The sequence below is a fragment of the Dermacentor silvarum genome, chromosome 3, assembly GCF_013339745.2.
Source record: "Dermacentor silvarum isolate Dsil-2018 chromosome 3, BIME_Dsil_1.4, whole genome shotgun sequence".
NCBI lineage: Eukaryota > Metazoa > Arthropoda > Arachnida > Ixodida > Ixodidae > Dermacentor > Dermacentor silvarum.
In genome coordinates this window covers 103,682,219-103,826,397 of record NC_051156.1, presented here as the reverse complement: position 1 = coordinate 103,826,397, position 144,179 = coordinate 103,682,219, and the positions used below count along the sequence as shown (strand labels likewise).

The 144,179-nt window shown below is 47.2% G+C and overlaps 5 protein-coding genes, 1 long non-coding RNA gene and 1 pseudogene across 6 annotated transcripts in view; 6 read left to right on the top strand and 1 right to left on the bottom strand.

Moving 5' to 3' along the window:
- LOC119444630 (endothelin-converting enzyme-like 1) overlaps positions 1-33,469 on the top strand; it is a 145,956-nt gene extending 112,487 nt beyond the window's left edge. Inside the window, exons 6-8 of the mRNA XM_049664674.1 lie at positions 26,794-26,967; positions 31,661-31,776; positions 33,187-33,469. Coding sequence (XP_049520631.1) covers positions 26,794-26,967; positions 31,661-31,776; positions 33,187-33,469 — 573 coding nt within the window. The remainder of the gene's footprint in view (positions 1-26,793; positions 26,968-31,660; positions 31,777-33,186) is intronic.
- A 4,820-nt stretch (positions 33,470-38,289) lies between these two features.
- On the top strand, positions 38,290-44,638 carry LOC119444628 (neprilysin-like). The gene is made up of 3 exons (XM_037708999.2): positions 38,290-38,842; positions 41,103-41,294; positions 44,431-44,638. Exons 1-3 carry the CDS (start codon positions 38,540-38,542, stop codon positions 44,500-44,502), a joined length of 567 nt encoding a protein of 188 aa, XP_037564927.2. The 5' UTR covers positions 38,290-38,539; the 3' UTR covers positions 44,503-44,638.
- Positions 44,639-50,451: 5,813 nt separating this feature from the next.
- On the top strand, positions 50,452-73,505 carry LOC125943922 (neprilysin-1-like). Its single transcript, XM_049663488.1, has 12 exons — positions 50,452-50,690; positions 53,614-53,654; positions 55,562-55,591; positions 56,587-56,628; positions 58,013-58,134; positions 62,855-62,935; positions 64,555-64,716; positions 66,206-66,292; positions 68,638-68,840; positions 70,455-70,637; positions 72,611-72,697; positions 73,257-73,505. The coding sequence occupies exons 2-12, from the start codon at positions 53,638-53,640 to the stop codon at positions 73,410-73,412; spliced, it is 1,170 nt and encodes a 389-aa protein (XP_049519445.1). The 5' UTR covers positions 50,452-50,690; positions 53,614-53,637; the 3' UTR covers positions 73,413-73,505.
- Positions 73,506-74,144: 639 nt separating this feature from the next.
- Positions 74,145-94,888, top strand: LOC119445646 (neprilysin-1-like). Its single transcript, XM_037709923.2, has 12 exons — positions 74,145-74,529; positions 77,650-77,748; positions 77,885-77,962; positions 79,710-79,822; positions 80,697-80,755; positions 80,896-80,947; positions 81,661-81,728; positions 87,406-87,536; positions 88,812-88,877; positions 88,941-89,048; positions 92,506-92,582; positions 94,513-94,888. Exons 1-12 carry the CDS (start codon positions 74,341-74,343, stop codon positions 94,610-94,612), a joined length of 1,140 nt encoding a protein of 379 aa, XP_037565851.2. The 5' UTR covers positions 74,145-74,340; the 3' UTR covers positions 94,613-94,888.
- Positions 94,889-107,221: 12,333 nt separating this feature from the next.
- Positions 107,222-107,372, top strand: LOC119446955 (U4 spliceosomal RNA; annotated as a pseudogene).
- Positions 107,373-111,302: 3,930 nt separating this feature from the next.
- LOC125943921 (uncharacterized) lies at positions 111,303-136,804 on the top strand. Its single transcript, XR_007465991.1, has 3 exons — positions 111,303-111,383; positions 113,948-114,180; positions 136,221-136,804. It is a non-coding gene; the product is annotated as an uncharacterized LOC125943921 (long non-coding RNA).
- LOC125943918 (uncharacterized) lies at positions 125,576-141,616 on the bottom strand. The gene is made up of 3 exons (XM_049663485.1): positions 140,456-141,616; positions 128,515-128,753; positions 125,576-125,978 (listed from the first exon to the last, which is right to left on the bottom strand). Exons 1-3 carry the CDS (start codon positions 141,509-141,511, stop codon positions 125,606-125,608), a joined length of 1,668 nt encoding a protein of 555 aa, XP_049519442.1. The 5' UTR covers positions 141,512-141,616; the 3' UTR covers positions 125,576-125,605.
- Positions 141,617-144,179: the final 2,563 nt, after the last annotated feature.

Here is a 144,179-nt window from a genome sequence, read left to right as displayed (position 1 = left end):
ATGCGTGGGCCTCAGTTTTCCCCATGGCTCAGAGGCGAGGAGTTAGTGCTTAAAAGGAAGCGCAAAAAGAAGTGGCTTGACGAGTGCGCGTCACGCCACCGTCGTGAAGCCATGAATCTACGTCGTTCTCACGCTATGGTAGTCATGGCAATGTCGTCGCCATCATGCCTTCGTGGTCGTGCTGTGGTCTTGAAGCTTTCGTCACAGACAGAATCACGGTTTACGAGGACACGTGCAATCACGAAACACTTAGCGCAGTTCCTAACTAGGCTTGCTATCCACGTACCCTCACAATGATTCGCATTACATTGATTCTCGCACTGCGTGGCTTCTGCTTACGTTTTTTTTTTTGTTTTTTTTTTCATTGTACAAGTTAATGTGTTTCTTTATTAATTACTTAGCTGGCTGGGTGATTCTCTTATCACCTTCTGGGAGGCCAACCTCATTCCTGAGCATAGACACGGTTTGCTGAGGTAACAACGATGATGATGATGATGATGACAAAAATGTATTTATTTTAGGATGGCTCGAAGGCCTATTATGTGGAATAGGAAGGGGAGAGGGGAGGAGAAATTAGAGCCGTCCTAGAAGCTGCGTGTCCTTGGCGAAACCCAAGAGCGAGTCCAGAATGGCCCTGTCCGAATCCGCTAATCAAGTTGCTGGCCTAATCCACTCCTTGTAGGACGACACTTGCACCGCAGTGGTGGTCCCGCTGCTTAGCGTAGCGCTGGAACTCCCAAAACAAATGGGCTGTGGATGGTCGCGTGGCCACGCCGCAGTCAGGGCACCTGTGCGGCTGCTGGGGTGTTTCTTCGTCCTCAGAGGCTGCCGAGGGGCCAGGATCCTGCGACGGAAGGGGGTCAGGAGAAGGGAAAGGAGGACGTCTCTCCCTGCGTGGCCGGTACTACCGCCACCGCTCCAGCACGTCCGGTGTGAGGAGGAGGCCGAAACGGTGACAACGATAAAAACAACGACAATAATAACAACAAAAATATGCTTTGTTGTTGTGCGGCGACGGCGAGAAACAGCGTTTTGCCATTAGTCCTTTCTCTAGCCTTTTAACGGATCTGTCAGCAGTACTGTGGACACTGTAGAATTGTCCACAAGACATGAATACCTAGGCACTACTATCTCTGCCTTAAAATTTGGTTACCTAAGATTAGGTGGTCTGAAGTTCTGTAAGAGTGTGCATAATGATTGTTGTACTCATGCAATATGGTTCCTGCTTTTTTTCTGGCCCATTTGCAATATCTGGAGTTACGCAGAGAATAATTTGTGCACAGAGAGTTCTTCGCAGTTTGATCTCGCAGTGCGTGCTATTGTTTATTGAAGTTCTAGTTGAATAATTAAGTCAGTACTTTTAGGCAAATCGACGTACTAAATGTGTGAATTGTTGTGCTGTACTAGCTACTTGTAGCGTTGTCATCTAAATTAATTTAAACGAGCGCCACAAAAAAATTTATATCACTGCGAATTTTCGCGGTGAGAGGCAACACGTATTCTTTAAGATCTCGAGGTGGGACGCGGTACCATTGTATTGCTTATAGTGTCTAGAGGCAGGGCGAATGGAATGGGGTAAAAAGAAAACAACGGTAAGTTGCTCTTTGTATTTTTCGAGAACTTCGCCAAAAACGGAGTCGACAAAAGTGCGAAGAATGACTCTGCAATCGTCGAAACATTATGCGGGATAGATCTATTCCGCGCACGTTTTGGGACACAGTGGTGGTGGGAGCGTCGGTCGGCGGGCAGGAGATCCGCGAAATGCACAGCGCTGCTAGGGGGGGGCCTTCTAATCTGCGTCTCCGTTGCCACTGTTTAGGTATTTCAATATATGCAAGACAACAACAACAGCAGCAGCAACAGCAACAGCAGCAGCAGCAGCAGCGGGGTGGCGGCGGTAGTGAAAGCAGCAGCAACATATTTTAATAGAGCCACAAATAGTCGATAAGAGGTTGATGAGGCATTGGGGTGCAGCCATAAGACACTAATATGCACAATATGTTAAGCAGACTATATGGTCGCCGGGGAGAGGTGAGAAAATACATGTGCCAGAAAACGGTGGACACACCGCGTCATCACCCGACACAAAGGCGCAGCCTCTATAAATATCCATCTAGAGGAAGAAGGATCGAATGCAGATGCTACACAATGATATCATTCACCGAAAGCGGTGCCTGCCTGGTCATGAAAGGCAAACAAAGCGCGACACTGCGATAAAGTTCAAGTGGTTTCCAACGAACTGTTCGGCACGGCTCACGCATCCGCAGGTGTGAGCTGTCAGATAAAGAAGTAGCCATGGTGATGCCGTATTGTGCACTGCAGACAGCTGCGAGCTTTTCAGTCCTTCTCCAACGATCTAGCTGACTTAACAGTGGCCGCAGTAGTTTCGAAACCCAGTCAGCGTTGACGGTGCATAGAACGCTCAGAGTTATATATATTGGGAGCATTATACTAGCCAAGCATTATATTGTCTCGCAAGATATACTGAAACGCCGAGGTCGCTGGTGCGTGCCGCAAGCACAAAGAAAGGCATTTCGCAGACATTGGCGCCTTTGAGCCGATGGAAGCTGCTTAAAGCCGATGTACCTGTTTAAAGCAACGAAAATTAGGTCGTAATTTTACTGCACAGTTATCACAACCAGAGCTTGGCACACAATGGGAGAGAACTCCACCTCTTCTGCTGGACTCGGGGGTATGCTGCTCTGCAGTGAGTCCAGATGACGCTGGAATGAATGCCTCCGCCAACATCCGCGGCAGCTCGTCCTCACACTATCGCGTAGAAAGAGACCTTCGGGCAGCGAAAGCTGGGGCCTTTCGAGAACGCGAGATTATCGCTTGCGCGCTCCCATTCGTCCCTCAGCCGGCGGAGCGAACGCAGCACGCGCGGTCAGCCGGAACGGAAGGAGACAACGCTGCTCTCGGACCCCAGCGGATGGAAGCCGGCGTGAACAATCTGCAATACACAAGTCCCGACGGCCAGTCATCTACCGATACGACGGCGCAGCTGACCAGAGTCGAAAATCGTCTGGATGCGGTATTCCTGCTTTTGTTGTTGTTGTTAGAGCGACGCTTCGTTGCTCTGGTGGCTGTGACCGAAACAATTTTAGCCAGTGCCCGTCGAGCATCCTCAACGATAATGTCGGCCGGTACGTCGTCTCTCGTCAGCGCTGCACAGAGAAGTGACGCCGCCGAAGAGTCCGGACCTTCTGAATGTCGACAGCTCTCAAGCAGTGGTGGCGGGTGTCAGCAGTTCCAAACTTTTCTAGGCTCCGGCTCTGTACCAAGCGCAGCACCACGAAGTCGTCGCCGGCGTTTTTTTCACCCAGACTGGCAGCCTAGTACGCCGGACGTAGCAGACTGCAGGCAAGAAGCTCCGGCCATTACTGAGCCTCAAGCAGTTGAACAAGATCGGGCCGCGAGCGATGGTAGGCTGTGTCAACGGACCAAAGCCAATCCATTTGCCACATACAGAGCTACACGAGGTGAGCCACAAAGCAGGCGGCAGCCTCGTTCGCACGAAAGGCAGTTTCGCGACGTGCCTGCAACTGAATCTCCATCACTATCATGGACGCCCAATAGCCTAGCCCTTGTGGTCAGCCGCGCCTGCTACTACTCTAACGGATATGTTGAGGAAGTGTTCAGCCCCGTCTCGGAGTTGTCGGGTTACGTCGTGAAGTTGTCTGCGCAATGCAGCACTACGGGCGGTTGTGCCGTGCTCTCGTTCTGTGCTCAACTGTGCGCCAACGTCGATAATCCTGCCGTTCCGTGGCCGTTTCGTGGCAGACTTGAGTTCATCATACACCACCCAACGTGTTCAGCGAAGAGCAGGCTCTACATCGTCTCGGCCTTGCAGGGGGAGAGGACTGTTGTCATCGGCGGCGTCGGCAAAACGATTTTTCGCCTTACGGATCCAATACCAGCGATGACTCTGGACAACGAAGACCTTTGGGCTGCGGGAACTCTTCGGCTTTCCATTAGTGTCCGCACGTAGCGTTTGACTGCTTCCGTTTAGTGTGAAATGTTGGTTCTGCGGTTCTGCGGAGGTATGAATGTAGTTCACATAGAGTTCATTAAATGTTATAGAAAGTGCAACTCTTGCTAGCGCGGATGCGTGTTTCCTTGGTGTGGCAGAAAATATCACGCAGGCTACAGCATATATAACATTTATTGAAACACTGCAATAAACGTAAAATGCCAATCTATCATCGAATGACCGACTGCACGTACGGTATTTATGATGAAACTGACGACGAAGCTACTATGATTTTAAATCTACCATTGACTGCCTAAAACTTACGGCCGAGGTTTCTATTTACGTCTATTTCGGCTTCAGCATCAGCCCTCACTGTATCTCAAGTTCGCGCCATTCCTCCGGATTGTTGGTTCAACAGGCGCCAACTTAAGCACCTCAAGTAAGCAATAAGATGAATGACATATAAACGTTCAAGTTCTTGCAGTGATTAGTATGTCCTACCCAGAGTTATGGGGTTTTTTTTGCTGAATGCACTTGATTATTACCGCCAGTATCATTCTTACCCGAGTTTACAGAAATATAAACCAAAACTCATTTTGTAATGACACTCGGTTTGTATAGTTAAAGTGGCTCAGTAGCGGATGCACGGGCGCCCCGTCATTCTTGTAGCTTGCCAAAATGCGATGCAGATATAAATGTCGCTTTTCCGTTGCGTACATGTGCTAGAGCTTAATAAGTGACAATGCTGCGTTTGGTGTGTTGACCTTTGAACTTAAGAGGTGAAAACCGTCGTCTTATCTCCCTGACCATTATCTACCCAGGGCCATGCTTACTGTTTGCCAGGTCACCTACCTCGTTATCGCTTTGGATGTTTATAGTACTTGCGGCGCTTCAAACGGCGCTATAGGGTGCCGGCGTCAACACTTAGTTTATATAACGCTGGCACCCTCGCTTGACATTAACGGTTCTTTTACAGTGAAGCAGTTAGTGCGACTAAATTCGCTCGGAAACACTATCTATGTGTTTTCGCGATGTCTTGGGAGAACAAGATCATTCGTCAAGTTTATGTTTCGAGGAAACAGGGTTTATGTCAGGCGTGATTCGCGGGACAATCTTCAAGGGTGTGACTTGACTAGGGACCAAATAGAAATTTCTAAACACCTAGTTTCCTGCCTGGTTCAAGGTTTCATGAAACGGTTTATGAACTCATCTTCCAAGTCTGAATGATCTGTCTTTTGTAGCGGGACTCTTGGCAGTGGGCCAATGGCTTTGAGCTCTTTGACACGCACACGGGTAACGTTGTAATTTTAACTCCTCGTGTTCAGTCTCTGTAACTTGGGAGTAAGTTTATTGAGACCTTTGGAAGTGAACGTGGGTACTAGTGGCTTGTGGTTGGTCTCCAGATTGTACGTTTTCTCTACAAGAGGCACAAGCGCGATGGCTTGTTTTTTCATTTGTACGTTGCACTGTTTAGCCTCCTCAAGCAATCGTGAAGCGTAAGCGATATCTGAGAACTTGCAATCTGTTTCTGTCTTAGCACTGCTCCGAGTCAGAAAAATTAGGCATCAGCCGAGACAGTTGTCTCGCTTGCAAATTTGTAGACACCCAAGCAAGGGGAGAGGTCAGTATACTCTTCCAGCAGTACAATGCACGCTTTTGGGGGCAAATCCCACATGAATGTATGCTTATTTGGCAGCTGAAAAACCAGACGTTGCAGAACCATGGCAAGGTTAGACACTAAACGTGCCAGGTGTGTAATTATTCCGAGTATTCAATGCAATTATGTTTTGTTAGTGACACTTTTCATCTGCAAAGCAGCTTCCGCTTTCTTCTCATATTCCGGAATTTATTCACTGTGCGGCGTCCCTTATAACCAACTGTAGAGTTTAGGGACTTTAAAATCCCACAATTAATTTCGTTATGCTGGTGCAACTTATTGTTGTCCGTGTTCAAGACGTGTGCAAGAGTATGTCCGTGTGCAAGAGTATGCTTCGGACGCAAGTACCACAGAGTAATTTCTTGAAAACGAGAAAGCTTGCTTGTTAAGGTGAGGATATTGGGCGAACAGCTTCACCAAACGCAAGCTAAAGGTGAGGAGACGCACTATTATGCTAATGAGAAGCACCTGTCTCCATCGCCCCATTCGGTCGATGTGATTCATCTAGCTGCCTCTTGTCACGCGACGAACGTACGCCATTCGTTTAAAGGTGCACCACTGTACGTCGTTTTCTTTCAGCCGACGTAGGCCTACCCTTATCTCTCCGCATCCCAGATTTGCAAGTTTCGTAGTGCCGTGGGTGTGCCACAAAGCAGTTTACTCTATTGTCACACCCTTGACTGATTCCACACGGCCACAGATTAGATAATGAGTGCCAACAGGAGTCAACACAAGTCTGGCCACACGTCCTTCAGTCACTTTTCTCTGCGACACTAAAGAAGGCATTACGCAGTGGCACGTGGAGGGGCGAAGATATCGAGCACTTGAAGTGCGCTCAGATTACGCATATGAGCTTCTCCAGGCATTGGTGTTATCGGAGGACAGTCGCAGGTAGAGAAAGAAAGAAGACGGCGAGGCGGTTTTGTCAACAATGAGCATCTGGCAACTGTCTCAAGCCCTCTGTGCGACTGTTGTGCTGCTGAGAAACGACGCCTTCTAAGATTAGCTGTATATACAGACTTTGAACAGGTCACGAAGTGTTTTGCCGTACATACTGCCTCAATACGCGGTGTTACAATAACCGATGGTGTCGCGGAGATACGCTTGTGGTTCATGTTCTCTTCCATCCTGAAACGCAAAACACAAATATGTTAACGCGAAGAAACGAGACCACTCATAGCTCTGCAATATCGGGGAGCTGTGCCATGTTTGTGTGTGCGTACGTACGTACCTTAGTACATAGGCGAGTGACTGTGATTGTGTGTGAGGTGTGTATTTGGGGGAGGGGGGTGCATGGAGGGGGATTGGCATGCGCACATGTATGCACAGTGCTACCAGCATTCCCATACATCTTAACTTTATGACCGGCTTTGTTGCTGTTCCTGTTGTTATTGTTAAGCATCGTCGTTGAGTTTCGCACTTGGGGCGGCCGTTACCATTGAGGCAGTGTAAACACGGCTCTTTAAAATGTCAAGTTAAGTTACGTAGCTATCCGTAGCTATGCGTAGTTGCGCTTGGCCAACAAGTGTACGAAACAGCTTCTGTGTCCGTTCTCAGACTGTTTTTTTTTCTTAGTTTTTAGTACTTTCAATTGTTTACGAAACCGTCCATGTCCATGCTTGTTCTTCTACGCTCTGGTGTCCCTTGATTTTACTAGCGAGCACAACTTTAAGTGAGTGTCCGTGCTCTTAGATTGTTTTCAGCGTTTGTCATTATTTTTGGCGCTTTTCTAACTTTTTCTTAACTCGTTGCTCAGTGTTGCGCCGTTGGCGCCACCCGCGGTGGTGGGCCGATCCCGGAGATTGTGCAGTCTACAGTTCCGATGGGTATGTGCCGCTGGGTATGTCATGATGCCACCTGGGTATGCGCCACCGTCGTCACGCCATCGTCATCTCACCGTCATCTTCACACCCACCAATCGTCACGCTGTCGTTGTTATATTATCTTCATCATTTCACAGTCGCCATCACTTTATCATGTCGTTGTCTCCATACCGCCTCCGGCTGCGCCAGTGCATGCTTAGAATGCCGCCGAGCACTCGAGCATCTAAGAATAGATGCTCACACAGAGAGAAGCTGCAAGGGCTGTCCAGCGCCGTAGGCGTCGTTCACGACACCGACGCAGACGAAGCAGCACTGCTCATCACGTAGAAAAACCAACACCCAAAGTACAGTCTTCATCACTTCCTCGCCCAATGTTGCCGGCCAGAAATGAAGACACGCGTACTTCAATGCCCTTACAGAACACGAAAGTGCATTGGTCACCAGTCATTAGCCCCGAATGCATCGGAGGCAGAATGGCCATCGTTACCATCGAGACCCACGTGTACGCCCCCGTCGTACAGTGCTGCTGCTTGCAATGAAGAGAACTGAAAGACGGATGATGTTGACGTCAAGGATATGTTAAAAAATTTGATGGGTTCAATGCGCAAGATCCTTGGCAACCTAAACAGCCCGGCTGCTAAGGCTGGTGTACAGCTACTTGAGGTGTCAGAGCCACTTTTAGTGGTTCGTCAATAAGCGAATATGGCATTGGTGTTTGAGGAACGCATACGTCAGTCGCTTATTATGCAATGGAACGCCAGATGTCTACGTGGTCGTCTGCCGGATTTCAGACAGCGGGTGTTTAAGTACCAATTTCCAGTTATTGTTATATGCGAGCCAAACATGGATTCCACGTTCCGTATCTCTGGGTATATCCAGGCATGGTCTCGCAGCGACCAATGTGCAAGCAAAGTACTAGTTTGTATACGCTGCGATCTGACGCACTTTAGACATGACATCACACCGCATACTACCAATGATTACGTATACCTAACTATAACACACAAAAGGCGAACGTTATCTGTAATTGAAAGGGACGCTCTCCTGGACAATCTACAAAAAAAGGACCTTCCGCATGCATGCCTGCAACCCCTTGTATTTCCTGAAGGGTCTGTTATAGCCCGCACAGAAACTTCACGTCTGTTTACGGAATTCTTAAGAGAGACTGGTTTGATGGACATATGGTGAAACCCTTCAGCGATATTGTAAGAGACGCTCAGGCGGAGCAATTGCCGGCCTTGATCGCCAGGCTAAAACCGCCTGTTGCTACAATCCACCACCACCACCACATATCTGTAATTGGTGAATACATCCATCCAAGAGTGATGATTGACTGCTCCTTCCTGATGTCTGTGCTACAAACCGCACGAGGTCCGCACGTTGTGATTGGTGACTTTAACGCACATCATCCCCTATGGGGTAGCGCTGCAGTGAACTGTCGTGGCAGAGATTTGGCCGACTTCATGTGTACTCAGGGACTAAGTGTGCTCAACGACGGGTCACCTACATTCATTAGTGGAACTTCTTACAGCAGCTGCCTTGACCTTACTTTTGTATCCAGAAGCCTTCTGTCAACTGCATGTTGGTCCACGGATGTAGAAACTCATGGAAGTGACCACCTCCCAACATACGTTCAATTTAGCTGGTTCCGCCGCTCAGTCTCACGATGCACACACCAAACAGACTGGCCTTTATTTAAGACATCTATCAAAACCAGATGTCAGCGCACGCCTACACCATCCGAGGTTGAGGACATCATTACTACTTCTCTGTGTGACACAATGAGACTAGTTAACCTACCGATCCGCAGATCAGCGATCGATTCACAATACGAGGCCCTTCGTGCAATCCGCCGCCGCGCAGAATAAAGATGCCGAACAACGAAGTCTCCGTCAGACCTTTCAGCCAGTCGCCGAGCGCAACGACACGTTCTTAGGCATCTCGACAAGCTTGACAGGCAGCGATGGCGGACGTTCTGCGGCTCTCTGGACCCAAGACAGCCTTTATCTAAGATCTGGCGGGTAGTACGAAGTCTGCAGATGAGTCCACAACAAAGTCACCCATTCCGTGCCGTGGCTCTACATCAAGGCCGGAGTGAATTGGAGGTGGCCAATGACTACTGTAAACTTGAGGTGGCTACCTCTAATACTGAAATTGAAGCTCTTACCACCATTGCGCCCCCGTTACCTGATGAGCGTCTCGAGGTGCCTTTTACGATGCAAGAACTTGACGCTGCAATTTCTGTCTCCCGGCGCTCATCGGCTCCAAGTCCATACGGAACCACACAAGCACGAAATATCCTGTTGTCCTATTATAACGTCTTGTGGGAATCAGGAAATGTTCCTGCCAATTGGAAATGCAGCCGCATTATTGCACTGCTCAAAACAGGGAGGTGCCCTAATCAACTTTCATCCTACAGGCCGATTGCCTTAACCAGCTGCGTCGGCAAAATAATGGAAAGGATGGTACTGTCTAGATTAGAGTGGTTCTTAGAAAGCAATAACAAGCTTTCCCCAATTTATGCATGGGTTTAGAGGAGGCCGATCTGCCATTGACGGTGTGGTCAACTTGATCTCCGATGTTGAACAAGAAAGAAGTCGACGCAGATTAGTGGGGGCAGTATTCCTTGACATTGAGGGCGTCTATGACAATGTTCTGCATTACGCGATCCTTGATGCGCTAGACGATTTAGGCATTGGTGGCCGACTATACAATTCGATCGTTAGTTATCTCAATGGCCATACCGTATATATGTCGACAAGCGATGGAGGCACCGGTCACTATAATATTCACCGCGGTGTTCCCGAAGGAAGGGTTCTCAGTCCGACTCTCTTCAATGTGACATTGATTAGACTTGCGTCTGAGCTTCCCAACACAGTAAAGATTAGCGCATATGCCGACGAAATATGCATATGCGCATCTGGAGCTACGCGTCCGCAACTGCGTGCGCGTCTGCGCACAGTTCAAGTCGAGCAGCGTTTATGAATACGGGGGGTATACTCTCTCAGCCGTCATGTGATGGCGTCGGCAAACGCGGTGCACGTTCCGGAATGTGTAAATGGCTGCGTAAGACGCTGTGGCCTCTCCCCCTTACTAGAGAGTACTGCAGGTTTCTAACGCGTTTGTGCTAGCGTCCCCTTAAGCGGGAGATCCGATGATTCCCTCCGGAGCTTCGCCCACTCATCATCATTCACCCCGTGGATATGCTGTGATTTTTTTTCATAAAAGTAGACGTGGCTACCTACTACGACGACTACTACTACTACATACTACAGAGGAGGGACAGACCCACACCCTAAGGAGCTTCGCCCCTAAAACTCCCGATACAGCTTTCTTTTGCTCAATGCGTGCTACCTAGAAGTGTTTTTCCGAGCGTGAAAGAAGCCCACGAATACACGCAAAGTGCTTGGAGCGGCCAGTCACGCGGCAATTTTGCGTGTATTAGCGGGTTTCTAGCGCTAGGAAAACACTTTTATGTATCACGTATTGAGCAAAGGAAAGCAGTACCGGCAGTTTTCCATGTTGCTCTGCGCTCTTTCTCGTTCACATTTTTATCCTAATTATAGTATTTAAAAGCTGATAAATAATTATTAAAATAATTTTGTAATTTGGCGGAATGAAAAAAATCTGAGTATCACCAACCAACGGCAAACAACATTAACTTTTTTCTGTCCAGCTACGTGACATTTGCATATTTTTAAATTTTGGTGCATGATATTTGGGACACTATATATATCTTATACATGCAGGAAATCTGTACAAACTGCTGTGGCACACAGTAGTTTCTCACACAGCGGTTTTTGTGACACACGATCCCGCTATGGCTTTTGAGGTTTTTTTGACTGTGTGAGGTACTTTGACCAGTTCGTAAGTTAGGTGTGTGGCATCTTGGTGTCTCACAGGAGACCGACCACCGCGGGTTCGAGCTCAGTGAGCCACAGGGAACCGCTGCGCGCGAGCTCAGGCCGCAAGGGGCTACCGAGCGACGCACGCAAAAACACAGTAATGCCTTCAGTTAACGGAAACCGTTTATTGTCTCCAGCGGCGCCAGCACTGCACAAACGCCCGGACGGCGGGGAGCCAAAGGGGTCCCGCACTAAGGGCGAAAATACAGAAACGGGCACTTATAGCACGTCACTGCGAGAGCACAGGCTCAAGCTGGGACACGCCGCTAGGAAAAGTCCCGGCGGCTATGCTACTTGCTCTGGCGATAACCAATGGGTCAACTCGCGAGAGCTCGGGCAATCTCCTTCGGTTTTGGCTCTCGGCAAGTGCGGCTCGGCGTGCAAAGGCACCGTGCGCGAGCTCAAGTCCTAGTCACAAAGGTGTCGGCGGACGAGAGGAAAGCATGTACGTAGCCTGCGCTAGTCCGGGAGTTAAGAGACCACGCTCAGTCACTCGCAGCCGAAACGCGGCCGCGCAGTGACGTCAGCGCCTCGCCCTCACCGCAAACCACCGCGAGTGGAGCGCCACCACTAGACCGGTTGGGAGCGGGCGGGGAAAGGCGGGGGATGGCAGAACAGGTGAAGCCCGCGCAATGGCGCCGGCGCATCCCTCAATATGTGGACAGCAAAATATCTGTTGTCGCAAGGGATTGTGGAACCAACCGGAAGTTGGTTCAAGACCACGACGCCGTCTATGCCACCGTCACTTCATGCCCATGCTTCACGCGCTTTATTTGTTATATACTGCGGAACTTTGGTGAAAAACTACGATGCAAGCACCGCTGGGCAGTTCCAAAACGTAGGTGTGAGCTATCGCTCCTTCGTACTTATGTTGGCGCCCTTAGACTCGTCTATTTTTAGGTGGCAGGCATTTCATGACCTAACGTGTTTGTGCCGCGCCATATAGTCATACAACGTTTATCTAGCGCAAACGTTTGTCAAGCGCAAATAAACGTTCGTTAGCTTAAGAAGTAGTTTTTAATAAGTGGTAAGTCAACCTAATAAGTGGCTGTTTCTAACGCTTCCCATAAAAAACGGTGCAGTCGATCGCTTCGTCCGCTGTTTTGTCTGCAGCGGTGCCCAGCGCGCGCGCCATGTCGTCGGCTGCTGTGCTTCGCAGTCTCCCGTTTTTTTCTCAAGAGACGCATGTCGTGTATAACTGCAGAGAGAAAGCACTGGTTTAAGTATCTGAAAAATGCAGGAATTATTTTGAGGTTACCTCTCCTCCCTGTTTCTTGCAGCCTCGGTTGCCTTTTCGTTGTGCCGGAATGAAGACGGCGCATAATCAATGGGCTGAAGATGCTTGCTGGGTTCACCTGTCGTGAAAAGTCGTGAGTCAAAGCTCTTATGGCACACCTTGCCACTAGGGCGTCTTTAGGTACAAGCTTTCAAGATGCCAGGCACTAAAAGACCAAGACTATCTCGCTCTTTTACATGCCAGAACTATCAGATCATGAGGCATGCTGTAGTGGGGGCTCCGGGTTAACTTTGTCCACCTGAAGTTCTTTGTACCTTTAGGAGAATGTGCCATACATTACAAGAGAAATTCGTGTTTCCAAAATAAAATTAGAACAGCAAAAGAAAGAGAAGTGGGCTCAACGATAATATTGCCCCTCGCTCCACGGTTTTGCGAAGACTATATGAATCATCTATGGCCTGGCTGCGCTACGATAGTAAACCTATTCTTGAGCTTATTAGTTTGGTCGCAAATATATTACTGTAAAGAACATTACTGTACTGTAGAGTTTTGCGGCCATTGTGTCAAAAAAACTGGAAGATCTTCATCGAGGACGACGCCACCTGGGCCAATAGTAAGACCCTGGCACGAGACACCCATGCCTACCACCTGTTGCGGACTTGCCCAAGCCTGTGGCCCATCCGGGTGCCCTCGCTCTGGCCTCCGCACCGATCGGCTTGCTGACTTCAGCAAGAGGAGTCAAGGTGACTGTCATTACAGAGCTTTACTAGACTTCCTGCAATATGCTGAGTGTACACTCCTAATTAAAAATTGTTGCTTTTTGCTTCGTCGTAAGGCAGCCTTGCTCAAAAAAGAAGACAGCGTTTATCCGCCTACTGAGGGTTGTTGTTGTTGTTGTAGCCTATCACGCCTGTGGCTCCTACCCACGGAGGGGGATTGGCCAGAAATGGGTGGATTATTCCAAATTAATATGGAGGATACATTTCCGAATATCTATGAAATTAGTATTGAACAGCGTAGAGTTATATGTTAAAGTAAATCAAGAAAGTCATATCGAATGAGTAATCAGTAATTTGAAAGTACAAAAAAAGGATAGAATTTAGCAGGGTATTCGTTTGGAGTCTGTAAGGAACGTTTGGACGGCGAAGCAAGCATCCCTGTGGCTGAATCCCAAAGTGGACGCCCCGAGCGAAAGAATATTAGGTTCTGTTAAGTCCAGGCCAAGCCTTCGAAAAGGTATTTCCAACAATCGTTTTCTTGCCGCAGTAAAGCGGCGACAAGATAAAAGAAAGTGGTGTATCGTCTCTTCCTCATTACAAAACGGGCAGAGGGGGGAGGGAACCAAACCCGACCTGTCTAAGTAGAAATTTAGGGAGGGTATACGGCAACGTAATTTGGTGAGAGAGACCTCAAGCATCTTTGTGTTACAGGATTCGCTACGCCAGGGAAATATCAGGTGCTTATAATCTGGAGAAGCAGTCAGAACTGGGTTTGATAAGGCTTTTCTAATTGATCGCATCCGAAATCTAGCCGCCGTGATGTGTGCAGGCACTGGTAGAATGGGAAGAACAGGGCCGGAAAGTGAGGTCTTTGCCAGTGAATCGGCAGTTTCATTAAAAAACAACCCTTTATGACCAGGTACCCAAATCAAATGAACACATTGCACATGGGCAGGAACTAGCAAGTAAAATAGTTTTAGCATAGGTGAATCATTAGTGGCGGTAAGGGAAGAGCAAACAGAAAGAGAGTCAGTAAGGATAGCAGCTGTTGTAGTCGTTTGGTCTAATTTACGTAAAGCTAGGATTACTGCTAAAAACTCGGCCAGAAAAATAGGCACAAAATCGGGCAATCTTAAAGAAAAAGACCAGTCGAGTGCAGGACAAAATATCCCAATGCCAGTCTTTTCCTCGCTCTGTGATGCATCTGTTGCAATGTTAATATTTGTTCCTAGGGAGCTTAGGTGGTCTTGTAACATGGCGTTTAAGATGCTGTAAGGTAGTAGTTTTGCGTGTTTTGGGAAAATATCGTCGAACCTGATATCCAGGTAATTTGAATGAGTATTGTTAGGAAGCACATCGCGAATTTGCACATTTAGTGGTTCAAGTAATTTTTGCACAAATATAATCTGTGGTGTATCAAACCTGGGCCAATGAACCGGAAAAAATAATTGTGGATCGGAGATGAAAATTATTTGAGGACGGCTTAATGGTGATTCATATAGTCGTAAGAAAGTCTGAACGGTCAGAAGGTGAAATCGGCATATAATAGGTGGGATTCTCGCTTCCAGATATAATACGGCATTTGCAACGTATTTTGGAAGGCCTAAGCACAGACGTAGCGCCTCTCGCTCTAATAAAACTAGCGGTCGAAGCTTGTATGACGGAACACCTGAGAATAAAACACAGCCAAATTCTAATACTGGACGAACGTACATTTTATATACCATCAAAAGGGATTTTCTTCGCATACCTGTTCTTCGATTGCTTAACTTGCGCAAAATGACCATTGTACGAGCTCCTTTTGCTGCAAGATATTCAACATGCGGCCGCCAGTTAAGATTTCCGTTATAGATAACTCCAAGGTACTTCAGTGACTGTACTTGTGGGATATCTTCGAGATGATAGTTAAGCGATATGTATACTGGGTCTTTAACGGGAAAAACAAGGATAGCACACTTATTAGCATTCAGGTTTAAGTGTAAGCTATCCAGCCAGCCTTCCAGTTTCTTTAGATAGGACTGCAAAATTTCGTAAAGGGAGTATAGGTCACTAGCCATACCAAAAAAGGCAATGTCGTCAGCATAAACGTAGGTACTGACACCTGGGTGAACGGGGATTCCGCTCAGTAAAATATTAAATAATATTGGTGAAAGTACCGATCCCTGAGGCACACCTCTTGTTTGCTTGTGTTTACCAGATGAATAGCCGCTTCGAAAACAAAAGAATTCCCTGTCTTTCAAAAATTCATGCACCCGTGCTACAATATATCCTGGAAAGTCATGGCCCTGTAACCGATTTGTTAAAATTGCATGTTCAATGCTGTCATAGGCTTTACATATATCTAAAGTAACTAACGCCGCATATTGTTTTTTCTGTCTGGCGATGTTAATGCGACTTTCAAGGTCTACATGCGCGTGCCATATTGAATAGCCAGATCTAAATCCAATTTGACAAGGACTCAACAATTGATTTTCATCAATAAACTTCATTATATGCCCGTGAAGCACTTTTTCAATAAGTTTTGCTATGTTTGATGTCAACGCAATTGGTCTGATGTTGTCGATAGTATACCCTGCCCCTTGCTTTTTAAGTAACGGAATAATTTTGGCGATCTTCCATTCATGTGGAATCCATGCATTGCTAATAGAGTAATTTAGCAACTTCAGAAGCTCACGTGGGGCTTCTTGGAAGAAAATTTTTAACATTGAATTTGTTATTCCATCCGGGCCAGGCGCTGTAGTTGGTAACCGTAACATGACCCGCGCTAGTTCCGAATAGGATATCTCTTTGTAGTCCGAGAATGTAGGAGTAAGAACAGAAATTTGAAGACGCGTTGTGAACCGGCTCTCCAATCCTTTAGCCAATAGGTCTAAGGACTCCTGCATTTCCTGTGCGGTATAGACAATTGAGTCTACATTAACGCTCAGTGGGAGTCTGTTTCTAGATCGAAGGAAATAAAATAAAGCACGTTTGTTTTTGGATTCAGGTATTCAGGATTTTGGATTGAGGGTATGCGAGCCATGTTTTGAGGCAACAACAACAACAACATACCATCTGGGCACGCGATCGTGTGTGATCTCGTGCGACAAAGAAGAAGTGACCTCCAGCTGGCCGGTGCGTAGCCTTCCGAGCAGCGCAACCAACGAACGAGAATTCAAGAAGGTGAGAGCACACGCTCCTCTCTTGACCAGTAGTGTCTTTTAGGATGCATTAGCAATCCTTTTGCTAGCTCTTGCGAGTGCGTGCGTGAGGATGTCTCTTACTGGGGACTAGAGGTGCCCGCGCTACCAGTCGCAACAGAACGCTGCTCCAGCTTCGCCAATTCTGGCGCAGGCTACCAGGACCGCTTTAATGTAAGGATTGCTTCCACTCAGTTCAGTTACTTTCTTATCATCCACCGTTCATGGCAGGCTCAGAGCATAGGCGAAGCGCTGCTCGGACCACTGATAAATAAAAAGTATCATTGGCATAGAATAGTCGCAAAAAAGTTTCTTGCCCTAGAGAGACAGCACAAGTATGACGTTGGTAATTTTAAAACGAATTAACGCGTCTGCAGATACCGCACTGCTTAACTTCCATTTCCACTCCATCTTCTGTAGTCCTTTCCGTAGCTTCCTCAGCTGAACGAAGTTCTCTTCAAAGAATCACTTTGAAAACTTTGCCTCAATATGCAAGCGTATCTTGCAACCATTTTTTTAACAATAATTATTTTTCACGGGATACAATTCATGGGCTTCCCATACCTTTTCTGTAATAATAACTCGCTGCTTGCTTGGTTACTTCGTTAATTTGTCGTTGAATGGTTAGAATTGTTGAACTCTCTGAGAATATTGGTCTGATGAATTGTCATATATTTTTCTGATGATTGCGGCTGCAACACCACCAGTGTCTCGTTAAAGCACTGTCTATGGCTCTGTGAAGCTGTAAAGAGATGGATATTACCTTGGGTTTCTCCGCTATTATTGGAGGATATGATAAATAAATGACTACATTGAGTTTCTTTCTTTCCCTGCTGAAAAAACAAACATATACCCTAGCCAGGTGAAAGAACTGAAAGTCGACCAAGTCGGTCGTCATTCGTCTTCAAAAATTTTTCAGCGCAAGAAGAAACAAGCACAACATAAAAACACACACGGACAGCGCACGTTTTTCGAACATGTGGCGCGCTTTATCCACAATCGTATGTGATGATATTCAATCCTGTATGATAAAAACTTGCTCTTCTCGTATAAATCCTTATGAACGTAGAGGATCGGATCAGGTGGCATGCGAGCAACTTTTATTAATGTTTGCTAGTCGTCACCTGCCTCATCGTTTGTAAGAAAACCTTACTATCAGTGTCGCCGAAATAAAGGTGTTTGTATGTCTTGTCGAGTTTTGTGCCACGCGTTCGTTGTGGCACCATTTGTAGGCTCTTTCACTTTATTCCCATTCTCTAGGCGTTTCGTGTGGTTGTCGTCGAGCTTCCACGAGCGCCTCTCGTTTGAGCTTACATGTTTCGCAGGATGTCGCACGCGGTGGCCGAGGAAGAAGCAGCGCTTTGCCCGGCGCCAGCTGGGGAGCCGCGAAGCAAGCCGTCTACCTTCTCAGAACACGTGTCAGCCGCCATCGGTGCCCGCTCGTACATCTGGACTTTTACAGCCATCGCCGGCATCCTGGTCGTCTCTTCCATGATGGCGACGTCGGCGAGGCGCGACGTCGGTGGCGCCGCCCCGCAGTTGGCGGCGCACGCGCACCGGGCATCGGCGGGCGACGCCGACGTCCGCCTCGCGGCGCCGCTTTCGCCCACCAGTGGGCGCCAGAGCGGCGGCGTGGGGCAGCCGATGTGAGTGGCCCACATTTTCCCCATTAACTTCACAAGTGATCTCAGTGGGCGCCTTAGACGCCCAGCATGTCCCAGCCACAGTGACGCATATCGCGTTTGAGTAGATGTTAGTTCATTATTTATCACAGTGTGATCAATTTATTGATTGGAAATTACATCATTGTGCCACAGAACGTAAGACCACACGAGACACACAAGCCAACGTGAAAAAATTCAAACGACACCAATAAGCATGTAGGAAACGAATAATTAGGCAGCGTGTAGAAGAAGGGCATACGGCGACGCGAAGAATAGCACCCGGCGCCGCACTTCAACTATCTCTTGCAAATGACACGTCGAGAGCCGGGGGGGGGGGGGGGGGGGTGCTTTTCCGGACACTATGAAATTCCGTCATTTTGTCGAGTTCACCATCTTGTCATCTCTGATAGGCTCACAGAGTGGCCACGCCCTCTGATTGGCTCGGACTGCCAACGTGGTCGAACTTGACATTGTGACTGAGACGAGATCGTTCAGCATGGTACACCGGCACCCGTGCCGACATTACTCTGTTGATGAGGTGCGCGAACTGTCTTCCACTATGGACGGGAACTCTGGGTTGGGTACGTATTTTCAGTTCATTTGTTTCCCCGCCAACTTCGTCTGATGGCACCACAGACGTCGTGTTTTTGTTAGCCTGTGGAGGAATAACTTGCTATAAAGAAACACTGGCGTTGTGCGGCTGTTTCGGATATCACAACAGTTTCAACATACCAACAGTTGATTTTGTACCACATAATGTCACCCACGCTAGTTATTGACAATTGTCACAGCACTGCTAACGTTGCTGCAGACGCGACGGTAGATTTGTGCAGCGACTTGAACACCGCTATTTCGGGAGCTTTTTATCGATGGTTATTTTTGCTGCGCACGATAGCATCCACATCAGTGCGACATAACGACTGAATGGAGCCGTTAGTGAACTTATGAAAAAGCAAAGTGGCTGTCGCAACGTAGGTAATGCTGGGCACGCTCCTTGCTTAGACTCGCGCCATCGACGGTGTTCCTATTGGACATTTGGAGTCGTTGCTCTTCGCTAGAAGGAGGTTCTAACTCGCCAAGTTGGCGAGCTGCTCCTTCGAAACTACCCGTGCTGTTCGCGATTAGCTACACTCGCGCAGACATGCAAAAACAGAATGCACAAGAGCGCTGGCTGATGTAAGCCAGGCTCTATCTATGCCTTCGTCTCTAAACTCAATGACTGAGCTCCGCTGCAGGCTTTTTACAGCTAACATCGGCATCTTTTCGGGATAGACTTCTTTACGATGCACACAACAAAACTTTTTATCTGACATCACTGCCTGCTGTGTTCTCCGAAATCTGTACAGAGGCACCACCACTATCGGAGTCTGCGTGGCGTGCCAACCCATAGAGTTTCCTACGAAATTCCCAGAGTAATCTGTGGCCGTAGTACCTATACGGGAGCTATAAGTATGGTGGTTCCGCTAGCATATGGGAATGCTGAGCCGTATGTGGATTTGGCTAAACTTCATCCTTGTGGCTTCAAACGCCTTTGTTACTTTACAAATTGGTCACTTTAGACAACATGTATTGCGTTATGGGTGCAACAATTCACTGTAATTACCCACGCAATGCACAGAAAGAATAATTAGCTTTTTGTGTTTAGAAAAATTTGAGTGCTTGTCAATTTAGGAAGATAAAGCGCAACAGACAACTCCACAAAAACGTTGAAAGCAACAATCGCGATGACTGAACAAAATCATTAAATACCCATGATTTCCTTGGTAGCTCTCTTCACACCAGCGACTGAGAATATTTTCACAGCTGCGATCGCGACCTGCCTATCGCCACACCACAACGACGTGCAATCGCTGCCGTTCACGTCTGCTCGCACAACCACGGCCACGTGACATGACCATCGGAATATACTGACGTCATGTTCCTGCGCCGCTGATTGGTTCAGCAGCTTTGCGGTCAGTGAGCAACTCCATGAGAGTGGTCGCTTTTCGAAAAAAGTGACCATTTGCGAGAGCCATTTTGCGACCAGCTTCACCTAAATTTCTTTAGGAAACTCCATGCGTCTAACCACTGCAGAAATTACAAAGCACAAATGTCACTGGTTAGCTGAATGGTTGACGCGTAGGGCTTGCAGCTCGACATCGCCGCCAGGGCAACTCACGACGACGACACGAAACTGGATTCACGTGTACGTCTGATGGGATCTCTGAAATAACTTTAATCCGTAGAAATATATTCATTGAACAAACTGTGCAACGCAATAACACTAGAAAGTGCAATAACAACAAAAGTTGAGTACAGGAGCTGATTTTAATAAATGCGCACGCACGTTCCTGTTTCTCAGGACCACGACCCTAAAAATTGCTAAAAACATACAAAAAAAAAAAGAAATTGTAGAGGTGTGCTGTATAGAAAAGTCAGAGATAAGTACGTCGTCCCGGCGTCATAGCCTATCTAAACAGAAGATATAATTTCCGAATGAGCACTTGTAGCCGCAGTGCCTATACATTGCGCATGTCTATCAAAACGGATCGTTCTCTCGTCGTTTTCGACATAGCTATAAATGACTGGCGTATTTTTTTTTCGTGAAGTCATGTACACATTTCCTGTACTCATCCCTTCACACTTCCTTAACGTATCTTCAACATAAACCAACTAGCCCAAATCAAATTGACGAGACGATGTCGACGGCGTAGCAGCAAGTACAGGCCAACAGATTCAGCAAACCATGTTTCTAGCTTCTATTTGCTGCTGGACAGAGAAAATTTGGCAGCGGCTAAGCCATGCTTGATTTATGTGACTCACCAGCGACGACAGCTCATTCGATAACAATGTTTTACCGCGGTGTGTTGCCTTAGGTAACCCTTTCGCGTTTGTGTGCCCCGGATTGTTTTATCTGTCTTATCTATACGATTAAACCTTAGTGGCTTTTGTCATTTCATGACATCACTTCATTGGAATAACTAATGAAAGGCTGTTGTACAGCGCAGTTTCGTACAAAATTATCTAATATTAATCTGGCGCCATTGTGTAAGGAAGCATCGGACTAATGCGTAGTACACAGTGTTGCCTAAACTTGGTTCTTATGGCTTCAAACGATTACCTGGCTAGTAAATTCACCAATTTGAACAAATTATTGCCTTATAAATGCGAGAACTTGCAATGATTATTCATATATGCAGGTGCTTATTGCCTTCGAGTGCTAGAGAAATCGATTGTTCGGAAATTTAAAAAAACAAAGCGTAGTAAATAACGCGACAAGGACGTCACAAAACACGAGAACAAATAGATTAGACGAAGCCATTCGTTCGCCCTTTTCTTTCCCATGGTACCAAAACAGTCGAGCGTGGTAGTGCTTCCTGGTAATTATAAAGCAGGTAAGGCCCATGGCGGGCTCTACCAATTCCTCCTAGAAAGCTTTTCGAAAAGCTGTCTAGGAGTTGTTGGCTCTACACGGTCTCGTTAGGGCCGGCGCTCACCAATGCAAGGCACTCGAACCGCAGGAACTCGGGGCACGCCGGGTCTCTCGTGCGTCCCGGCGCTGGACGCGTTCGTAAGGGGACAGCGCGGCGATCGCCTCTGTCAGCCGAGGACCGCCAGCTGAACGCTGCCGGCGCGGAGACAGGCGAGCCCGAGTACATTCGCCAGGTGGACGGCTGCCGTTCGACCGTGTGCCGCTGGCAGGGCGAGTACTTGGGGGGCAAGCTGGACGAGACGGTCGACCCGTGCATGGACTTCTACAGCTACGCGTGTCCCAGCCGCTGGTTCCATCAGGACACCCTCACCGCCATGCCCTACAGACTCTACGCGGCGGGACAGCTCATGTGAGTGCAGTGGTAATTGGCGCCATTCGGCGCGTACTGCGTCCATCTCACAGAACGATGTCCATGCCGGCGTGATTTCATCGAGTTTTTAGATGCGTGCATCAAGTATGCCTTAGGGGTGTGCGAATTTGAGTCGAGCACGAATCGAATAGTTCCAGAAGCGAATCGAATCGAATATCGAATACTCTTAGAATATTTTTCTAATACTGAACAGCTGTTTGCACCATTATTCCGAACAATGTTCATATCATAGTATTAATAACATTACCAAGTTTCTGTCATAACTTTGGAAGTTAGGAAGATCTTATTTATTTATAGCACAAAATGGACCATTAGGAACAAATGCGATATCTAGTTGTCGCATACACGTGACTCTTCGGAGAGTGCAAATGAACGCGGTTTACCCGGTGAGGTCAGGCGTGCTGAACAACGAAGCCTGCTAACTACTAAACTTTCTCTCCATCTGTGGCCGCGCGGATAAAATATATTGTACTTTGCACCAATTTTATGCACCAATTTAAAATATTCGATACGCTATTCGAAATTTGGGAATATTCGTGCATACCTATTTAAAAACCCTACATGTGGACGATGCTTATGGTGGCGCTCTCGCACCACCCGATCGGTTTTGCCAGAAAGCTATCAGAACCTCCAAGCATTTAAAAAAAAGATGCAACGACTAATGGGCATTTGCCACGTCCTCGACTTCACGGGTGCAAAAGCGGAATAAAAATATTAGGTTTTAGGAAAACAAGGTGCAAGATCAGGCTTGCTAGTGCTTTTTTTCTTTTCTTTCTTTCGTTCTTTGTGTGTTCGATTGTTTTTGATTACTTTAGCGCACAACAGAAGAGGCAGGATGCAAAAGACTTAAGAGGTATGCAAGCGCTTGCTTGACACGAATCAAACAGACTATGAACGCAAGGAAAGCACAAGGGAAATGAAGTTTTCTGTTAAATGAAATGTAGCATGTATAAGGAAAAGGGAAACATAAGCTAAGGAGAAGACAACTTTCCGCTGGTAAGGCGCAGAACCCACACCTACCGCATTACACGTGTGGAACTCTAGCATTCACTTAAGTGGCAGCAATTCTGTCCGTCGCAATAGATGTATTATCCGGCCTACTGGGGCGGTCGCCTACCATTTGAGCTAAGACGCTAGCTGATCGCAGAGCGAGGCTGAATCGATCGACAATTCTAAGCACAGGGACGCTACCTATGGTAAACCAACGCCTCCTAAAGGTAAACCATTTCTGCTGAAGTCCGCAAGACGGACGCATCCGCAGCAGATTCTGGAACTGATTAGCCAGGGTGTACGTGGCGTTGTAGGGGCTGTGCCGTGTAGATAACTGAAAGTTCACTTCCATGCTGGTCGCGAACGTGACACTCAGGTACCGCCTGGAAAACATGTTCCACGAGTTCCACCAAGCAGATGCGAGCGCGGACGCGAGCAGCCGCAACGCCAGCTTCATGTCGCGCGCCTCGGACTTCTTCCTGCGCTGCGTCTCAAAGGAGCGGAGCCGAGGACCGTGGCCGGACCTCGAGGACCTCTTCCGTCACTATGGTCTCGAGGTGCGTTCGTAACTGGTACGCACTTCTCGGAATTAAATGCTTCCTCGGCAGGCTTGGATATTGTTAATAGATGTTCCTGGTGAACAGATCATCATCACTGCCGAGAACATAATCGTCATCCTATTTATGCCGACTGCAGGGCGGAGGCCTAAACCAGCGATCTCAAATTATACTCCTGTCTTGTGTTAGCTGACTGGCACCATCTTGTGCCTGCTGCAAATTTCATGATTTAATCACACCACCTACTTCTCGACCGTCCTCGACTGCGCTCCCTTTCTATTGGCCCACCTCTGTAGCTATTCTAGGCCACTAGTTATCTGCCCAATTCAATTCATTCGTCGGCTACCCCGCTTTGCTAATCTACACCACCATCGATCGTCCTGACCCTTAACGTCGCGCTTGTCATTTTTCGTTCGATTTACCGTCAGTGTTTCGCCTGTATTTCTTAGTTCGTGCGTAGATTACACACCGATCATGGCATCTGCAAGTTGGTCGAGTTGCGATGAATAGGACTTGCGACATAGAGCTGAGATGGTTGCGCCTCTCGGCTGCCTGCACTGGATTGTGAACATGTCGGTATATTCGATTTGTTGTCCGGTATTGCCCAGGACTTTCGAGGGGCTGCTTTCGGTCGGTGAGATTTGGCGTACGCGTCGTCTCGGGCAGTCCAGCACGACAAATCGTCAGGACTGGCCAAGACCCGGGTCGTTGCCGATCAGCAACGACTACTGATACCAGAGATGCCTAAAACGTGATTGACTCTGTATGAATGGAGTGTAATTTCAAACACAAGAAATAATGACCGATGAGAAAAGGAGTGATTAAAATCGACAAAATGTGAGTTTATGATGTCCCAAGTGCACCATGCAGCTAACGCGCGTAGCAAGATTAAAAAAAAAAGAAAAGGCAAAGTATTTTGAGAGGGCTAAATCAACGGCATTTTCTTACTAAGCTAGTAAAGAAGGTTCCACTACCTTTGTGCTCCCATAAATTGACTACATAGTACTGATTAACGTTTTATTGTATTAATCGTATATCTACTATGCCATTCCATGCTTTCTAGTACACATTTTAAATCACCGCTTTCCGTTTCTTGTGACGCATGGTCCTTTGCGGAGTTTTTCATTTCTCGTGCTCAAAGGAAAGCTCGTAAAATGCTTAAAAGCCATAGTGGTATGCCGATTAGTCGTCAGAGAAACTTTTATTTTAAATGCGGAAAACAATTTAAAGGGATGTTTTCAGGTGTGCTCTATAAATCCTGTGTTGAAATTGTGGCCTTAACACTAATGATTTATAATTTGGTTACAACAGCATCACTATTAACATTTTCCATAAAAAGGCAAAAATACTGCCGCCTTCTATTGGGGGTTGCTAAAAGCGTACTTTGTTTCATTCGCACGCAAGGCTTCCCTTAAAACAATAAAGGGTCTGCGTGATTTTTGTCCCTTTGAACCTGCGACTGATGTTAGTTAAGGTGAACGTCGACATGTATTTGGCTGTGGCTGTGAAATGACTTTTGTCTCGGCCCAGCGCTACCCGTACGAAGCATCGCACGAGGGTACGTCGTCGCTCCTTGTGCCCAACCTGACCCGCGTTGCGGGGATGCTGGACCGGGAGCTCGGCTTGGCGGCCATCTTCCGACCATCGCTGACCGCTGCGCGTCGCCGCAGACAAGCCAAGAGCGTGGTGCTCTTCCTGGATCCGCCTGAGTCGACGCCTTCCCTTCGCCTCCAAGGCGTCCTGGGCAAGCCCGACAAGGACTCACTGCTGCAGAAGATCCTCGCCGGCTTCGCTCTGGTCAAGGCGCCGCCTCGAAAACTGGAGGAAGAAGCTACGCAGGTGTGCTCTCGGAGATTTGCTTACATTCACTTGCTTGCATGTTGCGTTTTATTATTTCTCTTTCTTTTCTTACGCAACGTGGTAAAAAAGAGAAACGGCAGATATACGTACGCGTGATCAAATTCACAACAAGAAAATGACGATTAGGAGGAGATTTTTAGACTCACACCTATTTTCTAGCTACGCGCCCATGCATAAGTGATTGCAAATGCATGCATTCGGTAGTGTCACCAATTCGGTGCACAGTTCGGCGGCTGTGTGGTTTTCACGGTTATGAAATTTCCTGAACTGTGGTCAAACTAAATTTTCAATCGACAGAATTAACTGACGACAGAATGAACTAACTCTGGAGGGGAGGGTCTTACGCAGATATACACCACCTGTTGGGGCGTGATGTTCTTTCAGGTGCTGGCGATCGACCACGAACTCTCTGCCATCATTCAAGCGGGCAGCGTCGCGTCTTCTCCGGAACACTCGACGGTGGCCACTACCGGCACTGGTCCCGTTCGCCATGCCGCTCTTATCAACGTTAGCACACTAGCCAGCGATTACGGCAACAGGGCATGGTCGTGGAATGAGTACGCACGCATTCTGCTGGGCGACGTCGTCTTAGGGAAGAATGCCTCAAAGGAGCCACGCGTTCTTGTTCAGGTAACACAGCTCCACTGCATTTGCGATCAGCTTAAGGAAATTTCGTTTGCGTGAACTTTTCCTTGGTTTTTTACGCTTTGCCGCACGCAAGTGGGCGCAATACATGTGGTCGCTCCAGGCGCTGCAGATGTCGTAGCATCGCGCATCAAATATAAATTATTTTTCTCGCTTACGACACGTTAGCTTCGTTCCCTGTAACACAGATGTACCGCAATGTATTTGATTTTACGCGTTTGTATGGTGCCATATATGTTCAAAAATGCTTTAGCACAAAAATTTAAGCTAGGAAGAAATTGTTACTTTTTCTTTTTGAGAGCTTGGAAATTTCCATTCCTGATATTCGTAGGCCTTTTGTCCATTCGATTGAAAAAATACGCTAGTGTACGCATATACTCATCAATTTGGGACATAAGGTTGAAGTTAGACCACTCTTCCGCCATGCCGTGCGCCATGACTTTTAGCATCCGAAGTTCTAGCACTGACCCGTATAGTGACGTATAAATTGACCACTGTGCTTCAAAAAACCCGCCAACTGAGCCGTGGAAAAAGAGCACTCTGAACAATTAGCCGCAGTCAGAACAGCTAAGAACTTTATTGCCGCTGCTGATCTCCGGCTGTTCAAACCAATTCACCACGGCACTCCGTCGAGCACCTATAATATTTAGTTTTGTTTGGGAAATAGGGCTGTAAACATAAAGAGTTTTAGATGAATGTTTTAGGTTGGGAGCCGTGCTTGCCGCGGGGTCCCTTTACGCAGGTCGACAGCCCCGAACAACTGGGACAACTGTCGGCGCTGCTCGTCAACCACGAGGCGACCGCGATGCTCAACTACGTGGCCTTCTCACTGGCCGTCTTTTTGTCGCCTGCTTTGCCGCACGGTGGAACTGCGCAGGAGCTGCTCACTCTGAGCCACGGGGAGCACGTGCCTCAGGTAAGAGTTGCTCTCCACCGTGGCAAGCCTTTAGTCCGCTTGTCGGGTACGGAAGAACTAAGGTGCGCGAATCTGCGGGCGTTACAGCTTTGGCCACCTTCCAGAATTGCAAGTTCTAGGTTAGCCGGACCTGCACATACAGCGATGTAACTCAATAACGTTAAAATTCATCAGCGGCTTTGAGTAGCATCTTTATAATGCTATTTATTATGACATAAGCTGACGTGACGTGACGCGGGAAGCGTTGGGCACCGACACTCGCCTTCGATGTTAACTGCTATATGTGCGAAACAACAGTGGTGCATGCAGAGTGCTCTGGGCCGCTCTGAAGTTTTTCCTTACATTATTCTGCATGACGTCGATGAAGCGTTTATGGCACATTACGGAAGCATTTTTCGCTTTATATCTTAAATTGTCATGAAAGTGTTGGAAGCTTGCTTGTTTGTCGTAGTCCTTTAATGGAAAGGCGGGCGCATTACGCGATATTCGCGATCACAGTTGACACCTGAATTCCATGATTTTCGGGTACACAAATAAATATCGGTCGAAAAATCATCATCGCTCATTGGTAATGGCACAAACCTTGGATTAACTTTGATTTGTGTGTATAAGGGTATGTTAAGGGCAGTTTTTCGCATCGGCTACAGGCTCCCAGATTAATCTTTCTGCAAAGTGCTGCCTGTTTCTTTAACGTATTTGCAAAATTTTCCAGTGTTCCTATGTACATTTTTACAGCTATTATTACCCACACGTTACCTGCCATCTGCTATGATAATTAAATCATCTAGTAATGATCCAAAACAAGCTTTCCAGTTCTGACATAGGACAATCTTACCTGATGCGGGCTGGCCATGCTCTGTAGCTTCTAGTAACATCCTGTCCGGACGGCATGAACGTAACTACGCTTTTAGAGGTCATAATTTACTACGTTTAGGCATTTTCTTACCTTTCTTAGCCTTTCTCACCCACGACCAGCCTCATCACAAGAAACAAGAGGTCATACTTCGAAAACATCTCCAAAGAACATGCACGGTTTCGGAAATCTTTTAGATGTGTTATATTGCGCACTCGGTGAGCGCACAAAGGGATGTTTACAAAAATAGACTGCTGGCCTTAGATAAGTGCATTCACCATATCACAGTGAAATCTGACTCGACTGACCAATGGTTCACAAGCAGCTGAAAGCTTATCTGGAGAAAAAAAAATGGCTTTGCAGAAAAGCGTAACCAGCCAGCGGAAGAACAAGCTGAATCCAAAGTATTTTTGACGGACTTACTAGCGGCTCTTTAATCAAAACCCAGCAAATTTTGGGATACAGTTGTATGCGAATTCAAAGAACATTTATCGAAGTCTCCATCGGACCTGCAGTTAGTGACGTGTTCTGAAGGGGTTCAGATGCGTTAAATATCCGTTTACGTTTCATACTTATAAATCTACCTGTACCCCTTTTTATAACTATATCTGCACCGCCCGCGATGCTAACAACGTCTCGGTATGGGACGCTGTGATGGAGATGTGAAGACGAGCGTCATGAAAGCCGTCAAGAGAATGGATATGCTCCAGTGGGAGGCAGTGATGATCATCCACTTCTACAGAAGAATAAATAAGTCAGCTATGTTCATTCTCGTGGACTGCTTCGACACAATTATCAAGCAATGTCATCTCATGCACGACGCCAACTTGACATCTACATAACTTAAACATTGCATTTACGTTATGTGTTATCGACAATAATTTACCATCGCTTCACGTCAACACGTTTAGCATTTACCGAGCATTTACACCAAAGAAACTTGACCTCTACCGATTACCCACAGGGCTTGATATACCGATAACTTCTTACGATAACCATCTCCTTTTTTTTTGCTAAAACGGGTGCTTTGTGTTTAACAAATAATGCGCGATGTTTTCCACTGGTAAAAAAAGTTTACAAAAGAAATAAGACCGCACTTTTACAGCGAAGCCGTTAAGGGCTACTATCCAGGAGATCGCGTCCGCGTGTAGAAGGCCACGTGACCTAGCGGGAGAGAAGAGGAAAAGAAGAGCTCAACCCTGTAAGAATGTTGTGACAGGGTGCAAATGAAAAGGAGAACAGGGAGGGAGTTTGACGTAAGGCGCGCGGTCTAAAACTCGCGTTTGTATTGGACGGGGAGAGCGAGGCACGCCAAGCAATGGCGGTCTATGAAAAAAGTAGGTCAATGGTCGAGTAGGGTGTGAGAGGAGTTCGCGTTAGCGCTGGTTGTATATACGAAGCTTTGGTCAAGGATTCTTGTCCGGGAACGTTGTAGAAAAGCGTGAGAAAAGCGCGAGGAACGCCGTCACCCGTGGATGCCGAGTCAGTTCTTTCAGAGCCGGGCATAGTATAGCCATTTTCTAAGTGTTAAAAATACCCCATTGTGCTACTCGGAGCCGGCACCCAAGCCTCTTTCCGGCGTATGTAGCGAAGGGGTGGGTTTACCATTTAGTAGCCAAATTCAGCATAGCAAATCCCTAATATAGCTGAACCCCAACATAGCAAATGCCACAAGAGCGGGTGGAAGGGCTCTGACTTTTTTTTCTCCCTCTGAGATCTATTTCCGTTCAAACATTTATTACTGCTAGAAAAGAAGGTTCAACCAGGGTGTCGAATCAAAAAGTCTTCAGGTTTCGTTCGGGTTCAAATTAAGTTTTCTGCATATTTTCTGGCTTGGTACAGGTTCAGCACCTGCACAGATATAACGGTTCAAATGCAGGTTCATATTGCTTCCGAATTAGGGAGAACTGAAATTTGCTAGTGTGTCGCGAGACTTCAATTTTTCTGACTTAATTGGGAGCATTGCAAATAATTACTTAACACTATTTCCCCTATTTTCATGCATTGTACGATAGGATATATATTTCGTATTCACGTACGTATTTGGTCTATAGATTCAGCGGAGGGTTTTCCATTCTTGTTTCTCTCACCATCATTGTCACATGAAGCATTGACGTTGCACGCGACGCCAAGCACAACCGCAATGAACGTCAGAAATTTCAACGCTATGGATTTATCTCATGGCTACAGTTGGATTACAACTGCAGCTCATCATACCACATACAAGATTTGAACGGAATAAGAAGTAGAACAGAATATTTCTTGTACCTCTGTGCCAGATGTACAAAGCACCCGCATTTTCATCGCATAAAACGCAGCCTTGGTTACACGAAACATTAACAACTTAATGATTGTCAGGATTGAGTTGAGGTTATTTGATTATTAGCATGGAAATAGTTTCCCGACCACGGGAGGCTTTGAGCTTTTGACCAGCATTTTGCCTCTGGCATGCCCCCCCCCCCCCCCCCCCCCCCCAAGGGTTCACAGGGCTTTCTGCACTATTTGTCGAACCAGTTCGGAACGGTTCTTTTAATAAGTGCCGGTTCGCCTTCAGCTCCAAGATGGCGGAGAATAATGGTTCCGTTCGATTCCGGTTCAGCTCCGGTTCGGTTCGACACCCTGGGGACAATACCTCATTCTATATCCCGTCACTTGAAGTACCCACAAGACATTTTTATTTGTCAACTTTGCATCAACAAGATACGAGCGATTGAATTCTAAGGCTTGAACTGGTGTTGCGACAAAGGACCTTGGCTTCATCCGCACGAGGACAGGGTCCCTTGTCGAAATATTTGTTCCAGCCTGAGGCATACATAGTTGTGGTTGTTACTTACATCAGCGATAAATGCAAAATTTCACATAGACGATATTGTACTCTACAAGGATGGTACGAATATTTTCTTTTCAGTGATTCCAGCTTAGCTTAGAAACAATGGCAAATGCTTCGCTAGAGCTGCTCTCCCTGTGGCTACAAACAAATAAGCTTCAACTGAAAATTACAACAGCAGAATGCGTATTATTTAAAGCGAGACATTTTGCCATCAGGAATAATAATAAAACAAAATTTCTGGGCGATATCATACGTGCTGCTGGCAACATAAAATTGTAAGTGTGCATTTCATGCACACTTATCTTAGAACATACATACATGTTAATTATTTGAACCTTAGGCAACATAACATTTTAGGTGTGCACTTCCATTATCAAGTTGTTCTTGTTCAGCGAACATCTGGCTCATAGCCACTATGACGGATTGACGAAGGTCAATTATTCCACGTCATAATCACAAATAAATTTTAGGACTGCTATATAGTAAATGTTCTTGAAGGGCAAAGTTGCATGTTAAAATAGGAGGAATAATACAAGGAAGATTCAAGAATCATTATTAAACATTACAAAGAAAAGGAACAGAGATACCAGTTTAATGCGGCATTCGGTTCGACTAAATAATTCAGTAAGAGCTTCCTTGGCAGTGGAGGAAACAATGCAGTGTCTGAATCCCGGGCCACAGGCCCTAAACGAAAGAGTGGCAGGTTTTATAAAGTCCAGCTCACGTCCTCGAACAGGTGGTTTCAATGTCCTTTTTCTTGCAGGAGCATAGTGGCGATAAGATAAGAAGCGATGAATTGCTTCTTCCTCATTACCTTGTTCGTCCAACGTCGATCACTGCGTCTTCATGTTCCTGTGGACTTCCATCTTGTTTCATCTCGGCATATTTATGCGCGTAGAATTTTACCGATTATGGAACGTAGAGTACAGCTGCTGCGCTTCCAGATAGATGGTAAATGCCGAGAGCACAGATACGCAAGAGCTTGTGTCTCAAAAAAAAAAAAAACGCAGGTGCCCGAAGAGTTGCAGGCGTGCGTTCACCTGCTGGCCAGAACCTACCGCTTCGGCGCCCTCTCCCTCGCCCGCCAGGCGGTCAGCCGTGACACCAGCGATGGGAGCAACTACAAGTCAGTGTTGCACGTCGAGTTCAGACACGGGTGCACGTCTTCGTCACAGAAATGCATTGAGGCTGCACGTTCCGCACATTCTCGCTGTTAAAACCCTGAAAGTTTTGTTGCGGCAACGTTGGCGCACATATTAATCATTGTGTTTCGTAGTCACTTTCATTATTTCCTTAGAAAGAAAAAAAGTTGTCGCAGTTTCACCTGAAAGGTGAAGCATCAATTGCGATAGCAAATTTGTAGAGAGATATACGGAGTAATGATATTAGCTTTATCAGCTGTATAAACTTGGACATGCAGCAGCACCGGCAACGCGCCGAACTGTTGTCGACGCCGTCGGCATTTTGCCCGCGTTCGCTCAAAATGCGTGCGGCGTTGGTGACTGTTGCCGGAGCCTCTGATATAAATAGGCACTTGGTGCCGCAGCTAAACGTCGCCTCCCTTCCCTCCCCCTTCCCCCCCTCCCCCACGGCCTCTCGCGCATCGGAAGGCGCGTTTGCTCTACATATATGGTGATTGTAAAGGAGGAAAGAGACGCCTACTTCTGCAGCCCTTAAGGAAGCACGGCGCAGAACGCGCGTTTGTTCTCCGCCGTGCGTTCACTCCCCGTGAAAGAGCGCGTCCCTCGCGCCCTTTCACTCGCACATACAGCGTTCGGCGGCGCGCGGCCACGATTTCATCTCCATTGACGTCATACGGAACCTCACGGCGACGGCGACGGCGACGCCGACGGCGACGGCGACGCCGACGGCAGAAATCTGCTTTTGAGTGTCCATATAATTGCTATCGCAATAAAACTATGGGGCTTTTGAGGTTGCTCTTTGGAACAGGCTGCCAATTTTCATGGAAAAATAGGACGGTGAGAGCTAGTATTAATTCGCCATTGTAGGGTCCGTTTATTCTAATGGGCGCATATTTGTGTCCTGCGTAGAATTTACTTGTTCTGAATTAAAGAATTACAAGTTATAACATACAGAAACAGGTCCCGTGGTCAGTGACTGTATTGGGACCTCTTGGCAGAAATGTACATACGTGATATAAGTTAAATGGCGGAACCAGAACTTAAACACTGTTTAAAAAATCCACACAATATCAAAACAAGGAAAATGCGAATAGTACAGAAAAAGTTCTAACTACTGGCAGATGAGGCCAGCACCAGGACTTCTTAATAATACGAGATTCAGTACGACACCAAACAGAAATAACAGGTTTTAAATAAAAACGGAAATGCAAAACTCGAAATCCGAAAAAGCCTGAAACATAACAAGCAAATGCACACGCGCTGACTGATATTAAGGGGGTGAATAACCTAAGCTTCCCAAATAAAGCCTAATCTGCAGGTGTAACAGATCCACCAATGTGGATCCATCAATGTCGCACCAGCCCGATCGGCATCACGCTCGCTTGTCAACGCAGGTACGAGGGCGATATGCGCGCCCTGGTGGACGCAGCGCGGGAGCAGGTGTCCGCCCTGCTGCGCAACCGTACGGGCTGGATGACGGCCACCGAGCTGTGGGCGGCGCTGCAGAGACTCGACGCATTGCGGGTGGTCTTCCTCGGAGAGCCTGAGGACAGCACGGAGCACCTGTCGCGGTACTACGGAGCTGCGCTGTCCGGCATCGGCCCGGGGCGATCGCTGGCGCGGGCGCACGGCTCGGCGACGGCAAGTGCGCTTTTGCGCGCTTCACTCGGCCGCTGAGGCAGCTACAGCAGCAGATTGACACCGTGAATAATTTGTTGACAAAGTTCAGATACACCAAGAATGTTCACGGGTGGCATTACCATGAGGATACTGAGGCAGTCTTAACTTTACTCAGCTTTCACAGCACTAGAATTCGAAAGTCGGACCAGCACCACTTCCGCAGCGGCAGCCTGGGAATTTGGAATCCTCACGATCACGATAGTGGCTGGACCTGGATAACAATGTTTTCGTGCGTTTAGCTATGCTTTGTTTCCCTCTAGTACACAGGAGGCCCTATCGTTACAGTGAGACATTGAAGGATGCCTCGTGAAGTATGCTTTCTTTTTTCTTTTGCTTCGCGGCGTTGCTTTAAGTCGGCTACTGCTCTGTGCAGGGCAAGCGAAACTGAAAGCACGAAAAAAAGTGGTGAGCGCTGGAGACAGTCAAATAGCGGGGACATTAAGGAAGTTCCGTGCAAATAAGAGAGCAAAATGCACTATGCACGGCCTCCCGCATTTTTAACTATATATCGCGCGAGCGTCCCTCACGCATCATTTTGGCGCCTTTAAGTGGCGATAATCAGCGAGACCGGCAGTACTCTCAAGTGCAGTAAGCACTCTCCTGTGCTATATGGTCGTTTAATGCGATGTTCCCTTCAGGACGACGCAGGACCATATTATGGTGTTGTCGCGCGATAAGGTTAAAAATGCGGGAGGCTGTACATGTGTTACGAAGCATGCAGTGACGCAAACACGACGACAGGTGTCACTGTTCTTTCGGCGACCGAGCTTTCTGAATCTATCGGTTTCCATGGACTGTCTCCCTGCTGTCGTGACGCCACGCCTGCGCGATTTCCGGCACATATGGTATCTATAAGAGAATTCACAGATGGAAATCTTTATTTGCCATTTGCCAGCTTTGTATGCACTGCAATTAAATTAACTGCACGTGTATAGTCAAGAGTGACTTGTCATTCTGCACTTGTCAGGAGTGAAAGTTCCTAAAAGCTTGACTGTCTCCGGAGCCCTACAATCACCGTCCTTAGGCGTTAATGAAGACAGTCGGATAGTGGAAAACATGCCATTATTTGAGTATATTTCCGATGTATTAAAAGAGAAGAGATAAGAAAACAGGTTAAAGGACTGTTCTTAAAAGATTTAACTTAGTAAATGCGCAGATCACATGGCGATCTAAAACTTTTTTTATATGGGCGCATGGCTATAACTATACAACCGTCGGTTACGCTACGTATGCTCATTTGAACCGGTGATAAAAGTTGTGCCCACCGAGCTATACTCACACAACGGCAATGCAAATCTTGTACAGGAAAAAGAAGAGCTTTATATGGTCTAATAATGCTTTAGGCGTCGTGTTTTAACGTGTAGTTCCCGTTAACAGCAGGCTTGGATTCTTGAGCGATACGAATAAGGAGAGCCGAAGGGCTCCCATTTTTTTTAGCAGCAACTGTGTGAAGAAACAGACAATGAATCTAGGGAAAACACTGTGGATTTTTTTAATAGGAGAAATATAAGATACAGGCAGTCAAAGTGCACGAAAAAATAACTTGCTGCTGGTTGTGGTCGAAACAGCATTTTAAATTGTAATCCAATTCACTTTGAGTATGAACACGTCTACTGGACTTTTCATGATTGCGTTAAGAATTATTTTTTGCCCTGAACTCGTCACACCCTATCTACACTGGTTAAGTCGGGTGTTCGAGAATTCTCACGATGCCGCGCTCTACTGATGCAGTATACGCAATTTCCCTCAAACACTCAATTGATGGAAACTGGCTGCCCAAGGCATGCACGCGTCTCAGTCGGAGGAAATGTTTCATGAAAGTCATAGGCCACGCGCACAACCACGTCGTGGGATGAGATGAAGGTTATCGGTATTCCGTGCATACATTATTGGTGTCAAGAAACTGGGCTAGTTTCAGTAGCAGCAGAGAAGCTCACCATAGCTTTGCAGGCTCACACACCAATGGTTAGCAGCAAAAAAAAAAAGACTCATTGTTTTTCAAAGTGAAAAAGATTTGATGGTGATAGCCAAATAAGACACGTTTCCTCTCATGTTTGCACAAACACTTCACATTGCCTTTATGTCATCTACTATGCGTTCCCAACATAAGGTATGCAGAACCTGCTCTTATGTTTCAACTGAAAAGGGCTGCAAGTTAACTCTTCATCACACGACGAGTGTTGCTATGCGTGTAATCTTGCCGTTTCACTGTCACGCATAGCATTACAGTGCCACGAGTGCGTTTATATCAAGCGGCCGTGGCAGCACTTGCTGCGTCCAGGTGCTGTAGTCTTCCGTGAATCACACAAAAGTCGCAGTCATAACGGCTTCGGTGCACGTACGGCTGGCTGCGAGCTGCATGACGTGCTCGTGCTATTCCTTAACTCCAATGAAATGTCATGCTGCGTAGTTAGAGCACCTGGCTTCTCACCGAGAAGTCATTACTTGGAACCTCAGAGGGATACCAGACGTTGTAAAGCGAATAGCTTTCTTTGTTTCTTTCGTCCGTTTGCGTGGTCGGACGGGGGTAGATACGTCGGTGGTCGGTGGATGATGGTCGGACTCGGAAAGGAAAACGTTTGTTGGCTTTCTTTTGCTTTCTCTATGGCTCACCATACGGCTCTCTCACTCGATCTGTCTAACGCACTCTCGCTCTTTTGCTAGCTCGTGTGTTCGTTTGTTCGGGCTACTCGCTTGCATAGGCAATCATTGTCGATATTTTTTGCACAATTTCGTCAGACAGTGGCACTTTTTCCGGACAGAAAGACCATCCAATGCCGTAAGCTGGCCGGGCAGGTATACAGCCTTCCCTTGTCTGGCGGACGGATGTACACCCAGCGACAAAATAAGCCGGGACATGAAGTCTGAGAAAAAGCTGAATATCTTCGTAGCCTGTAGCAGTAGCAAGTGAAACTGTATACGACAATATTGTTAGCATATTCTAGTCGAAGCCCAAAATGCAAATACCAGGCTACATTGTGAGGCTGCGGATATATTCAGCTTTTTCTCAGACTTCATGTCCCGGCTTATTTTGTCGCCGGGTGTACATCGAGCAGAGAAGAGAATAATTTTGACTGCTTGAAAGAACGCTATTAGCAATACCTTGTCTTATCGAGGCGGGCACTTGGGCTGCTCACTAAGACAATTGCGTGCATCGCTTTTCGAAGAGTGTACTGTCAGCTGCTTTCGCAAAGACAACTGCGCAAGGGATGTAAAAGGCAAAATACACAACATCAGAAGATACTGAGCGTTGCAGCATTTGCTGTAGCTGTTTTGCTGTCGCAGAAATAAACAAAAAAAAATTAGTGCCGCGGAACAGACAGACGTGAGTGTTCTATATGTTCTCTATATACGGGATGTTTATTTTTTAGCTTTATCAAAGTTTTAAAATTCAGGTAATATAAATCATCGTGACCTTAGGATTACCATGAGTGTGTAGGGATTGGTAGTCTTAGGCGAATAGCATTTGCCACATTTACGAACGTAATGTTCATAATGTCAAAATTAATATTGCAGTTAATTATTTAAAATGTCTAACCTGTTTGTGCAGCGGGAAGTTCTTGCGAGAGATACGTGCCTAATTCATTTGCCTGTTCAGGCTTAATGACACCAAAATTGAGGGGGGAGAATAGCACTCATCATATCGATCTCGCAGGTCCCGCCTTTCACCACGCTGGCATCGCTGATGCCATTCAATTGCCGATGTTAGCTGATACGAGGTTAACCGATCTTAGTTGCACCATTACGGCTTCGCATGGAGTTTCATTGATCCTGATTGTTAATGGCAGGAGCGGTCTAATTGCTTCCCACTGAAGTCATTTGGCTAGCCAGTTCACTCCACTTAGTCTAAATTTTCGTAATTGGGGATAAGATTCCTTTTTATGAAATGCTTCTAACCTATAGTTGCTCCTGTTGAGGATATAGTTGGATGCGATCAATTTCTTTTAGGCTGAAAACCGCATGTATTTTATTGCGATAGCAATTATATGGACACTCAAAAGCAGATTTCTGCCGTCGGCGTCGCCGTCGCCGTCGCCGTCGCCGTGAGGTTCCGTATGACGTCATTTGGAGATGAAATCGTCGCCGCGCGCCGAACGCTGTATGTGCGAGTGAAAGGGCGCGAGGGGCGCGTCTTTCACGGGGAGTGAACGCGCGGCGGAGAACAAACGCGCGTTCTGCGCCGTGCTCGCTTAAGGGCTGCAGAAGTAGGCGTCTCTTTTCTCCTTTACAATCACCATATATGTAGAGCAAACGCGCCTTCTTCAGACGTGTGAGAGGCCGTGGGGGAGGGGGAGGGAAGGGAGGCGACGTTTAGCTGCGGCACCAAGTGCCTATTTATATCAGAGGCTCCAGCAACAGTCACCAACGCCGCACGCATTTTGAGCTAACGCGGGCAAAACGCCGATGGCGTCGACAACAGTTCTGCGTGTTGTTGCTACCAAAGCCGCTCACCTTACTTCGTATGACATTGCTGTGTTGCTATCGCATTCATTGCTTCGCCCTTAGGGCGAAACTGTGACATTTTTTAACTACATGTTAATTTTTGTTTTTGGCAGTGTAACGAGCGTCTGGCCACCTTCTCATAGATCTCATATTTCTTTGTGCCTCAAAGGTGGCAGAGACAGGGGAAACACTTTCCTAACGTTTCAAACACCTACTTGAAGGAACCTTGCCATGCACTATTCTGTGGCGCTGCTCCTCAGCAATCCTTACTTTGTCACATTTCATCCCTAGAGGAAGGAACGTTATTTCACTACTTTAGAGCATGGCCAAAGGTCATTTGTCTCGGACTTATTGGGAACGCTGTCGGGGGGCTTCACATAGCAGAGCGAAGTTTCGGACAGCGCGACCACCTTTTCGTCGAGGTCCGCTGCGAAGGCCACCCTTCTCGAGGAGTACGTCCTCCAGCAGAGGGCCACCAACGAGCTCTACTGGAACAACCCGGAGCGAGCTGAGGACAACCTCGAGACGAGATGGCCTTCGCTGCGCGTCAAGCCACGGGCCGACTACTTCGAGACGCGGAACACGCTGCTCATCTCGCCCAGCCTGGTCTCGTTCCTGTCGGCGATGATGGTCGGCCTCGATCCCCTCGTCGTGCCCGTGCTCGGCGCCGACGTGGTCCGAGCCCTGCTGAACGCCGTGGTCAGCAGTCAGCGGTTGGGGGATGCCGGAGCCACTGGCCCGAAGGCCACTGCAGAGCTCACTCACCACTTGACTCGAAGCAGAGAGGACGCGACGCGCTGCCTGGCTGAGCAGTATGCCAACCTGACGGGTGACCGCAAGGCGTGGCCCCGTTTGCGCGACGAGCTCTTCTTCGACTCGGCTGTCGTGGAGCCCCTGTTCGATCTCTACAGGGTGTACCTCGCGAAGGTGATCTGACTTGCTTCTAAAATATTTTAGCATTGTTCGCAAGATATCTAGCGTGTCACCAAAGCCTGTGTTGCAGGAGGTTACCATGGCACAATTGCGTTAACAACGCGGACACCGACTGCGTAGAAACAATAGCAGCTGAAAAGAAATCACAGTAGGCTGCAAGGCGATAGCTTCTTTCACAATCATCCCAGTTGTCAAGAAATCATCACCCATCATGACGCAATAAAGTTGATATGTGAATTAGAGACATTAACAGCACGACCACATACTGGAGTAAGGTTTAGGAGTTGTTAATCTAATTGCTAAAACCAAAGAGCCCGAAAATATCCCCTCTTGTGATCTTAATTCAAGTCCTGCATGCACGTTTTGATGATTTAATGTTCTTGTTCAGCCGGCAGCTAGACATTCGTAATATCTGCTTTTCAGTTGCGCAGCGTTCCATAGCTGGGCAAGAGTTAATGTCCCAAAGCAATGCACATGTTTCTATGCAGGTTTTGTATGAGCTCCAAGACAATTTCTACCACCCAGAGGTTATTTAATGTTAATTTAATTTAATAAAACTCATGAGCTCAGGCTTAACAGCAGAACAGCAGCCACTGATCCTGAATACAGTTATGGCACTCACGGAAAATGTGGTAAACAGTGGCGAACAAGCGAATCTGCAGCTTCGAGCAGGCGTTTCGAAAAAGGCACTTGTCATACAGCCAGACGTTAAAAAGACGTGTTCTTTAGCCGATCGAAGGACAGCGCTTTACTTTGTGAATTGAATAATTTGTGAATTTGTGAATTTAATTGTGAATTGAGAATTTACTTTGTGTTCCTGAAGGCAAATTGTTAGAAACAAAAGTTTGGCTTTTTAGATTCATGCTTATCGCTGATGTGTACAAGCGAGTAAACTATCTAGTCCATTTTATTAAAGATTGATGCCTTTGAGCTCCAAATACACAAAACGCACAGAGTTCCACGGAGCATTCTGATTTATGAGCAGCCAAGGTGAGGTTATTATACAGAAGGTAGGGATAAGAGAAAGATGAAGAAATGCCTAAGAAATGTGATATACACGTGACAGAGCGCAATACATTTAAGTCAAAAGAACTTCCAGTTTTGGCAAAGTTATAACTGTCGCCAACCTTCCACAAAGGGGCTGAACCAATCTACACGTTCGTCCGTGTACATTCAGCTCGTATATGGAAGTGGTCAGATTCTTAGCAGGTGGTTTCAAATTTATTTATTGAAGAGCACAGCCGTAGCATCTTGCAGGAAATTGATTTTGAGCACGTTCTTGAAAGGTACCACGGTCAATTTCGCAAAGATGATTATTCTTTGCAATAAATAGCGATAACTATTAAGTGGTCGGGAGCGCCTTAAAGCGAACAAGAAAGCGAGTGCGCACTAATCACTGCTCTATTTCCAAACTACAGCGCTGTTAGGAAGCTAAAATGACGGCAATTTATAATCGATGTACAAAACCGCACAATACTAAAGAAATCAACGGTCTAAACGTAGCTCGCTCTGCTATATTTTTGCGCTAAGCTTGGGTGACACGAGTTCGTTGGAACTACAGAGGCGTGCTTGTGCAGGCGGGTGTTTATAAAGTACAGTCAACCTCGAAAGTTTACTGACTGTGGTTCTCAGGAAACGTTAAAATTCCAAGGAGTTTGGGACCGTACCTTGCAAAATCTTACAGGCTGGAAATCAGGACACTATGCAGTGTTCCGAGGCTGCGGCGATATCTCTTACCAGATCCCACGGTTCGGAACCGCTTGGTGTTGACTGTGCATATTTTAGAGCAGCACTGTGTTCGTGCACTCTGGTTTTGGACAGTTCGGGCAACCTCGTCACGGCAGTGTATTCCTATATTCCCTATATATTCCTATATTCCCTGCGCTGGATTCCTATAAATGTCCACACTGTGATCAATGTGCAACGCTTTACCACATGGTATGGGCTTGAGCAAACACACCATGCACAGCTCACACCCATAACACACCCCACCACATGGCAATGGGAGGCAGCGCTGTCCATGCAGCTCCGACTCGACGGACCAGCTCAACCTGGTCAATCGAGCGAGAATGGCAGCTAAGGCCGCTGGATTCCTGGACTGAGGGGACCACCCACTGCAGAGCGGAGGAGCTGCTTACGCTCGCGTGCTCTTTGAATTAAAGTTTATTCTCTCTCTCTCTCTCTAACGGCAGTGTCGTGCAGGATATTTCCACATTGACACTAGAACACGGTTCAAATCTTTCTCTCACTCCAGTACCCTGAGCTGCGTGATGGCCCGAACATTCCGGAGCTGCCGGGCAAGAACTCGTTCGAACTGTTCTTCGTCAACTATGCTGTGGCCCACTGCGAGCACGCACCGCGATCGGTGGACGTGGCAGCTTCGACCGATGGAGAGAGGGCGCTGTCGTCGGCCGCGCGACTCAACGTGGCTCTCATGAACTCCAGGGTAAGTGAAAGACATTTCTGGACAGTCGCTGAAGCAGGATGCGTCCTGCTTCAGCCTTGCAGGAATTACGCATCCGAAAAGTAGTCTATCTAGCATCGCTGGGTCGCGTCGTATTACGATTATGCCTGGCCGTGGTATAGTAGTAACTAAGCAACCAAGTTACGCTTCTAAAACCCATAATGCGAAGCAGTGACGCAAAGGCTGGCGCAGTATTATGGGCAGTAAGTCTGGCATTGTTTCGTACGGTATTCCTTGGAGAAAACATTCGCAGATTCGCGAGCAATCGCGAGCAATCTGTTTGAGAAGAAAAAGTTAGTTATGCTTCTAGTCCGAGTTAACTTCATTTCTATATGTGGAGCTCTTCGGTGATGGAGAGGCGGAGAGGCACCAGTCATTCTGCCTCCTCTTGCCTATTCTGTCTCTCTTTCGCGTCGGCGGCGTTTTATATATATGCTCTGGAGTGTTTCGTCAGTCAGTCAATTTTAACCAGCGTTGAAGAGAACAGGCACAGAGGCGTAGTATTCTTTGCTGCAGCTGCGGCGGAGTGCTTGAGGTAGTATCTACGACGGACAAAATGTGGGTCAGGTGTGCAAATCGTCTCAGAGCACGGGCGACCTTATAACGTTCTGACAATGCACTCTGAGATTCGAGCGGCAGACACCAGCTTGATCGAAAGGCATCAAAGGGACTTAGGGAGCGAGGCAATAGCAGCTATTGCTGTAAATTTGAGCACTTCGGTTGCGATGATTCTGCTTGCTCTGAGGCGCACACAAACGCTCGTGCATCGTTTCGCTACCCACATTGTCCTGTCTGCCTTTTTGACGCACAACTTGCATTAGGCAGACCGTAACCGTAGTATATGTGTCGCTTATCGTAACACGACCACCACCGCCACGAATGCTGGTTATGACTGCCTCAAGGATCACGCCAGCGAAGCAGACGCCTGTTAGTGATAGACATCTGGCGACTCACCTCTAATATATACCAAAACGCTCCCAAATACAGACGCCAAGGTGAAGTCGATTGACTTGATCTATGGCCGCCCGCGCCCTGCGCTGTTTTCCGGGCCTTGAGCAGCATTCCCTGAATGGCAGAAAACATAGAAATTATACGCGGCAGATATGCGGAGAGAATATCTGCGTTACAATAATAGACATTTGCGAACAAATATGTGTTGCTGTAGCGTGCAGCCGTGTCTTTAGGTGTTCTCCATTGGTGCGGTCGAGTCCCATTGAGTCCGTTTCTTGACATATTGACACATGGTGCATTGTGAAGGCAGTGACGCCGGTGCCATTCTTCTATCTTCTGCAAGACACCATCTCCATTCTTCGAAGCAGGCGCTGGTTCGGAACTCCTCTTCCTCGTATTTAATTTCCGCCGCGACCTCTGCACAGTTCTGCTTCTTTTTTTTTTGGATGCGTCAGCATTCTAAAGAAATTGAAAGTGTAGGATATCGTGCGCTCTTTCAAGAGTTAATATTATCTTGTATATAAGCCACTTCTCTTATTCCTCTATGTTCGCGTGGTTCCCAAAGCCATGAATTTTGCTGATTTAGTCCTCATGAACTGTTAGTACAAAGCTCCGTTTGTGACCTTCGAGATCACCAGAATTGGTGCCAAAACGTTCGCTGTCTTATTGATATGACGCGTTGACTCTGTCAGACTGCGTGCTCAAAAATGTGCACCTCGGATGGTTTTATGTGCATGTGCGTGACTTCATGTGGAACTACCTCGAGTAACGACTTTCTAGGCGATATGGACACACCGAATTGGTTGAGCTGCGCCTCATTGCGTTGGCACTGGAATTGTGTGTTATGCATGGTTTCGGGGGTCATCTGTATGGATGGCAGACAGATATTTGAAGCGCATAACGGGACCTAAATTTTTCTTACCCCACGGGGACATACTGAGATATACAAATATACGCGGAACTACTTGCAGTATGCTGGGGATGCCTTGTGAAGGAAAAAAATGTGATACAGGTGTAACCTTCTCCACGTCACAACCACGCATTCATAAAACTTCTTAATGTAAATAAGCTGGTTTCCCCTTTGATTTTTACGCTTAATCCATCCTGATTTAACAGAGTACTCCTAGGCATGTAGAGAATAGCATTGGAAAGATTGTTTGCTTTCGTGTGACCCCCTTCTCAACGAGCATTTTTAGACTAGTACGATAGCTTGAGAGCCTGTGCAGATATTAGCCGAGATATTTACGTATGCTTCCTTTATACTTTATTTGTGCAATGCCTGCATGCCTGGTGGTATTTGTATTGCATCAGACTTATTTTTGAAATCTCAAGGGAATGTCGTGTGGTGTTCCACATGTTTCACAATTACCTGATTGATGACATAAATGTGATGAATTGAACACTGTTTACTAAAGCCAGCCAAATCTCTGGGTTGACTGAAGTTAACCTGTTGTTCAGATTGTGTTTGAAATCGTTTTAGTGATAATTCTGTACAATACCTAAGGCGCGCGTGAGTAAAATTCCAGCGTAACATACAGCGGCATCGAGAAAGCGTTGTTCAGAGGGCTCTGTATATCGATTTCGTGCATAATTTGTGCGAAGTTAACAAAAACAAAGGCGAGTGGAAAGCGGTTGACATCGGAGAACGAGAACGTGAGGTTTGTTGTTTACGCTGCACTAACCTTGGAATTGGCCCAAATATTTGCTTGAGTAAAGTCGCACTTCCGCTTCCGGTGCTCGGCGCACGCAGTTTGAACGAGCCCATCTGGGCGTAATTTCCGCCTTTGTGAGCTAATCGCCCAATAGTACTGCTTCGTATGTTACTCTACGCTAACTTGGTTCGTATTTTTCTTTCGAAGCTTCCCTTTGACGGCCACTAGAAGGCATCAATTTTACTTATTTTGACGAAAGTGGTCAGAAAGTGGCAGCCAGATGCACTGGTGCCACGAACTCTAAATTGATCTCAAGTCTCGACAGAGGACATCCTCTTCAAAATGACGGTGCCTCTGCACGTGTTTCTATGTTGTACCCACTTGCAGACCCTGGTTGCTCATGCCCAGGATTTCTGTCTCTGTAAACGCGACAAGTGAAATCGTTTCAATGTTAAACTTTTATTAACCATATTGGTGAGCATGCATTGTATTTCGGGATGTCCTCCTTCTTACAGGCTTTTGCGGCCGTCTTCCACTGCAAGGAAGACGATTTAATGAACCCACGCAGCAGATGCGAAGTCTGGTAAAAAAGGAGTGATGCAGGCGGCCTGGAAAACGAGGCTTGCACAGACGACCTCACGGCGACGTCACCCTGCAGCAGAGCTCTCTCGCGGCTACTCATGCGCAAGCGGCACTTTTTTTTATTTTCATTTTCTTTTCTTCTACCACACGATAAAAAAATGTGTGTTGTGTACATTCTCGCCTTCACGTCATTCTCTCGTAAAGGCTGATACGCTCCCCCATTGATATTATCCAGGACACGCTTGGCTTGCAGCCCATTGCTATAGAGCGAATTCATCGTCTCGGTAAACCAGCGCATAACAAAACGACACCAGTAATCTTTAGGCTTCTGGATTCTAGACAGAAATCTACAATATTCGGAAAGGGGTGCAAGCTAAAGAAACACAGGTTTGTCTATTGGGGAAGACTTCTGTAAAAGAACTCGAGAAATAAGGAAAATGCTGTGGAATAGCGCCAAGGAAAATCGAGAAAACCATGACAGGGTTTCTTTGTCATTAGACAAGCTTTACATTAATGACCAAGTTTTCGCTTGGGACGAGGACAAGGGGGAGAGAGTTTTACTTCGAAAAAACGCAGCAGCAAAGCGTCCAATCACGCGAAGCCAAGCGCAGTCAAAGAGCTAACGTTATTAAATGTAAACGCGAGAAGCATTTTAAATAAGACTGACGCGCTTGAAAATCTGCTCCTTGAACATAATCCTGACATAGTAGCGATAACTGAAACGTGGCTTTCCTCGGCTATCTTAAATCACGAATTTGTGCCTCCCGATTACTCCGCAATTCGAAAAGACAGACAGACTCGTGGTGGTGGCGTGGCACTGCTGATAAAGAAATCCCTCCCATACGAACCGTTGTCAAATGTGAGGGATGCTGAGGCTGTGTTCTGCAGAATTACCTGCAACAACACTGCCATAATTGCAGGCTGCGTTTACCGAAGTCCTGACTCGAACGAAAGATTCATAAAGGACGTACAGGAGTTTCTGCAGTGCCACGCTCACAGCCTAAGAATTATCATCATGGGGGACTTTAACCTTCCACAAATTGACTGGAAGACAATGCAATACTCATCACGTACATCAAAAGCGCTAATCGATTTAATGCTAAACTTCAACCTACAACAAGTAGTTGATCAGCCAACACGCTCACATGGTACTGCAAGTAATATACTCGATCTAATACTACTCTCTGATCACTTCTTTTCAAACAAAATACATACTAGTATTGTTGAAGGTATATCTGACCACGATATTCCAACATGTCACCTACCTCTGTCGTTTAGTATACCAAAAAGATCTTTAGAAAGCACCATTATCGACTTTGCGAAATCTGACGACGACAATGTTTTGACGTACATGGCACATGAATTCACAGATTTTGCAGAAATGGCTTGTAATCCTTCGGCAGACGCAAATTCCCTCTGGATTAAGTTTAAGACCGTAATACATGACTGCATTGAACAATTTATACCGCTAAAAACAAGAAAACCGCGGAAATACTACCCATGGGTAACGCGTGAGGTGATTCATGCCAAACGAAAAGTGAAAAGGTTACGTCGGTCTTTGAAGAAGACTAAAAATCAATCACTCCAGACATCAAAGTTGATTACCGCCAAGGCAGAACTCAAAATCAGATTAAGCCACTCCAGAAAAGAACAGTTTAATACTACCTGCCTAACTTCGTAAAAGGTAATCCACACAGATTTTGGAATCACTTTCGTGCACGCAAAGTAATCACGCCAGAACGACCCCACGAAGAAAAAGTTTCTCAAGCTAATGCATACAACAAGTACTTCCAATCGGTATTTACTGCAGATAACGGGTTTGTCCCCCAAATAATTTCTACAGGTTTCACCATCGACTCACTAAACATAACTGACTCAGGCATTTTTAACCTTCTACTCGGAATTAGACACGAAAAAATCTAGTGGCCCTGACGACGTCCCGAACGAATTTTTAAAGCGATACGCAGAATGGTGCAGTAGATATCTTGGCATTATCTATCGCATGTCACTTACAACCGATCGTGTGCCAGATTACTGGAAAAAAGCAAAGATAATACCAATCCATAAATCCGGTGACACAAACTCTCCTTCTAACTACAGACCGATATCACTTACTAGTACACCATGCAAGATACTGGAGCATATAATTTTAGAACACCTAACAACATATTTAGAAGATAATGGCATACTAACAGCCAATCAGCATGGGTTTCGGCACAGGATGTCAACGGTAACACAGTTGACAGAAGTTATACATGACCTAGCACAGACTATTGACAACCGCGGTCAAACAGACATATTTCTAGATTTCAGCAAAGCATTCGATTGTGTGTGTCACAACAAGCTAATTGCAAAATTGGAGTCAATTATTGGAAACGGAAGCATTACAGCCTGGATTAGAGGTTTTTTATCACAACGTTCACAGTTCGTTTTCCATGATCAAACATCATCTGATACAGTTCCTGTCACATCTGGCGTTCCCCAGGGCTCGGTCTTGGGGCCCTTACTATTTTTAATTTACATCAATGACATCGTCACCCGCCGTGGTTGCTCAGTGGCTATGGTGTTGGGCTGCTGAGCACGAGGTCGCGGGATCGAATCCCGGCCACGGCGGCCGCATTTCGATGGGGGCGAAATGCGAAAACACCCGTGTACTTAGATTTAGGTGCACGTTAAAGAACCCCAGGTGGTCTAAATTTCCGGAGTCCCCCACTACGGCGTGCCTCATAATCAGAACTGGTTTTGGCACGTAAAACCCCATAATTTAATTTTTTAACACGAAAGTGTTTTATTCCGGGGTCCACCAAGACTTCACTGACGTATTTCCGTCACGGAAATACGTCATAGAACATAATACAAAGAAAGAAACCAGAAGAAAAAGTTCCACAAACATGCAAAATTTGGGAATCGAACCCACGACCTCACGGTCCGCGACGATAGATCGCCGAGCGTTTAACCCATTGCGCCACAAACGCATTCGCAGAGAGCTACACAGACGCGCCTTATATATCTAACACTCCTCCGTGTACCCGCGCTCTTGCTCGGGGCGGTGCCGCCGCCTATGAGCAGAAAAGAGAAGTACTGCATTATGACACTAAAGCCCGGGATACATGGAGCGAACTTTCTCGACGAACTTCACGCGTCAAGTAACGACGCGGCGACACGACGCAGGATGTTTGCTGTGTTGCAATACATGCGGCGAACGCCGCCGCGCGTTGGCCGCCGTGTTGGCGGCGGTCCCGGCCGCCCGCTTCGAACTGAATTTGGCGTTGTCCTTGTAGAATTCACTTAGTTGGAAGCAAATGACTGCGTAAACGGCTTTCGCTTAGTCTCAGGCCGCTTCGACGACAGAGTATTATGGATAACCTTGAGTAGTTTTCGAGATCGCTTCTCGTTTCGAACGCGTCTAAGCCTAGCGAAAGAAATATCCGATGCCAACGCCATCTATCGGGGAAGTCGGGAGATAGGCATGACGACAGCATGTGGCCTCTGAGATCAGAAGATTTCTGTTGAAGGTTGTTGTAGAGAGCTTGCACTGCTTGTCTGTTTCCTCGCAGATCAGCGGATATGGGATGTACAAATACAACGCGATTCCTGAGAGATCATACTAGGAACTACTCAATCGGTGCAGAGACATGCAGACACGGCAACACCAACGCGATTGCAGACGACGCGAAAAGGCGCGCGCGCGCGAAACACCAGCATGCATTGCGACCGGAACTAGTGCCTCCTGATTGGCTGTCGTCCACCGCTGCGCGCTAGACGCTTCCGGCGGCGGCGTTCGCCCGACGAAAATGTTTGGACAGGCAGATCGGCTGCGGACGGCAAATTTCTTGACGCCGGCCGTCGGACGTTCGCCGCCCGACGAAGTTCTTCGCTCGGACGCCGGTTATTCGCTCCATGTATTCCGGCCTTAACGCGCACCGACAGTGAACGCTTCGGTGGTCTCAGTACTACGACGCCTCGATGCCAGCATTCGAAGGGACGCTGGCATCAAGAAGCACTACCAACGCCACCTAGGTGGCGTTCACCGTACTCAGCACAGCGGAGCGTGGCCTCCGCAATTAGCTCTGAAAATGTTTCTGAAGTTGATCGCGGAGGCTGCAATTACGACGCGCTGTACGCGCTGATTTGACTCGGTGACGATTCAGTTACGTGCTTTGTCTTGCGCGTTGTATTAGTGTGTCAGTTACGTGCTTCGTCTTTCGCGTTGTGCTAGCGTGTGCAGCGTAGTGCAGCTTCCATATGCACGACGGTTGCTCATGGTCATCGACGTTGGTAGTCGTGATGGAGGAGACGTGCCACCAGGCGTCAGCGTGGGTGCATCAACGCCTAAGGGCGCTTTAGCCACAAAACACCAATAGACATTATATATCAATGTGCAATAAACATTACACTACTTCTGTGAAGACACGTTTCACTTTCGTGTTCTATACCGATTCCTATATAAGAGGGATCAACCACATTTTTTTCAATGACATCGTCACTAACATAGAATGCAGCATAAAGCTTTTTGCAGTTGATTGCATTATATATAAAGAAATAAGAAGTTATGAAGATCACCTTACTTTGAACAGATGCCTTAACGTGATAAATGCCTGGTGTGAACAATGGCAAATGTTTATTAACACCAAGAAATTGGTGTCAATGGTAGTAACAACGGAGAAGATTAAGTCAGAATTCACCTACTTTCTCAATGGAGCACCCCTAACTAAAGTTCAGCAACACAAGTATCTAGGACTGACTCTAGCATCTGACTTGAAGTGTAAGAAGCACATTGCCAACATCACTTCAGCAGCCACTCGTATATACTAGTATATACTAGTAATATACTAGTATATTCTAGGCAATGTACCTGCGCTGAAGCCACACGCTTGCGACTCATCGTCACGGAAACATCAGTGACACCAGCCCGCCGCGCCATGATGCGCCTCCAGACCTGGCAATCAGCCACATGCCGCTCCTGTCCAGGGAACCAGCTGCTGGATCAGAATCATATACTCTGGGGCTGCTCGGCTATCGCCGAGCACCAAAGAAGAGCGATAACCACCCCACCCCCTACTCTGAGGCCTCGGGATTTGGACGCCTGGTGCCTTCCCACTGGTCCCCCGAGAGACAGCGCCTCATATTCCAGTCATTACTTCAATTTTGACAAGAGTCAAAAATGATTAATAATATTTCAACCTCCTCCTCCTTTACCCCTCCCTGCCCTTCCTGGGGGCGAAAACTTTTAATGGTTATTTTAATAAACGTTCTAACAAACAACAACAACTGCGAGGTGAAGAGGAGGTTTTGGCACACTATGCTCGGGAGAGAGATAAAAAAATGAGAGCGAGAGAGAGAGTTAGAGAGACGCAATCACGGAGCGGGTCTGCTGGAACGCGTTGTCGGCATTGCAACGTGGTGTCGGTGTTGCAAGCTGCGCTATGCAACGTGCACTGACGGCCGTAAGTCTGAGACTCGCGAAGAGAAATTATCACCATCATGAGTAATAAGATGAAAAGCTCGCGCGCACGTCCGGAAAATGCTCGGCTACGATCGTCCAGCTTCTCTGTTTCAAGCGTTGCATGGCAGAATGCAAGGTGAAGCTTTTTTTTTTTTTTTTGCTCAAAGTCGATTGAGTAAATGATGAAGGCTTTTGCCTTCATCATTTGTGCCTTTGATTTTCTTGGGCCGAATTAAAAAGCTTTTCGTTCGTAAGCGCGGCTTGTTATTGGCCAGCTGACTTCTCTAATAATATGTACAGCATCAGGATATGCAGGAATTCGCCCTTACGAGCAGTTCTAGCTTAAAAGCGTTCTGTGAATGCATGCCCTTGTTATTAAACAACTACCACTTTCACACTCTTTTCTTATTGTTCCACCGTCAGCTTCTTGGCCAATACAAAGTTGGGTCAATCTCTTAGAATCATCATAATTATCATCATTGTTGGCCAGAATTCAATACGGGTGCAAGGCCCATGGCGCATGGACTTTATAGACGTCAACGTCTTCTGAGAGATCGCGACTCTGCCGTCAAAGAAGACGACGCAGGTCGCACGATCACCGCCCGCACGCGAGCCGACACGAGCCAGCCTTCGCTTCCCTTGGACCTTGCAGCGGTCACACGTTCTGCGGCTCTGTTGGCGGCTACGGATACCGGCCTTCACCGTCGGACTTCCAGTCGGAGCGTGAACTCCTCTTTCGAAGCCTTGGTGAGTTCATGCGTCTCGCGCAGGTGCAGGGAACATTCAACGTCGCAGAGTATCCGTCAAGCATGGCGAGAGCGCGAGCACTTGCCCAGTATCATCTTCGGCTTGCCATCGGCATACAGTACACCAGGGACCAGTCAACGCAAATTATAACGCGTCTTTGTGTTTCCGAGATCCCCGGCGTGTACGACGTAGGCTATATTCAGTGGCGGACCCGTGCTTCTAAACTTCGCCACATCGCCGTCACGCGACTAGACTATGTAGGACTGCACTGCGGCAACTTTATAGTAAACGCGCATGATGATCCCATCCATATTTTTTTCGTATGATCGTTTTAGTTCATTCGAATTGAACCTCCCTAAGCGGAGTACTTGGTTTGTAGCCAGAAAAGGGGATGGAGAGCTAATAGTTAACAGCAGTTGCGAGCTGCTAATCCGCGTCCGGGACAACTAGACGGAGCTGATCACGGTGTTGATAACTGACAGAGTATCTCGGTAACATATTGGATGCGGAGCTTACTCACGCTAATACGCAAACGTGATGACACCTAAGATTTCGAAGCTTCCGCGCTGCTAGTTCGCGGAATTGCAAACGTGAACGACGTGACAGATGTAAGGTCAGATCATGGCGGAAACCGAAGCTGAGGGGAGGCTGGCCTACCAGTTGCGTCCTGTACTCGATCTATAGACCATCTACGCAAACGTTGGCTCAGCTCAAGTTGTTACAAACCACATGAGGGCTCAAGACGCCACTGAAGTTTGCATGTGCGGAGATGTCAAACCTAACCTTGAACAGCGCATATTCTTGAGCTACCGCACAGCGCATATTTGTTGGCCGAATGCGGTGAGAACTTGTCGCGTTGGCAACTTTGCTCGTCATGCTCTTTGCTCAGTCTATGTGTATATATACCTGCGTGCCACCAGCTACGCCTACGCTATTTATATGGCGCGTAGATGTCGTCCGCCTTCTTTAGACACCAACTGATATCCGTAATATGTGCCCCTATCGTTACACTAAAACTCTTCGTTAAAGCATGTCGCAGCCATTGGCAGTGTCGGCCATGTTGTTAAAGAAGGCAGCTGATCAATGACAAGCAGCACTTAGGAATGAAACGTTTTGTGAATTCAACTCCTCACCTTGATTTTATAGCATTTTGGAAAATTCAGATTGTTTAAGTACTGATTTGTACGCGCGCGTGCATAAAAGGAAGCAAACCAAACTACTGCCCAATGTCTAAGTAACCGACAAATCTAGGTATTTCTTGTACGACATAAGCAATGATTCGCTCGCAGACACACCCGCCTCTATGTCAAACGATAATGTTACGAAGAGAGACAGAAAAGGGAAAAAATGAAATTGCCAGGCCGTTTTTTGTAGGATAGGTTCAAGCTTCTTTTTCAAAAAAGAAATAGTGAGATATACAGCTACCAACGTCTGGTTCCTGTTGCCGCACATATTACCATTGAAGTCTGCTTGCCAAATGCAAAGACCACTTACGAGCTAGAAGCTTTGTGGATTAGGCTCATGGGATGTGGTGTATGGGTGTCCGTTAAACGTTGGCCTACAATCCCGATGTTGCTTTTGACAAGTCCATCGATGTATTTGCCTTGGTCAGTAAAGTTTTTTTTTCTACGCTCTCATCGAAGGCACTCCGCTGCGGTGCAGGTTCTATGGCAGCTTTTTCACGTGTATTCACCGTGCTTCCTGACGCCTTCTTCAGTAATACTGCGATGTAAAGAACCACCGATACTCGTGGAAAGGGCACAAGTAGTGCCATTAGCCGGTTTTGCACTGTCACACTTGTGATAAGGCTTGTCATCGCCGTCCACAATGTACATGTTTGTCGGCTATTGTAGCACGAAGCAAGCAGCCATCGCTAGTGGTGATGACGAATGCTTAGAGTGAGAATCTTTGTTGCATCGGCATAACACGGTTCCTATCAACGCGTCGTTTACAGCTGGTGTTAACAAACTTCATGCCCATGCAGAGTGAAGTGGCCCTTTGGTCAACAAGCAGCAAACTGACTTTTTTATGAGCAATTTCTTCTAAATGTCCCACTTTTTATAAACGTTTCTCATCTTAGTGCTGTTTTCTATAGCCGGAAAAACTACTGGTGCCTTTGAAATTAAATACTTTATACCTTTTAGCCTCTATGCTATTTGAATGGGGATGTTATGCAAAATTTTAAAGTGCTCCTGTCTGAAATAACTTTTCACCGACTGTTTAGGCGACGAATAAAACTTAAAATAGAGTTTTCAAGATGAAATGAAATTTAATGGCCGTGCTTTACCGTGGCTGTGGATATCGCATTTCGCACCAGTACGATTAATAACAATAATTTACTAATTTTATTAAGGACTTGTACTATATATTCCGATTGTGCAAAGAAAAAAACCACTGGATTTCACGCCACATTTGGATATGTGTTACCCGAAACTGGTCTACGCAAGAAGTTTTCTTAGCGAAAGATTGAGCTTGACTGAGTGGCTGATTTCAATTCTGTAATAACAGATGCTAACTAATCATTGCATTCGCAATTATAGCATGGATTCCTATGTCCACCACTGCTATGAAGGCAGCAAAACTTATCACTTTCTCATATCCCCAAACATTTTTAGTAATCTCACACTGTTGTTGAAGAAACATCTGGTATATAATGTGACCTCTCTGCTACAAAATGCAATAACCATAGACTGAATAAGGGGGCACCACAGCGTGAATGAAGACGGTCATATTTTCAGGCACGAAGCTTGCCTTTTTTTCTAAGACAACAGATAACTTGCGAAGTTTTCCACTATACTGACAGTGTATCTTAGCATTGCAAACGGACAGAGCGCAGCGTACTTGTGCGAAACTGCCGCACAATGCCGATCGAATTTTACGTGCAGGGTGTCTCATGCTTTCGATGCTCCCTGGTGCTTTTCAGATTGAAATCTAACGACAACCAGCGATGGTGCCTGTCCAGGCGTAAGTACCCACGTGATCACGCTCACGAATAAAATCCAAATCGTGCTCGGTGTTAACGAAATTCAAAATAGAATTCTCCTGAATTCCATGAAATATAAGCGCGGCTGGTGTACAAAGTGACTTCCGTTAAGCCGTTCTCGTCCGAATTCTAAAAGAAGTGAAAAGTTTACATTACGTCCATTTTAATGATAAAATTCAGGGAAGACCCACCCGCGGGAGCTTAGCGGCTATAGGCGCTGCACTGCTGACTTCGAGGTCGTAAGTTCGATCACGGCCACGGTCGCCTGCGAAAACGTTCGTGTATACGTCGGGTTTAGGAGGGCGTCAAAGAACCCCAACTTGTGAAAATTATTCCAGAGTCCGCCCACTACGGCATGACACAAAATCTGGTTGTTGTTCTGACGCGTAAAACCCGGGAACTTAAAGATCGGGAAGAAAATAAAGAAAAAGACCTCAGCGTGAAGCAACGCATTGACATTTGGAAAATTTCAGGAAAAGCCACAATTTCCTGCGGTAAAAGTCTACAACTTATGTAATGAACATATCGGACACTAAACATAGCATTGATGGATTTTTTTTTTTTTTTTTTTGACGTTGGATATTTCCCGCAAAACATTGATTCCTGCAGGAGTTATGAGCCAGAAATAATTGCTTAGGCACGCATGAAATATATAATCCTGACTTCATATGCAATATGATCTATGATGACTGATATACAAGTCTTTCTGTAAACAGTTTCTAGTTCAATAAGCTATCTTTGAGCTTACGATCCACCTCATTGCAGAAATTTATTGCGATCTTTTAAGTTTTCTGAGGAGTTATTTGTAGAAGAACTATACAGAAAACGTGCGCAGTTGTTGCGTGTGGAAAGATGCAGCAGGGCAGTCCGTGTACCGTGGCTGGAACGCAGTTTCATCAGAAACGAGATTGTGCATTTATTGTCCAGAGACTTCATATGCACAACGTGTGCATTACAATGTGTAAACGAAAATTGTCTGCGGACCATTCCTAATATTACGATTGTAATGCTTCCATGTAGAAATAATTTCTTAAGCAAAGAATTTGTGCAAGCCTAAAAACGTTTGTCTACCTCACGTATTCAGCTGTGATGAGCATTCTCAGGTGTGCTTGTTAAAAAAAATTTTTTTAAATATAAGGGGGGGGGGACAAACATTTCTCTTCCTTTGTCAAATAAGTGAGCACTAAATCACGTGACCTTCCCCACTAGATAAGGCGTTGCCGATTACGTTTAAATTCCTGGGCTGTTTGCTGGGTGCGCCGAAGCTCTGGGCGCTGAGACGCATTGGGAGCACCTTAGCGGTTTGCAATTCGTTTGATACGTCACTGCATGGAAGAGTCTGGTCTTCATTATGACCTCAATGATCTAAACACCATCAACGGAACGGACGGTGGTATCAAGTGAGCGACTTTGCAAGACCTCCTCGGCGTTTTCGTGCGAGAGGCTTTAGGCAAGAAATGTCACCTCGGTGATCTCGACTTCGTGTGCGAAATGGTATAACAGCAATGAAACCGTGGCCAATGCAAAAGCACGTTATGAGTATTGTCATCGTCTTTCGGGGGTTTTACGTGTTATCATAATCAGAACGAAAGGCACAAATTGGCACACATACACGGAGGACAGACCATAGGAGCGCCAACTGCCAACTGTTTTACAACATAACAGTTTGATCATGGCACCCGTCTTGTCGGTCCTTCTCTTGTGTTGCATGCCCAAAGTGCACCTCTCTTCCAACTGCTGTATTTCACAAACTACACGAACAGTTACAAACTACTCGCTACGGCTGTTATTATATTAGCGCGTCGTCGACCACGTGCGTAATACAATGTTCATTCATCATGCACGTGACACGGCCATACTGATTACTTTCCATTTCTTACCTGTGCAGCCCACCACCCCCAGCGGGATTCAAGGAAGAGTACGTATATGTTACCATAGCCGTCGTACAGTTTTCGCTGAAGGAGCAGAATCACTTCTAACAAATTACATCGCGTGATGAAAAATGACAGCAGCCCAAACCGTTCGCGCATCGTGTTTAGTGCAACATATCGATGGCGGCGCGAATTGGTTGGTGAAAGCCCCTTGAGCGGATTATGGTAAACTCAAGACGTTGCCCATAATTGTTCCCTCCCATCCATAGTGGAGCTGCCATCTTTACATGAACATAAACATGTGGCTTCTGCAGGTGAAACACACCAAAGCTATATTTTAAGGGGCACTAAGAAAGCAGCACTAAATCAGTTCGCACTGGTGAAATCTTTCGAAACAGTATCTTCATTCACTAGGTGAAATGGTTGATTAGTAATGATTAATAAAGAGAACAAATTCAAAACTTCGCTTTTTTAAATTCCGCGCCGGAGTCTCGTCGCCATACTTCATTTTGACGTCACGGATTCCAAAGTTTTTCTCGCACTGGAGCCATTTCTTCTAGCAACTTGTTACGTCTTTCTTTTTTGGAATGCAACATAATGCTTCGTTACTGATAGACAATCTACCAGACCCAAGTGGTGCAACTATAAATCTATTATTTCATTGCGGACAATTGAAGTGCGGGATTGTTCCTTGACTTCTTTTTGACATAAGCCTTAAGAAGCGTTATTTTCTAATGCGAATCTATGAGCTTAATGTTTCTCTTCAAGGTCCCTTTAAGCGCCGGCCATGTGTCAACAAACGTTTCTTTATCTCGAATCTTCCGAATACATATCCTGTAAAGTTAAGCACTGATGTAAAAGAAACAATGGTGCGTAAAGTGTTATTCTACGTGAGGGAGACTATAGCTTTGCGACTGTATAGAATACCGCCAGTGATTCAACAGTTTATCAGTGGCATGCAGTGCGTGAGCTTAGTTCATTTTCCAACATTAGGTAACTAACCCCCCCCCCCCCCTAATTGCGTATCTATCCTTCCTTCTAGCAAAGCGAGAGCCGGAGACGTGGGGCATACAACTGGACACCTGTAAGTCATAACACATTCACGTTCATGTTTTGTCTGTACGTCGTAGTGTGGAGCTCTTGTACGCTTATTCTTTCCCTGCAATTATTCTCTTTAACGTAACAATTTACCATGGCGTGACAGTACGGTTTTCAGGCAGACCTGAATGCTAATTTTATCGCATTCATACATTCATTCTACGTTTATTCATTCATTCACACACATATGCGTACCTCGCGCATTCTAACGTAAAAAGGGAGGTGACATTGAGTCACGCGTGCAAGTTTTAATACTGAAAGCACGTATTCACTGCACAGTGCAATGCTAAATAACATAAAAGCAGATTAACACAGCTGTGCGCTAGGGCAGTCAGAGTCGACGCCTAATACAAAGTTGATTTTCGTTAAGTTCACTTGGACACAATGATTAAAAACGGAAAAGATATCAAAAATGCATAAAACAGGACGGCGTCATCAACGCTGCCGTTGAAGTGACCCCACAGCAAGTCGAAGGGCAATGGGTAATCTGGTATTGTTCGTAACTGTAATGCGCATAAAGTGTGATGAGAACCAGGAAGAGGCAGTGAACTCGGTCGTCTGAAGCGCTTAAATTCTGATAGTTGCCTTATGAAAAAAGTCTGAAATTGTGTTTACTAGAAAGTAGTGTTTACACGTCAACAAGTACTTTGAGTGAGCCCGCCAAGCGTAAAGGTTGTCCGTTACATACTGCGTTAATTGCAACTCATTCAGTGCGCGTTAATTGCTTTTGCGGCTGTTATCAATAGTGGCGGAACCGTGTAACTGTTAAGAAACACCAGCCGTTCAGTATCCGCCACCACTGAAGTGAAAGCATTTAGCGGTCTCCACTGGCCACAAGATATGCACATGCCTACAATGTCGGCACGCTAACCCTGTTTTTTTTTTTTCGCGTTGAGGTAGCAATCAAAGTATGTAATAATTATTCGCGCTGCATTTCGATCTGCGCCTCCATTTTTCTCTAATCACGGAGGGCGGCATCGGCTAAGCATATAGTTAACATTTTTGTTCAATAAGAATTCATCAGAAAGTCATTACTCACCATAAAACGAGCCAGACATATTGTCATGAAGATTACACTGCGGCCAATGCACCCAAAAGTATTCGTACAGAAGCGGTCATTATGGCGACTGATCTACGCCTTATAAATTCACGCTAGCCTAATAACCAAGGCTGGTGCTTCCGCTTGCGCCTTTGTATCACGGAAATGGGCATTCATCAGGTTAACCAGCGGTTGACGGTATCTTAACTCCATTTCTGCGGTTCGAGTTGCGATATAGATTGCCTCTGAAATTTGTAAATACGCCCTCCGATCTTGGAGGCCACAGTGACTGCACGGCACCACGCTCTCATTTGGCGATATCTTCATGCAGCGACGGGCAGTCGCCGCCGGACAGCTTTCTGAACACGTGCGTGACCATCGTGGCCGTCTTGATCGTCATCACGCTTATCGTCATGGTCGTCATCCTGCTCAAGTGTTTCTCCGGCCGAGAGGGTGAGTGCGCGCTGTCGTTCTTCAAACTCTGATCACGTGGTCGTGCTTTGTCTCTTCTTTCTCACATCCGCATCCTGCCAACAGACGTCAGACGAGCGACTACTCCACTTTAATGGAGTGAAAGTCTGGAGCGAGATACCACGCCACATAAAAGAAACAACAGAATTTTGAAGTGCACTTAAAAAATACCTGCTCAAGAAAAACGGCTAAATCTAAATACCCGTGCAAGTTTTTGTCCTAGATTACTTTTTATTTCGAGTATTGAAATACTTTTTCTTCACTGTAAGTGTCATTGGTATGCATAAGTTCTTACTTTCATGTATTAGCATTCTAGTAATTATAGTTGCAGTGTACGTAACGCCATGTTTTAGGTTATATCGATTGTATTATACTTTTTAATGCTATGTGATTCACGTAATACTTCACAGTTCATGCCTTGCTTAGCACGTTTATTTTCTTTCTCAATATAAATGACTTTATCACTGACTGTTTCCTTTGTAAAATTTATTGCTTATATTTACATACTTTAGAACGACTACTAGCCTTTGGCTGTGGGTCTAACCAGTTTTGCCTATTTTTTCATATTGAATTCAAGAACATGTATTAAAGAAAAATGGCCTAGCACGTTTGCGGTTTGCACTCGTTCAGGCTAGCATAGTTTATTGACCCTTTTCGCGGAGCAGTTTGTTTTAGAGAAACGAGATGGCGCTCACGGCGGCGCGCCATACCTCTCCTGAGCGACCGCGCACGAATACGAAACCATTGTCGGAAATGCAACGGAGTTTTCGCTAACACACTCTGCTCCAATCATGCTAGATTGAATCATGTGGATTGAAGACGTGTGCAGTAGCTGGCTGCAAAAATATAGTGACTGGCATGTTAAGGAACAGAATGAATCTGTGTGGCCAAGTTCGCGGAACGCTGCTGCAACTGTCCGAACGTGTTACCGGCACTTCGTGATGTACGGCTTTCCTCGAGGATACAGAAATTTGCTCATCCGCCAGCCTTGTGTCGCTAACCTTAAAAGAAAGGGCTTCAGCTCCAGAACGTCGGCAAGAGCAGTAAGTAACACTCGTTAAACAATGACAAAGGGAGTAGCGCCGCTTCTTGTCATAGTAAGTTTCGCGCACGTTATCTATACACATCTGTCCCAAATGGCAGGAAAAATTACGCCCACTCTATCGCCGACGTATCAAGAATAATTGAATGGACGCACACATGAATATATGCGCACTATATACGCACAATAAATGACGGACTACACCGATGGCGCACGAATGGTCGAAGCTGAATGTTTCGTGACGGTCCACAAGAGCAAGCGAGTTACTAGCTGTAATATATATTTGCTACAAGGTATAACAGTGTACAAAACAGCTACGTTTCAATCCTTGTACGCAGCAAGAACAAATCTATCGGAACTGAGCACACCGGCGAGCGATTAGGCAGAAAATAGTCAGATAGTGGCCGCACCGAGGAACTTCACTGAGTCAGAAACTGACAAGCCACTGCTTCAAAATATTTGCCGAATAAAGAACAAAGAGCAAAACAAACTAATCCTGACTGAATTCTTGAGCGGAATGTTTGGATAGCTTGGAATACATATTTAGCCCCGCTTTTAGAACAAGCACCATATGCGCTGCTTGCACCGTTTTGATATAGCTTAATCAGCTCCGAAAGCGTTTTTGCATGTTCTCTGAAGCTGTGATCAAAGCTTCGTGTCGTCCACCTAGTCACCGTCTACGATATCTCCGAAAACGGAGGTTTTCTAAGCCGCGCCGGCGTCATACACTTCCATTGGAAACAAGGAGGCAACGGGGGCAGTTGAGGCAAGCAATGGACGCGTCACCACGTGATCAAACATGGCAGCGCCCACGGGATCGCCGCGAAAAGGGTCAATAATCAGAGTATGGTTTTGGTCAGAGTACATCTCGGTACAAAACCCAGTACGAGTAATTTTGCGAGTGCACAGCATGACACCGTTGTTCAATGGGGCACGAATAGTAAAATGTATATATGTAAAAGTGTAAAATTTATATTTTTATATCATATCATAAGAAGCTGGCACTAGCTAACACTCCCAGAGTTAGTTCTAGTAGATAAACCTCAATATCCCAGAACGTGAATGGGAAAACAGCGCCGCGGTAGCTCAATTGTTAAGAGCATCGCACGTGTAATGCGAAAACATGGATTCGTATGTCACCTAAAGCCAGTTGTTTTTTCATCCACTTTCATTTCCATCTATCTATCGCTTCTTTAACTCAATTAAAAACTGCGAATAATTTCCCCTATCCTTCCCTTGGTGTCATTGTTTGTTGGCTTCGTATATATATATCAAGAGTACAGGCGCACGTAGACAAGCAAAAACATAATTTCAGAGTTTCGGCCGGGGACAGGCCATTATCAATATATATATATATAACAGGCCAGAGAATAAACGAGTGAAATTATCATCTTCATCATCATCAGTCTATATTTATGTCCACTGCAGGACGAAGGTCTCTCCCTGTAATCTCCAATTACCCCTGTCTTGCGCTAGCTGATCCCAACTTGCGCCTGCATATTTCCCAACTTCATCACGCCACCTAGTTTTCTGCCGTCCTCGACCGCGCTTCCCTTCTCTTGCTAAGTGCTTAAGTGGCATTCTGTAACTCTAATGGTCCACCGGTTATCCATCCTACGTATTACATGGCCTGCCCAGCTCCATTTTTTTTTTCGCTTAATGTCAACTACAATATCTGTTAACCCACGTTTGCTCTCTGATCCACACCGCTGTCTTCCTGTCTCTTAATGTTAGGCCTACCATTTTTCGTTCAATCGCTCTTTGTGCGGTCCTTAGCTTGTTGTAGAGTAGCTGTCTGGGTCAGTTGGCACATACTGAATAGTAAAAACCACTCAAAAGACGGGTTTTTCTGGGAGACGGGGTTTTTCAATAAAGCACAGTTGTTAGTCCAGTCATCGTGTGTGCCACGTCTCTTCTCTGTCCTTCGTCGTTTGACTGCTCTTAACTTGTTCTCGGGCTTCTTTGTTAACCTCCAAGTTTCTGCCCCATATGTTAGCACCGGTAGAATGTAATTATTGTGCACTTTTCCTTTCAACGACAGTGGTAAACTCCCAGTCAGGATTTGGTAATGCCTGCCATTTTATTCTTCTGTAAATTTCGTTCTCATGATCACGGTCCCCGTGAGCAATTTAGTGAAATCATATATTAACGGGCCAGACAATAAATGAGTGACAATGATTTTCACAACTCCGCGGTAAAGCAGGAGGAGGCGCAGATGGAAATGCAGCACGAATAATTATAACGGCTATTGTGGTTTCCACCTAATCGCGGCAAAAAAAAAGGAATAGAGAGGGTTAGCTTGCTGACATTGCAAGCATATCCCAGCTCAAAACAAAGATCACCGCGAAGCTGTGGAGCTGTGTACCGCGAAACTGTGTCTGTGTGTTGTGCGTATTGTGTGTTGTGTGTGTTGTGTATGGTGTGTGTGTGTTGTGCGTGTGTTGTGTGTGTGGTCGCACCCGGATATACCGAATCTGAAGGAGATAACAAAAAGGTTCAATATGCACGTATTTCGATGTATACAATAAAACAGTTTGTACAGAAATTTTCAAGGGTATTTGCAGCTGTTCCATATACACAATAATTCGTTATATGGGGGTTCGATATATTCGGGTTCGACTGCATATGGAGCGTCAGCATATTTGTAATTATTATACTATACCGTTCTCCCGGGCATGCAATTGTGTGACATTGCGAAGTCAGTTTCAGTATGTGAGTATGCTTGGCATTTCGCCGATACAGCCACGTCAACGTTCAGACGCTTTTGTATCTATATTTATATAGAATCCAGTAAAAAATAATAATCAAGGGTGCGCTTTCTGTGCAGACTTGTTTAGCAGTGAAATACACAGGGTACTTCTCACGAGAGGAAACTAGATATAAATTATAAAGAAAATTAGCAAAATATACGAGGAGCTTGTATTGAACACAGCTACAACGCAAAATACCGAAGGGCTTATTTCAAATAAAGTCGGGTCATAAGAAGGTACTCATTGAGGGCCAAACTCCGCGAAAATTTTGTCGTCATGCACATGCGCTCATGCATTTTCTTAAGATTGTCGCAGTGCTTATAGGTTGGTTTCGAGCCTGAGCGACCGCACCCCCGGCATTTGTTAGCTAAGCAGTTGGTCAACGTCCTGAAAAAAATGTATATTGGGAATCCAAACCTTCCACAGTGCAAGGATGCCCAGTCCCTGTACCTGTAGGCGTGCTTCTACGACCTAAGAACCATGAAGAGGCTGTGTGCAAGCGTGGTCTCTAATAAACTGCCCTTTTCGTCCCCTCGGCCTGTGCTATGCTTGTCCAACTCATCCAGCCGACCCCGAACAAGGAACAGATCGGCAAGGTTGGGGAACAAAGTATGCCAGTCAGTTTGTGAAAGCTGCCGTGCGAGCATTGTAATAGATACCCCTAACGAACTGCAAGTGCTACAGTAGACAGACCTGGCTTAGTTTAATATCAACTCGTGAAAACAAGCTTTAACGCTGCAAATAGCTCCACCTTTCGTCCGTTTTCATATAGCGTTACATTGCGCTTGTGTATCGGTACGGAGCCAACCACTAGCGGCGTTTCTACAAGGCAGCGCTGCTCTGTGCGACAGATCGTCGAAGAGTGGAGCAGCACTGCCTTGCAACCTGCTTTCTTTCTTTCGATCCACAGATTGCCCGCGCGCCGAAGGCCCGTACAACCCGTACAGCAACGTGTCGCTGACCTGCGAGTCCGAAGACTGCCGAGACTACGGTGAGATCGAAGTCTTCTGGACGCTTCAGTTCTGCGGCGTGAAGATTCGCTAACACTGACAGCGACGCTCCACGCTTAGGTGTCATCGAAGTATGATCGATCTGAAGGTTCTCGAGACATGGAAACCTTAAGTGGCAATCTTTGAAAGAGCAAGGACGTAATCCTACATTTAAATGCTTTTATTTGATTTATAACAAGAAAACGATGCCTCAGATTATCAATGCCTCAGATCATCTACAACCAGCGCATTATCAGCCCTCCCGTTTGGGTCACGACTTTAAAGTTCGGCCATACACCCCTAGGACCGATCTCTGAAAATTCTTTTCCCGAAAACGATTTCCGAGTGGAATTTGTTACCACCAGATTTGGTTGACCGCAAGACGGGGGGATTCAATGTATTGTTGTGCTCCCGGCAATCATGCCAACAAAGGAGCTGCGGGTGATGTCTTAAATAAAAAAAAAAGACATAGGTGGAAGCAGCTGTAATGCACGAGTACTTAGTGTAATGAGGGAAATAACCTCGTCATTTTAGAGGCACGTGTAACCATGACGTCAGCCTAGAAACCTGAATGCACCACAAGCCTCGCATTCTCTGCCGTGTTGAAAACTAACGCAACCGTTAATCGTCACGTTTGCCCTTTAACATCGTGCATTCCATTTTGTGGCCAAATCCCTGAAGCTAAATGCACGCCGCTGGTGGGTCCTGTATGGCCGAATCTTTTTCGGGCCCTTCGTTTTCTTCGTGCTTCCTTTGTGTTGTCTTTCTGATGGACACAAGAAAGAATTGTGTCTAACCGCAAACACGCCTGTAGATTAGGCCCTGCATGCACCTTTATTTTTAACGGGAACACTGCCCGCGCACAGCGCATCGCCATCGCTCACTTTAACGTGTAGCCACCTACATTACATTTAAGCGCATAGCCTCCTACCTCCCGGCGTACATGGTGCGCCAGGCGTTCAGATGTACTTCGGTCGGTAATATTGTACTAAAGTTTGAGGGCCCTCGTCCAGCGATGAATTCTCCAGGACGAATCCAATGTAAATTGGTTCGTTGTTTGATGTCACATCAATATCACTTCTATTTCTTCGTAAAAGAAGCCATAAGTCTGATAAAAGAATTTTCGGATATATTTTGACACGTATTGCGCCGAGCGGTAACTTCGTAACAGTTGTCCGCCGGTGAAAAAAATGTGCACCCAAAATAAAAGCTAAAAAAATGAACGCGGATCAATACACGCGTTTTTACGCGTGAAGCTTCTTGTTTGCGACGGACATTCTCAACTGATCTTCCCAGATTACGCAAATGTAATTTCCCGTAAAGATGGCATCATGTTCCTCGTCGTTGGTGTGGCATTTTCGAATGTTTATCGTGCAATACCACATAATCTGAAGAGCAGCAACACAAGTGCTATCTACAACGGGTGGTTTATTGGGAAACGGGTGCACTACAATGTATGTACAGATACGACGCTCAAAAGAACGATGCCGTGCGCAAGCTAGACCACTTTCAGGGACGATTATTCTTCCGATTGAGATAGGTATTGGCGGCGCTCTCGCACACTATGATCGATCCCACGCTTGCTATTTGCACTGCTTCACCCCGTGCGACCGTCACGCAGGCTCCATGATGCGCTCGAGCCTGATCTCGTTCATGGAGCCCTGCGAGGACTTCTACGAGTTCATCTGCGGCGGTTGGATGAAGGCGGCTCGCGTGCCTCACGAGGACGTGGTCTACAGCAGCCTTTCCGACGTGCACCGCCGCGTCGAGAACGAGATCAGCGGTGAGCGCGGCTACGGCGACTGTGTAGCGTTCACACTGCGTCCTTCGGATTACAGAGCATGTGTTCAACGACAGTAAGATTCCAACTCGACTATAAGCCAGTTATTCGGTGACCAGACTCTGCTGGGATCATCCCTGAGAGTGTAAGCCAGCGCTGTTCCTGGCCGACGCAGCTGCGGACACGGAACTTCCTTTTTTGACCGTATAGGCGTCACGTGCTGTGTTAACTTAGGTGCTGGCAATTGGCCAATGAACCCACGTGTGCTGCCTCACGGCATCAAGAATGCCAAATTAGAGACTGGTAAGGCTGCTAGTAAATTTCTAGTAAAGTAAATTGCTAGTAGAGAACTGCTAGTAAGTAGGCTGGCGCAAGACCGGGATAGTTGGAGATCGCTGGGAGAGGCCTTCGTTCTGCAGTGGGCATAAAAAATAGGCTGATGATGATAATGATGAAGGCTACTAATAAATTTGGCACTAGTAATTTCAGGCCCTCGCTATGCAGTAAGCGCGAAGAAGATTGGACCCAAGGGGCTCAATGTTTTGTTACTCACAACCATACGAACAGGTCGGTTAGCCCTAAAGTGTTAGCCAGCGCCATTCCTAAGGCAATCTTGTAGACGTAACGCAAATACTGAAGAAAGTGGGCGTGAGGATATCCGCCGCGGTAGCTCAATTGGTAAAACACCACGCGCGCAATGCGGAAGGTGTGGGTTCCGCTCCCGTTACCTTTTCGCCCACTTTACTTAAGGTAAACTTAAGTAATCTCGAGATTTCAGTTAAACGTAACAGTTACTTGAACAAGGTTCTCGTTTCACAAAGGGTACTTCACTCGGCAATTTTGTATTAAAATTTGAGGACAATGCACGCTCAAACGATTAATTTTCCTGGACAAATTCAATGTACATCGGTTCATTGTTTACATCGCGTCTCTTTCCTCGTAAAATAAGTGGCAATGTCTTTTCACTTGCTTCATTGTCGGTAATTACTTCGTACGGTTGTGATTCACGTGGAACTACTCCATAAAGTCACGGGCACTGCTGATGTGTCAACAACGGTAGGACAGCTCTCGCAAAGAACAAACTGTCACCAGCTGATGTAATTTTCACCCTTACATTTTACGTATAAGTGTTATCCTTAAGCATCCTTAGTGAGGCATCCTTAGTCAATTACTGAAAGTTATTGAGCAGAAGTTATCTGTTCCATGTGTTCGTTCAATAACTGGTGACATTTCGTTGAGACCGCAACTCTCCTGCTTCCGGTCAGACGACGTGCAATCCCTGATGCCCACTGCCCATGCAGCTACTGGAATTGTTCACAACACTCCAAAACTCTTCCCGTCATTTCCCATGCAGGGCACCAAATAGGTTGTCGTCAATTCTGCTTAACTTTTTCAACGTTCGATATTCAATGCGAAAACGTCAGAATAATGCATGACGTATTGTGCACTCAGCTTTTATGTCCACATTGTGCGCTTCACTCGTCATACGCAGAAATCCTCAACAACACAGTGATATCGTACCGCGACCAGACAGCCACGCAGAAGGCGTCCGCTCTCTACCAAGGTTGCATCAACATCGGTGAGTGCCTGCTGGCCACTACATTCCTATCCCTTAGAGTACGTCCACGTCTTATCACCGACGCGCAACCCCTATATTGCTTATTTTTTGCCCATGCAATCAGCACACACATGGATGTGAATCCCACGTTGGTAAACTTAAGTTCACCTGTTTAGTTCAGAGCTCTATTTATTGTGACTACGAAAAAAAAATCCGCCTGCGCTCGACCCTGTGAAAGTGGGTGTAGAGCGAAGCTGGTGCAGCCCTTAGACAAGTAGCGCCACCCCTAATGACGTTAGACGACGTCACACAAACACCGCACAAGCACCACCACCACAAGCGATGTACGTTACGCACGCACGCACGCACGTGTGCGAAAGTGCAGCATACTTCCTCATTCTTCTAGGCCAAGCGCAAGTGTCTTATTGAACTAAATTATTGTTTAAAAGTAAATTGTGCCAGAAACAATGACAAACCCCTTTTCCAGGTCTCATACGAGGTTTTTCTGTGTGGTTGCGACTGCTGTGTGAGTGTACTGTTAGCACAGCATGCATCATCATTCTTGTAGGCCCTCCGCCTAGCGCGAATGCGTTATTGAAGTAAGTGAATTGCTCAAAGTAAAATGCCTCAGAAAACTCGTGAAGTACGACTTACACACAACCTACAGACATGATAGCTTCGGATTGTTATTCGAGTATACGAGAAAACAGAATTGTGTTACCCGAAAATTCAAACACGAACCCCTTTTCCAGCTGCCATTTTTTTTGGTGAGCACGCAACGGAAACTCCCGACCAACTAGAGACTAACAGCTTCGCTGTAAAAGGTGGGAGGGGTGCGAGCAGCGAATCAAGAATGTAGTAGTCACTACAGGCGATTGATCGTTCTCTAAATCTGACATCTCAGTAGTTTCCGAGTCTGCAGTCACGATCAGCGCCTATCGAGTACCCCGCACATACATGACACCGTGTACGAGGTCTGTTAGAAAAGTATCCGAACTTATTTTGTTTAGCGAACACCTGATGGATATGAAACAAGCGTGCTTGCATCAGCCGACCTTGAACCATCGTACGCATGCGCGAATTTTCCCCCGCCTGCCGATAGCGTCAGTCGCTGCCACACCGCGCTTGAGTGAGGTAGTGCTCAGTGCTCTCGTCGGTTGTTTTATTGCAAGGAAAATGACGGAGCGACTGGAGCAGCGCTACTGCATCAAATTTTGCCAGACACTGGGCGACAGCCAAGTGGAAACCATTCGGAAGATTCAGACTGCTTTCGGTGACGATTCTATGAGCAGCACACAGATTAAGGAGTGGTACAACCGGTTTAAAGACGGCCGCACATCGGTGGAGAGCGAGCCACGCTCCGGTCGGCCATCAACATGCCGAAATGACCAGGTCATTGCCGAAGTGAACGCTGTGGTGATGCGGGACCGTCGTGTGTATATCCGAGAAATTGCGGTAGAGGTAGGCATCAGCACTTTTTCTGCACATTCCATTATGACCGAAGATTTGGCCATGAAGAGAGTTGCGGCGAAATTCGTGCCAAAGCTGCTCACGGTGGAGCAAAAGCAACTTCGTGTTGAAGTCTCACAGGACATGCTGGATTCCACAAACAGTGACCCCGACTTCATGAACACCATAATCATCGGGAACGCGTCTTGGGTGTACGGGTACGACCGCGAAACCAAATCGCAGTCGTCACAGTGGAAGCATTCCACGTCACCAAGACCAAAGAAGGCCCGCCAAGTGCTCAGCAACGTCAAAGTGATGCTGACTGCTATCTTTGACTCCCGCGGTGTGGTACACCACGAGTATGCACCACAGGGTCAAACAATCACCAAAGAGTTCTACAGGGATGTCCTCCGTCGCCTACGTGATGCTGTGCGGCGCACTAGACCGAAGTTGTGGTCAACAGGAAATGGGCGCATCCATCACGACAATGCTCCTGCACATTCCTCGCACTTGATTCAGGCTTTTTTGGCGAAAAACCGGACTCCTGTAGTTCAACAGGCTCCTTACTCTCCTGATATGGCCCCCTGCGACCTTGGACTGTTTCCCAAAATCAAGACGCCATTGAAAGGAGCGCTATTTCAGACAAGAAAGGACATTATGGCTGCAACGACAGCTGAGCTAAACTCCATTCCGAAAGAGGCCTTCTCGGAATGCTTCCAACAATGGCAGCACCGCTGGGAGAAGTATGTGTATTCCCAAGCAGACTACTTTGAGGGTGATTAGGCTTCCGACGCTCCAGTTGCGCCAATTTTTTTTTCTTCGGCCAAAGGTCGGATACTTTTCTAACAAACCTCGTACTAATAACCATAGCGCTGTGATGGCAACGTGCTGGTACATGCAACCTCGATGCGATGCAGACCTCCGCAACAGCAGGGGTGTCAAGCCCCTGGAAGACCTCCTCAAGTACTTCGAACTCGGCCGTTGGCCCACTCTTAACCGGACGGCGGTGTTCCGAACCTTCTTCATCCTGGGCAACGTCATCCGAGAGCTGGGCCTGGACGCAATCCTTTCACTCCGTGTCGGGCTTGACTACCACAACAGCGACAGATACCTAGTCTACGTGAGTTCGAGTGACCTGTCTATCCTGGGTGTTGGTAAATGTGTTGGAGGAAGGGGAGTGGGAGGGGTAGAGTAGGGGGAACCGCTCAGGAGCTGTCCCTCTGACAGCCGTCTCCTTTAACAAGACTGAGCGAAAACGCAGTCGAGGCAAACGCGACAACTGCAGGAAAGTATTGTACAATCTGACAGCCTTTATCGAAAAGGAATTCAGTCGGGCTATTTAAATAGTGCACGATACCTTCTGATAAGGTTTGGTAAATTCAACTTTCATTTTTCACGCATTTCACTGCGGAACTCCTTGCCTTTAGTTATTAAACAGTGTAAGGCCACATACAAATTAGAAAATGAGCTTAAAATGTTCTTGATCAATTTGCCCTAACTGCTACAAGTCTTCTGTTTTGTTTGTTTACGGTGTATCTTGTTGTTTTTGAGACGTTTTCTAGGCTGGCACTCTAGCTTCTTTTTTTCACGTATATTGCTCATAGTCAACTTTTTGGCATTTGATGTGTATTTGTATTGGAATGTATCGTAGTACATTTTTCTTGTTATGCGTGTTATTTGTGAGTAGTTCACGGTGGATATATATCTGTAGCTACTCACATACTTGTATTTTTTTTACTTTTTGTGTGTGCGTGTATTTCATCTCAACTTGTTGTCTATTATGTTTATTCTACACTTATATGACCAGTGCACCAGCTTGCGTGTGTCTATCATGAAAATTAAATTCTATTCAGTGTAATTGAATGCGCACTTAAACATACCTTATTAAATAAGGTATATATTGTCAGTGCACAATTTACATCGTTAATTGCTGCAAAAGCGAAAGCTTGCTTCTGCACATTCACACACAGGTGCACATAAGGGGGCACATACATGGGCACGTAAGTGTGCACATGCACAGGTCGAATGTGGGCGCAGCAGCTTCGGCTGTTGAAAGGTCGTTCATCTTCGTTATGCGGGAGCCTAAATGCGATGTTCGCCATAAGTAGCCGATTAGACTACTATGAAGCATTGCAGCAAAACCATATACATTGCAGAAACCGAGGGAAAACGCTGGTGAGAACGCCCTGAGAAGTGTTCAAGCGCGTAAACCCCGAAATTAGCAAAGTTACAGCGAACATCGGTAGAGCGGGTGGGCACCATGCCTGCCACTGAGAGCCTCCTCTCATAGCTTCTAGCGGTCTTCATGCAAAATTCTGCAAATTTGAACAAAGTGCGAAAAGTCCAGCATGCGACGAAGACTGAATTTGGAAACCCTTGCGGGTTTTCAGGGTTTCGCCGTTAGCTGACACTCCGCCTTGTGTAAAGCGCAATAATTGAAGTGTCCACCAACAGGTGAGACAGGTGAGACACCTGTAGCCCTGCCATCTTCAATTATCTTCCTTCTTATCAGACAATAAAACCGCAGCTAATCAAGTTACGCGAAGAGTTGAGCAGATCTCATGATGTAAAGCCACTGCGAAACCGTGCCAAATCACGTAGAGAACTCAGACAGCCGTTATCTAAAGGTTTTGATTGTAGTTGACAATGCGCTCCCACGTCCGCTTACGTAAGCATGTAGACCTCGTCCTGACCGGCAACTTCGTGGCATTCTCTTTCACGTGGCTGCGCGCAGATCGGGCAGCCGTCGTTCGGTGTAGAGCCCATGGTGCTTCGGGGACGCTTCCGGTCGCCCTTCTTCCGCATCCTACACCGGTACAAGATCTACATTTACCGTTGCGCGCTACTCATGGGCGCCAGCGTCGCGGCAGCCGACGTCGTCAACGAGATCGTCGCCTTCGAGGCCAAGCTGGCAGCCGTGAGTGACGTACATACGCGGGACGAGCCTGTGTTCACCAGAAACCTCTTGCGTATAAGAACTCTTCGCGGTGGACAGCGTTCCGGCACCCACATTGCATGATAGCGAACCATACGGTAGCGGCGCGAAAACCGAAACAAGGAAGAACCGCAAACCTCACTTGCAGGCAAGGTTTTCGTCAAAGATTGGCCCTGATAATTTAGTGAATGAGGGTAATTTTTAAGTCTATCACCGATTAAACAAGAGTTATCTATTTCGCCCACTGTACACTGAATTGGGCTTAGTCATTTCTTTTTCTCCGAGTCGCTTGTAGGATTCTTCATCCACTGCTCGCTGTTCTTTTCTAAACAATCACTGCTGGGTGTGCTTCCTCATCCTGGTCAGGTTCTTTACTTTTTACAGTGAAGCTGTTTATGGCTAGGCATCTTTGCATTTTTCGTGTGCGTGTGCAAAGTGTGGGCCGATCCTGGTGATAGTGCAAAAATGTTCCAAGCGCAATGGCACATACCCCTGTGGACTCCGGTGGTGAGCTCCAAGACCTGTAAAACGTCCTTGAACTATCCTTGTTACACCTGAGGCCCAAAGAGATCCCAGGTAACAACAGATCGTATCTTAGCCCAAAAGGCCGACCCGCGAAGGTCATGTCTACGTTCGCACCGCCCTCTCTTTTTCGGCGTTCCAACCTGTTGTGTGCCTAGTTTCCTGCCGCTCTCCCGGGACGGCGGCACCGTCATGGGGGCATACAAGACAAGGTGCCGTTCTCCATTTTGAATTTCACTTTTATTCCCCCGCCGTAATGGGGAGGCCGCGTGTAGTGCGCACTCCCGGCGACGATGGCATTCTCGTGTCTGTTCCTGCCGTCGCTCGACGTAGGCGCGGCCTCCCCATTCTGTGTCGCCTCTGTGTCGTGTGCTAAACAGCTTCACTGGTCATGCATCTTCACAGATTGGAATGGCTCGTGATTTGTTTTTCTTTTTCTTCTTTACCCAGAAGGTCTCTAATGGCGTATTCCTAGTATATGGACATAGTAAACAGGATAACCAGTCTCGGGGGTGAAAAAAAATCACCTGTATATATTAGAATGGCGCGCACTCATAAAGATGTCGGCGTGTATTCACGAAGCCGTTCGTTCGCTTATGCCATTCGTAAGAGCAGGCGCTCAACGGTCGCCATAGTGGGCATATTAGCTTATGTGGGTGGCTGATGACACACTCACATTATAAAGAAAGTTATTGAGTAGAAGTCAAAAGTGGAAGTCTGCCTTATAACATACATAAAATAAGTTCGAACGTTCAACTGCAGAACTATTTTTCACTTTTATGGTTTGACATTTCTAAACGCAAGAAAATCGCGTAAGTTTCAGCAATAGGGAAACAGTTCTCTATCACACTTTTAGTATCTTTCAGACATATCGGTTAATAAAGAGCCTGCTCAATCCTATATATGAAAGGTGCGTTGCTGACGGCAGTCTGAAGAATAGCGCCGTGCGCACTTGAGAAACATTAGTCTCTTAATATGGTTCATGACAACGAAGCCCGGCGTCGAACACGCCAACTGTTCCGCTCGTCTACTTATGCTGTGCAGCGATGTTTAGCGAAAGCTTAAAAGATTGCCATCTCACTTGCGTGCGAATATTTACGGGATGATAGACGGATCTACCGTCGCTATTCATTCTGAGCCCCCTGACGTCAAGAAAAGAGTAAGCGCGTCTGCTCGATCAGCTTCTCATCGAAGAAGGTGGGCCCGTCGTGAAAATAGTGAAATAGTAAACTGGACTGATTCCGGGGATCGGGTGATAAAAAGTATGCTGATCAAGGAGACAAAGTATTTTTGGGAATTGAGCACGTGCCGCATGTTTAAAGTGATTCGTATTGCTCAGTTTAGTATAGTTTAGCAAAGCCAACTGTTCCAGTGAAGCAAAGTTAGCATGTCACATATCGATTCGCTTATGAAATAAACTGTTGTTAACGCAGATTATGGAGCCGCCGGAGGCTATCCACAATCCAAAACGAGTCTACAACCTCATGAGCCTGCGGACCCTAGAAGGAGCCATACCAGAGGTGAGATGTGGCTTCCTTAAAAACCACCCTCTCCCTGCCGGCACCATGATGTCAGCAATACTCTCCTCTCTTTCGGTGTACTTAAGTCAAAGGCATACCTTGAGCAGAATGCCTAAGTGTTTCAACATTAAATTTCTGGAGGGTTACGAGTACGTCTGCTTTGATCAGATTACATTGTAGCATCTTTATTCTCATCATCCTCTATAAACTCGAGGGTTCTTTAAGCCAGGTAATCAAAGTCGCCTCTGCCACCCACTCATTTAGAGGCGGGGCCATTGAAGCCGTCGCTGTTACGCAGGGCACCATCGGAAACATTACGCGAGGTAGCCAGGATCCATATAAATAAATATAAATGATAAAATAAATAAATAAATATAATATAATTAAATATAAAAGTTAAATAATAAATATAATATATAAAATTTATATATATAAATAGGTGCGCGCCAGTGTAATAGTCTGTCTGGCTTCACGCTATAGGGTAGCCACTACATTTCTGCGCAACAGCGAAGCGCACTCGTTTCCGGGCCTTCTCGATACTGCATATTGTTCACCGCAGATCCAGTGGACGTTCCTGATCAACACCATCCTTCGTGACGTGGGCGTATCCATGGATCTGACCGACCACGTGGTCGTGCTCAGTCCGCTCTATCTCAAGAGGCTGGCACGACTGCTCAAGGAGGTCCCCAGGCAAGAACGTTGGCCATATTTCTAATCGTGGTTAACTCACTATCTGCCACAACGTTTTCTGTTTAACTTTGCATCGTTCGAGTGTCCCCCAAAAAAGCTTTAATTAGGATGTGAGGATATTTATTACCGATGTGCAAATGGTCCGCTTAATAGCTAATTTTCTTGTGCTGTGAAAGCGCTTTTCGAGCCCTTAGAAGCGCTCCAGTATGCACAGTTGAACTATCTGTATAATCAAGTTGCTAAGTTGAGTCGTGGTGACAAACACCGCATGAAGACCCCCTTGGACACAAAAAGACAAGCATGAGTGAAAGACTGCACCACGTTAAGAGACTGCACCAGCGAAGTTTCCAACTTCTTTTAGACGCTGACAGATTCGACTAGTCGTTTCAAAACATTCCGGCTGCGTTAAAAGTGCCTGTATGAGAGTGAGTAAGCGTTAGTGCGAGCATGAGGAGACCCGCAGTAATGGTGATAGTGAAGCCAGGTGTCCGCCTATACTGCATACTCTCTTGTTCTCGTAGTGCCGCTTTCATAGCTGTCTTTCACGATATAAGTGGCACTAGGAAAGGGCTCTGAGCCGTCCAGTCGGATATTGCCATATCTATTAAGCGTTGACGAAGATGCGGCCGTACTGAGGGTAGGCAATATATATATATATATATATATATATATATATATATATATACTCAACTGTCTAACTTTCTTAGAGGGCAAGATTCCAATATCCCATATCCAAGTTACTGTGGTTAACCTAATGTTCACAGCAGCGAACAGGGAAGTGTCACATTAATCACCCGTGTGTTTTGCCTGCTTGCTTACACACTTGGAGCCTGTTCATAGGTGTACCTGTAGCGCGATGTTGGAACCGTTGCTGGCGCACCCTGACATCGTACCGCGCATGCGCCTGCAGCTCGGCTGTGGCCAACTACCTGGGCTGGCGCATCGTGCAAACGATGGGCCAGCACGCGACCGAGCGGTTCCGGCGGGCGCGGTTCCGCTTCGACCGCTACCGGTACCTGCTGCAGGATGTGGGCGAGATTCCACGAGAATGCGTGCGCCTCACGTCGCACCTGCTGCACTTCGCCGTGGGCCGGCTCTACTTCGACCGGCACATCTCGAGGCCCGCCGAGCGTTACAGGAAGGTGAGTCTGTGCGCACTCAAGCAACAGTTATAAAGGCGCATCGCTACAGGTAAGCTTTCAGAGGCAAATACCGGGAAGAGCGACGCTGGCTTGAACCTTCTGGTTATTTTTTAAAGCGAAGCTTTATATGTCTAGGTGAAATCGTATATGGCTAGGCGAAATCGCCTGTGTACAGAAAATAATCCTCATCAGCATTGGCACGAGCGTCGTCGTCTTCTTCCGCAGCTGGCTCGTTGGCTCGTGCTCGTGCTGGGCACACGCTCGTGCCACTGCTCCCGCGTTCGTCGTCGTCGCCTGCTTCTACAGCTGGCTGCGTTGCCGCTCATTATTCCAGCGTAGAATTTCTCTTCTCTTCTGTCGTCGTAATAGGGAGGCCGCGTTTACGGGGCTATGAGCAATTTCTTAAGGGTGTATGAGCCATTCAATGTGTTACGTAACGGACAGATTTAATTTTGAAGCAATTAATTTTGAAGAATCGCAAGCGGCAATGACGGGCGAATGCTGCTAACTACGCCACCGAGCAAACTAGTTACATCGAACGCGAGCGACAACGGCGGACTGCGGCCATACCATCAATAGATGTGGTTCTCTCCGTCGCAGCCGAACGTGTGTGTAACCTCATATTTGAAAAATGCTTTAACGAACCCTCGGTATTAGCCTAGTGATAAACACCGGGGCGGCAGGTTTCAGCGCTGGTTAACCATCTTCACGGAGTGAAAGGGCCGACGAATTTTTGTTAGTCGTTGTTGAAAACTATAGAGACAGAAGAGGTTGCGAACGCGTGGGGGAAGGCTCCTTTTAGCGCCATCTGAACACTTTTATCAATAAACCGCATCTTCAACAGTAACAACAGTGTCAGGGCAGTTAAAAAAACTCACCGACGATTACGATACTCCCTAATGCGAAATTTCAACGCAGCTCTATACGCGTTGTCATTTTCCGATATATTGGCTGTCGCGGACAATGTCTCGTGCGGCAGCGTTTCTAAACGGAGCGAAGTGTGGCGCGACTGCCTCGCTAATCGGGAGATTGCGAGAGGCAGCGCGTGGGTGACGCGTGGGCTCGATTCACAGCGGCCGCCGCAGAAGGACCTCCGCTCATGCAGCGCTTTGGTGAACGGACACTCCGCGCTACTCCGGCGCCACCTCGTAGCCACCGTCGCGGCAGAGTCCGTCTTGCACGGCACTACGCTTTTCTTCTAACGCTGTCGCCATACACTCCTCGTTTGCTTTTCGCCTCGTGGTTCCGCTGCACCCTCCTGCTCAGTTTTCCTCCTCTGCTTTCCTCCTCGCGTTCGCTTCGCTATAGCCATATTTCATCTCAAGCTGAGCTCCGCGTTCGCTCTTATCCTTCGCTGTGCTCGTTCGCTCGGTAACCACGTACGATGCCAACACTCGCCACAGGACCGGGCGCCTAAGAGCTGCGCTCTAAATTATTCGCAAGGGCAAATATACGCTAAAAGACTAGGCGTCATGCTATAAAAGCTGTAATGTCACATCCAGCGCCACAGTTACACATGCTCAGCTCTTGTAAGTTTTACTCCTACTAATGTACATATTCGTTTTCGCATTACCTTAAGCGTCATGTATTAGTGAGAGTTAGGCAAATTACGATTATTTAGGACCCAAAAAACATTATATAAGGCGAAATCCCATTTTGGATTTCGTATTAACATTATCTGGGATGAAGAGTCGGCTTATAAAAAAACACCGCATATCCACCAAGTGAATGATGATGAGTGGGCGAAGCACCGGGGGATCATTCGGGTAACCGTGAATGCCCCGACGCCGGCAAGCGGACCCAAAGGCGGCGAGCGAGCGGGAAGCGGCGGCAAAACGCCGGAAGCGTTCTCTACCTGAGGTTGGTGGCGCCGATGATCGGTTCAAGCACGACGCCGGCAAGCGGACCCAGAGGCGGCAAAACGCCGGAAGCGTTCTCTACCTGAGCTTGGTGGCGCCGATGCTCGGCTCAAGCGCGAGCTTCGCGAGCCCTCAGCTCCGGGTCCGCTTGCCGGCGTTTGCCGTACAGCTGCAGCTTTGCGAGCCCTCAGCTCCGGGTCCGCACTGCCGGCGTACGCCGCGCAGCAGCATCTTTGCGAGCCCTCGACTCCGCTTGCAGTTGAACCGCCACTTCTCGCCTTTTCATCCATATTGGGCGCGCCGTTATCAGAAGCGACCGTTATCATGCATGGCTGAAGAGAGCAAAGAGAGCGCGCATCGGGAACGAGAACGCCCTTGTGCACCGACCGTTATCATCCATGGCTCAAGGGCAGAAAAAGAGCGCGCGTCGGGAACGAACGCCCTTGTGCACCGCAGCACCCCTAGCGGACTCCATGCAAACCAGAGCTACGGACGACGACGACTACGAGGGGGGGACAAGGCTCGGCCCTAAGGTGCTTCGCCCCTAAAATCAACATGGTCACCTTTACAAAAGCTACGGTGTCTACACAGCACCCACCACATGGCTACGACCACATGGCTACGCGCAGGAAAAAAAACATGAGAGTAGGAATCGTACCTTGGCCGAATTAAGGCAGAAAGCTGCGTGTTACTTCGTTGCTTGAATTGGCTAAATATTTGCAGCGCGAAGCACGGAACAGATTTCCCGCCATCCTACCTATGTCTTGTTTTGTTCCGTCTTCCACGCTGTATATGTAAGTACTACTCGGCGCACGCCCGCCCGGGCGGCCTTATCTTGAAAGCCATCTGCGGCGGGGGCAGAGTCCGCCCTGCGCTGCGTTCTCGCGGCTGAGTCTACGTTGATGTGAGCGGCGGCACGAAGGTCACTTCGCTCGCTGCTGCTGCCGCGCATTACTCACTACAGCGTTTTGACAGCGAGTTTCCGCGGTCATCGAGTGAGATGCGTTCAGGATCGCTCTTGCGCGCGTGACACCATGGTTCTTAATTTAGTTAATATGCGCATGTTTACAAGTTTATATACGGCCTGTAAAACGACTATACTTACTTCATATAGCTGTCCACTAATTTGCAATCGCAATCGATGCTTCGCCTTTCGAGCGAAACTGCGACATTTTTCTTCTTATTTTTTTTTGCACGACATCCTGTCTCCAAGCTCTCATGCGCGCACGCAAGTGGTCTTGATTGCTGTCCTCGTTCGCAGCTCTACGACATGGCGGAGGAGCTGCGGGACGCCTTTGCAGTCCTCATCGACCTGAACACCTGGATGGACTCTGACACCAAGGAGAGGGCGAGGCAGAAGGTATCCGTGCGCGACTAAGTTAGGGCCACGACGACCGGTTGAGCACTACAGCATATTGCACTCGCAAAACTATTTCGTGAGATCTTAGGCCTTCATTCGTAAGCGGATGCGCTTTTTTAATTTTTTTTCTGGCCAGCTGCACCACCTGCAGATGAACATCGGCTTCCCTCCCTGGATCAAGAGCGACCGGGACCTGGACGAGTACTACAAGGACGTGAGTACACGCATACGGCACATAGGCAAGAAAGCGTCAGTGCTGATGAGAGCATGGGCGCTATAACGTAAATGATTCCAAACTGTTTTGATTCCAAACTCCTGACGTCAAATTTACGTAACCACCGACGCAAGCATCGGGCGGTGACCCGCAGCATTGTCTGAACAACCCAAAAAAAAAAACACTCTGCTTGTTTATAGGAGGTCACCTTTGTTCGCTTTCATAACCAATAACATCGTCTACACTCCGCGGTTTTTCTTATCTAATTGGCTGACAAGAGACGAGGAGCACGCTCTAGTGGAGAGGGTTTCGATGGGGCCGAGCCAGCCCAGTGAAAATAGATAACCGCATCAAGAGGGTGGCGCCGGCTTCTCCGATTGGTCCGCTTCGCCTTACTTAGCTTGCGGTCGCTGGTCGAAAATCGCGGCGGCGTGCAACGGAAGGATAAGAATGCCGCTAAACCGGATCCTCAGCAAGGAAGAGTTGGCAGAGCGATGTCGTATGCATGCCGAAAGGACTCGATAACGTTTTACTGCCACGCAAAAAGGTTTATCATGCGCAAATAAATACATGCTCACCGGCAGGTGCGAGTAGCGAGGGCCTGAGCGATCGGCGGGCAGCGATCTTCTATTCCTTTCGGAACGGGGCAGTCTGTGGCTATTCAGAAAAATCTTCAGTTTTGTTCGGCATATTATTGCATTTTTTTCGCGTACACGTCACTTTGACGTGGTGAGTTTTTGCGGTTTTGTGAGGTCGCGTGACAGACAGGCGAAGTGGGCGTAGCCAGAAAACAGTGGACCAATAGCAGAGGGCTAATGGTGAAAAGGCGTCGAATCAGGAATGATATGTTTCTTTTGTGTGGTTTAATCATGCATGATCATTGTGTACACGTTATATCAGATGGGGAGCTATCGCGGTTTTCGTGATTGCAGAAATTGGAATCAAAACGGTTTGGAATCATTTTACGTTATAGCGCCCCATTTTAAGTATAACTTCATTAGCGATTATTAAACGAATAACTTTTGCTTGCTGCAAAGCATGCCAAAGAAAGGCCAAGTGATTAAAATTAATGCAGAGCCCTCAACGAAGGCGTCCCTCAGAAATGACTGTGCGATTTCGGGACGTTGAAGCCCATGGCTTAGTAGTCATGCACTCGGGGCCTCTTGCATGCCGCGATTGCAAGGTGCATGCAACGTGAACTGCCGCGCACCATTACAAAATTTCCCTTTGCCGCCTTTATAAACTCACATCGGCGTGCCGCCGTTAGATGTCGCCCCCATCATGGCGCACCAACCGGCGGCTATCACACGCAAACATCAGTTTCGCCGCGCCAGGACTTAATTAAACAAACATGCGAAGCTCAAAACACAAACTATGCCTGTGAGCACAGTAATATGTTTCCTTTATTGTCACTGTCTTCGCATCAACAGAACGGGTACCAGCACACCACAAACAAATTTCGCTGCCGTTCGCAGGTTCGTGACCAAATTCAGCGCTTTACCGCGCTCTTGTGCGCCCCTGCCCAGCAAAAACAATGAATGAAATATACTGAAATACTAATACAAATTGTTGCAATGCCGATCACTCGAACGGTAAGCGCTGCGTCAGTGTAGCTTAGGAACTGTGCACCCCGTTCGGGCTAATTTTGTCCGCCTCGCGCAACTATCATTCGAAGCCCAGTGAGTGACACCCCGCTCCGTTACTCGTATTCCTTACACTAGTTCACTTTGCCTTCTGACAAACGCAGGTTCCGGATCTGCGCAAGGAGGAGTTTTTCATCAGCCTCCTGCGCACGCTCAAGATTTACAACCGCATCATGTTTGCCCGCCTGCGTCGCTTCAAGAAGGCCGAGGACTTCGGGTGAGTGATGTGTGGAGTTAGTCCATGTGTTTCTTCGATGCTTTCGTGATGATAGTTCTGAACGGTTTACGAAAACCGATTCTCATCTCAGCTTGCCGTATAGAATACTCGAGTGGGATTTTCATTTTCATTGTTAACGTGGCTGTTCGACAGGAATTCATTAAATTTCAATGCGGGGAGTGCATAAATGCAAATATACCTGCACAGAAATAAGCTAAACTATAGTCATCGTTCCGTGGCATGGCATAATGGCAGATGTATACAATTTCAATCTACAATTTTACACTGTAAGTTAAATGCGCGTACAAATGTTCGTAAGTAGAGTATGCGTTCTTTCGATCATATTTGCACCGCCAGTTGACGTTACAAATCCATAACATATGCCCCGATGCACTTCCTTGGAGTTTCTCTCGAAAAACTTGCGTCTTAAATAAATCGATGCAATCGCCGAGTATTAACCGCTTCAGGTACAACTAGTTGGCACGGTAATTATCAAAAACGACTAATAGCAGCATTAAAGAGGCGGTGCTTAGCTTGGCGCCAAATCCGAGCAAGCAATTAGAGCTCGGCGGGTAGTTTGTACAGAAAAACCGGTTGAGTGACTAGTGCAGGAGCCACAAGGAGATACAATGGATCGGTGCACTCCAACAAACGTCAGAGACGTCGATGGCACTGGAAGATTAGTAACAGTGGCGGACTATCTTGCCGCTAGTTACATGAGCACCAGCTAACGCCATTTTCGTTGCTAATTGAGCCAACGTAGGCGACACGGATTACAACTGATACCATCAAGCATATTGCTTAATGCCCTGTCCAAGGTGCCGTTGCCGTTTTTTGCTACAGACTCTGGATCTCGCCCTTGATCTCTTCGCAGGTGGATTCCGCCCTACCCCTCTACCGCGATGCACTACAGCCTACTGGGAAACTATATGCGTGCGTACTGTCCGCTGCTCGTATCGCCTTTCTTTCTTTTTTTTCAATTTTGCTATCTCGAGTCAAATGATCTAGTGAGCCCTGTGTCCAGTACAAAGCGTTCCCCTTTAAGTGGTTTATATTCCTCCTCTTTCTTCTAGTTCTCCCAGTCGACTACATTCAGTACCCGTTTTTTCTACTGGACATGGCCCCGTAAGTGTTTCAGGTGCAATTATCCTGTCGGTGTGCTCGAACCTAACATTCGCTGACTGCTGCCCGTTCTAAAAAAAACGGCCCTCTCTATCCCGCCGCCCCTCCACCCCTTCAAACCTTGGCCCTTCCTTTTTTTTTTCATCTTGTTGTACGCCTTCGAGTGTTCGAAAAAGTAGTGTGTCCGCTCAGGGTGCATCACGTAAACAATGAGCTCGGCCAGGAGGCATGAGCCTCTACCAAAGAGGCCCGAACTGTAGCCTTGATTTCTTTGGAACTAAGAATTAAAAATGGTTCCTCTTCCTCTTTCCCGCGCTCAATATAAACCTACAAGGAGCATGCGCCCCTAGGGCAACAACACGATCACTCAGCCAAGGAGCGGTAAGAAGAAATTATTCCTATATACATGAAACCAGAGGGGTCGGGGGAGGTCGAGTGCGGGCCGACTGAGCCCTTGCGTCTGATAAGATCATCATAACTAGTTCGCTTCACGCGTCTGCGCGAACCCGATTTTATAACGATGCAGCACAGCTTAACACAGTAATCGGCGTCGTTCAGGCAAATTGGAGCTACTACTATAGCTGTTCCAAGACGTAGATTACCGCACGCTGCACGAGTTAACCGCGAGAAAGAGTGATAGCGTTTCCTTTCGCTTATGCTGCTGTGAAAATGCGGCTCACAAATCTATTACGATTTTCATCGTTGCCTCTGGACAGACCGATCAATTTCGGCGCCCTCGGAACCATCATGGGGCAGCAGCTGACGTTCGGCTTCGGGGAGCAAGGTGAGGCCATGCTTTCGCGGTCAAATAAAGGGACACTTAAAATAGAAACGGTAAATGAGTTTTGACTAAGGAAGTACTCTTTACACAAGTATATTCTCGTTAACTTCGCAGAAGGAGGTTGATTACCAGAATATAAATAATTTCGAACGTCGAATGCTTCAAGTGGCAGAATCCCAGCGTCGATATGTCTTCGTGACGTCCCGGATTTCAAGGTATCTTCTCGTGTTTAGAGCGTGTTGGCAGAGAAATGGTTCTGCTAGCTTGCTTGTTAGAGTACTTAGTTCCTTCAGAATACGATGAAGTCATTTTGTTTTTGCCGGTAAATAGTTAGCTGGACCAGATTAGACAGTTTAAAAATCAGTGACGTCACAGTGCACTGGTGCGGGGACTTCTAAACTGACGTGACCATCTGTGTTTCGCTGTTGTCTCTTTTCTGGCTTACCAAGCGTATTCTCAATCGAAGATTGGCTGTTGTGGCGTTGTAGAACTCCGAGTTAATATTGCAGCGCACTTTAGTTATTTCTTAAGTGTTTGTTTAATGTAGAAGAATATCTTGATATATGTTGCTACACTTAACTATACTGCTGTCTCGTACGCTCCTTTGCAGAGAGAAGCGAAGAGGGCGCAAAAAAATGGTTTAACCACGTCAGACTAACTGCTGCAGAAACTAAAAAGTTGTCACAGTTTCACCTGAAAGGCGAAGCATCAATTGCCATAGCAAAATTGTAGAGAGCTATACGGAGTAATGATATTAGCTTTATCAGCTGTATAAACTGACATGCAGCAACACCGGCAACACGCAGAACCGTTGTCGACGCCGTCGGCGTTTTGCCCGCGTTCGCTCAAAATTCGTGCGGCGTTGGTGACTGTTTCCGGAGCCTCTGATATAAATAGGCACTTAGTGCCGCAGCTAAACGTCGCCTCCCTTCCCTCCCCCTCCCCCTCTCCCCCACGGCCTCTCGCGCGTCGGAAGAAGGCGCGTTTGCTCTACATATATGGTGATTGTAAAGGAGGAAAGAGACGCCTACTTCTGCAGCCCTTAAATGAGCACGCCGCAGAACGCGCGTTTGTTCTCCGTCGTGCGTTCACTCCCCGTGATAGCGCGCGCCCCTCGCGCCCTTTCACTCGCACATACAGCGTTCGGCGCGCGCGGCGACAATTTCATCTCCATTGACGTCATACGGAACCTCACGGCGACGGCGACGGCGACGCCGACGGCAGAAATCTGCTTTTGAGTGTCCATATAATTGCTATCGTAATAAAATAAAAAGGAAGATCGGTATAGTGAGCAGTGTCGAACCCGAATTACTAGCCTGCGCGCTCAAGAGACATTCATTAAATTACTTGACATTCTCATTGGAATGTATTGATACTTATTACTTGTTTTAAATGCGTGAGCATTTCTGTGGTTACCCAACGAGAAAACTGTCCGTGCGTCCCGCCGCCCGTCGCGTAAGACGGATCACTTTCATGATGGAGCCCACAGCAATGTTTTCGGCAGCTGTGGAAGACGACGAACACGCGAGCAGTAGCAAGTAGTAGCACAAGCGCGTCTCTCTGACTACGCGACGTGACCAATCAGGCACGCACTAGGCAAACCTTTAGTAAGCCAGAACTGTGGAGCAGCCGTGGCTTCGGATCGGAGCGTCACCAGCGCACCTGACGCCGCCACCTGCAGTAGTTTGCAAGGTCGATCCACATCGGTCGCGAAGCATCGGGCGAAAAGCGGCTCAGAACAAATTGTCACCGACATCAACAAGGGTGCATGATTACGAGAGCAGCGATTGAAGCGCGACTATGTTTGTAGGGAACAAAGATTAGGAAAGAAAAAGCGTTTTGTAATTAAAGAGCGACACCATTAGATTCATTCAACGAAAATAAAATTCCTAATCAATTTTATATACGCATGGCGAGAAAAGGAGAGAACTCTATTTTACTTGATAGCGTCCACCGTAAGAGCGCCCATCGATAGCGGCGGGCGTTGACGCCGCTATCACTTGCAATGCAATGCAGCTCTTGAAGTGTGCAGAAAGGCGCGCTCGTAAAGTTCACCTGTTACAATACCCCCCCCCCCCCCCTCACATGTTGTGTTGTTTTCCTTGTCGACGTTTGTCTAAATTTGGTGACGCGGGTAGTTTCATTGTTTCTAAACCTGTTCAGTCAAAAGCAGTGAGTTTCGACCGCCTAATAATTGTTTAGTGTGGTGATTTTCGTGCGACAGCGCTGGCCGACGGGCTTGCCCTCCGACGAAAGGACGAGCCCTCTACGCCAAAAACGTTCGTCGGCCTCCAAAGAAAGTATGCTCTGTGCAGGGATGCGATTTTGACACCCATACGGCTGACCTTTTCCTGCATCGCTTTCCGCGCTGAAAGCTCGGAACGCCCATCAAGTCGAATTGCGGGGCATTTCAATATACAGCTGTAATGACAGGCCTCCGATAACAATTTTTGTGCCTTTGAGATGACGTCACTTCTGTTTTTTAACGGATATGACGTCACATTATTTCTTCCGCCGGAAGTGTTCCCTCCTCACACAGATGGTGCTAAGCCCCATGAACCGCTGATTAACAGCCATGTTTGAACGTATGAGCTTCTATGGAAGCTTCGCTACCAGGTATATTTACCTTGTAGTTTGCTTGCCTCATCAGTTCACGTTGCGCCGCCTTCCGCAGCAGTTCGTGTCGCCGCCATTTGGTCGCCACAGCGCTGTCGCATTTAGCGTAATGGCGCCAAGACAACTGCAGCCGCTGAGCAGTGCTAGGATTACCAGCAGTGTTGAGTGTGAGCACTCAACACCACGTCCTTACTACGAAATGCTTACGCATCACTCAGATAACTCCCTGAAGAGGTTCTACATAATTCTTGTTTATTTATTATTTATTTATTTATTTATTTATTTATTTATTTATTTATTTATTTATTTATTTATTTATTTATTTATTTATTTATTTATTTATTTATTTATTATTTATTATTTATTTATTTATTTATTTATTTATTTATTTATTTATTTATTTATTTATTTATTTATTTATTTATTTATTTATTTATTTATTTATTTATTGTGCTCTCGGGGCCGAAGCATTACACAGGGTACTCATTGTCATAACGTTGACAAAAAAAAAGGATGTAAAACACGAACTCTGAAGGGATGCGATAAATTCGAATAGAACTTCGACAAATAAATAGAAACGTTAATAACAATAAAATGGAACAACACAGAAGAGATCGAGTGAATATTGTGACCATTAGATACAGTTAGTCAAAAGTGCTCTTGAAACGTTGGTGGTCCGCTCTTCAGATGTTCTTGGAAGTAATTTGTTGCGGAAGGTCTTGCAGAAGGGGTTCGCAACCTTCATTCTGGCGTCAGTGAGTGATTGGGTGTAATCGTTTGTAGTAGACGAAGTCGTTGCGCTGCAAACAATGCAGTTATATCATCAGACTGCTTGCACAAGGCAAGTACAAGGTGAATCCCGCTTGTCTAGAGTGGTCGAGTGGCAGGCTGCGGACTGTGCGAGCGGCTGCACCACATGCGTTCCAGATCACTTTGTTCTATAGAGCGTGGACCGAGCATGCGGCATGAACACGCGTGGTCCTGCGTTGTCCTGTACTTTTTTTTTATGCTAAAGCAATATATGTCCCATTACGCGAAAATCCGCCGGCGTTTGCGTGACCGACATATGGTACCGAAAATTTCCGAAGGCGCAAAGTGTAAAAACACGTCAAAACATGCTCGGACTGATGTCAAATTTTTCAGGGAAGTTTCTGTAAACAGGGGAAATTAATGGCCATGAAAAGAAAATTTGGCGCATTTTGGTCTGGCCGGGAATCGAGCCCGGGCCTCAAGAATGCGAGACGAGCACGCTTCCCGACGCCACGGCAGCTCCACAGTTCTGGCTGACTAAAGGTGGGCCTAGTGCGTGCGTTAATGAGCGCGTTCCTGATGCTCCGATGTCTACAAACGGTTTAATACTTGCGCATTCCCACACGTAAGCAGTCCCAAGTGCGTCTGCCAAAATGTCCTCGGGTACAGTGGCGAGCAAATCAGCCGACTGAGGCACCCTAGATAAGTGTAATTCACACGTTGCTGTATTAAAGGAACGAGATAGGAGAAGCTAAATGAAGGCGAAAGACTTAGTAACCCTGTCACTTAAAATGGGGAAGCAAGGTGAGCATAAGCGATGCAGGCAGAGAAGACGAACCGTATCGGGATGGTGAAGAACTCTTCCCAGACAGGTGAGGCGCAAGAAAAAGGCGGGTTTCACCGCACCAGACAAACTGCTGCAGGAAATAGAAGTGAGAAGACATGTATAGTGACCAGTGTCGAACCCGGATATCCTAGCTTAGCAATCTGATCATACCGCAACGGTAATCACTGGCAACTTACCGATATTTCTGTACTCGAAATATTAACCACAGACTACAAACTGTAAATGTTTGTGCCGCATGATTTTTGTTGATTTGGCTATTTCCGAAGGCCAGTTCCTGTGCGCTTAACGTACATTCTGCTTTCACATTTTATCTATAACCTATTGAACGCTTACAGCCACTTGTAATCGTCTGTGTTGTTAAAGAAGCTAGACCTTTGCCGCGCGGGCATTGCTTGCCCTCGAAGCAGGCTACTGCACGTAGATTCTCCCTCATGTCGACGCAGAACCCCACGTACATAGTTCACTTCTTTATGCAGGCAAAGCAGAATCAATGTATAATAAGTCTATGCGGACACGATTACGTGTGCCTTTTAACGTTTGCAGAAGCACGACGTCTCATACGACACCGTATGCATGCGCTACAAATTTCCAAGTTTTCCATGCTGGCCAGCATAGCGGTATAATTAAAAGTCATTCTCCCAAAGAAGCATCAAAAGGAATTTTTCTAGCGACAAAAAAAAGTATAACACGGTAATACAAAGATCACTGGTACCTGTTCGCGAACGAAAACTGAAGGCAAATTGAATAGCGGTTAGTGGAGCTAACTGTTCGGTAAATAGGGTTAGTTACCGTTTCTGTGGCTTTGTAGACTAGACCAGTTTCGATTTCGACAGGTTTCAAATTGCGAAATATACGAACAGTTGCAACACGGACGCAGTTGCACCAATCACTTAAACCGATCGACGGCGCATAGCGTAATTGCATCATTGATCAGTTTGCGAGAAACGCACGATGTCAACTATCGGTTCGAAAGGCGTCGAATAGAATGCGTTTTTTTTATTATTTCTGTGAATTCGCGCATGAACGCTATGGAAGCAGATGCGGCAGTTGTTTCAGCAGTGATGAGCACGCCTATATGCAATGGGTTTCACCGCAATACACACACCAGGACGTTTGACGCGAGAGAAGCGCGTATTTAGCTGTTCCGCGTGCTTAGCCCGACCTATCGTAACGTGAAACATGCCAAAACCAATGAATACGGCGGACGTACTATCATTTAAAAAATTGCTGGATCCATCTAACGTGCCTGTAAAAAGTTGAAGGGGTGCGTGGGACGTACCTTTCGCCACAGTAAATATACTGCCACAGGTGTTATCTGTGGCTGGGGAACTCCGGCCCTTCATGCAAGACAACTTCTATTCGACCCACTACCACGCACTAACTCCCCCCACCTTCTTTTTTTTTTTTTTTTTTGCTGTCGGCCGTCTCTGTCATCATTATCGATTATGTGACTGAACTCACCCGCAGGCGCGCTGTACGATGAGCACGGCAAGCTGGTGGAGTGGTGGTCTCGCGAGACGCACCGCAAGTTCGTCACCGGCGCCCGCTGCCTCTCCGAGCAGTACGACCAGTTTAACAACCCCATCACCGGCATGAAGGTAAATAGTACGGACTGACGCTGATCGGATCGGAGACCCTAGAGCGCCATTATCAACGGTGTTTCAGCTCTGCGGTGCCATTCTATACTGCGAAGCGGTAAATTTAACTTCTCGTCTCTCGAAACTTGAAACTTAGACGTATAGCTCTCGAGTGTTGCCTTTTATTCCATGCTATACGAGTCCCGGTCAGCACTTCTCGAAATAACGCTTTCGTCACAGCGCTTCTTCTAAAGACGAACCCACTAACGTTACGTATTAGTACAGAGCTCCAGGCCTGTTATTATCGGAAAGACGGGAACCTCGGCGGCTTCAACTAAATATCAGTTCTCTAAAAAAATCCACTATTCTTGCACAGCCGAATCGGGGAATTTCTTACGCGTAGCTTTTCGCTAATAGCTTATGCATTCCATTCCGCCAACAGTGCTAAATGTTATTCTATGACAACCATTCCAAATCAATTAAACATCTGCTAGGACCATTCATGTCGCTACAGGCTCTATTATCTGCTAAAAAGTCGTTCTATGTCTTATAAAGGAGCATTTCTGCCTCAAACCAGCGCAAAATCGGCCATAAAGAAGTTCGGTAATGTGGCAAAACGTCCTCATGCTACTTTACGTACACATTTTTCTTCAGATACTGATGAATTTCTCAGTATCAAGAAGAGGATCTCATACCCATAGCTTGAAACGGCTCAGTATAGCAAGTTTGATTTTTCCACAGCCATGTAATTCTGGATAAGAATGACAGAACGCACTAGGTTCCTTCGAAAGCACTCGAAAAACCAGGTCAGCGTTTATATTTTGCTTCGGTCACCAACTGAGCAATGTGTATTTTCCAACTTCCGAACAATCAAATGAAATTTACCCAAATAACCACAGTGGAAGGATATTTAATATCACTAATTCATGCGACGAAAATATGAATATCGGATATTTCAGGCACGGTATTCATCCCTGACATTCCACCAGAAAAAACACCTACGTCGTTCAGCCACAGCAGTTGAGAAAACGAGAAAAAGTGAGAAAGGCACGTTGATTCAAGGTAGCTACGAATAGATAACTAACCGAGGGAGTAGGCAGTTCTATGAAACCCGCGGTTTCTTCGCATTCTCAGTGCCGTACTCGATCCCCATCTAAAACAACAAAATACCTGCAACATTTTCCTCCCGTATGTGATGTCCATATTCTATACTTATTCTGCGTGTGCTTGTTTTTGTGCTTGTGTGTGTGCTTCAATTTCTAAGAAAAGCTCATTTAACCTCTATGATCCTCGCAGCTAAGCGTCAACAACACCCTGGAGACGAGCATCGCCGACAACGCCGGCCTGCGACTCGCGTTCAAGGTATGTGACGACGAGTAGGCACCGATGAGCCGACCGCGTACTGAATCCTCCTCCCCGACGCAGGCATTCCGGGTGTACATGACCAAGTACGAGGAGCGCTACGGCATGTACTCCATACCCGGCATGGAGCCTTGGACCATGGAGCAGGTCTTTTTCATCGCGTACGCTCTGGTGAGCAAATGTCACGCTTTCGGAGCCTAAACAGCTTTCCATTGAGGAACGAGAACGGGTTGCCTCTCGACTGTTGCACGTTCGTATAAAACGAGGTTTTCTGCTGTTCCTGGTGCTTTTGAGAGCAATATGGCTATCTATGAGAACAAGAGAGCAACATACAGGGTGCCCCCAACTATCGTGCACGAAGAATTAAAATATGCATATACCACGTAGCTGGACAGAACCAAGGTAATGTTGTCATAACACCTTGTGTTTGGCGCAGCATAGCCTTAGTCGCTTTTGCGCCACTAAACCCCAAATAACTAACTAACAAGGTAATGTTGTTTGCCGTCGCTTAAAGATACTCGGATTATTCTTTACATTCCGGCTAATTACTCAATTACCCTTAATTAATTAATCCACTTCTCAAATATTAAAATTAGATTAAAAGTGTCAAAGAGAATTTTTTTTAATGCGAAACTCCCTACACAGCTTTCTGTTGCTCAATGCGGGCTACGGGCTACGTAAGTGTTTTTCCGAGCGAGAAAGAAGCCCGCGAATGCTCGCAAAATTGCGACTCGACTGGCTTCTCGAGGCACTTTGCGTGTATTAGCGGGCTCGGAAAAACACTTTTATGTAGCTCGTACTGAGCAACAGAAAGCTGTTGCGATATTATATAGTTCCTAGAATTATGCTGCTTCCTCAACTCGGCTTCGTGCTAGTAAAGGGAAGTTTATTCATACAATAGACGTTCTGAAAACCTAAGAGTTACAGGTGCTTATGTACCACTTCCTTTACCTTGCGTCAATAACATGAGTGAGTGCATGATGCCTCTCACAACGTGTACAATACTGCGAACAGGCATATACGGTACCAACTGCGAGCAGTGTACCTTACGCATGCCTTATGCGTCGAAGCGATCGTCCTGTGTGTTATTACAAAAGCTTTTTAAGGATTGTGAACAGCATGCATCCTTTACTTAACTAACGTGATCGTGGCTAGCTGTGCCTATTGACTGCGCCCACGCAGGCTGCGTTCGAGTGAGGCCCTGGCTTGCGGTTCTTACTCCCGTATTCTAGAACGTCGCTCAACTCAACACTCCACCGCGACTCAAGAACGTTGAAGGCAGCGCCGCGCCTCGACAGAAATGTTCACTACGCTTCATTGACACTCCCCGTCAATTCTTGAGAAGCGTAGCCAGGTCGAAACGCTGCGACCAACATTCTTGAGTCCGGATGAAGTGCTCAGTGGATGATGGTTTGTGAGAGTACGGGGGTTAGTAGGACTATGTTTTTAAAAACAATGTCCTCATAGCTCACTTCACGCGGAGTTAGTGTATCTGGGATCTCATTATCTTGTAACCACTTCCAGAAAAAAAAGGTCGGTTGGGTGACTTGTAGGCGTCCTATGAACGTGAAAATTGTAGGCAATCATTCCTCTCCATGCCGACAACACGTAGCAATAGTCAACAGCCAAGGACATAATTAATAAGGAGTGTAATTAGCGGTAAATCAAGTGGAATGCGAGTGTCAGTGTCGCTGTCGTCCTGCGCCGTGCCACCGTTAAGTGTCACCGAACTTAGCTGCCGCACACTACCCCAGATCCCGCGAAGTGCCCGAGTTGTCCTAGGGAGCCTACATGCAACGGTGTTGCATGTTTGCTCCCTAGAGTTGTCCGATAGCACAAAGGGCAGTGCCTTGCTATTTGAGGCATTGTCTGGTTGCACAAGGACAAAAACATACCGGAGGCATCATTGGCCACAAGATGAGGCATGTGTATGCTGTAGCAAAAATCTGGACATCACTCAGCACATCTAATCGAATGCGAAGGGAAGAAATTGATACTACCGGATCCGTTACAGGCATAGGTAATGATATACAAGGCAGGAAGATAAGTTTTGAGGTAAAAGAAAAAGGTTAAGCAGATGTATAAAAAATGCTAGAATGAAAAGCATGTATAGGGTACCTGATTAATTCAAGCAGGCTAGGTGACTATTTGTCACCGCCCCGTTTCAAAGGGGTTCGTGGTTTTGGCACGTAAAACCCCAATTTTTTTTATGAAACGTGAATGGAAAGTGAATGGAAACATTAACCGGTCAGCAGTAGAGATAAGCAAGCGACGTTTAGAGAGAAGATAGGGGGAGAAGTGAGGGAGTGAGATAAGACAGGGAGACATAGACAAATTGCTAGAGTGATAAATATCTATAGAATACTGGGGCGCAGCTGTGCACTAGCTCCCAGGAAAGAGGTTTAAAAATACCCGATACGGAAAAGTTGTGGTAAGGTCGCTAAGAAAGACGTGCTGGTTTAATTAATAAACATAAATGAAATTGTCCGATGGCAGGATTTAAACAGAGGACCCCTAGCATAATAGCTCGTTCTTACTTAGTTCACGTTTACTTCAACTCATATACTGCCACTAAAGCTATGAGTGTTACACTTCATGCAATATTCAAACACGTTGCGATCGCACTTATTGCTTTTCATGTTTCAGCTCTGTTATTGTTTCGCACTTTTCATATTTAATCTGAGAAAATGTAAAATAAAACAAATGCGCTGTCGGTGTTTGGTTTGACGTTTGTGGGCTGCCATTCTGAAAACTATGAGGAATAATTTTGTCAAGAATATAAGACCCGGTAATCAGCAACTTTAGTGACAGACTGATGTGGCAATATAACCCGCATATAACGCATGCCATATATAAGCATGGCACGGCATATAGCATACATATACCTAAGTATATACGGAACCTCATGGCGACGCCGACGATGGCAAAAATTCACTTGGACTGTCCATATAGTTGCTATCACTATAATAACCTGCGCCGAAGGGCACGTTACAGAGTACCAAACGCTGAAAAAGAAATGCTAAGAGCAGCCAGCCTACGTGAAAGCCCTCACTAACAGTGTTCCTAATAGCGTCAACCTGTGGTGTTGGTTGGCGCTGTCAAATCATTGCCGTGCTTAGGGGCAGACGCACATATTGTACCGACAATCGCAGCCAGATAGTACTCTACTGCTTCTTGACTAACAAGTCGCTATCTGGTCGGATATTTCCAAGGAAAAGGCAAAGCATGGCATTTTAATAAATCGGTCATTTCGTTAATTTTCTAATTTGTTTCAATAATGCGGTCCATTTTACCCTCCGATACTTGCCTTAGCTGTCCCCATTTTTAAACCAGACTTGGAAGCTAGCCTAGCTGGTAAAGGTTATTAACTGAGACCAGCACGCCAAAAGACGAACATGGAGACAAATACAGAAGGTGTCATTCATTGTCCCTCTTTTCTATTTTCGTCAGCCTTTCATCCGACAGCGAGTTCAACCATTTCACGTCATGACCAGTCAACCAACCAGATACGCTTTCGCTATGGCATTACGTGTTCTCTTTTACAATGCGTAGAACAAATGACGCTAGCGCATCTCTATAGCGTTCTCTAACTATACTTCCTGTTTCTCTGTGTTCCTTTTAACACCAGTCGCGTTGCGAGGTCTCCCGGAAGCGCTCCATGTACTTCTACCTGCGCCCCCGAGACCAGATACCCAACCGCTTCAGGTGAGTTGTTATCGATGTAACATCCGCCAAGGATCTCATTTCACTCACATGGTTAGGTCCAGAGACGCGTTCTCTCGCGCCACGTCGCCCGTATCAGTAGGAAGTTGTGTTTTTCCTGTGAATATTCCGCAGTCATCATGCGAGGTTAACATTGCGCCATGTTGATCCACAGGGGTCGAACAAGCGATTTCTCGGGATTGGACCCGACGTTTCGCGTTTCCTCAGTCCTGATTTGTTCTATTTTTAGGAGCGAAGCTCATTATAGCGGCACCCGTTCCGTCCCCGTCGTAGTAGTAGTAGTGTGTAACCAGTCTGAGAAAAATGAGAAAAAAAAATTCCGAAGTTGTGTCCGTAGTGCGGAATCGAACCAGGGACCCCTCGCTTCCGAGCGCGCGGCGTTAGCCCACTACGCCACGAAGCGCACATAGACACACGCACCACGATGGCAATAAATACCCAACATTAACGAAAGGCCGCGTTTCTAGCGCGTTTCTAACGCGTTTGTGCTAGCGCGTTACGGCCCGTGTAAGAAGCTGGTGTAAGACGCTGTGGCATCTCCGCCTTACCTTCAACGCGTTTCGAACGCGCTGCCCAAGGCGGTGGCAAGTCAAGTTCAAGTCGAGGAGCGTTTATGAATACGGGGGGTATACTCTCTCAGCAGTCATGTGATGGCGTCGGCAAACGCGGTGCACGTTCCGGCATGTGTAAGTGACTGCGTAAGACGCTGTGGCCGCTCCCCCTTACTAGAGAGTACTGCACGTTTCTAACGCGTTTGTGCTAGCGTCCCCTTAAGCGGGAGATCCGATGATTCCCTCCGGAGCTTCGCCCACTCATCATCATTCACCCCATGGATATGCTGTGATTTTTTTTAGCTCTTCCCGGATTAGATTTTGAACAGATGTATAACTACCCAACAATTTGGACGGGGGAACGGCCGCCGCGCAGCACAATTGGTAGTGCACCGCATGCACGCGTAATGGGGAGGTTGTGGGTTAGGCTCCCGCTGGCTGCAAGTGTTTTTTTTTTTTTCATCCACTTTAATTTCCCTTTAACCTATCAATTCTAAACTTAAATTTCAAAATGACAAATTATTTCTGCTATCCTTTCCTTGGCTACATTATCTGTTGGCTTCATGTGATCGTTACTGGCAAAAATCGGGCCGCTCGATTCCCCTTCTTCTCGTTCTTACAAAACTAATGTGTTACAAGCATGCATCCGCGACAATCTGGCTGCATGTCCACAGAAGCCAGCATTTAAGGATAGTCATCAGCGTGATAGCAAAAAAAAAACAAAAAAAAAAAACAGAAGGCAGACGTAGCGTGAACACTCAATCGCGGACGACACTTGCGTGCGAGAAATTTTGTCAATGTGGGCTGCGTTCCGTGCACGTACGGTGCAAAAGCTGTTCAGCGAGTAAAAACAAACCATTTCAGCAATGCTTTTGAGCGCAAGCACCACCATTGCAGTGGTTTCGACCCCCCCCCCCCTTTTTTTTTTTCTTGTAAGTTTCTTCACGTGTGCTGTCGACTTCTTTACGTTGTTTTTCAGAAATGATGTCGCGTGGCCCCATTACGATGCAGTAATTGTTTGCAAACAGATGTTGAGTTATAGAAGGCATTCTATTAGACGACACCCTGCTGCCTCTATAATTGACATTCAGAAGTCTGGCACGCGTTTTAACTACATGGACGGCGAGATCTGAGGCAAGACTTCGGTTTGAATCTACGGGTCACCGTTACAGTATTTACTTCTCTACATTTAAGTCATAGGACACGTGACTATCCCTAGACAGAAATCCGGCGTAAAAATGTTGAAGTCAACGGGGCACGCAGCCGTAAACTGCAGCATATGCAATGAAACCCGACTGTTTCGTGTAGAGCAAGACCTTCTGCACTTTCTCATTTGCAAGCCACGCTCGCATGCTTTGCAGGACCATCATCCCGCTGATGAACTTCGAGAGGTTCTCGGCCATCTTCAACTGCAAGGCAGGCACCATCATGAACCCAGAACAGAAGTGCATCGTGTGGTAGCCAGCCTGCTGGCGAATATAAGTGCGCCATAAAGTTAACCGATGTCGCGGTTCTCTCTGCCTTTCTTTAACGATGCCCTACTTCTTGTTCAGGTGATGTCCTCCAATGAGCATAACATAATTCTTTGCTTATTGTGTGCGCCAGGCGTGGCAGCATATCGGACGATTTGTTTTACATTGGTGTTGCTATCGTGGTTCGTTATCTGCACCAAATCCGCGTACAATAATGCATTATTTCAAGCTATAATTTCTGTAAATATTAGCAAATAAAAAGTTCACCCCGATTGTCGTTTTCGCGTGCCTTCTTTTTCCTGCGCTTTGACTTATGCGTTCAGTTCACCAAACCCATGAGTTTGAAGACCATTTTAACGAGGTCATTTATTGCCGAGTTCTTTATTTAGTTCGGGTCAATACTTGTAACACGCCGACTCTACGAGGAGTCCATAAAATGCTATATCTAGACTAAGCTAAGCACGCTTCCTAGTCCTTCACTTTATTCGGAATTGCGAACTCGCGCAGAAAATCTCGTAAGCTGTCTCGACGATCACATTAATTTCAAACCGCAAACGTTTCCCGAGAAATGGTGCACAGTGGCGAGAGCGACGCGGGCACATGCCCGAAGTGCCACGGCCTGGCTATATTGCACATATACACATATTACACACACAGTACATATTAAACATCTGTCCTGTGCAAGCGTGCGATAACAGCGGTCGCTATCCTCTTTTTTGAACGCAGCAGCAGTCGACCAGTATCAATTAAGTTTGCAGTTTTGCCCACAACACGAAGCAGTGATGCAATAGCTGTGGCACTAGTATATGCCACAATATATGCCACAATTCTCGCATTGTTTTATGCTGCATCATTCGGAGTACACATTCGCAGATTCCCGCGAGTTTTTAGTTCAAGATGAGAATGTCGGGTAAGCTGTATCAGGGACGCAGCCGTAGTGGTGTACGTAGCTGCAGACTGCGTTAGGCCACCATGGTAGAAAAGGACGTAACAAAATGCACAACTTACATTTATTCACGTATCGCAAAGCTTAAATTCTTTACTAATTTTACATCTAGCTGGGATATTGCGTTCTAATCAGCATGCTCCTGGTGGATGCTGATAGGCTGGTCTCGTCATCTACTTCTATATAATACTCGTAATGACATACAATAACAGACAACCTGCTACTGGCCTACATTGTCTATGTGAAGAGTTTAGAACGTACCGCAAAGTGGCTTAATTTCCCAAATAATGCTAATCGGGTTTTACAAATGCACACAGAATAATTTGAGAGTTCGAGGCCACGGCATGCACGCATTGAAACAGGGAGTGTTTGAACTTCTTCCACTCGCCTGACCGACAATTCATCACCATCTCATCTGATCCTCACGAGCTTCCGGCCGTTCGTCTCTTTGATTAAAACTACTGTGCCGTTAGGACGTGCCGTCTCTTTAACGTCATCTACTTCTATATAATACTCGTAATGACATACAATAACAGACAACCTGCTACTGGCCTACATTGTCTATGTGAAGAGTTTAGAACGTACCGCAAAGTGGCTTAATTTCCCAAATAATGCTAATCGGGTTTTACAAATGCACACAGAATAATTTGAGAGTTCGAGGCCACGGCATGCACGCATTGAAACAGGGAGTGTTTGAACTTCTTCCACTCGCCTGACCGACAATTCATCACCATCTCATCTGATCCTCACGAGCTTCCGGCCGTTCGTCTCTTTGATTAAAACTACTGTGCCGTTAGGACGTGCCGTCTCTTTAACAAGACAGCGTGGTCGCCGGCGGAACCTGAGGTCCACCACATGGTGCCGACCGGAACCTTGAAGACTCAAGGTATCGCGCTGCAAACCCTGCGCCTATGAGAGTTCCCGTCTGCCAACTGACTCATGAAATGGCTACTCCGGTGAAGGCGCGCTCGCAATGGATAGCATCCTAAACGAAGTGGAAGGCGCCGTACGAGGCACTACGTAGGACTGCGTCTTTAGCTTCGCGCCTGACGAGCAACCAAACTTCTGTCACCGTCAAGTCTAAGCTGCCGCTCCTAGAACTGACGAAGCTCGATGGAAACCGAAAAGGAGGCAGCGTTTTTGGACGCAGTCTTTCATAGCTGTGCACAATAACGAAGAGCTCGGCTCTGCTGACAAGTTTGATTACCAGAGCGCACTCGTTAGTGGAGCTGCCGCTGGAACCACATCTGGACTCTGGGCAACTGAAGGATGTCATAAGGACGCAGTTGAAATCCTCAAGGAAACACTTCGGAGATAAAAGTATCATCGTTCAAGAGCACCCCCGAAGTCTTCTCAATTGGAGGACGGTCTCGTCGTCATGCAACTTCGACACCTATATGGCCAAATACAAGAGTATCTAAGGAGTCTCCAAGCCCTCGGAACCAGCCCCGTTAATTACTGTTTGTGTTAGGGGACGTTCTCTTGCGACGACCATCAGACTTGGTGCTGAAGTATTACGAGCTTTACAAGCCGCTGACTGCTTCCAATGCTGGACCGACGACTCAAGCAGAAGGTGACACAAAGCAACGGATGGCAAAAGAAGTGAGAGAACTAGATTGTCTGCTGCAGTACCTGTATCATCAACTTGATTGCTGGGAAGCTCTGACCCAACAGTCATCTTCTAAAGCATCTGAAAGCTTTCAGAAAATTAAACGGAGACCAAGGTATTTTCGACAGCACAGGGTGTCATCAACGGCGGCTCTACAGAGCGTGGCAGAGGAGCCTGGCTTGTGCCTGTTTTGCAAATCGGGCAAGCATCGCGCCGAGATCTGCAACAACAAAGACGCAAGTTTGACATGCAAGAGGCAGATTCTCACCAAGGCCGACCGATGGTTTCGATGTCTGAAGCAAGGTCACGTGGCGAAGGATTGTAGTGGACAAAGATGCAATAGATGGTCCCGAAGGTATGTCACCTCCGTATGTTCCCCGGATTTCATAAGCAAAGTGAGTGTGGTTTCTGCGCCTTCTTTCTCAAAAAGCGAACTCCGTCTTACTGCTGCAGACACTGACGGCGAGAGTTGCAGGCACGGCATTATCAAAGTACTGCAGCATCCTTTTCGACACCTCACCCCACTCCAACCCGCGGAATATGCAGCTTTATTAAGGCCAGAACCTTGTGTCTCATGGTGAGGTCTCCGTTTCAAGGCCCTTACGAAACCGCGTCGTCGACACGAAATGCTTCTCTTAGGATAACACGAATAATGCGCTCAAAACCGCGATTAAGGGTGGAAGAATGTTTAAGCAAGTGAACTGATATGATAATGGGTATACAGCGAGCTGAATGATATGAATTAAGAGTGAATTGATGGTGAATTAAAGAGGTTTAGTTGGGTGATAAAGTCAAACGAAAGGTAATGATGACGAGTGCGCTAAGGTAATGAAGAGTAAATGACAGTGAATTAGGAGTGAATGAAGGTGAATCAAGTGGTGATAGCGGGTATCGAGAGTGAATCAAGTGTGAATTGATTCACATGAATCAAGGGATTATGGAGTAGGGGAGTGACTTGCAAAAAAATTTTAGATTTGAGGGTCGAAGTGAGAGTGACTCGGCAAACAAGAGCGCTGAATCACGGTTCGAGTTTGGTGAATCATGCGAAGCGTGACTTGCAAAAATGACTAAATTGTGGTTTCGTAGTGATGAACACTCGGCAAAAAAAAAAAAACGTGGTCGTCGGGTCAATGAGATAGCGGCACTCGAGCTTTCGCCTTTAAGTCGTCTTATTTGTAGCAATAAGGGACCCCTAGTAAGTTTTACTACCTATGCATCACGCACACTGCGTCCAAAAACGCTGCCTCATTTGGCAAGAAAAATCGGTGACTGCGTGAGTTTTTGAAAGACAGAAGACGATGAGAAGAGTCACTCTCTTCATCATCGCTGAAAAGAATATTTTTCTAAAACACGCAAAACTTCTTCCAGCGCGCATATTTGAAGGTCTCCTTCAAAATCATCTTAATCAATTTCCGTCTCACTTGGTTATTTCTACGGACGCAGCACAAAATACCGAAAAGGCCAGAGTGGGCATCTTTTCAAATCAGCTTAACTGGTCTTTTGCTCTGCGTCTTGCGGATTACACCCCAGTACTTCTTGCAGAATTTCTGGCCATTATTCCAGCCATGAGAAAATTGGGTCCTCAGGCATCGAAAGTAATAATTGTTACCGATGCGCTGTCGGTTTGTACACATTTAACTTCTACTAATGGGTCACACCTTCTGAGTATATTTTCCACTCTTGTCCCAGACAATTTGTCTGAAGTGCGCTTTGTCTGGGTCCCCGGTCACAGAAGAATTTCTTTAAATGAATCAGCTGACTCACTGACATCATCGTCACTGAATGGTCCTGTCTTAATTATTCTTCCTGATGTCGCTTTTATAACAGGAGATATATTTAAACGCCTTTTATTTCTAAATTGCAATAAATCATCCCTACTATCCGCACATGATTTTCGACATCTAAATTTCCGGTGCAACACGAGCAAATGCCTTTCACGACAATGCGAGGTGACATTATCAAGTTTCCGTTGAAGAGTTCGCTGCCTAAATTTTCACCTTCATAGATCTGGTTTATCCATATCTATTTATCTGCTCTTTTTGTAATGAAAGAGTAACTATTGACCATTTCTTTCTTGCCGCCGCTTCTCCTTCCTCCGCAGAATGTTCCACATATTTCCTACAAGTAAACTGGGGTTAGCGCTTACTGCATCAAACATTTTGTTCTTTGGTGAGTGTCAATTAGGCACAAGCCATGTATCGATGATCACTGCTATCCACAAGTTTATTGAAGCGTCAGGAAGGCTTGACTGCTAGGGTACCAACCGTAGAACACTTCACTTGATTTTTTTCCCTAAATTTATGAATAAGCCCTCTCAAAATTTCTATTGGCATTGAGTTGATTATTGAGTCGTGTTAAATGTTTGCCTTTACCCCCCTTTGCTATTCTGTTAGGCGTACATTTCAAATAACCTAATGTGGCCAATCCCCCCTCTGGGTACTAGCCATGTGTGGAGGCAACAACAACAAAGACAGATCAGCACATTACCCGCCGTGGCTGCTTAGTGGCCATGGGGGAGGAAGAAGAAGTGATCGTAGCGATCTGCCTCAGCTCCGATCTCTCAGTGTATCCCTGTGATTTTCTCGTGATTTCTGCAATCAGAGACAAGAACACTGGGGGACGTTTTCCCTTAGGATGGGGGATAAAAACCCCTCCCAGCAATGGGGCCCTGGACGACCACATCCTTGTGCCTCCGATGTGAGTGACCGCTTCGGCCCCAGCGTCGTCGACATTGATACTTCCGATGGCTATTCCACTGAAGATATGGCCTCGGATAGCGACTTCACCGTTGTCTCAAGCCGCCGTTTGAAGAGGAAGATCAGAAGGACATCACCGACCGGTCGGCAGCCACCGAAAAAGGCGAGTGGCATGCTGTCATACACAATCTCGTATGTACCAACAACGACGACAGACATCTTGAACTCTCTGAATAGGCAGAGCTTGACGGAGTTTTTTGAACTTGTCGCCCCTGGCCAAGTTGAAGAGATACGTATAAATGCTCAAAAGAACATCCTGTCTGTGGAAGTCAATACACAGACCATACTGGACACACTAAAAGCAATTGGTCAGTTGGGCAACATTCCGGTCCGCGCATTCTCCGCGTATGAGAAGGAAACTACAACAGGCGTCATCTACGATGTGGACGAAGACATTACTGACTCCAGCCTTGAAAAATTGCTCTCATCGTCGGCTCCTGTACTTGGCTTTCACCGCTTTGGACGGTCCCGATGTGTGAAAGTAGTGTTTCAGTCGGAGACCTTGCCTACACACGTCAAGGTTGGATACGTGAGGCATTCGGTACGTCCTTACGTGCCGAGGCCTCTCCAATGTCATAAATGCTTAAAATTTGGGCATGTAAGTGCAGTTTGCAAAGGTGTGGTAACATGCAAACGATGCGGTGGATCTCACGAAGATGATAACTGCAGCGTTGATGCAAAATGTCCAAACTGTTCGGGCGCCCATGATGCTACATCAAAGGAATGTCCCAAGATGAGGAACGAAATAAGTATCATGAAGAAGATGGTTAGAGACCGTTCCACACACAGAGAAGCTGCAAGGGCTGTCCAGCGCCGTAGGCGTCGTTCACGACACCAACGACGACGACGAAGCAGCAGTGCTCATCAAGTAGAAAAACCAACACCCAAAGTACAGTCTTCATCACCTCCTCGCCCGATCTTGCCGGCCAGAAATGAAGACACGCGTACTCTTCAATGCCCTTACAGAACGCGAAAGTGCAAGGTCACCAGTCATTAGCCCCGAATACATCGGAGGCAGAATGGCCATCGTTACCATCGAGACCCACGATTACGCCTCCGTCGCACAGTGCTGCTGCTTGCAATGAAGAGAATCGAAAGATGGATGAAGTTGACGTCAAGGCTATGTTAAAAAATTTGATGGGTTCGATGCGCAAGATCCTTGGCAACCTCAACAGCCCGGCTGCTAAGGCTGCTGTACAGCTACTTGAGGTGTTGGAGCCACTTCTAGTGGTTCTTCAATAAGCGAATATGGCATTGATGTTTGAGGAACGCATACGTCAGTCGCTTCTTATGCAATGGAACGCCAGAGGTCTACGTGGTCGTCTGCCGGATTTCAGACAGCGTTTGTTTAAGTACCAATTTCCAGTTATTGTTATATGCGAGCCAAACATGGATTCCACGTTCCGTATCTCTGGGTATATCCAGGAATGGTCTCGCAGCGACCAACGTGCAAGCAAAGTACTAGTTTGTATACGCCGCGATCTGACGTACTTTAGACATAACATCATGCCGCATACTACCAATGATTACGTATGCCTGACTATAAAACACAAAAGGCGAACGTTCTCTGTAATTGGTGGATACATCCATCCAAGAGCGAAGATTGACTGCTCCTACCTGACGTCTGTGCTGCAAACCGCACGAGGTCCGCACGTTGTGATTGGTGACTTTAATGCACATCATCCCATATGGGGTAGCGCTGTAGTGAACTGTCGTGGCAGAGATTTGGCCGACTTCATGTGTAATCAGGGACTCAGTGTGCTCAACGACGGGTCACCTACATTCATTCGTGGAACTTCTTACAGCAGCTGCCTTGATCTTACTTTTGTGTCCAGAAGCCTTCTGTCAACTGCATGTTGGTCCACGGATGTAGAAACTCATGGAAGTGACCACCTCCCAACATACGTTCAATTTAGCTGGTTCCGCCGATCAGCCTCACGATGCATACACCAAACAGACTGGACTTTATTTAAGGCATCTATCAAAACCAGATGTCAGTGCCCGCCTACACCATCCGAGGCTGAGGACATCATTTCTACTTCTCTGCGTGACACAACGAAACAAGTTAACCTACCAATGCGCAGATCAGCGATCGATTCACAATACGAGGCTCTTCGTGCAATCCGCCGCCGCGCAGAACGACGATACAGAAGAACGAAGTCTCCGTCAGACCTTTCAGCCAGTCGCCGAGCGCAACGACACGTTCTTAGACATCTCGACAAGCTTGACAGGCAGCGGTGGCGGACGTTCTGCGGCTCTCTGGACCCAAGACAGCCTTTATCTAAGATCTTGCGGGTAGTACGAAGTCTGCAGACGAGTCCACAACAAAGCCACCCATTCCGTGCCGTGGCTCTACATCAAGGCCGGAGCGAACTGGAGGTGGCCAATGACTACTGTAAACTTGTGGTGGCTACCTCTAATACCGCAATTGAAGCTCTTACCACCATAGCGCCCCCGTCACCTGATGAGTGTCTCGAGGTGCCTTTTACGATGCAAGAACTTGACGCTGCAATTTCAGTCTCCCGACGCTCATCGGCTCCAGGTCCAGACGGAATCACGTACGCTGCACTCCGTCATCTTGGCACAGAAGCACGACAAATCCTGTTGTCCTATTATAACATCTCGTGGGAATCAGGAAATGTTCCTGCCAATTGGAAATGCAGCCGCATTATTGCACTACTCAAACCAGGGAAGTGCCCTAATGAACTTTCATCCTACAGGCCGATCGCCTTAGCCAGCTGCGTCGGCAAAGTAATGGAAAGGATGGTACTGTCTAGATTAGAGTGGTTCTTAGAAAGCAATAACTGCTTTCCCCAATTTATGCATGGATTCAGAAGAGGCCGATCTGCCATTGACGGTGTGGTCAACTTGATCTCCGATGTTGAACAAGAAGGAAGTCGACGCAGATTAGTCGGGGCAGTATTCCTTGACATTAAGGGCGCCTATGACAATGTTCTGCATTACGCGATCATTGATGCGCTTGACGATTTAGGCATTGGTGGCCGACTATATAATTGGATCGTTAGTTATCTCAATGACCGTACCGTATATATGTCGACAAGCGATGGAGACACCGGTCACTATAATATTCACCGCGGTGTTCCCCAAGGAGGAGTTCTCAGTCCGACTCTCTTCAATGTGACATTGCTTGGACTTGCGTCTGAGCTTCCCAACACAGTAAAGATTAGCGCGTATGCCGACGACATATGCATATGGGCATCTGGAGCTACGCGTCCGCAACTGCGTGCGCGTTTGCAACGTGCAGTGACTATTACAGCCACGTACTTACGACGTCAAGGCCTCACACTTTCAACTGAAAAATGTGCAGTGCTTGCCTTCATGCGCAAACAAATGACTAAATATCCGATAGTCGTTAAAGGAACATCGATACCTTACGTAACACACCACAAGTTCCTTGGTGTAACCATCGGCCGTGAACTATCCTGGTCAAGGCACGCCACTGCACTGAAGTCAAAACTGAAGAGTTTTGTCCTTGTGCTTCGGGTGGTGGCAGGAGCAAGATGGGGCCCGTCGGAATCATCTCTTCTTCAATTGTACCAAGCCCTGTTCGTAGGCTATATAACATACAGCATGCCGGTGCTCTTGAACATGAGACCCAGCTGTGTGCGGACGTTAGAGAGCATACAAGCTCAAGGTTTGCGCACGTGCTTGGGCCTACCATGCTGCACCTCAACGAATGGAACCATTGCGGAAGCTCGGGCTTGTCCCATCAACGTATATATGCTCTGCGAACCTCTTCGAGTGCACCTACGCTTGTTGACCCGACATAGGCAACATCCCCTATCAGCACTCCCTGCCACACACCCAAACTGCAGTTTTTCAAGAACTATATTGCGTCATGAGAACATTCTGCCGTTTAGATTCTCTCCCCCATGCATTCCTAGTGCACCTCCGTGGGTCCTACCTACACCGCTTGTTAAACTTCAAATCCCTGGGATTACGAGGAAGTCCTGTGCTTCGTCCATTGGCCTTAAGCAACTTACCCTATCGCACATTTTTACAGCATACAGTGGTACTTCTCACGTGTATACCGATGGCTCTGTTACCCCATGTGCCTCCGCCGCAGCCTTTGTCATCCCGCAAATGTCCATCGCTCGACGGTTTAAATTAGACCACAAGTCCACTTCAACTGCTGCAGAACTTGTTGCTATCCGCGAGGCAATACGATTCCTTGCAAGAGAGCCTCCTCGCATATGGACTTTATTTTGCGACGCCAAACCCGCTCTTCAAGCCATTGAGTGCGTTATGAGACAAGGCCCTTGTTATATTTTAGCTCTAGAAATCGCAGAGCTTCTCGACATTGCGACCAAATGCGGTCACCACGTCACCTTTCAGTGGATACCTGCACACTGTGGCGGGATAGGAAATGAACAAGCAGACGCAGAAGCTAAAATAGCTGTAAATATTGCGCCAGAAGTAAGCATCGCGTTCTCACGAACAGACACGAATGCCCTGCTTCGGTGCGTCATGCGGAACTCTACACTTGAGTGCTGGACCAATCCTGATCGACGACACAAGAGACTGCACAGATGGGACCCAGAAATGAATTTCCGCATGCCTCATAAACTGAAGAGGAGCATAACAAGTCTGCTACACCGGATTCGTCTTGGTGTTGCACTCACGAGGCGTTATACGCATATCATCGGCTGCAGTGACACTGGTCCCAACTGCGATCACTGCCCAGTGCCAGAAACACTTGAGCACATATTTTGCTCATGCCCAGCGTACGCGCGAGAACGGCAGAGCCTCATTTCAACTATTCAGCGAGTGACTAAAAGACCAATGTCTGACGAGATTGTCTTAGGTCCTTGGCCTGACGCCAGCAGCGCAGCTGTGGTCATCGAAGCGACTATAGCCTTCCTTCAAGCCACTGGACTCCATGCACGGCTATAGTATTACCTCAACGGGATGGACATGTACATACGCACCTCCTAATCTTATCATCATCATTCATCGCTCTTTTTATCCCCTCCCCCCTTCCCCAGTGTTGAGTAGCAGGCCAGAGCAAACTAATGCTCAAGCCGACCTCTCTGCCTTTCTTCAAATAAACCTCTCTCTCTCTCTAGTGGCCATGGTGTTGGGCTGCTAAGCACGAGGTCGCGGGATCGAATACCGACCACGGCGGTGGCATTTCGATGGGGTCGAAATGCGGAAACACCCGTGTACTTAGATTTAGGTGCACGTTAACGAACACCAGGTGGTCCAAATTTTCCGGAGTCCCCCACTACGGCGTACCTCATAATCAGATCGTGGTTTTGGCACGGAAAACCCCATAATCTAATTTTTTATATCAGTACATTGAAATTGAAGATTTGGAAGTTGAGGCTATCTGTAGTGAGCACATTCCCATGCCAAATGGTCATGTGATAGCGAAGATGAAGACAACTGGGTTAAAGAGTTAAATACACGAGCCCCTTCTTTACAAGGAGATACTAGAACCTTGGTAGTCATCCTTGTGGATTCGGACTATTGTTGGAAACTTAAAAAACTTAAAGCAGTACAGACTAAACTAAGCAGGACTGTGCACGTGCCACTCCCTTTCCCTGGAAACACCATTGATTGCTCCAGCGTAACTGTGCTCCAAACCTATGTAGAAGAGGACACTGTTTCGGAAGCACTGACCCGACTTTGTGAACTATAAAGTCTCGGTATCGGAGATGAGGAAGAGAGCGTGCTAAATAGTGACCTGATGATACAAGAATTTGAGAGAAACCTTACCAGAAAGGATGGTCGCTATCAAAGCGCCCTGCCATGGAAGAAAACGGTAGACCTGGCAGACAGCTCCTCTGTTGCGACAAAACGACTGGTCTGCTTGATGTGTAAGATCAAGGACTCACGGGCTCTTGGAAAAATACACCACGATCCGCGAATATCTAGAAGAAGGGTCTGCCCAAAGTACTTTAATTTCAGGTTTCTCTCATCCCCTTCGACTCGTATTATGTTCATCATCAAGTGGTGATCAAACAAAAGCGGACAGCTACGAAGCTTCGCATCGTTTTCGATTACTCTTCGCACGCATGTGGCGTGAAGTCGTTAAGCAGGAAATCTGGAACCCAGACATTGCTACATCCCTCTTACGCTTCAGACTACACCGGGTCGCTATGACAGCAGATGTCAAAAAGGCGTTCTTTCAATTTTCAGTGAATTTTTCATCAAGAAAGATTCACTGTGGTTTCTATGGTTTAAGATGCCTCCTCAGACAAATCCACCTTTACCAGAACAAGAAGTCTGGAGGATGATCAGTGTTCCGTTCGGAGCAACTTCAAGCACTTTTCTCTTGACAGCTTCGTTGAATCATCAGTTTCGATGCTTTGAGGACCGCTACCCATCGACAGCTCGATTGCGACAAGACTCCATGTACATCGACAATCTTCTGATCTGCGCTGACTCAACAAAAGACGCTATTAAGATGCATGAAGAAATAATCGACATATTCAGACATGCATCTATGAACATAAAGAAATGAAAAAGCAATGACCCTGACGTTACTCCCCAATTTCAAGAGAAAATTACCTCACCGGAAAGAACGCTTTGTGCGCCGGAAGGAACACACAAACTTCTTGGATTGTCCTGCAGCAGTTATATGCACACTTTCTCTTTCCATCCTGCGAGCATGATGCACCTAATTTCAAAGCACAAAGTGGCCAAGAGTTTCGATCTTCAAGCCGTGGCGCGAGTTTATGGCCGATTAGGTTTTCTGTCTCCTTTCCTTGTGCGAGCAAATATCCTCTTACAAGAACTTTAGAGAGCGAATAATTGGTGGGCGAAGCTTTTCCTTCATATCTAGCTGACGCACGGGCATAATTGAGTCGGGAAGTGACCCATCATCAAGCCTTCAGCATCCCTAGATTTATGGGCGTCAAAATGGCAAGTCCAATCAGTAAGACGAACCTGCTCATCTTTGCCGACACAAGCGAATCAGCCTACGGAGCTGTTGCCGACGCATTCATGTATGATTCTATGATTCTACAGGCAGTACTCGAATTACTATTCTCGAATTACTATTACCTTCGCAACGACAGGAGTGGCACCAATCAAAACAATACCGCTGGCTCGGCTTGAGCTAATGTCTGCGTTGGTAGCGGCTCGCATGTACCGCTACCTTTCAAGCAATTGCAAGTCTTTAATGCAGGATTTTGCGAGTGGCTTGTTCACTCCGTCAAGAATTGCTCACCACGCTGTTAACAGAAGTCGAGGACGTCTTGAATTCACGTCGAATTAATTAAATTATGGGGTTTTACGTGCCAGAACCACGATCTGATTATGAGCTTTGCGCAGAGGCGGTGTCGTACCCAATGAAGTGGTAACTGAGGGGCGACTATTACTAGTTGCATTCACGTCATCTGCCATTCATATACAAAGACGTCACCGAGCACTACCCGTTTTGTCCAATAAGTTTTCTACTAGGTCGACGTCTAACATTTCTGTCACCTTACGAAACATTGAAGACCTGAAAGCCTTTGGGGATCGTTGGCTGAAAGAGTATCTCAGTGAACTGGTGAACTGAGGTACTTCGCCTTGAACAAAGCGAAGCGCACCGACTTGTTAAAGAAAGGCCACTTGGTTATCATCGGAGACAAACGCCGTCCTCGACCAGTTTGGGTCTCCGCAAGAATATAATAATTACACTGCGGATATGACGGAAAGGGCGCATCCTGCTCTCTACGTTTACTATGTGGAGCCTAAATCAGCCATCCTGTTCAGCTGTTATACTAACTCCATCTGCTGGATGGCGTTAGTATAACATGATGCCCCTTAACTCTACTACACCTGGGCATACCGTGCACAGGCATTTAAAGACCGTCACAGTACCCACTACGATCGGGAATGAGCACGAATGACCATCGGCTTACGCTACAAATATATTCGTCTAAAAAATCAGCTATATAACGTAACAACCTGCCTGAGGTCCGCAAGATATATGCTGAGAAATCAGAGAAAATCACAATGCTTCGCTTGCCAGGTACACAACAGCCGCTCTCCCCAGAAGAAGTTCTGCGTTCTTTAGTCCCAAATAACCAGTAGCGAAAAAAGAAACTCAGGAAAAAAGAAACAAGAGACACACGATGTGTGCTTCCCGTGAAAAAGTAAAATAGGTGGTTTACATGACGATTTGTAGCTAATGTAAGAATATTTCGCGGCGAAGCATTTTCGTCAGTCCTTAAAATAAGGGTACTACTCGCATAGACTGCGCCGATCAAAACGGCAAAAGCCTATGCGACGCGCGCTCGCAAACCATAGGCTACTCAGACAGCATCGGTGCAGTGCTTAGTTCGTAAGCGAACGTAGGTACGTGAGCGAGGATCAGAGAATACTTTCTTATTTAAATGAAAAACACGATGCGATAGTCTAAACTTTCTTGACACTTACCTCGCAAATGTAGGAGCTATCCGTTGCCTTCCAGTGATACCGCTTTACTTGGGCTTCCCATCTCTTCCTTCGCTCTGGGTCCTGGGGGAAGCGTAAACAACGAAGCCCTTTACGCGTCGATCCGGTGCACTTGGGAACACAACAGCCCGTCATGTCGACTCGATGCAGTTGACAAGCTTGTCATTCATGCGGCTGAACACTGTCCAGCAAGTAGAAGCGTCAGCGAAGCATCCGCGCGCACTGTGTCTCGAACTAAGCACCGGCACCAAGCAATCGCAACCGCTCGCTGTGATTCAAGATGGCGTCGCAGCGAGAAAGCGGCGGCGCGGGTGCGGTAAAAGGATGGCACCACCCTGAACGGTGGCGCTGGCATCGAGGTACCCTACAAGGAGGAGTGGAGGAAGAGCTTCGAGTCGAGGGCTGTTTGAGAATAGGGGAGTTAGTGCTCCAAATCAATCGAAGGTGTATCAGCCGAACACAAAGAATATTCTTAAGGAAATCAAGGTGTCCCAACAGAACTCCAAAAACAGACGCGTGCTTACGCATTTTATTTTAAGAAGTAATGCAGGGTAGATATCGGGTGTTCAAAATTAAGCTTTATGGTTTTCTTTAATTTAGGAACAGGGAGGCACGTGTAGACCATCTGCGCAAATAAGTTATGTGGCCAGGGGGACACAAAGGGAGATGATAATTATCGCTAGTCAGCAGCCGAATTGATTACAATTGAATAATTAACTTTTTATTGACTGCAGTAAGTGTGTGCGTTTGTATTCAAAAGTTAGAGGCCATCGTGTTTCTACACAGTTTTACTTGGAAGAATTTTTCTAGCATGTCTGTGCTCCGAGATATCGAACTCCAAATTTTAATTGTCGTTCGCATGATTACGCATGCAACTTGCAAGAGAGTGAGGATCGGTGCAAAGCTCCTCCCAGATGTGACGCGGCTGTTGCGTGCGACGTTTAGTCTGACAACGGGGCGGAGGCATTGGCAAAGATAACTGTCCTCCTTCCCCTCACGGCTGGTGAAATGAAAAAAATCGAGGAGTCCGTAAGCGCTGTCGTAACACGCAACCGCGCAGCCTGTAAAGATGGCGGCAGCTGCCATGCCGAGATAATGGCGCGAGCGGAGAAGCCGGAGGGCAGTGCGTGTGCGTAATGGTGACTAGATGACCGGGCATGGTCCTTGCCTGGGCTACGCAAATAAAGTGACTGCTGATTTTTAAGTATTCTAAGTTTTATTGAAATCAAGAGCAACAACTGCACCATCAACAGCAGAAACCTTTTAGCTATGCTAACGAATATTTCATACTGCCGGTTTAAGTTTGGTGTTGTCATGCACAAATCTCATGACAACACTTCACCCATCAAGATTGAATGCCCTAAAAATGTTCAAAATGCCTCCCTTCCACAGCAACACAAAGCATAAACCGCTCTCGCGTCGACTCGATAACTCTGCGCAGTACGACAATTGAAATTTGTAGTCGGATACCTCGGAGCACGGACACGCTCGAATAATTCTTCCGGCTGATACTGTGTAGAAACACAACTGCCTCTAAGTTTTCAATACAAACATACCCACTTACTGCAGTCGACAAAAAATAATTGTTCAATTTTAGTTAATTGGGCTGCTCACAGTGATAATTATCACCTCACTTTGTGCCCACCTGGCCACATAACTTATTTGCACAGGTGGTCTTCGCATGCCTCCCAGTGCCTAATTTTAAGAAAACCACAAAGCTTAGCTTTGAACACCCTGTATTATCAGGCACAGCCGCCAAGCACATGGCTGTATTGGGTAACGTCCCTTTCCTATAAGCTCGGAGAAACCGATACCTGGCTTCGCTACAGGTCTTCTTCCTCTTTCTGTGGTTTCACGTGCAAAAACCAGTTCTGATTATGAGGCACACCATAGTGGAAGGCTCCGGATTAATTTTGACCACCTGGGTTTCTTTAACGTGCACTACAACGCAAGCACACGGGCGTTTTTGCATTTCGCCTCCAACGAAATGCGGCCGCCGCGGCCGGGATTCGATCCCGCGATCTCGTGCTCAGCAGCGCAACGCCTTAACTGACTGAGCCACCACGGCGCGCTACAGGTGTTGCGCTAACCGCATAAAACGCGGGTTCATCGTGAGCAGAAACGGTGAATTTCGGTAAATAAGAAAGGCTACTATCATCATCATCATTGACAGAAGCTGACTCCCCCCTCCCCCCCCCTCAGAAAAAACCTGGATCCGCCCCTGCGTGTGCGGCCTTAAACATTGCCGCGAAATTAAAGAAAAAGCACAATTCGCAAAATTGTCGCTGTCACCCAACGATCCTTAGTTGATTTTTTTACGTTTACTAATTACTTTAAAAACAAACAGCAGTTAAGCACTATTCAGTCACGTGGGCGTAATGTGCAAAATTATCAGAAAAAAATTTAGATGTCAAATATACCACCTGTTTCGATCTCTCGTGGAAATGATAAACTGCGTCAGCACAGTGCGCGGTGAGTCCATTTCTAAATGAAGCCGCTCCATCGCATAATAACTCACTGTGATACTGAATTGGCCAACGTCGTTTTATGCGCATGTGTCAATACGTTTTACAAGCGCACCCTTCGGGGATAACATCGATAACTTGCATAACTTCACACTACTAGACGCCTCCCTTTGATGACCCTCGCTCAAACGCAGTAGGCTTTGCGCATTCGACCAACGCCTCCTACGTACACAGGGCCTGTGCCCTTCGATCCATGGCGTCATGCTACGTTGCCCGACTGCCATAGTACATAACGGGGATGCTCCCGAGTAAGCCGCGGTGATTTTAGACGTCACCACTTTTGTCACGCTAGGGTTGGCAATGGAAATTTCGATCCAAGTATATATCATGACGTCATAAAGCAGATTGCAAAGGCCTGCTATCTAGGAAGCGTTGATTTGACAAACACACGCACTCTCTCTCTCTTCTTGGTACTTACCAGGCTATAAGAAGCTGTCAGGCTTCGCGTCGCCAGCACAGCGGCGGCAGCGGTGGAGGAACGGTTGCGGAAGTTTTTTCCTTCGTGCAGCACTAGCGTGAGTATTGAAATGCCTGAACTTTCCGTACTTTCTCGTAATTTGTTCTGTTCGGTCCAGTCACAGAATCTTAGGAACTACAGTACATGTGCAGGTGCCCACAAATTAACTCGGATCGCCAGACCGGCGGCCGCTCGTCGGCGAAGCACACCCGCGGAAAAATAGAGCCTTGGTGTGCGCGTGCGCGGCATCCCTAGCAAGCAAACCTCGCTCCCTAGTGCATCTAGATAGGCGTTGCCTTGCGCCAAAAAGCTTCCGGTTTGACCCTCTTAGCGCTGCGACAGCACATCTGGGGGGAAGGGGCTGTAGGCTACAGCGTGCTCGCGGGCTATGCAGCGTAATATCTAAACGCACGCGTAATCCTTGGGTATTCTCGTCGAAATCTGCATTCATTCTAAGAGATGGTGATGCTTTCTGGATAGCTTGCATGGATGGAATCCATGAGCGTTTATAACTTTTAATTATACCTAATGGCTTGCATATCTGAGTCAATTATTTCGCCTAAATAAACTATGAATTCATAGCTTATCTTTCATGTGAGCGAGCGCCCCGGCTCGCCTATAATAGCACTGTATAGCGCACTTTTCAACCGGATTATCGTGTTGCGCGATGTGTTTTAGTCCTTGTGCAATTATATACCGAGCCGCATTTACTACTTGATAATAAGAACAGAACTTTGACTTTGACAGAACACGACGGCTCCTTCAACAAGGATGACTGCGTGTACTAATATAAGTTTTCAAAATGACATCAAATGGCGTATTCCAACAAGCCAATTTCATGCACAGGAATTTTATGCATGCAGTACTATAATAAAGGTCTCCAATGCTTCGCAGTCACAATGAACGTAGTATATATATTGTGCGCTATTTATTTAAGAAATCTGGCCGCTTCGCTGCAGTTTTAGTAGGGAGTACATTTGTTCGCGTGTCTGCGTTGGTTGGCGCGAACATGCAATTTTTCGTTCAGTGTGGTGATACGTTGCTAATCAACGGGGTGTTCAGCTGTGCGAGTTGAATGTCTAACAAAAAAAAAACGGTCATTGGGGTCTTATATTGACTGCTAAGACGACTTTGACGGCGAAAGCTGTAATGTGTAGACGTCACTTCATTTGCGATTGTTTGCTTATGTAGGTTAATTAATTGAATAACTACTACTTGTTCGTAATTCAGTTTATTGTTTTCTTACTTGATGTTACGGAGTCTTTGATTGATCCTAATCAGTATGTAACTGCTCTTTGAAACTCTTCATTAGTCTCAATTTGGCGTGACCAGTCCTAACACGGAGCCTCGAGTTGATGTTAAGTAGTCTCTGTTACTGCTCGCAACCCTTAATTACTTTTAATTTATCATAATTATTCTTGGTTACTTAGTAATTAACTTTAGCACGCTTTAATAAAGGTGTCGTATGATGTCCGTGTTCTGCTCTTGTTAATTACCCTAACTACATTTAATAAGATGTTGGGACTCTTTAATTACTCTTAATTACTTTTAGCTACTGGGTGCTTAATTCACTTTTACAGGCTTTATTGAACGGTAGAAGTGTAGTATGCCGCTTTCTGATTTTTGCTACCGCAAGTGTTGTCCACGATGGTCACATTCCGCGACTAATGAGCCAGTTAAGCGTTTCGCTTTAAAAGGCGCCGATGCCCCGTAACGCGCACGCACAGCGTATGCTCCATCGCGTGCACACGCGCGCACACAGCGTTTTAGAGACCCCCTGCGACAACGCCAAAAGGCACCCACCGATATTCCTTTGGAGCAAGGCTTTAGATGCACTGGGGAGCGAGGCTAGCTTGCTAGGGAGACGGCGCATGCGCAGACCCTGGCACTACTTTTTCACCGGCGCGCGCTCCGCCGGCGAAAGGCCACCGGTCCGGCGTTCCGAGTTATTTTGTGGGCACCTGTACGCTATAATTTCAAGTCAGCTTCCCGCCACGCAAAACTGGAGATTATACTGCCGATTATTCTGCTACAGTACAGCAGGTCGTCTGCATCGAGGTTTAGGTTGCATGAAACGCAGACCATGTGCGCTGCACAAACGCCCGACACAGCGACGTGCCTTAGATATTTATTACTAAGTTCACCAGTCTGTTTATCCGTTAAGGGTAGCTGCTTCCGTTTGTGCTAGTAGCGGTCCTGTGAATCACCTCTCAGCTTGGCATCGCCCGACAATATGGCGCGGTACTCCTGCCAGAAATTTAGTGGCTGACCAATTTATTCGGTGGTGGTCACGGGGTTGCGGTAATGGCGCATTGCGAAAACCACCGTGTACAATGCCTTCGGCGCACGTCAAGCACATGTCTCATATTAACTGCATACCTTTTAAGTAAGATTTCGGGAGGTGGGACACAATCATTCGCTGTATTTTACTATGACGCCAGCACGAACCAGCTCGTTGACCATTTGCCGTCTGTACGCTTACTAGCCAACTAAGTTCGCGACTGTGCCGCCGTCCCATTGTTCAGCAATATAGGGACGCTCTGACGTCGCTCTTGTCATGCTTGTTTGAAATTTTCGCCTTTATTAGCGCTTCTAATCCATTTTATTTGTCCGTATGTGTAGGGCCATATCTTCTGCGTGCTCCTGGAGACCCTGGTGGACGGTTCCAAGGAGTGATGGCCAACGCACCTGTTTGTCCTTGAAATCGGCACTGCACCGACATTGTCCAATACCAGGAGCAGTACCTTCTGGGCAAAACGTGCCGGGCCCTTGAAGGAATCGACGATTGCGCTGCCGCAGGGCATGGAATCAAAAGACCGGACGCAGCCCAGTGGCCCAGAGTGCGGTTCGACAAGGTGGACCATGCGGGCACAGGCGATCACTCCGGGCATGAACGGTAGGAAACATGAATCGCACACCGAAACCTGCATCCCTGAACAAACTCTGGGTTCTATAACACATTTAGAAAATGGAACCGCCCTGCCACAACGAACGCTCGCCGACAAGGGTGCACCTTCGACTAACGGCGCACCGATGCCCTGGGAAACTTGCGACCAAAAATACACGAGCTGTAGGATGACGATGCAGCCGCCACTGGTAGTCAGCGTAGAAGAGCCTGAGACGACCGGCGACGATTCAAGCAGCGATGAAATAGACTGGCAGTGGGCTCACTTACCGCGCCAACGCGCTGATCCTGGTATCAGCAGCGAACTGAAGCCTAAACGTGCCGTTGGACCGGACATTGAAGCTCGAATATTGGATGTTTGGACAGCCCCAAACGGCTTTTGCATGGCGCTACTGCAGGTTTTGTTGGTCGTATTTGTGTCGGTTCTCTTAATGAAGTTACTTTCAATATTACTGAGTTACAGCCGTAGAGAGGGTACCACCTAACACTGCCATCTCTTGAGCCGTCAAATGTTTTGTTGTCACTGTGCACGCCTGCCCCTCGCGTTGCCGGCAGAGTCCCTAATCAAAATCTGCGCATGAGGTATAAGGTGGGCCTTCGTTTCGAGTACCATGTGTTTTGACGAACTGTCGCATCAAAACCGTGCCATAGAAACTACGCCGTCAAGTAGCCGACGCATCACACCTGTGTGTTATCTTTAAGGCCTTGCTTACGACAGCGCCTGGCGCCGCATGTCGGTGTACCAATATCTCCACGTGCGTAGTATTTGACAAGCAATTTTAGTTTTTTTTTCATATTTTATTCGATTTTAGAAGTGTGCGTGGCAGGCTCCCTTGTGGTAATTTCGCAACGTATGCAATCTGTGACCACCGTGTATTCGCATCCGATTCTAGCTATGTTTTTCGGGTGTCTTCAGCTTACATGATTTGGTGCACATGCTGTAATCAATGGGCTTCCTTTGCTTGTTGAAGTCCTCCTAGAAAGTGACAATAAAATATGCGATATATCTATCTTTTTTTTTTTCATCATGCTTCATTTGCAATTGGTCACAAACATTTTATTGCAAACGTATTTGATGCTTGACTGCGCCGACTGTGCAAGACGATGACCGGCCATACTTTGGCATTCATTCTGCTACGAAACCAAAATTTTTGGAGCTCTGTCTCACTTCTGGCTTCTCAAAAGCGATGAACCGCCTTGTTGGTGACAACTGCTGACGTTGTATTAGTAAGCTGCCCAACAACTCGCGAGCACTCCACCTATAAGCACCGCCTTGCACACGTTAGGCAAACCTGATGTCTTAATGATAAAAATACTTTATTACTGTTAAATGCAAACTGCATCGTACAAGGAAACCAGGGTAAAAAGCCATGAAGCTTGACGGGGCCCTGGCATCCTAAACAGTAGGACTATTGGCAACAGGGGGCAGCAACGGTATGCAAATTTGTACGTAGTATAAATATAAACATACTATAATAATATAAAAAGATCTAAATATAAAAATGACAATGTACACATAGTTTAGTCATGTATTGGTGATTAGGAAAAAATAGATTATAAAGAAACGGAATAAATGCACCTGAAAGAACCAGGCACAATACGTGTTTGTGGGGTGTTAGATGAAGATATAGACATATCATAACTTAAACACTAATGTACGCTATTGACAGAAATGCCGACTCGGGTTACTGAGTTTAAATGCATGAATGTCTATGTCGCTTGTTTGTTCAATTTTATTTCATATGGCTTTGAGTTTCTATTTTAGCATTTGTGTACCGTAATTAGTGCGACATCTGTCGACATTCTCGATTGCCAGGTTACGTATAATGACACGTGTTGTTATTTAATCTTTTTCTCGGACAACATTTCAAAGGTCATCGCTCAGCGCAAGACGCGCCTGCATGATTCGGAACATCCTCGAACGTTATCGTTCTTTCTATCTGCTGTGTATGTTCTCGCCGAGCTTTGTGTAATCTGATTGCATGCGCGACGCGAACAGTGTTGTATTTTCTGGAAGGCATGCGAGCACCAGCGATTACGCTGGAACCTTCGAGGAGTCACTTGTAAAAGCCGGCGCGCTTGATCAGCAGATTATATTTTCGTCGATCGCCGCTATGCCTGTGCACTGAATGTCGCTTGCTTATAGGGGGCACGAGTTCGCCCACTGAAGAGTTAGTTTTGCGATATTCACCGTCTCTACTACGTGACAGTATTGAATAAGTGGGTGAATTCTTTTTCAGGCCAGCTAAGCTAATTAAGGCGTTTGTTTTATTGAATATACCTATTCTATACGAGCAGCAAAGCCTGTACATATGCAGAGAGTCCGCACAAACAATGTTATTGTGGTTAAAGGGCGCTTGAGTTTGAGCGAGGAATGGGACTTATGTTAGGAACAGCTCGTTTTTTCTGTTCTGATGTAGTTGTTGCCCATACGAGTGCAGCATAGTTTAAGGCAGACGAAAACAATGAATGATATAGTAACATATTAACCTGACAAGGAAAAGTATAGCAGTATACCGGCGTAATAGGCCAGTGGTACGTGATGACGTCTCCATGACGAAGCTGACATGTTTTTCCAAAGTCATATTTTCTCCAAAGTCATATTTTCAGAGAAATAAACGCCTGGTGTCTTGATACGGGGAACAATCTCGACTGCGGTGCCATTAAGACCGCATTACGTAGATGGAAAATGACGGCTTTGATCTAAGAGGCATTGAGCGTTAAATTATTTTTCGAGGCCCATTCATGGATCGACTTTAGTGCCACGTTTGCTTGACTTGTGCACTGTTTTGGATCACAGATTTGTGATTTGTGGTAGGAATTATAGACGGCACAAAAACTTGTTACTAGCACCCGTAACGGCATCGCTTGCAGTGGAATATGTGCAACGAGTAGAAGTGGGTCTTCCCTGTGTTGGCCACTTCCAGTTAATGCGAAAGCATTATTATGCCCGATTACACGAAAATCCGTCCCGTCAGCGTCTGCGTGACCGAAAGATGGTACCAAGAATGGCCGACGCTGCAGAGAATAAAAACAGGTCAGAAAATGTTCAGGTTGGCGTCACATTTCTCAGGGAGCTTCATGTAAACAAAGCAAATTAATGGCTTCGAAAAGAAAACTTCGTACGTTTCGGTTTCGGTCGGAAGCGTACGTTCGTACGCTTCCCCGACACCACGGTGGCTCCATGGTTTTGGCTGACTAAAGGTGTGGCTTAGTGCTTGCGGGCTAGCACACGTCAGGTTGCAGACATCTGGCTGACTAAAGGTGTGGCTTATTGCGTGCGTCATTGGCCACGTGACATCGCAGACCATGGGGAGGAAGTGGCGCCACGTCATGAGTCTATAAAATTGGCGATTTCATGACGTTTCGAGGTCTACAAACGCTATAATGCTTTCGCATCCCCGCACATACGGAGTCTTAAGTGTCTCTGCCGAATTTTTTTGTTGTTGCCCAAATGCATGGAGGAAGCAAAAATATAGGAGGGAGCATTACGTCACGCAGCCAGCCTTGGCAAGCGAACGCTTCGTGTAGCCAGCAGTGGTGGCTCAACACGGAGAATCGAGATTTGCCGAGACGATTGGTTACCGGTAGTTTTTATTCGGTGCGCGCTCGGCCGTCAACTGCTTATATGCAGGAAGGAAAAACATTTTTCCTTGTGTAGTTTTTTATTCCTTGATTTTATTTTCTTTATCTAAAGAGTTTGAAATGGTTTCGCATGAGTATTGAAAGAACATTTAGCAGTTTCGCCCGAGCGACAGCAAATTAGTAGAGAACTATTCGGAGTAGACAGACAGACAGACATGAACTTTATTTGGTCCTGAGGAACTACGTGTGGACCCCCTGTGGGAAGTCCGTAGTAGTCGCTGGCCGCGTCCACGTAGGGGCAGGAAGACCGTGGTCCTCCGCCCTTTCGCAGGCCCTCGGGACAGCCTGGAGTTGGTCTGAGAGCACGCTGCTCTTAAGGGCATTGTCCCAGTCCGCTTCTTTGTTTAACGGTGCGTTACGTAACGCAGGGCATTGCCAGAGCATGTGAGCCAATGTACAGAAATGCACACCACAATCTGGACAGTGTGGTTCTATATTTGAGGCGATGCGACTTAGAAAGCCCCTCGAAGGAAAGGACCCCGTTTGGAGCATTCTAAAAGTCGACGATTGAGACCTGCTAAGCTTAGGATGAGGTAGTGGAAAACTCCTCCGCTCTAACTGGTAGTGAGAAACTATTTCGTGGAATGTAAGTAATGGGTCGCTGTGCTTAATTTCGTCCGGCCCCCCAAAAGCTTCCATACCGCCGCGGCGGGTAAGATCTCGCGCACGGTTATGAGCAAGCTCATTGGGGTTTGGGAGATTTATAAAAATATTCGGACCCATGTGGGCTGGAAACCACGTAATGGAATGAAAACCAGTAACCACCCTATTTCTGAGGATGGCCGCAGCCTCTCGGGAGATGGAACCCGATGCAAAGGCACGTATGGCCGCACGAGAGTCTGTGTATATATTGGGACGCACAGGGTCCCTCATTGCCAAAGCTATGGCTATCTGTTCTGCTACATCGATGGAGATATGACGGACAGAAGCCGCGTTGATGAGTGTACCGTTCGTATCAACTACTGCCGAAACAAAGTTGCTGGTCTGTCCATATTGGGCCGCATCTACGAATGCTGCCAAGCTTGGGCTATCTGCGACTGTTTTTAAAATAGCCCGGGCGCGAGCCTTGCGTCGCCCAACGTTATACTGTGGGTGAACATTCCTAGGAAAAGGACTAACAGCGAATGATGCCCGGATTGCTTCCGAGAGTGATTCCTCGTAGTCGTTAAATAAGCTTGGAGCTAAGTTGACTGAGTCTAGTAAACGTCTTCCGGCTTTGGATGTAGATAGCCTGACAATTTGTGCTGTTCTTTGGGCCTCTATCACCTCCGAGACGGTATTATGCATGCCCAGCTGCATAAGCTTCTTTGTACTAGTGGTGACTGGTAATCCCAGTACTCTTTTAATGCTCTTGCGCATGAGCGTGTCTATTTTGTTCCTACTGTCGTAGTCCAATTTAGTGCAGATGCCACATAAATGATGTGACTCATCAAGAACGCGTGATATATCCTGAGAAGATTGTCCTCTCCGAGTCCCCTTTTTCTATTCGAGACTCTAGAGATGAGCCGGAGCATACTCTCCGTTTTGGAGGTGATGTGGGCAATTGTCTTTGCATTACAGCCTCTGGCGTCCAGTAACAGCCCCAGTATCCTGATCGAGTTGACTCGAGGAATAGCCTGACCATCCTTCGTGTGTAAGGCAATAGGTATCAGTTCCATCGGAACCAAACCCCTAACGCCCTGTCTCGCCGGCCTGTACAGCAATAACTCAGACTTGGTAGGTGAGAGGCTGAGCCCTGTTTCGGTTAAGAATTCTTCCGTTACATTTAGTGCTTCTTGTAGCGCCTGTTCAACGTCCGCGTCTGATCCACCAGGAAACCAAATCGTAATGTCGTCTGCGTATAAAGCATGGCCAATGTTTTGCATGGAGGATAGGCACTCCGAAAGTCCCGTCATGGCAATATTAAATAAGAGAGGGGAGATTACTGCCCCTTGCGGGGTCCCTCTTGCCCCCAACTCAAACTCAACAGATTTAATTTGCCCAATTTTGATGGTAGCAACTCTATCCTTAAGAAAGGATCTAACATATGTGTGGAATCTCCGTCCCAAATTTAGCTCCGAGACCGCCTCAAGTATGAATCTATGTGAGATGTTGTCAAATGCTTTAGCCGGATCCAGGGCGAGTATTCGCCTAATATCTCTAGTCCTGTGGTCGATAATTTGGCGTTTGATGAGAAGCATCACATCTTGTGTGGAGAGTGCGGGTCTGAAGCCTACCATATTGTAGGTAAATATTTCCCGGCACTCGATATACTTTGAAATCCTATTGTGAATAGCGTGTTCTGCAACCTTACCCGCACAAGAGGTGAGCGAGATCAGGGGCAGGTTTTCCGGAGCTAGAGGTTTCCCTGGCTTAGGTATGAGGACCACCGAAGCAGTCTTCCAGGACTCAGGAACCGTGCCCGATTCCCATATCCTGTTGATTTCTTCCGTCAACTTCGTGATAGACTTATCATCCAGGTTGCGAAGGAGGCGGTTGGAAAAACCATCCGGCCCGGGGGCCGAGCGGCCATTAAGGTTATGTAATACCTCTCTGATCTCAGCCTCTGTAAAGGGGACGTCCAGCTCCCCCACCTCTTCCCCCCGGTAGCTGGGATAGTCCCGATGACCAGCTGGACCCATCGGGAGATATCGATTAGCCAGTTCCATGATGAGGGCCGTCTCTGAACCTCCCTTCTCTTTGTGCTTCCGCACTATCCTATCAATTGCAAGCCTTTGGTTACTTTTTGCTTGTGAGTCGTCAAGCAAATGTTTAAGGAGGTTTCACTTTCCTCCCGTGCGCATTCGCCCATCCACCGCCGAGCAAATCTCACTCCATTGTTGCTTAGCTAGTTCTGCGCAGTACTCTTCAATCTCTCTATTGAGTTCCGCTATTTTCTTCCGGAGTCTGCGGTTGAGTCTGTGTTTTCCAACGTGCCTGAATGGAGCTTTTGGCATCCAGAACATGCGCCAAATGCGAATCCATTCTGGGGACCTCAACCTCCGTGCTGACCACCTTAGTAGCCTGCTCGGAATCTTTCTTTAGTCTTTCAAATAAATCACTTAGGCTACTGTATTCTTCGGTGTCCTCTTTTCTGATTTTACGGAAAACATCCCAATCAGTGACTCGAAACTCCCTGGGAGGCGCGGCTTTGACCTTGGCAGAGATGGTTATGACAAAGTGATCACTACCCAAGCTCTCCTGAAGGTTTTGCCACGCCACCTCGGTTATGTTCTTAACGAATGTCAAGTCCGGTGTCGTATCCCGCGCTACGGACGTCCCCATTCTTGTGGGGAACCGTGGGTCCGTGATTAATTCCAGGGCGCAATTGTCCGCCGCTCGAACGAGAGCAATTCCTTTCGTGGTTTGCCTTGTATAACCCCATACAGTGTGCGGTGCATTAAAATCTCCAGCCACGATTAACGGGGAACCTCTAGCTAAAGAAGATGCTTTAGCTAAGGTGGAGTGAAAAGTCTGTCTCTGCTGTGATGGTGGGCTGTATACATTTAGTATGTAGACGCTCTGCTTAAGCCAGCTATTAGGTATGATTTCTACTAGAAGTGCTTCAACCCTGGATCTGCCTAGTTGCATTCCATGCTCCTGGAAAGAGCATTTCTTACTGACTAGTGTGGCTATCCCTCGTTTGTTTTCATCCCGCCCCGCAACGGCTCGATAGCCCGCGAAGGACGGAGATTCACACAAAGTTTCCTGTAATAATAATACGTGCGGTTTGACCTCCTGTGATTTAATATACTGTTGTAGTGGAGCCTTGCGCCTTTGGAAACTTGCGCAATTCCACTGCCAAACTACCAATTCATTAGTATTCCCCGCCATGGTGCCTATATTACATTAGGAGCTCCCTAGGGGCGCTACTACCATCCGTGCCCGACATGGTCTGTACTGAACCCTGGTTCGTGGCGTTTGGTGTACCCACGATCGCTAGTTTTGTTTCGACCACCCCCATTCTCAGGTTGAGCATGCTAATACTCTTCATAAGCTGCTTCATTGACTTCTAGATATTCTCAAGAATTTCATGACTAGATTCGGTGTCCATAGAATCGGACTCGTCCTGAGGTGGGGCCTTGCGTTTGGTCTTGTTAGCCTGTGACCCTTGCTCCTGGGTGGAAGGCTTCTGAACACTAACATTTTGTTGGGCGTTTGCCTTTCGAAAAGCTTCGAAGTCGGCCCTCATTTGCTGTATTTCCGCCTTTAGACGAGCATTTTCTTGTAAGAGAAAAGCGACCTTCGGGTCCTCCCTTTGCTCTGGCAATGCTACCTGCGTTACCTTTTTGGGTGTCGTTGTCTGTGGCTTGACTCGATCCGCCCAGGTAGGCTCCTCCTGGATCCGCACCTGGGAGTTGGAGCACCCCCTGGAACGGGAGCGCCTCCTGGAGAGACTGCGTCGACGAGCAGCTGGTGTGACGGAGCGCCCCTGTCTTGGCGCGCTTGACACGCTGGAATTACGTGATCGGCTCTCCAGAGCCACCTGTGTCTTCTTGGCGCGCCTTCGGCGCCGCCGCCTCCTTTGTCTGACAATGTATGGCACTTGGAAACGCTCCTTACATTTTTGGTCCGCTGTAGGATGCTGTCCACTGCACAATGAGCATTTGGGATGCACTGATGTCCCTCCACGGGAGATGTTGTTCCGCAGCTTCGGCACACCGTCTTGTTTGGGTTAGGGCAAACATCCGCTCTATGGCCGAGGCCTCCACACCCGTAACAAACATCCGTTTGCCGTTTGAATAACGTGCAGCGAAACATTCTGGTGCCACACAACACGTAGTTTCGCACTTTCATGCCATCGAACAGCACGATAACCGTGGTAGTGGTCTTGATTCTTCGAGCCTCCAGGGCCCCAGGGTTTCGGTGATTAACGATCATCGTTTCGAGTTGTGCATCGTTGATATCGGCGTCGACTCCTCGTATGACTACCTTGCACGTGCTGTCCGGGGCGGCTATGTAAGCCGACACCTTGTACGTTCCTTCGCTCAGCCGAACTTGTTTAATCCCTACGTAGGCATCTGCGTTCTTCTTGTGCGGTCGTGCAAACCACAAAGATATTCTGAGCTGTGTTGGGGCAGATGACATCGCCCTCCGTTTCCGCCGGAGCCAAGGCTGCCGCCATAGCCAGGGCTTGCGCGAAGCGTATCTGACTGACCTTTGTTACATTCCGGCCATCCCTCGGTCTGATGATGATGCGTATAGTGTCCCTCGGGAGTCGAGGAAGCCTTGAAGCGGCCGCGAGGCGTTTCGCTACGCCCTGCGGAGTGGTGGTGCGGCTGTTGTCCCTCCCGCCAAAACGTGCTGCACTGCCCGACGAGGTGGAGGCCTCAAGTCGAGTCTTGTTGTTGTTTCTTCTTAACGCCGTGGTCCATCCTGGACGATTCGCTTCTTCGTGGGTGATGTCCACCCCTTCAACCATCTCTACTTCGGGCACCCCGCCCCACTTCACCGGGGTTAGGCCTGGGCCTAACCGCGTCGCCTCGCCGTGGTCGAAAGATCACAAACTCACAAAATGGTGAAAAGTCCACCTACCGATAAAATTCCGATATCGGTAGGTTCCTTGCGACCTGCTGCGTCGATAAATACACAGTTGTCGTGGTTCCTATTCGGAAATCCAATCGAAAACATTGATGAAAGCAGGAGCCGATGAATCCACGTCCGCACTACTCGGCGCCTTCTTCTTCTTCCTTCGGAGTAGGGATAGTAGTTTTATCGGCTGCATAAACTTGGACACATTTGTACTAACTGAATTAACAAGCGTGGTGTCAGCGCGCACAAGCAAACAAGAATAGATCACACCGAATGACCGAAGACTACGACTGTCAAAACGCTGGCAGCAAGCGCAGCCGCCGCAGCGGGCGAATTGTTCGCGCGGTCAATCGCTTCAACGGAAACTGAGCGGCGAATGCACAGCGCATACAGAGGTCAGAGCCGTGTAGAGATAAGAGACGGTGCGGGCGACCGCCAGCGCCGGGAAAAGTGCAGAGGAGTTGTGCAGAGGAGAAGTTGTTGGCAGAGGAGAAGCTATCCCTCCTATCTTTCTCCTTCCTCCATGCCCACATGACACTCGGGGTGCGTGCGTGCTAGCGAGTTGGGCTAGTCGCATGCTTAAGTTCGCGGGCATGTTCGTTGCCTTTATGTGCATGAAAACTTGTCCTTGTCATGGTAGCCGCTAATAAAGATATTTTTTGTATATTGGTATGAATTTACTAAGGTCAAATTAGTTAATAGTAAACTGAAATAGAAGGCTGCAGAGTGTTACCTCACATTTATGGGCATTCGGTTTATGACTGAGCGACAATCTTGGGAGGAATGCACAAAGCCAGCTTACGAACAAATTTTGGCGTCATACGAATTTTAAAAAACTTATTCACAAAGATAACAGCCTCCACGAGCGCCTTTTCATGACTTACGCAAAATTCCTTGCTCCCTATGACAGCGTTATATAATCGGAAATGCTTCCAACATTCGGCGCTGCGTAATCAAGGAAGGTTTTGCAATCGATGTTGTTTGCCGCCCTAATGGAGTGCGACTGAGTATCAATGGTGCCAGTATGCACCACTTAGGACTAAGAAGATAATAGACGCACCGTACAGCTATTATGTTCTAAAACTGTTCAACGAAGACGACAGCGAGTAATACATGTGCAGGTCTCCCTAGACCAATGCGGGAACACTGCCACTGGCCAAAATATAAGAACAGGGCAGTAATATGCCGCACGCTGCTGCAGAGTTCAACTGGCGTCTTCCTCTAGAAAGTGGATTACGTTCCGTATTTGGCAAAGCGGACAAGCAGCAGATTCGTCTCTTGAGGGTTCTTATAGCTAGCTGACTTGCTACTGTTGCTTTCTGATGATCTAATGCTGCTACTCTGTCGCACTCCACCAGCACAAAAGACATCAATAGAAAACCACGCTTCATTACGCGGGAACAAATTCTGGAAGCATTTCCGCTAACATAACGCCACAATAAGGAGCAAGGCATTTTGCGCGATTCATCAAAAGGTAGTTTGTACCGGTAGACATACATAGTTCATTTCTTTAGGCTGCATTGTTACACCTGTTCTTTGCAATTGCCACTTTCATACTCTTTCTGTCTAACCTATATTCGCAGCTACGACTTAATTGCGCCAGTTCTTTGCTTGTGAAACATCACATTAAATTACTGTTCTTTGCTTGTTTGATTAGGCCTCTCTATCTCTTTCACGAAGGCGATTGGCGAAAGCCAGGAACCAGGCTCCACCCCCTTATGCCACTGCTGAGGAGCTAACGCATCGACTCTCAGTCGTGACACAGTATCATGGGCCACCTGCCGAGCATGTAGCGTGGAAATGTTGTTTGACCGCACGTAGCTATCGCTTAAAATATGACTCAGTTTATGTATCATCGGCGTGCTTCTGTGTACCAAATTATTGAGCAAAATGAAGTTGAGTGCTGGGGCCCGTGTCTGCAACGCAAGCCATATAGTCGTAGTGACGCTGAGCCCTGACGAAGGCACGAGGATGACAAGTTGTCGTTGCGGACGTCGTCTTCGTCAATTCAACAGAATAAAGCCAGTTTTGTGTTATTAGCTATTGACGTAGTAAGATCTATACTTAATCCAAGAATCTTTTTTTTTTTCAAAATAAACCTATCGTTAGGCTCCCTTTTCCAAAGCTACCTCGATGACATTAGTTCCGCTCTCATCAGAGACGCTCGAGGCAGCGCACGCATTGCCAAACTTTATATTCTAAGAAAAACGATGGGCTGCTCAGTCCTTGCTCAGCCCGTCGGCCTGTTTCTTGCACGTGTCAAGGCACGCTTCACGAGTGTGAAACCGATTCGCCCCAGTCAGGCACCGGCGATCTCGGAGGACATCGGGCGATGAGCGCATGCACCGGATGCGACCGTCCCTCATGGACATGTCCGCAAAGAACGGGTACTTGAGGTGGCGGCCCTCACAGGCGACCGCTTGGGGAGCACGACACGGGGAAGGCCGGAGTCCTCCTACCACGCACTGCGTCCTGCACTCCTGGGCCGAACGGAAGACGGCGCTGTCGTCTGCCGGACACCCGCCCGACGGGAAGTTCCAGGGGATGCATTTCCGGCCCTCAAAGAACCACCAGCCGGACAGCACGTCCTGCCTGCACGAGCACGGAACGAATGCGAGGTGATAGAGAGACGCAAATCCCCTATGCTTTGTACGGCTGTGACCGCTCGAACGGCCCTAGTTGTTGCAAGCATCGCTGGAGTTTCGAGATTCCTCACAGACGCGTGGAAATGCGTTATGCGTTAATTGAAGATATTACATGCCGGTGACAATCAAAAAACAAATTATAGGAACCGAGCGGCTCAATATATAGCAATGTGAACCGACAAGCGATGACAAATTGCACCTAGGATCGCTTATTACGCGACATCAACGGTTTCACGGATCCTTCACTTCCACCGCTATCACTGTAAGTGGCGCCGGCAAACACCCCTAGTACATGGTTGTAGATAAACGTAGTGCATAAAAACGTAGCGCATAAGACACACATGACAGTGATTGGTGAAACAGTGATGAACGTGTACAGTTAGATTACGCAGGGATCATAAAAATTACATGGAAAATAAAAATACTTTTAGCCCTGCTCCCACCGGCGGGAACTTTTCTTTACTCCCAAATTCATTCCTCTTTTTGTTTATTAACTGATTGAAATTCATTGCGAAAAGTAACCATCACGAAAGCCAAACTAGCATTTCCAATGCAGCTTGCTAAAAAGCTTTCTTGGATTCATATTCTGTTGACTTCATGCAGATGCCGCGGATAAGGAATTTGTATATTTTTATTTCACGAACCGCAAGGCGCGGATAGATAAGCAGTAATCAAACTTGGCGAGGCTTCCCAGCCCGGCGCAATCCAGCATAGCACTACAACTAAAGTACAATTGCAGGCATTTGCTAACGTATACCGTTCTAGGGTCCTATTTAATCACGGCCTCATCTCATTTAGTTGTGCATTCGTGTAAATTTTTTAAAGAAGGTTCTTTACTCTCAGTTGGTACGGTCTTCTATCACTTCCACGTTTTTACATAGCATCACTAATGCCTATTTTATGGTATTGTATGTACATTTATTTAATTTTCATTTTTTATATCACTATAGTTTGACTCACTGCATTAAAAGTTTCTTGTTCGTTCGTCAACGTGTCTCTGCTGTTTTTGCATTTCGATCAGGGTTAAATCCAAGAGCGCCGGTGTACTGTAAATTTGTCGCATGATAAAAGAAGCCCATGTGGTCACACTTATTCTAGCGTCCCCCACTACGAAGTGCCTTATAATCCATGTCGTGTTTCCGGCACGTAAAATCCCAGAATTTTTTTTATCAATCACGACAGCATGATGGTCCCGTCGGCACATGTTCAGTGTTCATCGTAGCTTATCTCGGGGCTAAGCAGCCACACATGTGACCTGACTACGTCGTTTGCCCTTGCTTGCTTTGAAAGGTGCATAGTCGTTACTATCAGGAAACCCTAATTGGCAGCTGAATTTTTTTATTCGCTCTTACCAAGCGATCGAACGTTTCCGGAATGCAAAGTTAGAAAAATAAAAGTACCGACGATATGCCGCAATTCTTATTACGATTAGGAAAAAACATGGGAACCTGACAGCGTGTTGATGGGGGAATCGTAATAACAAGGTATGTTCGTATGGAGAATCTTCCCAATCGAACTCGGCTGCAGAAAAATATGGGCTGCGCTTATCGAAGAAAACACCAAATACTTACCATTTCAGTTTCATTATTTTTTTTTGTACTCGAGAGCATTTGCCGCAAGGCATAAAGAATAAAAGAAACATAAATACAAGCTATCTTTCACTTTATGCTTCCCATACACAAGGTCAGATACCGAGGATGAGCAAGCTAAAAAAAATAAGTAATTATTTTCTTCAAGACATCTAAGCTAGTTTGCAAGTCTGTTCGCCTGGACAGCGTTCAAATTACTCAAATTTGACAGTTCGCCAATGTCTATTGTTGGTTCACAGCAACTTATTGAATCGAGCGGGCGGTCGGGCATGCGCATGGGCTTCTTGCGTGGCAAACTACTATATTCAGTGATAGTAAGGTACGGTTTATTTCAACAGCTAAATACGATGTAGTGGGGGGAAAATGAAGAAAAAAGCTGCTCGTGGCAGTTCCTCCAGACTCGAAACCTATCGTCTAGTAACTGCGTGAATACGGCAATAATCAACTATTGGAACAAATCAGCTATCAATTTTTATGAATAGAATATTTTGCTAATGTAAGCAGCACTTGATCTCTATTCGAAATTTCCACTCTCAGCAAAAACCCCCAAGGTGACAATCAAAAAATTGAATCCTGGGCTTTCGCGCGCCAGAACCACGATCTTATTGTGGGGTACGCCATAGTATGGGGTACTCCAAAATACTTTGGACCATCTGGGCTTCTTTAAAGCTGCGTTCAATGCACGGTACACGCGCTTTTTTTTTTGCATTCCGCTCCCATAGGATTGCCGCCGCCACGGCTGGGATAGCACGCGCAACCTCGGTGTCGCAATGCCATAGTCACTGAGCCAACGCAGTTGGTGAGGCAACAGTCCACTGAAAGCTTCGTTATTCCAAGCGTACTTGGGGCGAACCACTCGCTAGAATCGCACTAACAACCGTGGCTCGTATGTACCTGGCACAGCTGGTGAATAGCGGCTTGCCGAAACACTCCTCGGCCGGCTGATGCCCCGGGCGCATGCAGCTTCGGCGGCAGTGGGTCAGCGAGGCGAACCTGTTGGCGCCTCGATTGCACGAATGCACAGCGTCAGCGGCCGTCTCGACGCAGGCATTGACCGAGCGTCGGTAGTGGAACTCGGGCTGGGTGCTCGGGTGGCAGACGGTGTAGAACACGTCGCCACACATGGGACGAGTCTGCAAAAGAGGAGCGTATAGACAGGCCCTCCGTTACACAACGGTGGGCTCGATAGCAAGCGCACTTAGCAGTTGGAGCTCTACCGAAGCTATGCCGTAGGCTGTGTCCTATAGGTATTTGCACCCTTTTGAGCCTGTCGAAGCTGCTGCATACCGGGGTTGGGTGGAAAAGCCTCATAGTGATTCGTTAGCAACCAAGATGCGAATTTCGTTCCATGCAATCAGGTGAAAGATAGGAGTCAACGCTGTGAAAGCTACGCAAGTTCGGGCACGAAAAGTTATCACTCCGCGCATTCCGCCTATGCTTCGCTGCGCGCCAACAGCAATCGCTCGGGCGATAATGCACGTGCGGCTCCTCGCAACGGGTTGCAAATAAAAAAAAACCAGGAAAGAAGAACAAAAATAAAAATAATCTAAAACGACGCATTAGCAGCCGTATACAGCAGTGTTCTTGCATCTAAGGATTAAAACTTGTTTTATTCAATACTGAGCCAATATAAAAAACAGTTGCGCACAATTGCGGTCAAAAAATCACGAGCCATTCCACTCTGTGAAGGCGGATGACCAGCGAAGTTGTTCAGCTCGTAGGCGCTTTGCTCCTCGGGAGGCCGGACTATAACGCGGCCTCCCCATTACGACGACAGAAGATGAATGAAATTCAAAATAGAGAACGGCAACTTGTCTTTCTGGTTTTTTAACACGAAAGTGTTTTATCCCGGGTTTCACGACTGATTTCCGGCAACGGATGTAACGGATGTGATAGTCGCCATCTAGGAGCGGTCAAGCGAAGCACTGCATTGTGACACTAACGAGCGCCGACACGATGCGCTTCGGTAGTCACCGCGCAGCGGAAGGTCCAACGCGGTGTAGCTATTGACCCTCTTCGCGGAGCAGTTTGTTTTAGACAAACGAGATGGCGCTCATGGCGGCGCGCCATTAAAGTCCCTATATATAAAAAGTAGCGCCATTCTTAGATCTTTCCGCCACCGCGCTCACCCCGGCGTTTCCTCCTTGCCGCCTCCTGTCGCCCCAGCCTCCTCCGCTCCCCCATTGGCCAATCCGTGTCACGTGGAAGCACGCGTTGCGCTTTTGTATATATTTTTTTTTTTCTTTCCAGCGCGCTCCGACTGCCCCATTTTCGGGCCTGTGCAACGAAAGTGCTGTACGCACAAACGGGTCAAACGTGTCAGGGACAAGAACTTCGTTGTGATGGCATGCTGCTGCACCTTAAGTTGCCGCAACCGACAAGGCGAGGGCAAAAGGCATTTTTTTTTTTTTTTTGTTTATCATCCGGCGTGCGCAAACGCTTGCAACACACTATGATATTTGCGCCGTCTCGCATCGTCGCGTTTCTACTTCCAAAACGGCATTATTAAGACCAGTTACTGACTGACGAAGCAAAATCGCGCCTCAAAAACTTCTCGATAGGGCGCGATCGAAGTTTTTCGCGGATTTCCTCTGGTAGCGCGTTAGCTGTCGTGTGCCACGGCAGGCCCGACACAGGCGGCGCCACTGTCGATATCGCGCCTCGATCGCGCTGGTCGCGCCGAGCGCGATAGTGGAACGGAGGAAGATGGAAGTGGATGGCGCTACTTTTTATATATAGGGGCTTTACGCGCCATACCTCTCCTCAGCGACCGCGCACGAATACGAAACCATTACCGCTTCTACCTTGCTTCTGTGCGATCAGCTGTCGGAAATGCAACTGAGTTTTCGCTAACACACTGTGCTCCAATCTTGCTAGATTGAATCATGTGGATTGAAGACATTTGCAGTAGTTGGCTGCAAAAATAGTGACTGGCATGTTAAGGAATAGAATGAATCTGTGTGGCCAAGTTCGCGGACCGCTGCTGCAACTGTCCAAACGTGTTACCGGCACTTCGTAATGCACCGATTTTCTCGATGATACAGAAATTTGCTCATCCGCCAGCCTTGTATCGCTAACCTTCAAAGAAAGAGCTTCTTCCCCAGAACGTCGGAAAGGGTGAGTACCACTCGTTAAGCAATGACAAAGGGAGTACCGCCGTTTCCTAGCTGTCATAGTAAGTTTCGCGCACGTTATCTATACACATCTGTCCCAAATAGCAGGAAAACTTACGCCCACCCTATCGCCAACCTATCAAGAATAAGTGAATGGGCGCACACTTGAATATATGCGCACTGTATACGCACAATAAATGACGGACTACACCTATGTAGCACGAATGGTCGAAGCTGAATGTCTCGTAACGGTCCACAAGGGTAAGCGAGTTACTAGATGTAATATATATTTGCTACGGGGTACCCAAAATACAAAACAGCTACATTTCAAGCCTTGTGCGCAGCAAGAACAAATCTATCGGAACTGAGCCCACCCGCGAGCGATTAGGCAGAAAATAATCAGATAGTGGCCGCACCGAGGAACTTCCCTGAGTCAGAAACTCATAAGCCACTGCTTCAAAATATTTGCCGAATAAAGAACAAAGAGCAAACCACACTAATCCTGACTGAATTCATAATCAGAAAGCTTGGATAGCTTGGACTACATATTTAGCCCCGCTTTTAGAACAAGCACCATATACGCTGCTTGCGCCGTTTGCACATAGCTTAATCAGCTCCGAAAGCGATTTTTCATGTTCTCTGAAGCTGTGATCAAAGCTTCGTGTCGTCCACCTAGTCACCGTGTACGATATCTCCGAAAACAGAGGTTTTATAAGCCGCGCCGGCGGCATACACTTCCATTGTAAACAAGGAGGCAGTTGAGGCAAGCAATGGACGCGTCACCACGTGATCAAACATGGCAGCGCCCACGGGATCGCCGCGAAAAGGGTCAAATAAACGACCTAGTGTAAACGGCTTCGTGACTTCGTAAACTCGTCATTTTCAACGAAATGCTGTGTAATAAATAATAAACATTATTAAATGTGCCCGACCGCAGGATTCGAAACCCACGACCTATAGGACATAAGCCCCACATTGAAACCATTACGCCGCGGCCGCAAGCACCGACACACGGCTAAGAACGCGCGTATCAATTTCTCGCGGGCAAGTCGGCGCGACACGAGACCGTATGGTGACGTATAATGAAATTACGCAATATTATAAACTAGGCAGACTTATATACCCCCCAGTTCACGAATCACTAACCAAACGGCAGGAGCTCATCTGGAGGAAAGTACAGACGGGCTCCTTCTCAACACCGATTTTGTATTCATACATTTTTTCAGCAACCTTTACACCGCAGTGCAAGCTGTGCAGAGCTCCCCGGGCCGACCTGTTCCATATACTGTGGGGCTGTCCGAATATACGTATCCGCGGTAGTCCACAGGGCTTGCAAAGTACCACGATGCAGCAGTGGGAGGCCACACTGCTCAGCTCCAACCCAGAGGAGCAGGCCTGGGTCACGGAGCGGCCAGAGGCCGCCGCCAGGGAGCAGGGACTCCAGGCCGACTAACCGCCGTCGCCTCCCGCATCTGTAGAAACCACGAGCCTCTGGTTTCAAATAAATATTCTGTCCACCTCCTCGGCGCGTTGAGACGCCTGGAGCGTTTCAACTCCGTTCGCCAACAGAACGCCGCGCGCGAATCAAACATGCAACATGATCGCGCAGTCCCACAAATCGTGCGCCTTTCGCTGGAGCGGACCGTCAGTTCGTGAAGCAAACATGCAACAGCTTGTGTGACGACACGTTTCACTTTCGTGTTCGACCAATTCCTATGAAAGAGAGATCAACCTTAATTTTTATATACATTCGCGCGGACGACGGGACCACAGCCCGCAGGATCCGGAGGAAATTAGACACGCACGCGACGTTTGAACGGCACGGCCACCGCGGGAAAGTGGAAGGAAAGGAAACTAGAAACGCAAGCGCTTGGAACGCCGACAAAGAGAGGGCGGTATGAACGTAGACATGGCTGACGCGGGTCGCACAGCGGCAAATGTTTGAGAAACCTTTATTATCTACCTGGGAGACTACTGATCTTGACAAGGGTGCCTAATGATAACTAATCTACTCAAAAGACATATCCGAGGGACGCCGACAAGTCTGCTGTGGAAGACGACGACGACAAAGAACGCGTGAGCAGTCGCAAGAGCGCATTCGCGCGGGACCTGATGTTTTGCTTACGCACACGAAAAATCCAAGGAACCCTAGCCATAGACAGCTTCGCAGTAACAACATCAAACTATATCCAAGTGCGAACGTGCAAACGAAGCCACTGCACGAAGTCTCTCTAGCTTCCACAGCGTTGACTGCTATGTATGGGACGGAGTGTAGGTGTGCTGCCTCTTGACGAGGAATATCGGCTGCTCTACTTGAGTCGCGGACTAGGCGAGTTCATTTAAAACAGTATTTTTTCCTTCCGAAAACATTTTCCACCGACCATAAATAACCCATTCTTGTCGTTGAGCAAGGCTCAAAAAGGGAGGAGGCGTGTCCTCGCATTCCCTCTGTGCAATATCCCGGAGATATTGCACAGCCGCGCCAAAAAAAAATTGCATCATTTTCTTTTTCCGTTTTTGTGTGATTTCAATTAATATTTCAGTCTGAGAAGATTTAACATAAAAGGCATGCGCTGTTGGTGTTTGGTTTCATGAAATTTCTTTGTGGATTGTCATTCTCAAAATTTCGAAGAATAGCTTTGCCAAGAATGCAAGACATTCAGCATTTAATTTAGGTACATGTATTTAATTCAGCAAGAATTCAGCAATTTCAGCACATTAATTATAGAAATATACATGTACCTAAATATATTCGGAGGGCCTGGGCGGTTAGGGATGATTTTCTCCGCCACATCGCATGCCGGTCGCCGACGCCGGATTTTGAGCGACATGGGACCCTTAAGGCTGTCGCGTTAAAATGAGAACATGCAGGTTTTTGTCCCCTTAAAGGCTTATCTCTGCTGTAATCCGCAAGAAGCTGAGGTATACAGAGCGTTAGAGACAGAGTCCAAAAGCTGGGCACGTTTGACAAGTGCAATGTCTTCGGGCATTTTTTTTTTTTCATGTTGCTTTATTCAAAAATCCAGAAACTGCACTGACCTACTTTCCCTTTGCTTCTCTTTGCGCGGTAAATAAATATTACGGGGGATGCTTAGAACTTTCGAAGAATTTGAAGGCGAAAGCCTACTTGGACTTTTTGCTGAACTACTGTTTAACTTTCTGTCGCTTCCTCTCGACAGCGGTTACGGCGAGCGGCATTTCGAGCTGCCCTAGCCTCTTCCGCCGTGGCGTACTTTCTCGGTCTTCCCCGCCCGCGACAGGACCTGGTGCGTCGTCACCCACAGCGATGTGGAATGAAGTTCTGAGCTCACGCGGCGACATATACAAGGCGCGCGAGCGCGCTGCAAGTGTGCTGCGGCCGTGTGCAGAACGTTCTACGAGAGCCGCCGCTGACATTTCCCTCCCTCTCCTCCCCAGCGCCGCCACCGCGCTTGTCGTCAACGCCCCTACTGCACTGCTGCTGACATTTCCCCCTTCCCTAGCAGCACCGTTGACCTTTCTGTCAACGCCCTACAGCGCCACCGCTGACATTTCCCTCGTCCTCCAGAGCGCAGCTGTTGCCCTTTCCCTCAACGCCCTCCGGCACCAATGCGGACATTTCCCTCGTCCTCTCTAGTGCCGCTGTTGCCACTTCCCTCCTCGTTCCTACTGCGCCGCCGTTGCCCTTTTCCTCAACTCTGCGACTGCGCTCCGTACTCTTTTTCAGAACCCTCCTCCGGCGCTGCTGTTTCTCTTTCCCGGAGCGTACGTTTTTCTGTACCTCACAACGCGACCTTGAGACATAGAGATCTAAGGCTTTCGCTTTAATATATTTGCGACGGTATACTTGCGTGGCCTTAAAAATTGTCGCGAATTTAGAGAAAAAGCACAATTCCTAAAATTGTCGCTGTCACCCAGCGATCCTTAGATGATTTTTTTCACGATTAATAATTACTTCTTTCAAAACAAGTAGCAGTTTAGCACTATTCAGTCAGTGTGCGTAATGTACAAAATTATCAGATTTTTTTTTTAATCTCAAGTATACCACCTGGTTCGATTTCTCGTGGAACTGTCCCCATGCGTCAGCACAGTGCGCGGTGAGTCCATTTCTAAGTGAAGGCGCTTTATCGCATAATAACTCACTGTCATACTGAAGTGGCCAAAGTATAGACGACGTCGTTTTATGCGCATGGGTCAAAACGCTGCACAAACGCACGGTCCAGGGATGACATAGATAACTTGCATAACTGCACGCTACTGTACGCCTCCCTTTGATGATCCTCGCTCAAACGCTGTAGGCTTTATGCGTTTGACCAACGCCTCCTAGATAGCACAAGGCATGTGCGCTTCGATCCATCGCGTCATGCTACCTTACAGGACTGCCATAGAATCTAATGGGGATGCTCCCGAGTAAGCCGCGGGGATTTTAGACGTAACCGCTTTCGTCGCGCTGGGATCGGCAACGGAATTTCGGACCAAATAGCATGACGTCATAAAGCAGATTGCAAAGTCCTACTATCTAGAAAGTGCGTGTAGTTTGATTTGACAAACTACACGCACTCTCCTTGTTTTCTTTTTTTGGTACATAACGAGGCTATAAGAACTATCCGGCTTCGCGTCGCCGGCACAGAGGCGGCGAAGAAATGGTGAAGAAATTTTCCTTGGAGCAGCACTAGCGTGAGTAAAGAAATGTCTGAACTTTCCATACTTGCTCGTAATTTCTCTTCGGTCCTTCTTCGGTCCATTCGCAAATTCTTGGGAACCACAGTATATGTGCGCTATAATTTCAAGTCTGCTTTAAGCCACGCAAAGCAGGAGATTATACTGCCGATTATTCTGCTACAGTAGAGCAGGTCGACTGCGTCGGGGGTTAGGTTGCATGAAACGCAGACCATGCGCGGAGTACAAGCGCCCGACACAGCGAGGTGCCTTAGATATTTATTACTAAGTTCCCCAGTCTGTTTATGCGTTAAGGATGGCTGCTTGCGTTTGTGCTAGTTGTGGGCATGTGAGCTTGGCATTTCTGAGCTTGGCATCGCCCGACAATATGGCGCGGCACTGCTGCCAGACATTTAATCATCACGCCAGCACGAACCAGCTCGTTGACCGTTGGCTGTCTGTACGCTTACTAGTCAACATAGTTCGCGACTGTGCCGCCGTCCATTGTTTCTTCAGAAATCTAGCGCCGCTTTGACGTCGCACTTGGCATGCCTGTTTGAAATTTTCGCTTTTGTTAGCGCTTGTAATCCCGTTTATTTGTCCGTATGTTTAGGGCAATATCCGCTGCATGCTCCGGGAGACCCTGGTTGATGTTTCCAAGGAGTGATGGCCATTGACCCCGTTTGACCTTGAAATCGGCACTACACCGACATTGTCCAATATCCGGAGCGCATCATCCGGGCAAAACGTGCCGGGCCCTTGAAGGAATCAACGATCGATGGCGCTGCCACAGGGCGTGGAATCAAATGATCGGACGCAGTCCTGTGTCCCAGAGTGTGGTGCAACAAGGTGGACAATGCGGACACCGGCGATGACTCCGTGCATGAACGGTAGAAAACATGAATCGCAAACCGAAACATGCATCCCCGAACAAACTCGGGGTTCTATAACACATTTAGAAAACGGAACCGCCCTGCGACAACGCACGTTCGCCGATAAGGGCGCGCCTTCTACTAATGGCGCACCGAGGGCCTCGAAAACTTGCGACCGAAAATACACGAGGTGTAGGACGATGAAGCAGCCGCCACAGAAGATAAGCGCAGAAGAGCCTGAGACGACGGATGACGACTCAAGCAGTGAGGAGCTGGACTTCCAGTGGGCTCGCCACCGGTACCAAGGCGCTGGTCCTGGTATCAGCGGCGAACTGGAGCCCAAACTGGCCGTTGTCACCGTTGGACCGTACAAACCAGACATAGAAGCTCAAATACTGGATGTTTGGACAGCCGTAAACGGCTTTTTAATGGCACTACTGCTGGTTGTGTTGGTCTTGTTTGTGTCGGTTCTCCTAATGAAGTTGTTTTCAATAGTAGTACACAACAGTCGTAGTCAGGGTGCCATCTAATACTGCCATATTTTCCACCACCAATGATTTGATTTCAATGAATACTGTCACCAATGATTTACATCAAAACCGTGCCATAGAAACTACGCCGTCAAGTAGCCGACGCCTCGCACCTAGGTGTTTATCTTTAACGCCGAGCTTACGATAGTGCCTGGCGCCGAATATCGGTGTAACAATATCTCCACGTACGTAGTATTTGACAAGCAATTTTAGAGTTTCTTCATGTTTTAATCGATTTTAGAAGTGTGCGTTGGAGGCTCCCTTGTGGTAATTTCGCAACGTATGCAATCTGTGACCACCGTGTATTAGCGTCGGATTCCAGCTATGTTTTTCGGGTGTCTTCAGCTTACATGATTTGGTACACATGCTGTAATTAATCGGCTTCCTTTGCTTGAGAAAGTCCTATTTGAAAGTGACAATAAAATATGCGATATATCTATTTTTTTTTCATCATGCTTCATTTGCAGTCTATCACAAACATTTTATCGCAAACGTATTTGATGTTTGACTGTGTAAGACGATGACCGGCCATACTTTGGCATTCATTCTGCTACGAAACCAAAATTTTTGGAGCTCTGTCTCACTCCTGGCTTCTCAAAAGCGATGAACACATTTCGCAAAATCCATGTATCTCATGCTTGTTCTTGAACATTTATTTCTAGATCACATTCATAAATTTCTTTACATAGTATATAGTTGGAATCTGCAAGAATTAGGCTTTTTCATGGTATATACCACTACTTTATATCCCAAGTAGAAGAGCCGCCGCGGTTGCTTCAAAAGTACTGAAAATGGGGGGGCTCGTGCCACCGGAGTGGGACCGCCACCTTAAGAGCGCTTGAGTGTGAGCGAGGAATGGGACTTAGGATAGGAACAGCTCGTTTTTGCTGTTCTGATGTAGTTGTCGCCCGTATACGAGTGCAGCATAGTTTAAGGCAGAAGAAAACAGTGAATAATATATATTAACCTGACAAGGAAGTGTATAGCAGTACCGGCGTAATAGACCAGTGGTACGGGATGACGTCTCCATGACGAAGCTGACATGTTTGTCCCAAGTCATATTTTCAGAGAAATAAACGCCTGATGTTTTCCTACGGGGAACAATCTCGACTGCGGGCCTTGTTACGTAGATGGAAAATGACGCCTTTGGTCTTAGTGGCATTGAGTGTTAAATTATTTTTCGAGGCCCATTCATGGATCTACTTAAGTGCCCCATTTGCTTGACTTGTGCACTGTTTGGGATCACAGATTTGTGATTTGTGGTAGGAATTATAGATTGCACAAAACGTATTACTAGCATCCGTAACGCCACTGCTTGCAGTAGATTATGTGCAGCGAGTAGAAGTGGGTCTTCCCTGTGTTGGCCCATTCCATTTCTGTAGAAGTGTGATCACGTTATATTGCGAAAGCATTATTATGCACCATTACGCGAAAATCTGTCGCCATCATCGTGACCGGACGCATAAGGTACCGAAAATGGCCGACGCCGCAATGAGTAAAAACACGTCAGGCGTCACATTTCGCAGGGAGGTTCCTGTAAACAAGGTGAATTGGTAATTTCTTTGAAAAGAAATTTTGGTTTCGGTCCGGGTGAGATTCGACCTCGGACCACCGGCGTGCGAGACGAGCCGACTTCCCCACGCCTTAAAGGTGTGGGGAAATTGAAGGACACTTTGTAAACTCCCAAGTGTGTTCGGCGAAAGCCTGTGTCCATTCGACTGACTACCGCCGCATGCGCATTCGCTCATTCTTCTTCTGGCGTTTGGTGTCGGGGGAATCCACATTCTTGGGGCGCTTCTCCGAACCGCTTGCCGTGGAATCGTCACCGGGTCGCTTGGGAGCCATCCGACTAACTCGACTGCTGCGACGAGACGTCTGACGAAGGAGCGTTGCCGCGCGCGCGCTGGGCCATCGGTTCCATCCCGTGATTGCTGAGAGAGTGTGAGGGGGAGAGGCCACCGCTGTGACGGCGCAACTGTTGCTATACGCCGCTGTGCCATCACGTGATTGCTGAGAGGGTGTGAGGGGGAGAGGCCACAGCTGGCACCGTTCCAGGGCACGGACGGACGGACGGTAGGACGCCGCGAGTATGAGCCATTAAAGGATTTCGCCTTAAAAGGTGTAGCTTACTAAATGTGTTCCTAGTGGGTGCGTCACTGGGTACTTAACAGCGCAGACAATAAGGAGGAAGTGGCGCCATGTCATGAGTCTATAAAATGAGCGTGTGCTCATAACGTTCTGAGGTCTGCAAACAGTACAATGCTTTCGCAACCCTGCGCATACGCAGTCGTGTGTCTGCCATCACACTCGGGGTGCGTGCGTGCTATCGAGTCGGGTTTGTTGCTTCCTTAAGTTCGCGGGAATGTTTGTTGTCTTTATGTGCATGAAAATTTATAACAATTCTCCTTGTCACGGGAGCCGCTAATAGAGATAGTCATTTTGGTACATCGGTATTGTATTTACTAAGGTTAAATTTGTTAATAGTAAAGTGAAATGGGGAAAAGCTGCAGAGATTACCTCACATTTCTGGGCATTCAGTATATGCCTAAGCCAAAATCTGGGCCCGAATTCACAAAAACTTCTTACGCTAGAATTCTTAATAAGAAAGCATTTTAGCCAATTCGGATGCCAGACATATCATTAGCGGAGGCCAATGACAAAGCGAACTTAAGAAATAAAAGCTTTGTGAATTTGGTCCTTGGGGCGGATTGCAGTGTCCATACAATTGTAGTGTCCATGCAATTGTGTTTTTAATTAGGCTCATTTTTTTCTGCATCTGTAACTGTTCAAGAGGCTTATTATGTGCAACGACCTTGTTGGCGGATATTTATGGAATCTCAGCAGTTAGCATGAACGAAATTTTCGAGCTGCTGAGATAACGGCGTGAAGGTGATTACAACTTCCGCAGAGTGATGCGATTAATCGCCTGGCTAACTTTGCTTTCGCATAGAAAATCTGCACGCCAGATCCTTGCATATTCCTTGTGCCGCTGTTACAGGTGGCACCACTGTCAACTAATGCTTCCACGTAGCAACGCAACGACTGCTTACTAGTTCATTGTTTGTTCATTGTTTTTTTTCTTGTTCTTTTTTTGCTCAAATAAGACTTTCCTATAAGCTCCGTGTTCAACATACTGAAAGCTATTTTTCTGGTAATGAGGCTGTGTAATTTTGCTGAACTGTGAACACCACGTTATAACTTTAAAGACACGAATATATAATTGTATAGTATATATAACGTTTTCTGCATGAACTAAGAGGGAATAACAAAAACGGGATGGGCAGCGATAAGTTGCCAGCACCAGTGTAAGAAACATTATCACCTTCTTTAATGTGATACCGTACTTGGTATACAATTTAACAAAAAGTTAACCACTACCAATACCACCAAACAGCTACGTGCCAATAATTAGACAACGCCCTGCCCGTCACGTGCCTGTCCACGTGTCACGAGTCTTGTTGGCCGCTGCGTGCTACGTGAGCTGTTTGGCCTCAGTGCAAGGCCTCACCTTAGAACTACGACTGTGTAACTTCGCTTTCCAATGACCTGACCAACACGTGGTAATAAATTAACCGAAACGAGGAGAGTTATGTGCTATCTTATGCAACGCCTATGCGTAAACTGCTTGCGAAAATAGCCTATGCACACCCATCCGCTACAGAGCAGGCCGCTTTGAACTCACGGGACGTTGGAACGGAAAAGCCATGAGGTGCTCTCTGCTTTCCCCGGCGTCAACGTTTTCGTAATCGCCCGCCAGGGCCTCGGGAACGTCGGACCGCTTCGGTGGCTTGCCTGGTCTCGCGTGCTTGCTGCTGGCGGTAACCTGCAGAGTATCGGCTTCATCCGCGTACGTCGTTCCTTCAGCGCCTTTGTCGGTACTTCGAGGTCTGGTCATGTTCCGCGTATCTGCGACGCCTCCACTCGTCGACGACCTAACGACCAGCCCTGGTGCCCGGACGGTCACTCTAGTGGCGGCAGACGACATCACCAGCTGCGGCTTCCGGTCATTGACATTCAGACGGCCGACGGCCGAGACAGCGGCCATCACGCGATTCGAGCGCGCCATGGCGGCGAGGGAGACGAGCAGCAGGAACGCCATCATCAGAGCCATCATGACGACGGGCGCGCAGGTCGCCCAGGACACCCGCCGCCCCTGGCGCTTGGCTGGCGGAGAGCGAGCGACTCTGCGGTCGCGGAGAGTGCGACGCTTGGAGAGAACGGAATCCGAGCCGCCGCTGCTTGTGCTGCAAGCGTAGCAGGCCACGCTGCGATCGGTGCTGTTGCCACTACCACTGTCACCACTGCTGCTAGTCGTGGTGTTCGTCGTCGTGCTGCTCGTCGACGGATCTGTCCTTCCGTGGTTGACGCCAGCGCCGGCTCTCGCCGAAGACGTCGCAGCACGGTTGGGTCCCACAGCTAGCAATTGGCTCGGGCGCGGAAGTGGAACCTGGGTTTGCTTCGGTATCGCCGGCCATATCCCTTCGCCGCTAACCGGGATACTGCGCTGCGCTGCCAGCCACGCAGACTTCATGGCGTAGAGGTCTGCATCGTCGCGGTAAAGCTGCGGCGGATGCCGTCCGTCGAAGGGCCTGGCCAAGTCGAACCCCTGGCTTCGTTCGTACAGAGGGTTGTAGTTGTAGGGCCCTTGTCCGGCGAGCTGGTGTGCCGATTTCACGTACGTGGCGTTGTCGAACGCCTGCAGTGGCTGCCGATGCGTTCCTCGCTGTGCATGGGCCATGTTCGTCTTCGCGATAGTTACGAAACGCAGACGTAGTTCAAGGAGCGTTGTACTCGGCCGAGAATGGTTAGGCCGCCGCGGTTTAAACAATCGATATGACACGGTCGCCGCGAGAAGCGTGCTGTTGTTCTTCTTCTTTCTTTGATAAAGCCTGGCTCGTAAACAAACAGCGACCAAGACAGGCACGGGTATTGTGCATTGCACAACGTTCGCAAGCGCGTGCTGAGATGGCTACAATTTACCAAAAAATGCGAGGAAGTAACTATACCACCATACAAAACAATACCGCTCTCTTATGTAGTGTTGCACAACGGTTAAAATGCGAAGCTCCTGCTCTTCCTTACATTCGGCACGGGCTAGTCGTAATCATTGGGCCTGCCCGAGGATTCATGAAAACTCTGGGAGGCCTTAAGCTTCACTTTCTATAGATCATCAATTTCACTCGGTGCTCTATCAATGCAACTGGCACGGTGTGCTACTGGGTTCGTACTTGCTCTTGGCATATTGCGCTAGCGGCAAGTGCGCATCACGCTGGTGTTTCTTAACGTGCGCTTCCGTGTATGTCTAGTGCATTCGCTTTTATTGCGATTAGCATTCTTACGATATTGCACGCCTTTATACGGTGTCTGTTTACCTATCTCTCTCTCTCTCTCGCTCTTTAACCATTTTCCCGCTAACTTCGGTCACTGGTTAGTGTAATCATTATGGAGTAGAGAATCGGTTCGCTGTGCTGTGGAAACCGCGTTAAACACTAAACGTTGGAACAACTTGTGTCACTGGGTATGTGACGCTAGTTATGTGACACAGGATATGTGCCGCTCTTCAATGAACCTCTTTGATGCTCATTGTAACGTGCACGAGGCATTATTCTTATTGATTCGAGGTTCTTATTGTCTATACCATTCACGACCAACCAATTCAAGTGATAACGTAGGCGGAGCACTACGTTATCACTGCGTTGTCGTGCCATTCCAAGCAGTGATTGAGTGCGAAAAGGAAATGAACGAGAATAAGAACGCTACGCTAATCCTGCCAAGTCTTCTTTATTGCCTTTTTCAAGCGAAGCTTGTATGCGCTAGCCTGCGCCGGTGATGTAACGCAGAAACTATCATCAGCAATTGCTCGAGCGTCGTCGTCTTCTTCCGCAGGAGGCACGTTGGCGCCGTTCGGCGCAACCGCGCGAACACGCTCGTGCCACTGCTCCCGCGTTCGTCGTCGCCTTCTTCCGCAGGTGGCTTCGTTGCCGCTCATATCGTTCCAGCGTAGATTTCCACTTTTCTGCGTGTACCGGGGAAGGGGGGCCACGTGTACGGGGATACGTATGAGCCAGTGATTAAGGAGGTATGAGCCATTCATTATGAACGTAACCACTACTATTAGACGTACGTGTGTAGATTTGGCATTTGCAAACGACATGCGTGACATCGAGATGACCGAACACCGTGCAGTATACCGCAGCGATCACAAGGCTATATACTCTGCTGACTTTCACAAAATTGACAGCTGAAGTTTCCTATGTTCAATAAATACGTGTTTCACCGCCAACTTGTCACTGCCACCGCCACTGATAACTGTGGCTGGTGCCACAGCCTGACCCTGCAACATCGAATGAAAGCCTCGTTTTATAGCGATAGCAATTATATGGACACTCCAAAGCGGATTTCTGCCTTCTGCGTCGCCGTCGTCATCGCCCTCCCCTTCGCCGTGAGGTTCCGTATGACGTCAACGGTGATAAAATCGTCGCCGTGTTCCGGTCACTGTATGTGCGAGTGAAAGGGCGCGAGGGACGCGCGGTTTCACGGGGAGCGAACGCACGTCGGAGAGCAAACGCGCGTTCTGCGCCGTGCTCCCTGAATGGCTGCAGAATTAAGCGTCTCTTTCCTCCTTTACAATCGCCATATATATAGAGCAAACACGACTTTTTCTGTCGCACGATAGGCCGTGGGGGGACGAGAGGAAGGGAGGGGAGGCGACGTTTAGCTGCGGAACCAAATGCGTATTTATATAAAAACGTTGCGAGGCGAGAAGGTGGGTAAGATTTCCGATGCTTCTCGACGAGTGTCCCATTCTGATCTCGTCGAAAACCTCCGAGCCGTCCCCAAAGGCACCGTCAACAGTCAACAACGCCGTGGGCGTTCGGTGCGATCGTGGGCAAAACGCCGACGGCGTCGACAACAGTTCTGCGCATTGCTAGTGCTGCTGTATGTCCAAGTTTATACAGCTGATAAAACTACTATCCGTACTCCGTATAGCTCTCTACTAATTTGCTATCGCAATTGATGCTTCGCCCTTCGGGTGAAACTGCGACAATTTTTTTTTTATTTTACGGCTACGTTGGAGCAAATATAAGGGTAGTATACCAACCTTCGGGCCCGTTGTTTAACTTTGCGCTAAACCACAAAAATGTACGGAAAACTAAGCCCTCCGATCTTAATGACAGATTATCTGAGAGACCTTGCCATGTTTCTGCATATCAAGTAAGTGTGTGTGTGTGTTTGTGTGTGCGCGTGCGCGTGCGTGTGCGTGTGTGCGCGGGCGTGCGTGCGTGCGTGCGTGTGTGGGTGTGTGTGTGTGTGTGGGGGGGGGGGGGTGCGTGCGTGTGTGGGTGTGTGGGTGGGTGGGTGTGTGCGTGTGTGTGTGTGCGCGCGCGTATAGCAAAAACGGAGAG

What these genes read in the sequence shown, in the direction of transcription:
- LOC119445646 (XM_037709923.2), top strand. Translation starts at nt 74,341, where the DNA reads ATGGGCCAGCACGCGACCGAGCGGTTCCGGCGGGCGCGGTTCCGCTTC. An exon ending in CCGCCGAGCGTTACAGGAAG is followed by an intron (nt 74,530 to 77,649) that starts GTGAGTCTGTGC and finishes CCTCGTTCGCAG; the next exon opens with CTCTACGACATGGCGGAGGA. An exon ending in AGGAGAGGGCGAGGCAGAAG is followed by an intron (nt 77,749 to 77,884) that starts GTATCCGTGCGC and finishes TTTTCTGGCCAG; the next exon opens with CTGCACCACCTGCAGATGAA.
- LOC119444628 (XM_037708999.2), top strand. Translation starts at nt 38,540, where the DNA reads ATGATGGTCGGCCTCGATCCCCTCGTCGTGCCCGTGCTCGGCGCCGAC. An exon ending in ACAGGGTGTACCTCGCGAAG is followed by an intron (nt 38,843 to 41,102) that starts GTGATCTGACTT and finishes CTCTCACTCCAG; the next exon opens with TACCCTGAGCTGCGTGATGG. An exon ending in TGGCTCTCATGAACTCCAGG is followed by an intron (nt 41,295 to 44,430) that starts GTAAGTGAAAGA and finishes TCCTTCTTACAG; the next exon opens with GCTTTTGCGGCCGTCTTCCA.
- LOC125943918 (XM_049663485.1), bottom strand. Translation starts at nt 141,511, where the DNA reads ATGGCCCATGCACAGCGAGGAACGCATCGGCAGCCACTGCAGGCGTTC. An exon ending in CTTTTCCGTTCCAACGTCCC is followed by an intron (nt 128,754 to 140,455) that starts GTGAGTTCAAAG and finishes CCTCTTTTGCAG; the next exon opens with ACTCGTCCCATGTGTGGCGA. An exon ending in CTATTCACCAGCTGTGCCAG is followed by an intron (nt 125,979 to 128,514) that starts GTACATACGAGC and finishes GTGCTCGTGCAG; the next exon opens with GCAGGACGTGCTGTCCGGCT.
- LOC125943922 (XM_049663488.1), top strand. An exon ending in CCAGCGGGATTCAAGGAAGA is followed by an intron (nt 55,592 to 56,586) that starts GTACGTATATGT and finishes CCTTCCTTCTAG; the next exon opens with CAAAGCGAGAGCCGGAGACG. An exon ending in CCAAGGTTGCATCAACATCG is followed by an intron (nt 66,293 to 68,637) that starts GTGAGTGCCTGC and finishes GATGCGATGCAG; the next exon opens with ACCTCCGCAACAGCAGGGGT.